General features: G+C 47.0%; 1 protein-coding gene across 1 annotated transcript; it reads left to right on the plus strand.

Annotated features, from left to right (window-relative positions):
* Positions 1–5,127: 5,127 nt before the first annotated feature.
* LOC138662803 (zinc finger protein 84-like) lies at positions 5,128–84,318 on the plus strand. Its single transcript, XM_069748758.1, has 13 exons — positions 5,128–5,313; positions 10,529–10,660; positions 10,990–11,139; positions 11,269–11,448; positions 18,947–19,070; positions 19,150–19,247; positions 21,460–21,609; positions 21,739–21,918; positions 22,001–22,124; positions 22,208–22,305; positions 22,504–22,594; positions 65,735–65,803; positions 81,398–84,318. The coding sequence occupies exons 3-13, from the start codon at positions 11,062–11,064 to the stop codon at positions 83,260–83,262; spliced, it is 3,057 nt and encodes a 1,018-aa protein (XP_069604859.1). The 5' UTR covers positions 5,128–5,313; positions 10,529–10,660; positions 10,990–11,061; the 3' UTR covers positions 83,263–84,318.
* Positions 84,319–144,179: the final 59,861 nt, after the last annotated feature.

Raw genomic sequence — 144,179 nt, forward strand, 5'->3', positions numbered from 1 at the left:
GCAGCCCCATGCAACATCACCCCTTTCTCCCCAGGCAGACCCCCCTCCAGCATGCACATGCAGCCCCATGCAACATCACCCCTTTCTCCCCAGGCAGACCCCCCTCCAGCATGCACATGCAGCCCCATGCAACATCACCGCTTTCTCCCCAGGCAGACCCCCCTCCAGCATGCACACGCAGCCCCAAGCAACATCACCCCCTTCTCTCCAGGCAGACCCCCCCCTCCAGCATGCACACGCAGCCCCATGCAAGCATCACCCCCTTCTCTCCAGGCAGACCCCCCTCCAGCATGCACACGCAGCCCCATGCAAGCATCACCCCCTTCTCTCCAGGCAGACCCCGTCCAGCATGCACACGCAGCCCCATGCAAGCATCACCCCCTTCTCTCCAGGCAGACCCCCCCTCCAGCATGCACACGCAGCCCCATGCAAGCATCACCCCCTTCTCTCCAGGCAGACCCCCCTCCAGCATGCACACGCAGCCCCATGCAAGCATCACCCCCCTCTCTCCAGGCAGTCCCCCGTCCAGCATGCACACGCAGCCCCATGCAACATCAGCCCTTTCTCCCCAGGCAGACCCCCCCTCCAGCATGCACATGCAGCCCCATGCAAGCATCACCCCTTCTCTCCAGGCAGACCCCCCCTTCCAGCATGCACATGCAGCCCCATGCAAGCATCACCCCCTTCTCTCCAGGCAGACCCCCCCTTCCAGCATGCACATGCAGCCCCATGCAAGCATCACCCCCTTCTCTCCAGGCAGACCCCCCTTCCAGCATGCACATGCAGCCCCATGCAAGCATCACCCCCTTCTCTCCAGGCAGACCCCCCTTCCAGCATGCACATGCAGCCCCATGCAAGCATCACCCCCTTCTCTCCAGGCAGACCCCCGTCCAGCATGCACATGCAACACCATGCAAGCATCACCCCCTTCTCTCCACGCAGACCCCCGTCCAGCATGCACATGCAGCCCCATGCAAGCATCACCCCCTTCTCTCCAGGCAGACTCCCCCTTCCAGCATGCACATGCAGCCCCATGCAAGCATCACCCCCTTCTCTCCAGGCAGACCCCCGTCCAGCATGCACATGCAGCCCCATGCAAGCATCACCCCCTTCTCTCCAGGCAGACCCCCGTCCAGCATGCACATGCAGCCCCATGCAACATCACCCCTTTCTCCCCATGCAGACCCCCGTCCAGCATCCACATGCAGCCCCATGCAAGCATCTCCCCCTTCTCTCCAGGCAGACCCCCGTCCAGCATCCACATGCAGTCCCATGCAAGCATCTCCCCCTTCTCTCCAGGCAGACCCCCGTCCAGCATGCACATGCAGCCCCATGCAAGCATCACCCCCTTCTCTCCAGGCAGACCCCCGTCCAGCATCCACATGCAGCCCCATGCAAGCATCACTCCCTTCTCTCCAGGCAGACCCCCGTCCAGCATGCACGTGCAGCCCCATGCAAGCATCACCCCCTTCTCTCCAAGCAGACCCCCGTCCAGCATGCACGTGCAGCCCCATGCAACATCAGCCCTTTCTCCCCAGGCAGACCCCCATCCAGCATGCACATGCAGCCCCATGCAACATCACCCCTTTCTCCCCATGCAGACCCCCGTCCAGCATCCACATGCAGCCCCATGCAAGCATCACTCCCTTCTCTCCAGGCAGACCCCCCCTTCCAGCATGCACATGCAGCCCCATGCAACATTATTATTATTATTTATTATTATTTATTTATATAGCACCATTGATTCCATGGTGCTGTACATGAGAAGGGGTTACATACAAGTTACAAATATCACATACAGTAAACAAACTAACAATGACGGACTGATACAGAGGGGCGAGGACCCTGCCCTTGCGGGCTTACATTCTACAGGATTATGGGGAAGGAGACAGTAGGTTGAGGGTTGCAGGAGCGGTGTTGGTGAGGCGGTAGCCCCGGTGTTGGTGAGGCGGTAGCCCCGGTGTTGGTGAGGCGGTAGCCCCGGTGTTGGTGAGGCGGTAGCCCCGGTGTTGGTGAGGCGGTAGCCCCGGTGTTGGTGAGGCGGTAGCCCCGGTGTTGGTGAGGCGGTAGCCCCGGTGTTGGTGAGGCGGTAGCCCCGGTGTTGGTGAGGCGGTAGCCCCGGTGTTGGTGAGGCGGTAGCCCCGGTGTTGGTGAGGCGGTAGCCCCGGTGTTGGTGAGGCGGTAGCCCCGGTGTTGGTGAGGCGGTAGCCCCGGTGTTGGTGAGGCGGTAGCCCCGGTGTTGGTGAGGCGGTAGCCCCGGTGTTGGTGAGGCGGTAGCCCCGGTGTTGGTGAGGCGGTAGCCCCGGTGTTGGTGAGGCGGTAGCCCCGGTGTTGGTGAGGCGGTAGCCCCGGTGTTGGTGAGGCGGTAGCCCCGGTGTTGGTGAGGCGGTAGCCCCGGTGTTGGTGAGGCGGTAGCCCCGGTGTTGGTGAGGCGGTAGCCCCGGTGTTGGTGAGGCGGTAGCCCCGGTGTTGGTGAGGCGGTAGCCCCGGTGTTGGTGAGGCGGTAGCCCCGGTGTTGGTGAGGCGGTAGCCCCGGTGTTGGTGAGGCGGTAGCCCCGGTGTTGGTGAGGCGGTAGCCCCGGTGTTGGTGAGGCGGTAGCCCCGGTGTTGGTGAGGCGGTAGCCCCGGTGTTGGTGAGGCGGTAGCCCCGGTGTTGGTGAGGCGGTAGCCCCGGTGTTGGTGAGGCGGTAGCCCCGGTGTTGGTGAGGCGGTAGCCCCGGTGTTGGTGAGGCGGTAGCCCCGGTGTTGGTGAGGCGGTAGCCCCGGTGTTGGTGAGGCGGTAGCCCCGGTGTTGGTGAGGCGGTAGCCCCGGTGTTGGTGAGGCGGTAGCCCCGGTGTTGGTGAGGCGGTAGCCCCGGTGTTGGTGAGGCGGTAGCCCCGGTGTTGGTGAGGCGGTAGCCCCGGTGTTGGTGAGGCGGTAGCCCCGGTGTTGGTGAGGCGGTAGCCCCGGTGTTGGTGAGGCGGTAGCCCCGGTGTTGGTGAGGCGGTAGCCCCGGTGTTGGTGAGGCGGTAGCCCCGGTGTTGGTGAGGCGGTAGCCCCGGTGTTGGTGAGGCGGTAGCCCCGGTGTTGGTGAGGCGGTAGCCCCGGTGTTGGTGAGGCGGTAGCCCCGGTGTTGGTGAGGCGGTAGCCCCGGTGTTGGTGAGGCGGTAGCCCCGGTGTTGGTGAGGCGGTAGCCCCGGTGTTGGTGAGGCGGTAGCTCCGGTGTTGGTGAGGCGGTAGCTCCGGTGTTGGTGAGGCGGTAGCTCCGGTGTTGGTGAGGCGGCAGCGGTGTCAGTGCAGGCTGTAGGCTTTCCTGAAGAGATGAGTTTTCAAGTTCCGTCTGAAGGATCCGACTGTGGTTGATAGTCGGACGTGTTGGGGCAGAGAGTTCCAGAGGATGGGGGATATTCGGGAGAAGTCTTGGAGGCGATTGGATGAGGAGCGAATAAGTGTGGAGGAGAGAAGGAGGTCTTGGGAGGACCGGAGATCACGTGAGGGAAGATATCGAGAGATTAGTTCAGAGATATATGGAGGAGACAGGTTATGGATGGCTTTGTAGGTCAGTATTAGCAATTTGAACTGGATACGCTGAGGGAATGGGAGCCAGTGAAGAGATTTGCAGAGGGGGGAAGCGGAGGAGTAGCGAGGAGAGAGATGGATTAGTCGGGCAGCAGAGTTAAGGATGGACTGGAGAGGTGCAAGGGTGTTAGCAGGGATGCCACAGAAAAGGATGTTGCAGTAGTCAAGGCGGGAAATGATGAGGGCGTGCACAAGCATAATATCACCCCCTTCTCTCCAGGCAGACCCCCCTCCAGCATGCACATGCAGCCCCATGCAAGCATCACCCCCTTCTCTCCAGGCAGACCCCCGTCCAGCATGCACATGCAGCCCCATGCAAGCATCACCCCCTTCTCTCCAGGCAGACCCCCCTCCAGCATGCACATGCAGCCCCATGCAAGCATCACCCCCTTCTCTCCAGGCAGACTCCCGTCCAGCATGCACATGCAGCCCCATGCAAGCATCACCCCCTTCTCTCCAGGCAGACCCCCGTCCAGCATCCACATGCAGCCCCATGCAAGCATCACCCCCTTCTCTCCAGGCAGACCCCCCCTTCCAGCATGCACATGCAGCCCCATGCAAGCATCACCCCCTTCTCTCCAGGCAGACCCCCCCTTCCAGCATGCACATGCAGCCCCATGCAAGCATCACCCCCTTCTTTCCAGGCAGACCCCCGTCCAGCATGCACATGCAGCCCCATGCAAGCATCACCCCTTCTCTCCAGGCAGACCCCCCTTTCCAGCATGCACATGCAGCCCCATGCAAGCATCACCCCCTTCTCTCCAGGCAGACCCCCCTTCCAGCATGCACATGCAGCCCCATGCAAGCATCACCCCCTTCTCTCCAGGCAGACCCCCGTCCAGCATGCACATGCAGCCCCATGCAAGCATCACCCCCTTCTCTCCAGGCAGACCCCCCTTCCAGCATGCACATGCAGCCCCATGCAAGCATCACCCCCTTCTCTCCAGGCAGACCCCCATCCAGCATGCACATGCAGCCCCATGCAAGCATCACCCCCTTCTCTCCAGGCAGACCCCCCTTCCAGCATGCACATGCAGCCCCATGCAAGCATCACCCCCTTCTCTCCAGGCAGACCCCCGTCCAGCATCCACATGCAGCCCCATGCAAGCATCACCCCCTTCTCTCCACGCAGACCCCCGTCCAGCATGCACATGCAGCCCCATGCAAGCATCACCCCCTTCTCTCCAGGCAGACCCCCCCTTCCAGCATGCACATGCAGCCCCATGCAAGCATCACCCTCTTCTCTCCAGGCAGACCCCCGTCCAGCATGCACATGCAGCCCCATGCAAGCATCACCCCTTTCTCCCCAGACTCCCACTTACCTGATCTGTGACTATGGAGATCGACCCCAAAACACTCCAAATCCTGCACAAAATCCTCGAAATCCGCCCTGACATCCACAGCTTCCTCCTGTCGGCTCTGCTCTATGGAGGATGAAGCGCCGCCCCTTTCGGTCACATGGGCGTGACGTCACCAGAGGTCCTTTAGCCGACTTGGATTTAGCCTCTACCCTGTCTGCACTAAGTCAGGGCACGCCCCGGAAATGACGTCACACCTGGGAGGAGCCGCACAGTCTAGTGCTTAGAGGCTCTTTTCTCCCCGTGGCTTATTTCCGGTGTGCGGCCCTGCAGGTGGAGTCTGCGCAGTCCTCGTCTTCCTCCTTGTGGGGGATTCCTCCTCCTATATCGCCTCCATACTCCGCACCCTCACTATAGCGCTTATTCACACCTGAGAGTCCTGGCTGTGTCTGTGCAGTGAGTGCATTTTCCTCTTTGTTTCCACACAGTAATGTCCTCCCCTGTGTACCGGCAGCTGTAAGGCCATGTGCACACGTTGAGGAATTTTCCGCAGCGGATTTAATTAAATCCTCAGTGTAAAAAGTACTGCGGATTTATCGCGATGTTTTTGTGCGGTTTCCACTGCGGTTTTAGACACCTGCGGATTTTTAATATGGAGCAGGTGCCAAACCGCTGCGTATTCCGCACAAAGAATTGACATGCTGCAGAGAATAAACCGCAGCGTTTCCGCGCGTTTTCTTCCGCAGCATGTGCACTGCGGTTTTTGTTTTCCATAGGTTTACATGGTACTGTACACGCATGGGAAACTGCTGCGGATCCGCAGCAAAAACCGCAATGTGTGCACATAGCCTAAAAATCCTCCCTTATTCGCCCACATGGTAATATTCATCTACAGGGGCCATTAGTCCTTCTATGTGGCCCTAACTAGTATTAGTGGCCCCTGTGTGTCCCCATATATTACTACTGGCCCCCGTGTGCCCCCATATATCACTACTGGCCCCTGTGTGTCCCCATATATTACTACTGGCCCCCGTGTGCCCCCATATATTACTACTGGTCCCTGTGTGTCCACATATATTACTACTGGCCCTTGTGTGCCCCCATATATTACTACTGGTCCCTGTGTGCCCCCACATATTACTACTGGCCCTTGTGTGCCCCCATATATTACTACTGGCCCCCATATATTACTACTGGCCCCCGTGTGCCCCCATATATTACTACTGGTCCCTGTGTGCCCCCACATATTACTACTGGCCCTTGTGTGCCCCCATATATTACTACTGGCCCCCATTTATTACTACTAGCCACCATGTGCCCCCATATATTACTACTGGCCCCCATATATTACTACTGGCCCCTGTGTGCCCCCATATATTACTACTGGCCCCCATATATTACTACTGGGCCCCGTGTGCCCCCATATATTACTACTGGCCCCTGTGTGCCCCCATATATTACTACTGGCCCCTGTGTGCCCCCGAATATTACTACTGGCCCCTGTGTGCCCCCATATATTAGTACTGACCCCTGTGTGCCCCCATATATTACTACTGGCCCCCATATATTACTACTGGCCCCTGTGTGCCCAATATATCACTACTGGCCCCCATATATTACTACTGGCCCCTGTGTGCCCCCATATATCACTACTGGCCCCCATGTGCCCCCATATATTACTACTGGCCCCTGTGTGCCCCCATATATAACTACTGGCCCCCGTGTGCCCCTGTATATTACTACTGGCCCCTGTATGCCCAATATATCACTACTGACCCCCGTGTGCCCCCATATATTACTACTGGCCCCCTTGTGCCCCCATATATTACTACTGGCCCCTGTGTGCCCCCATATATTACTACTGGCCCCTGTGTGCCCCCATATATCACTACTGGCCCCTGTATGCCCAATATATCACTACTGACCCCTGTATGCCCCCATATATTACTACTGGCCTCCATATATCATATTAAATAGGAGGACCAGAGTTTTTTGTATTAAAAAAATATTTACAAAAATACAGAAAAACACAAAAAAATAGATATATCATATATAGTATACAAGCATGGAAATATGATAGATAGTGTGATCCCTATAGTGCAAAAAACGCCAAGGGGTCGTAATCCTGGATTGCGAAAAGTAGCAGTGCACGATGTAAAAATGCAGTAACTGACATGAATGCCAAAGAGTATAAATCTCTATGCTGATAGGTAAGACAAAGTGTCCCTCCTAATACTCTATTAAATGGTACCAGCCGTGTACCGATACTTTTACATCTACTAGGGCACGTATTGCCCACAACAGAACATTTGCATAATAAAAGGTTAATTACCCATAGTCTGTTTAGATGCCGTCCAGGACACGACCACACTCCCCGACGCGCGTTTCGCGAGAGTAAATCTCGCTTCCTCAAGGGGGGCGTGGCCTCCATATATTACTACTGGCCCCCGTGTGCCCCCGTATATTACTACTGGCCCCTGTATGCCCAATATATCACTACTGACCCCTGTGTGCCCCCATATATTACTACTGGCCCCCATATATTACTACTGGCCCCTGTGTGCCCCCATATATTACTACTGGCCCCTGTGTGCCCCCATATATTACTACTGGCCCCCATATATTACTACTGGCCCCCGTGTGCCCCCATATATTACTACTGGCCCCTGTGTGCCCCCATATATTAGTACTGACCCCTGTGTGCCCCCATATATTACTACTGGCCCCCGTGTGCCCCCATATATTACTACTGGCCCATGTGTGCCCAATATATCACTACTGGCCCCCATATATTAGTACTGGCCCCCGTATGCCCACATATATTAGTACTGTCCCCCATGTGCCCCCATATATTACTACTGGCCCCCGTGTGCCCCCATATATTACTACTGGCCCCCGTGTGCCCCAATATATTACTACTGGCCCCCGTGTGCCCCCATATACTACTACTGGCCCCCGTGTGCCCCCATATATTAGTACTGTCCCCCGTGTGCCCCCATATATTAGTACTGTCCCCCATGTGCCCCAATATATTACTACTGGCCCCCGTGTGCCCCCATATATTACTACTGGCCCCTGTGTGCCCCCATATATTACTACTGGCCCCTGTGTGCCCCCATATATTACTACTGGCCCCCATATATTACTACTGGCCCCTGTGTGTCCCCGTATATTACTACTGGCCCCTGTGTGCCCCCATATATTAGTACTGTCCCCCGTGTGCCCACATATATTAGTACTGTCCCCCATTTGCCCCCATACATTACTACTGGCCCCTGTGTGTCCCCGTATATTACTACTGGCCCCTGTGTGCCCCCATATATTACTACTGGCCCCTGTGTGCCCCCATATATTACTACTGGCCCCCGTGTGCCCCCATATATTACTACTGGCCCCTGGGTGCCCAATATATCACTACTGGCCCCCATATATTACTACTGGCCCCTGTGTGCCCCCATATATCACTACTGGCCCCCATGTGCCCCCATATATTACTACTGGCCCCTGTATGCCCAATATATCACTACTGACCCCTGTGTGCCCCCATATATTACTACTGGCCCCGTGTGCCCCCATATATTACTACTGTCCCCCGTGTGCCCCCATATATTACTACTGGCCCCAGTGTGCCCCAATATATTACTACTGGCCCCCGTGTGCCCCCATATATTACTACTGGCCCCCGTGTGCCCCCATATATTACTACTGGCCCCCGTGTGCCCCAATATATTACTACTGGCCCCCGTGTGCCCCCATATATTACTACTGGCCCCCGTGTGCCCTCATATATTACTACTGGCCCCTGTGTGCCCCCATATATTACTACTGGCCCATGTGTGCCCCCATATATTACTACTGGCCCCTGTGTGCCCCCATATATTACTATTGGCCCCTGTGTTCCCCCATATATTACTACTGGCCCCCGTGTGCCCCCATATATTAGTACTGTCCCCCGTATGCCCCCATATATTAGTACTGTCCCCCATGTGCCCCCATATATTACTACTGGCCCCCGTGTGCCCCCATATATTACTACTGGCCCCCGTGTGCCCCCATATATTACTACTGGCCCCCGTGTGCCCCCATATATTACTACTGGCCCCCGTGTGCCCTCATATATTAGTACTGTCCCCCGTGTGCCCCCATATATTAGTACTGTCCCCCGTGTGCCCCCATATATTACTACTGGCCCCTGTGTGCCCCCATATATTACTACTGGCCCCTGTGTGCCCCCATATATTACTACTGGCCCCTGTGTGCCCCCATATATTAGTACTGGCCCCTGTGTGCCCCCATATATTAGTACTGGCCCATGGGTGCCCCCATATATAACTACTGGCCCCTGTGTGCCCCCGTATATTACTACTGGCCCCTGTGTGCCCCCGTATATTACTACTGGCCCCTGTGTGCACCCTCTCTACCAGCCAATACACTCTGCTCAACCGATGTGCCTTGGTCCGAATACATGCCGAAATTGGCATGTATTAAAGAACGATAGGGATTTGGCCCCTACAGTAATATCTCATCCTATCTTTGCATATAAACGTACTAAAAATTTAGGAGACCTCCTTGTTAAAAATCGTCTTCTTGTCACGAATAACAGTAACTGGCTAAGTAAATCGCAAGCGAGTGGAAATTACAAGTGCGGTAATTGCAAATTCTGCCACCTGAGACTGCTAGATTAATTGATCCATGTAGGTCCCATCTACCACACAGTCAAACAATTGATTACATGCAAATCTCAGTATGTTGTCTATATAATCACCTGCCCTTGCCAGTTCTTTTAGGCTATGTGCACACGTTCCGGATTATTTGCAGATTTTAAGCGTTTTTGCGCTATAAAAACGCTATAAATCCGCAAATAATCCGCATACTTTAAGCATCCAATCATTTAACATGAATTCCGCAATTTTAATGCACATGCAGCGTTATTTTCCGCGAAAAAAAACGCTTTGCGGAAAAATAATGAGCATGTCCATTAATTTTGCGGAATTTGCGCGGATTTCCCACTGGCTAAGCAGTGAGAAATTTTTGGGAAAATCCGCGCAAATTCCGCGGCAAATCCGCGGTAATTCCGCGGTAAAACCGCGGTAATTCTGCATGCAGATTTGTAGCGGAATTCTGGCAGAAATGTCCGGATTTTCTCCGGAAATTTCTGCTAGAATTCCTGAACGTGTGCACATAGCCTTATATCGGCAAAACCATACGTCCTATGTTCCACCGATTCAGGGAACATTATAACTCTATAACTTCGGGCAAAGGTTGCCCTCGTTTCATTCAACATATAAAAGACATGTATAATGCCAATCCTAATGTGCTGCGCTTTGCAGGACTAGAAATAGTCAGCAATCCATCTAACGGAGGCGATCGCAATAAGCTGTTATTGCAGCGCGAAGCCAGATGGATTATCAAAACCAACGCGCAGGGGCCATTAGGATTAAATGATAAACTAGATATCACCATCTTTTTATGAAACTTTACTTTAGAATGTTATAAGTCTTAAGTCTGAAAAGAAATGTCTAAGTGAATAATGTCTTTTTCATCCTATGTGCTTATTAACGCTTGTTAGTAGGGATATCTTAATTGTTTTTAACATGCACCTGTCCACATTTAGTCACTAAGCCCTTTATAAAGGATATGACGTTTTTGATTCCCTCACCTGGACCCGTAGAAGCGCGCAGCGCGAAACGGCCGTCGTCCTTCACCTCCCTCCCGCACCCTAACTGCTACCAGCCGCTGCTCCGTCTTATGTATGTCCATCTGTTCTTCTGAATAAAGGACAACTCTATTCAGCAATACCTGGGTGAGTGCCACTTTCATTTGTTCTTCTATGAATCCCCATATATTAGTACTGGCCCCTGTGTGCCCCCATATATTACTACTGGCCCCTGTGTGCCGCCATATATTAGTACTGGCCCCTATGTGGCCCCATATATTAGTACTGGCCCATGTGTGCCCCCATATATAACTACTGGCCCCTGTGTACCCCCGTATATTACTACTGACCCCTGTGTGACCCCATATATTACTACTGACCCCTGTGTGCCCCCATATATTAGTACTGACCCCTGTGTGCCCCCATATATTACACAGGATTCTTATGATGTTACATCGGCTCATCTTCTCATTCAGGTCTCTACAATATCGGATCCTCTCAGTGAAGATCTTCTACAAAAGAGAATTTTCCTGATTTACCCATCAAAGATGGATATGGACAGAGACAAGATGGCGGAGAGGATATTACGCCTCACCCTAGAGATCCTCTTCCGGCTTACTGGAGAGGTGAGAGATTCTGATGACGTCACTTTACATCATTCTTATCTATGGGAATAACAGATGGACAGAACTGGAGAGGTGAGGACTCTGGAGATGTCTGTAGTGAGATTTATTAATGTGTCTCTCCATTACCAGGATTACACAGTGGTGAAGAAGACCTCTAGTGATCGCTGTCAGGACCCTGTGTCTGAGGGATGGGGAAGACCCCTGAGCCCAATCACGGGGCCTCCACCTCACCCCCTGATCTATGAGGACATCAATGACCAGAAGATCCTAGAACTCACCTACAAGATGATTGAGCTGCTGACTGGAGAGGTGACACTGCTGGGAATGCTGGGACATTATACAGTAACTAGATGGCGGCCCGATTCTAACATATCGAATATTCTAGAATATGCATGTCCACGTAGTATATTGCCCAGCGACGTAGTATATTGCCCAGCCACGTAGTATATTGCCCAGTCACGTAGTATATTGCCCAGCCACGTAGTATATTGCCCAGCCACGTAGTATATTGCCCAGCCACGTAGTATAGTGCCCAGCCACGTAGTATAGTGCCCAGTCACGTAGTATAGTGCCCAGTCACGTAGTATATTGCCCAGCCACGTAGTATATTGCCCAGTCACGTAGTATATTGCCCAGTCACGTAGTATATTGCTCAGCCACGTAGTATATTGCCCAGCCACGTGGTATATTGCCCAGCCACGTGGTATATTGCCCAGCCACGTGGTATATTGCCCATCCACGTGGTATATTACCCATCCACGTGGTATATTGCCCAGCCACGTGGTATATTGCCCATCCACGTGGTATATTGCCCAGCGACGTAGTATATTGCCCAGCGACGTAGTATATTGCCCAGCCACGTAGTATATTGCCCAGCCACGTAGTATAGTGCCCAGCCACGTAGTATATTGCCCAGCCACGTAGTATATTGCCCAGTCACGTAGTATATTGCCCAGCCACGTAGTATATTGCCCAGCCACGTAGTATATTGCCCAGCCACGTAGTATATTGCCCAGCCACGTAGTATATTGCCCAGCCACGTAGTAGATTGCCCAGCCACGTAGTAGATTGCCCAGCCACGTAGTAGATTGCCCAGCCACGTAGTATAGTGCCCAGCCACGTAGTATATTGCCCAGCCACGTAGTATATTGCCCAGTGACGTAGTATACAGCACAGAGCCACGTATATTGCCCAGCTACGTAGTATATTGCCCAGCCACGTAGTATATTGCCCAGCCCAGGTAATTTATTGCCCAGTCACTTAGTATATTGCCCAGTGACATAGTATATTGCCTGTTATGACCTGGTGGTCAGGACAATAATGGACCTGGTGGTTAAGAGCACACAGAATGACCTGGTAGTTACTGATAATAAAGGACGAGCTCTGGGACGTGGGAACTCTGCTGACCGCAATCCCTAATCCTATCACACACACTAGAAATAGCCGTTGATTGCTCCTAACGCTCCCTATGCAACTCGGCACAGCCTAAGAAACTAGCTAGCCCTGAAGATAGAAAAATAAAGCCTACCTTGCCTCAGAGAAATTCCCCAAAGGAAAAGGCAGCCCCCCACATATAATGACTGTGAGCAAAGATGAAAATACAAACACAGAGATGAAATAGAATTAGCAAAGTGAGGCCCGACTTACTGAACAGACCGAGGATAGGAAAGGTAGCTTTGCGGTCAGCACAAAAACCTACAAAAAGACCACGCAGAGGGCGCAAAAAGACCCTCCGCACCGACTCACGGTGCGGAGGCGCTCCCTCTGCGTCCCAGAGCTTCCAGCAAGCAAGACAACAACAAAATAGCAAGCTGGACAGAAAAATAGCAAACCAGAGAAAAACAGGCAGGCACTTAGCTTCTACTGGGAAGACAGGTCACAAGAACGATCCAGGAGTGAACAAGACCAATACTGGAACATTGACAGGTGGCATGGAGCAAAGATCTAAGTGGAGTTAAATAGAGCAGCCAGCTAACGAATTAACCTCGTCACCTGTGGAAGGAAACTCAGAAACACCCACAGCCACCAGAGGAATTCCATGGATAGAACCAGCCGAAGTACCATTCATGACCACAGGAGGGAGCCCGACAACAGAATTCACAACAATTGCCCAGTGACGTAGTATATTGCCCAGTGACGTAGTATATTGCTCAGTGACGTAGTATATTGCCCAGTGACGTAGTATATTGCCCAGTGACGTAGTATATTGCCCAGTGACGTAGTATATTGCCCAGCGACGTAGTATATTGCCCAGCGACGTAGTATATTGCCCAGCCACGTAGTATATTGCCCAGTGACGTAGTATATTGCCCAGCTACGTAGTATATTGCCCAGCCACGTAGTATATTGCCCAGTGACGTAGTATATTGCCCAGTGATGTAGTATATTGCCCAGTGACGTAGTATATTGCCCAGTGACGTAGTATATTGCCCAGTGACGTAGTATATTGCCCAGTGACGTAGTATATTGCCCAGTGACGTAGTATATTGCCCAGTAATGTAGTATATTGCCCAGTCATGTAGTATATTGCCCAGCCACGTAGTATATTGCCCAGTGACATTGTACATTTCCCAGCCACGTAGTATATTGTCCAGCCACGTAGTATATTGCCCAGTGATGTAGTATACAGCACAGAGCCATGTAGTATATTGACCAGCGACGTAGTATATTGCCCAGCCACGTAGTATATTGCCCAGTCATGTAGTATATTGCCCAGCCACGTAGTATATTGCCCAGTGACATAGTACATTTCCCAGCCACGCAGTATATTGTCCAGCCACGTAGTATATTGCCCAGTGATGTAGTATACAGCACAGAGCCATGTAGTATATTGCCCAGCCACGTAGTATATTGACCAGTGACGTAGTATATTGCCCAGTCACGTAGTATCTTGCCCAGCCACGTAGTATATTGCCCAGTGACGTAGTATATTTCCCAGTGACGTAGTATATTGCCCAGCCACATAGTATATTGCCCAGCCACGTAGTATATTGCCCTTCTACGTAGTATATTTCCCAGTCACTTAGTATATTGCCCAGCCACGTAGTATATTGCCCAGTCACGTAGTATATTGCCCAGTCACGTAGTATATTTCCCAGTCACGTAGTATATTGCCCAGTCACGTAGTATATTGCCCAGTCACGTAGTATATTGCCCAGTGACATAGTATATTGCCCAGTGACATAGTATATTGCCCAGTGACGAAGTATATTGCCCAGTAATGTAGTATATTGCCCAGTCATGTAGTATATTGCCCAGCCACGTAGTATATTGCCCAGTGACATAGTACATTTCCCAGCCACGTAGTATATTGTCCAGCCACGTAGTATATTGCCCAGTGATGTAGTATACAGCACAGAGCCATGTAGTATATTGCCCAGCCACGTAGTATATTGCCCAGTGACGTAGTATATTGCCCAGTCACGTAGTATATTGCCCAGTCACGTAGTATATTGCCCAGTGACGTAGTATATTGCCGAGTTACGTAGTATATTGCCCAGTGACGTAGTATATTGCCCAGTGACGTAGTATATTGCCCAGTAATGTAGTATATTGCCCAGTCATGTAGTATATTGCCCAGCCACGTAGTATATTGCCCAGTGACATAGTACATTTCCCAGCCAGGTAGTATATTGTCCAGCCACGTAGTATATTGCCCAGTGATGTAGTATACAGCACAGAGCCATGTAGTATATTGCCCAGCCACGTAGTATATTGCCCAGTGACGTAGTATATTGCCTAGTCACGTAGTATATTGCCCAGTGACGTAGTATATTGCCCAGTGACGTAGTATATTGCCCAGTGACGTAGTATATTGCCCAGTGACGTAGTATATTGCCCAGCGACGTAGTATATTGCCCAGCCACGTAGTATATTGCCCAGCTACGTAGTATATTGCCCAGTCACGTAGTATATTGCCCAGCTACGTAGTATATTGCCCAGTCACGTAGTATATTGCCCAGCCACGTAGTATATTGCCCAGCCACGTAGTATATTGCCCCGCCACGTAGTATATTGCACAGCCACGAAGTATGTTGCCCAGCCACGAAATATATTGCCAAGTCACGTAGTATATTGCCCAGTGACGTAATATATTGCCCAGTCACGTAGTATATTGCCCAGCCACGAAGTATATTGCCCAGCCACGTAGTATATTGCCGAGCCACGTAGTATATTGCCCAGCCACCTAGTATATTGCCCAGCCAAGTAGTATATTGCCCAGTCACGTAGTATATTGCCCCGCCACGTAGTATATTGCCCAGCCATGAAGTATATTGCCCAGCCACATAGTATATTGCCCAGCCACGTAGTATATTGCCCAGCCACGTAGTATATTGCCCAGCCACGTAGTATATTGCCCAGCCACGTAGTATATTGCCCAGCCACATAGTATATTGCCCAGCTATGTAGTATATTGCCCAGCTATGTAGTATATTGCCCAGCTATGTAGTATATTGCCCAGCTACGTAGTATATTGCCCAGTGACGTAGTATATTGCCCAGTCACGTAGTATATTGCCCAGCCACGTAGTATATTGCCCAGTGATGTAGTATACAGCACAGAGCCATGTAGTATATTGCCCAGCCACGTAGTATATTGCCCAGCCACGTAGTATATTGCCCAGCCACGTAGTATATTGCCCAGCCACGTAGTATATTGCCCAGCCACGTAGTATATTGCCCAGCCACATAGTATATTGCCCAGCTATGTAGTATATTGCCCAGCTATGTAGTATATTGCCCAGCTATGTAGTATATTGCCCAGCTACGTAGTATATTGCCCAGTGACGTAGTATATTGCCCAGTCACGTAGTATATTGCCCAGCCACGTAGTATATTGCCCAGTGATGTAGTATACAGCACAGAGCCATGTAGTATATTGCCCAGCCACGTAGTATATTGCCCAGCCACGTAGTATATTGCCCAGCCACGTAGTATATTGCCCAGCCACGTAGTATATTGCCCAGCCACGTAGTATATTGCCCAGCCACATAGTATATTGCCCAGCCACATAGTATATTGCCCAGCCATGTAGTATATTGCCCAGCCATGTAGTATATTGCCCAGTCACGTAGTATATTGCCCAGCCACGTAGTATATTGCCCAGTGATGTAGTATACAGCACAGAGCCATGTAGTATATTGCCCAGCCACGTAGTATATTGCCCAGTGATGTAGTATACAGCACAGAGCCATGTAGTATATTGCCCAGTCATGTAGTATATTGTCCAGCCACGTAGTATATTGCCCAGTGATGTAGTATATTGCCCAGTCACGTAGTATATTGTCTAGCCACGTAGTATATTGCCCAGTGACGTAGTATATTGCCCAGCCACGTAGTATATTGCCCAGCCACGTAGTATATTGCCCAGCTACGTAGTATATTGCCCAGTCACGTAGTATATTGCCCAGCCACGTAGTATATTGCCCCGCCACGTAGTATATTGCCCCGCCACGTAGTATAATGCCCAGCCACGAAGTATATTGCCCAGCCACAAAATATATTGCCCAGTCACGTAGTATATTGCCCAGTGACGTAATATATTGCCCAGTCACGTAGTATATTGCCCAGCCACGTAGTATATTGCCCAGCCACGTAGTATATTGCCCAGCCACGTAGTATATTGCCCAGCCACGTAGAATATTGCCCAGCCACGTAGTATATTGCCCAGTCACGTAGTACATTGCCCAGCCACGTAGTATATTGCCCCGCCACGTAGTATATTGCCCAGCCAGGAAGTATATTGCCCAGCCACGTAGTATATTTCCCAGTCACGTAGTATATTGCCCAGCCACGTAGTATATTGCCCAGTCACGTAGTATATTGCCCAGTCACGTAGTATATTGCCCAGTCACGTAGTATATTGCCCAGTCACGTAGTATATTGCCCAGTCACGTAGTATATTGCCCAGTCACGTAGTATATTGCCCACCCACGTAGTATATTGCCCACCCACGTAGTATATTGCCCACCCACGTAGTATATTGCCCAGCCACATAGTATATTGCCCAGCCACGTAGTATATTGCCCAGCCATGTAGTATATTGCCCAGTCACGTAGTATATTGCCCAGCCACGTAGTATATTGCCCAGTGATGTAGTATACAGCACAGAGCCATGTAGTATATTGCCCAGCCACGTAGTATATTGCCCAGTGATGTAGTATACAGCACAGAGCCATGTAGTATATTGCCCAGTCATGTAGTATATTGCCCAGCCACGTAGTATATTGCCCAGTGATATAGTACATTTCCCAGCCACGTAGTATATTGTCCAGCCACGTAGTATATTGCCCAGTGATGTAGTATATTGCCCAGTCACGTAGTATATTGCCTAGCCACGTAGTATATTGCCCAGTGACGTAGTATATTGCCCAGCCACGTAGTATATTGCCCAGCCACGTAGTATATTGCCCAGCTACGTAGTATATTGCCCAGTCACGTAGTATATTGCCCAGCCACGTAGTATATTGCCCCGCCACGTAGTATAATGCCCCGCCACGTAGTATATTGCCCCGCCACGTAGTATAATGCCCAGCCACGAAGTATATTGCCCAGCCACAAAATATATTGCCCAGTCACGTAGTATATTGCCCAGTGACGTAATATATTGCCCAGTCACGTAGTATATTGCCCAGCCACGTAGTATATTGCCCAACCACGTAGTATATTGCCCAGCCACGTAGTATATTGCCCAGCCACGTAGAATATTGCCCAGCCACGTAGTATATTGCCCAGTCACGTAGTACATTGCCCAGCCACGTAGTATATTGCCCCGCCACGTAGTATATTGCCCAGCCAGGAAGTATATTGCCCAGCCACGTAGTATATTTCCCAGTCACGTAGTATATTGCCCAGCCACGTAGTATATTGCCCAGTCACGTAGTATATTGCCCAGTCACGTAGTATATTGCCCAGTCACGTAGTATATTTCCCAGTCACGTAGTATATTGCCCAGTCACGTAGTATATTGCCCAGTCACGTAGTATATTGCCCACCCACGTAGTATATTGCCCACCCACGTAGTATATTGCCCACCCACGTAGTATATTGCCCAGCCACGTAGTATATTGCCCAGCCACGTAGTATATTGCCCAGCCATGTAGTATATTGCCCAGCCACGTAGTATATTGCCCAGCTACGTAGTATATTGCCCAGCCAGGTTTGTCACAGGTGAAAAAATAAGCATATACTCACCTTTCTGAAGGCCCTTTGTAATCCACGGCAGCTTCCGGTCCCAGTGTTGGTATGAGCGCAGGACCTGTGATGACGTCGCGGTCACACGACCGTGACGTCATGGCAGGTCCTTCTGCCATACCATCTTTGCCACCGGAAACTGCAGCGGAAGATGGCGGCCGGCGGGAGCGGCTCAGTGGACTACAGAGGGTGAGTATAGCAGGTTTATTTTTTTAAATGATTTTTAACATTACATTTTTTACTATTGATGCCGCATACGCAGCGTCAATAGTAAAAAGTTGATACACAGGGTTAATAGCGGTGGTAACGGAGTGCGTTACCCGCGGCATAACGCGGTCTGTTACCACCGGCATTAACCCTGTGTTAGTGGTGACCGGAGGGGAGTATGTGGGCGACAGGCACTGACTGCGGGGAGTAGGGGGCGGCCATTTTTTTCCGGACTGTGCCCGTCGCTGATTGGTCGCGGCAGCCATGACAGGCAGCTGGCGAGACCAATCGGCGAATGAATAACCGTGACAGAAGGACAGACAGACAGACGGAAGTGACCCTTAGACAAATATATAGTAGACACTATGAAGGGATCGGGGGGATGACGGTATCATTGTATGTGTCAGGTTCCTATAAGGTGTCAGGATGTCGCTGTCTATTTCTCCATGGAGGAGTGGGAGTATTTAGAAGGACACAGAGATCTGTACAAGAACGTCATAATGGAGGTTCCCCAGCCCCTCACATCTCCAGGTAATAGGACTAAATACACACGGCCTATAATTATCTGTATGTAAAGAATGAATTCACTCCCTGTATGTGTTTCCTCCAGATCTATCCAGTAAGAGGACAACACCAGAGAGATGTCCCCGTCCTCTTCATCCACAGGACTGTAACCAAGAAGATCCCAATGCTCCTCAGGATCATCAGGTAGATGGAGAGAAGGTGTCAGGAGAAGTCCCTTGTGTGCCCCCATGTATTAGTAATGTCCCCTGTGTGTCCCTATATATTACCACTGGCCCCTGTGTGTCCCCGTATATTACTACTGGCCCCTGTGTGCCCCCATATATTACTACTGGCCCCTGTGTGACCCCATATATTAGTACTGGCCCCCGTGTGCTCCCATATATTAATTCTGGCCCCTGTGTGCCCACATATATTACTACTGGCCCCTGTGTGCCCCCTGTATATTACTACTGGCCCCTGTGTGACCCCATATATTACTTCTGGCCCCTGTGTGCCCACATATATTACTACTATGTTACTATCAATTAGGTTCTGTAGAAGGACGTAGATCTGGGGATTTATTATGATGGAATATAGGCTGAACTGGATGGACAAATGTCTTTTTTCGGCCTTACTAACTATGTTACTATGTTACTATGTTACTACTGGCCCCTGTGTGCCCACATATATTACTACTGGCCCCTGTGTGACCCCATATATTAGTACTGGCCCCTGTGTGCCCCCATATATTACTACTGGCCCGTGTGTCCCCGTATATTACTACTGGCCCCTGTGTGACCCCATATATTACTACTGGCCCCTGTGTGCCCCCATATATTACTACTGGCTCCTGTGTGCCCCCATATATTAGTACTGGCTCCTGTGTGCCCCCGTGTATTACTACTGGCCCCTGTGTGCCCCTGTGTATTACTACTGGCCCCTGTGTGCCCCCATATATTACTACTGGCCCCTGTGTGCCCCCTGTATATTACTACTGGCCCCTGTGTGACCCCATCTATTACTACTGGCCATTGTGTGCCCCCATATATTACTACTGGCCCCCGTGTGCCCCCATATATTAGTACTGGCTCCTGTGTGCCCCCATATATTACTACTGGCTCCTGTGTGCCCCCATATATTAGTACTGGCTCCTGTGTGCCCCCGTGTATTACTACTGGCCCCTGTGTGCCCCCGTGTATTACTACTGGCCCCCGTGTGCCCCCATATATTACTACTGGCCCTGTGTGCCCCCTGTATATTACTACTGGCCCCTGTGTGACCCCATATATTACTACTGGCCCCTGTGTGACCCCATATATTACTACTGGCTCCTGTGTGACCCCATATATTACTACTGGCCCCTGTGTGCCCCCATATATTACTACTGGCCCCTGTGTGACCCCATATATTACTACTGGCCCCTGTGTGCCCCCATATATTACTACTGGCCCCCGTGTGCCCCCATATATTAGTACTGGCTCCTGTGTGCCCCCATATATTACTACTGGATCCTGTGTGCCCCCGTATATTAGAACTGGCTCCTGTGTGCCCCCATATATTACTACTGGCCTCTGTGTGCCCCCTGTATTTTACTACTGGCCCCTGTGTGACCCCATATATTACTACTGGCCCCTGTGTGACCCCATATATTACTACTGGCCCCTGTGTGCCCCCATATATTACTACTGGCCCCTGTGTGACCCCATATATTACTACTGGCCCCTGTGTGACCCCATATATTACTACTGGCCCCTGTGTGCCCCCATATATTACTACTGGCCCCCGTGTGCCCCCATATATTAGTACTGGCTCCTGTGTGCCCCCATATATTACTACTGGCTCCTGTGTGCCCCCATATATTAGTACTGGCTCCTGTGTGCCCCCGTGTATTACTACTGGCCCCTGTGTGCCCCCGTGTATTACTACTGGCCCCCGTGTGCCCCCATATATTACTACTGGCCCCTGTGTGCCCCCTGTATATTACTACTGGCCCCTGTGTGACCCCATATATTACTACTGGCTCCTGTGTGCCCCCATATATTAGTACTGGCTCCTGTGTGCCCCCGTGTATTACTACTGGCCCCTGTGTGCTCCCGTGTATTACTACTGGCCCCCGTGTGCCCCCGTGTATTACTACTGGCCCCTGTGTGCCCCCATATATTGCTACTGACCGCTGTGTGCCCCATATATTACTACTGGCTCCTGTGTGCCCCCATATATTACTACTGGCTCCTGTGTGCCCCCATATATTACTACTGGCTCCTGTGTGCCCCCATATATTAGTACTGGCCCATGTGTGCCCCCATATATTAGTACTGGCTCCTGTGTGCCCCCATATATTAGTACTGACCCCTGTGTGCCCCCATATATTACACAGGATTCTTATGATGTTCCATCGGCTCATCTTCTCATTCAGGTCTCTACAATATCGGATCCTCTCAGTGAAGATCTTCTACAAAAGAAAATTCTCCTGATTTACCCATCAAAGATGGATATGGACAGAGACAAGATGGCAAAGAGGATATTACACCTCACCCTAGAGATCCTCTTCCGGCTTACTGGAGAGGTGAGAGATTCTGAGGACGTCACATTACATCATTCTTATCTATGGGAATAACAGATGGACAGAACTGGAGAGGTGAGGACTCTGGAAATGTCTGTAGTGAGATTTATTAATGTGTCTCTCCATTACCAGGATTACACAGTGGTGAAGAAGACCTCTAGTGATCGCTGTCAGGACCCTGTGTCTGAGGGATGGGGAAGACCCCTGAGCCCAATCACAGGGCCTCCACCTCACCACCTGATCCATGAGGACATTAATGACCAGAAGATCCTAGAACTCCTCTACAAGATGATTGAGCTGCTGACTGGAGAGGTGACACTGCTGGGAATGCTGGAACATTATACAGTAACACTATGAAGGGATCGGGGGATGACGGTATCATTGTATGTGTCAGGTTCCTATAAGGTGTCAGGATGTTGCTTTCTATTTCTCCATGGAGGAGTGGGAGTATTTAGAAGAACACAGAGATCTGTACAAGAACGTCATAATGGAGGTTCCCCAGCCCCTCACATCTCCAGGTAATAGACAGGACTAAATACACACGGCCTATAATTATCTGTATGTAAATAATGAATTCACTCCCTGTATGTGTTTCCTCCAGATCTATCCAGTAAGAGGACAACACCAGAGAGATGTCTCCGTCCTCTTCTTCCACAGGACTGTAACCAAGAAGATCCCAATGCTCCTCAGGATCATCAGGTAGATGGAGAGAAGGTGTCAGGAGATCTCCCCTATGATGTGTAGACGCCGATGAAGGTCTTGTGCTCAGTCTTGTTTTATCCACCAGTATTATATGTTTTATACTTGTGTAATGAGAACGGTGGAGATGGGAGGATTAGAGCTGATCATAGATGGGACTTCTCCATCTGTCGGTGACTTTTATAATATTTGTTTCAGGGTGAAGATCTGACCTATATTAATACTACAGAGACATATGTGAGGGGGGATGAGTGGTGTAAAGAGGAGATTCCCACATATGGCTACCCAGGTGAGTAGTAACCACTAAATGCAGAGAAGTCACAGATTCTTCTCAGTCACCGGCTGTGGCTGCTTTATCGGTGGTGGAGTCCGGCCGTATTACCATGATCACCATTTTACCTCTAGACCACAACACTCTCCTCCACCCAAAACTGTTCTAATAACTTTGGTCATTGAAAGCCCTTTTCTATAGAACTTACAACCTGCTAGATCCACCTCCCCCCTGGGTTTAGGAGACGCTGTTACCTGCCCAGATCTGTGAACTATAAAGCCAAATGACAGCGTACGTAGAATGTGCTGACAAGATAGAAAATCACTAGAAGAAAAATATTCTGATGGTCCTGTAAGAGAAAGCGAAGGGTGATGATGCTGTTGGCTTCCTAGAACCCTGAGATCTTATCGGATGAATCTCCCTTCTCTCCCTTCTGTGCTGCTGAATGTGATCATATGGTCCCTACAAGACCAGGTCCAGTCTTTCTGGCCAAACTTCACTTTTATGATCGACAACATTAACCCCTTACTGACAGCCAATTTTTTCAATTCTGACCACTGTCCCTTTATGAGGTTATAACTCTTGAACACTTTACCGGATCCCGCTGATTCTGAGAATGGTTTTTCGTAGCATACGCTGCGTCATGAAAGTCGGTGCCATTCCGACCCATGACGCAGCATATGCGTCATGGAAAGATCGCGTCCCTGCAGGCCGGGTGAAAGGGTTAACTCCCATTTCACCCAATCTGCAGGGACGGGGGAGTGGTAGTTTAGCCCAGGGGGGGTGGCTTCACCCCCTCGTGGCTACGATCGCTCTGATTGGCTGTTGAAAGTGAAACTGCCAATCAGAGCGATTTGTAATATTTCACCTAAAAAACTGGTGAAATATTACAATCCAGCCATGGCCGATGCTGCAATATCATCGGCCATGGCTGGAAACACTTATGTGCACCCACCCCACCCCTCCGATCGCCCCCCGATCTGTGGTCCGCTCCCCTCCGTCCTGTGCTCCGCTCCCCCGTCCTCCTGTCCGCTTCCCCCGTGCACCAATCACACCCCCCGCGCTCCAATCAAACCCCCCCGCACTCCGATCACCCCCCCGCACACAGCGACCCCCCCCCCGTGCTCCGATCCACCCCCCCGCACACAGCGACCCCCCCCCCGTGCTCCGATCCACCCCCCCGCACAGCAATCCCTCACCCCGTGCTCCAATCCTCCCCCGTGCTCCAATCCTCCCTCCCGTGTTCCGATCCACCCCCCCCCATGCTCCGATCCACCCCCCCGTGCTCCGACGCCCCCCCCCGTGCCCTGATCTCCCCCCCCTTATACTTACCTAGCCGCCCGAGGTCCGTCCGTCTTCTTTCCTGGGCGCCGCCATCTTCCAAAATGGCGGGCGCATGTGCAGTGCGCCCGCCGAATCTGCCGGCCGGCAGATTCGTTCCAGAGTGAATTTTGATCACTGAGATAGGTTATATCTCAGTGATCAAAATAAAAAAAATAGTAAATGACCCCACCCTTTGTCACCCCCATAGATAGGGACAATAAAAAAAATAAAGAATTTTTTTTTTTTTCACTAAGGTTGGGGTAAGGGTTAGGGGTAGGGTTAGGGGTAGGGTTAGGGGTAGGGTCAGGGGTAGGGTTAGGGGTAGGAATGTGCACACATATTCTGGTCCTATGCGGATTTTTCCGCAGCGGATTTGAAAAATCCACAGTGCTAAACCGCTGCCGATTTATCGTGGATTTACCGCGGTTTTTCTGCGCATTTCACTGCGGTTTTACAACTGCGATTTTCTATTGGAGCAGTTGTAAAACCGCTGCGGAATCCGCAGAAAGAAGTGACATGCTGCGGAATGTAAACCGCTGCGTTTCCGTGCAGTTTTTCCGCAGCATGTGTACAGCGATTTTTGGTTCCCATAGGTTCACATTGAACTGTAAACTCATGGGAAACTGCTGCGGATCCGCAGCATTTTCTGCAGCGTGTGCACATACCTTTAGAATTAGGCTATGTGCACACGGTGCGGATTTGGCTGAGGATCCGCAGCAGTGTTCCATCAGGTTTACAGTACCATGTAAACATATGGAAAACCAAATCCGCTGTGCCCATGGTGCGGAAAATACCGCGCGGGAATGCTGCGTTGTATTTTCCGCAGCATGCCAATTCTTTGTGCGGATTCCGCAGCGTTTTACACCTGTTCCTCAATAGGAATCCACAGGTGAAATCCTCACAAAAAAACACTGGAAATCCACGGTAAATCCACAGGTAAAACGCAGTGCCTTTTGCCCGCGGATTTTTCAAAAATGGTGCTGAAAAATCTCATACGAATCCGCAACGTTGGCACATAGCCTTAGGGTTGGGTTGGAATTAGGGTTGTGGTTAGGGTTAGGGGTGTGTTGGGGTTAGGGTTGTGGTTAGGGGTGTGTTGGGGTTAGGGTTGTGATTAGGGTTACGGCTACAGTTGGGATAAGGGTTAGGGGTGTGTTGGAGGTAGAATTGAGGGGTTTCCACTGTTTAGGCACTTCAGGGGGTCTCCAAACGCAACATGGCGCCACCATTGATTCCAGCCAATCTTGTATTCAAAAATTCAAATGGTGCTCCCTCACTTCCGAGCCCCGACGTGTGCCCAAACAGTGGTTTACCCCCACATATGGGGTACCAGCATACTCAGGACAAACTGCGCAACAATTACTGGGGTCCAATTTCTCCTGTTACCCTTGAGAAAATAAAAAATTGCTTGCTAAAACATCATTTTTGAGGAAAGAAAAATGATTTTTTATTTTCACGGCTCTGCGTTGTAAACGTCTGTGAAGCACTTGGGGGTTCAAAGTGCTCACCACATATCTAGATAAGTTCCTTGGGGGGTCTAGTTTCCAAAATGGGGTCACTTGTGGGGGGTTTCTACTGTTTAGGCACACCAGGGGCTCTGCAAACGCAACGTGACGCCCGCAGACCATTCCATCAAAGTCTGCATTTCAAAAGTCACTACTTCCCTTCTGAGCCCCCACGTGTGCCCAAACAGTGGTTTACCCCCACACATGGGGCATCAGCGTACTCAGGAGCAACTGGACAACAACTTTTGTGGTCCAATTTCTCCTGTAACCCTTGGGAAAATAAAAAATTCTGGGCTAAAAAATTATTTTTGAGGAAAGAAAACGTATTTATTATTTTTACTGCTCTGTGTTATGAACTTCTGTGAAGCACTTGGGGGTTCAAAGTGCTCACCTCACATCTAGATAAGTTCCTTTCGGGGTCTAGTTTCCAAAATGGGGACACTTGTGGAGGGTTTCTACTGTTTAGCCACATCAGGGGCTCTGCAAACGCAACGTGACGCCCACAGAGCATTCCATCAAAGTCTGCATTTCAAAACGTCACTACTTCACTTCCGAGCCCCAGCATGTGCCTAAACAGTGAGAAACTGGACAACAACTTTTGGGGTCAAATTTCTCCTGTTACCCTTGGGAAAATAAAAAATTGCGGGCTAAAATTCATTTTTGAGAAAATATTTTTTTTTTTTTATTTTCATGGCTCTGCGTTATAAACTTCTGTGAAGCACTTGAGGGTTCAAAGTGCTCACTACACATCTAGATTAGTTCCTTTGGGGGTCTAGTTTCCAAAATGGGGTAATTTGTGGGGGATCTCCAATGTTTAGGCACACAGGGGCTCTCCAAACGCGACATGGTGTCCGCTAATGATTGGAGATAATTTTCCATTTAAAAAGCCAAATGGCGTGCCTTCCCTTCTGAGCCCTGCCGTGCGCCCAAACAGTGGTTTACCCCCACATATGGGGTATCTGCATACTCAGGACAAACTGGACAACAACATTTGTGGTCCAATTTCTCCTATTACCATTGGCAAAATAGGAAATTCCAGGCTAAAAAATCATTTTTGAGAAAAGAAAAATTATTTTTTATTTTCATGGCTCTGCATTATAAACTTCTGTGAAGCACCTGGGGGTTTAAAGTGCTCAGTATGCATCTAGATAAGTTCCTTGGGGGGTCTAGTTTCCAAAATGGGGTCACTTGTGGGGGAGCTCCATTGCATAGGCACACAGGGGCTCTCCAAATGCGACATGGTGTCCGCTAACAAATGGAGCTAATTTTCCATTCAAAAAGTTAAAAGGCGCGCCTTCACTTCCGAGCCCTGCCGTGTGCCCAAACAGTGGTTTACCCCCACATATGAGGTATCGGCGTACTCGGGAGAAATTGCTCAACAAATTTTAGGATCCATTTTATCCTATTGCCCATGTGAAAATGAAAAAATTGAGGCGAAAATAAATTTTTTGTGAAAAAAAAGTACTTTTTCATTTTTACGGATCAATTTGTGAAGCACCTGAGGGTTTAAAGTGCTCACTAGGCATCTAGATAAGTTCCTTGGGGGGTCCAGTTTCCAAAATGGGGTCACTTGTGGGGGGGCTCCAATGTTTAAGCACACAGGGTCTCTCCAAACGCGACATGGTGTCCGCTAACGATGGAGATAATTTTTCATTCAAAAAGTCAAATGGCGCTCCTTCCCTTCCGAGCCTTACCATGTGCCCAAACAGTGGTTTACCCCCACATGTGAAGTATCGGTGTACTCAGGAGAAATTGCCAAACAAATTTTAGGATCCATTTTATCCTGTTGTCCATGTGAAAATGAAAAAATTGAGGCTAAAAGAATTTTTTTGTGAAAAAAAAGTACTTTTTCATTTTTACGGATCAATTTGTGAAGCACCTGGGGGTTTAAAGGGCTCACTATGCATCTAGATAAGTTCCTTGGGGCGTCTAGTTTCCAAAATGGGGTCACTTGTGGGGGAGCTCCAATTTTTAGGCACACGGGGGCTCTCCAAATGTGACATGGTGTCCGCTAAAGAGTGCAGCCAATTTTTCATTCAAAAAGTCAAATGGCGCTCCTTCCCTTCCAAGCCCTGCCGTGCGTCCAAACAGTGGTTTACCCCCACATATGAGGTATCAGCGTACTCAGGACAAATTGGACAACGACTTTCGTGGTTCAGTTTCTCCTTTTACCATTGGGAAAATAAAAAAATTGTTGCTGAAAAATCATTTTTGTGACTAAAAAGTTAAATGTTCATTTTTTCCTTCCATGTTGCTTCTGCTGCTGTGAAGCACCTGAAGGGTTAATAAACTTCTTGAATGTGGTTTTGTGCACCTTGAGGGGTGCAGTTTTTAGAATGGTGTCACTTTTGGGTATTTTCAGCCATATAGACCCCTCAAACTGACTTCAAATGTGAGGTGGTCCCTAAAAAAAATGGTTATGTAAATTTCGTTGTAAAAATGAGAAATCGCTGGTCAAATTTTAACCCTTATAACTTCCTAGCAAAAAAAAATGTTGTTTCCAAAATTGTGCTGATGTAAAGTATACATGTGGGAAATGTTATTTATTAACTATTTTGTGTCACATAACTCTCTGGTTTAACAGAATAAAAATTCAAAATGTGAAAATTGCGAAATTTTCAAAATTTTCGCCAAATTTCCGTTTTTATCACAAATAAACACAGAATTTATTGACCTAAATTTACCACTAACATGAAGCCCAATATGTCACGAAAAAACAATCTCAGAACCGCTAGGATCCATTGAAGCGTTCCTGAGTTATTACCTCATGAAGGGACACTGGTCAGAATTGCAAAAAACGGCAAGGTCTTTAAGGTCAAAATAGGCTGGGTCATGAAGGGGTTAATTGTTATGCCCTTAAATCAGAGATATATCACACAAAATACTTAATAAGTAACATTTCCCACATGTCTACTTCACATCAGCACAATTTTGGAATCAATTTTATTTTTTGTTAGGAAGTTGTAAGGGTTAAAAGTTGACCAGCGATTTCTCATTTTTACAACACCACTTTTTTAGGGACCACATCACATTTAAAGTCACTTTCAGGGGTCTACATGACAGAAAATACCCAAACTTGACACCATTCTAAAAACTGCACCCCTCAAGGTGCTCAAAACCACATTTAAGAAGTTTATTAACCCTTAACTTGCTTCACAGGAACTGAAACAATGGAAGGAAAAAATGAACATTTAACTTTTTTTTTTACAAACATTTTACTTCAGAACCAATTTTTTTTATTTTCACAAGTGTAAAAAGAGAAAATGAACCACAAAATGTGTTGTGCAATTTGTCCTGAGTACGCTGATACCCAGGGCCGCATTTAGAGTTTCTGCTGCCCTAGGCACTTTTAGTGCTGCCTCCCCCATTGGTGAGTATGACACTATCCGCAGTGACTTTGGCAAGAATCGCTGTTGTGAAAGTCGCCTTTTGCAGCAGATCGGGCAGTTTTTCTGCATCTGCCGCGTAACGGATCACTTACGGCAACACTGTGTTTGGTTTCATTCATTCCCTATGGGATTTGCGGTACTTGCTGTGATCTGGGAAATGCGGTACCATACCTCCCAACTTTTGAAGAAGGGAAAAAGGTGCAAAGGTTGCGGCGCACTACGTGGTGCGCCACGGCAAATTTTGGGCCACGCCTCTGACCACACCCATTTCACAACTAATCACACCCATATCCAAGTCCCAACCACACCCATTCAGCACTGCTGATCACACTGTTTCATATACAATAATTAAAACCAAAAAAAATATGGCCACGCAGTGCTCCATACTGTATAGTGGCTACGCAGTGCTCCACATACTGTATAATGGCCCTACATGATGCTCCATACTGTATAATGGCCACACATGATGCTCCATACTGTATAATGGCCCCACATGATGCTCCATACTGTATAATGGTCACACATGATGCTCCATACTGTATAATGACCTCACATGATGCTCAATACTGTATAATGACCACACATGATGCTCAATACTGTATAAATGGACATACATGATGCTCCATACTTTATAATTGCCCCACATGATGCTCCATACTGTATAATGACCGCACATGATGCTCCATACTGTATAATGGCCCCACAATGCTCCATACTGTATAATGACCGCACATGATGCTCCATACTGTATAATGACCGCACATGATGCTCCATACTGTATAATGGCCCCACATGATGCTCCATATTGTATAATGGCCATGGCTCATATCCCCCTCCTCTCCTCCTGTATGCATGGCTCATAATTCCCCCCCCCCTGTATGCATGGCTGATGGCTCATAATTCCCCCCCCCCCCCTCCCTATGCATGGCTGATGGCGCTCATAAAATGCATGGCTGATGGCTCATGGCTCACAATTCCCCCCCCCCCATGCATGGCTGATGGCGCTCATAATTCCCCCCCCCCTCCCTATGCATGGCTGATGGCTCACAATTCCCCCCCCTCCCTCCCTATGCATGGCTGATGGCTCACAATTCCCCCCCCCCCTCCCTATGCATGGCTGATGGCGCTCATAATTTCCCCCCCCCCCCCCCCCCATGCATGGCTGATGGCTCATAATTCCCCCCCCCCCTCCCTCCCTATGCATGGCTGATGGCGCTCATAATTCCCCCCCCCCCCTCCCTATGCATGGCTGATGGCGCTCATAATTCCCCCCCCCCTCCCTATGCATGGCTGATGGCTCATAATTCCCCCTCCCTCCCTCCCTATGCATGGCTGATGGCGCTCATAATTCCCCCCTCCCTATGCATGGCTGATGGCTCATAATTCCCCCCCCTCCCTTTCTATGCATGGCTGATGGCGCTCATAATTCCCCTCCCCCCTATGCATGGCTGATGGCTCATAATTCCCCCCCCCTCCCTATGCATGGCTGATGGCTCATAATTCCCCCCCTCCCTCCCTATGCATGGCTGATGGCTCAGAATTCCCCCCCTCCCTCCCTATGCATGGCTGATGGCTGATGGCTCATAATTCCCCCCCTCTCCCTCCCTATGCATGGCTGATGGCTCATAATTCCTCCCCCTCCCTCCCTCCCTATGCATGGCTGATGGCGCTCATAATTCCCCCCTCCCTCCCTATGCATGGCTGATGGCTCATAATTCCCCCCCCCTCCCTCCCTATGCATGGCTGATGGCGCTCATAATTCCCCCCCCCTCCCTATGCATGGCTGATGGCGCTCATAATTCCCCCCCTCCCTATGCATGGCTCATCTCTCCACCCCCTCCCCCGCTCCTTCTCCCGGGCCATCTTGCATGGCGCGGGTGGCTTACCATCCTCCCCCCGTCCCTCGTCCCTCATCCCTCATACTCACCTGTCAGCTGCCTGTCCCACACGCCGCGCCGACATCCCTCCGGCTCTGTCCCGCCACAGCACCTTCTTCCTGAGTGAGCGGTCATGTGGTACCGCTAATTAAGGTCATGAATATGCGCATATTCATGATGTTAATTAGCGGTACCACATGACCGCTCACTCAGGACGCGCTACAGACGCTGAGACCAGGCATCGCTGGAGCAGGTGAGTATCGTCTTCAAGGAGGGTGGGTGGGACTCGGAGGCGGGGGGACTCGGAGACTTAGAGGTGGGGGGACTCGGAGGCGGGGGGGGGGGGGCCGTCGGTCACGTTTTTGACCCGGGCCGTGACTTATAAAAAAACAACAACAAAAAAAAAAAAAACACACCTTGCTCAGGTGCCGCCCCCCGCAATGTCGCCGCCCTAGGCACGTGCCCTCGCGTGCCTAGTGGCAAATACGGCCCTGCTGATACCCCATATGTTGGGGGAAACCACTGTTTGGGCGCATGGCAGAGCTCGGAAGAGAAGGAGTGCCGTTTGACTTTTTCAATGCAGAATTGGCTTGGATTGAGATCGGACACCATGTCGCGTTTGGAGAGCCCCTGATGTGCCTAAACAGTGGAAACCCCCCACAAGTGACACCATTTTGGAAACTAGACTCTTCAAAACCTTGTCCTTTTTCATTTTTGCGTTTGTTTTTTGCTCCCCACTTTCCCAGAGCCATAACCTTTTTTATTTTTTCGTCAATACGGTCATGTGAGGGCTTATTTTTTTGCAGGACGAGTTGCACTTTTGAACGACATCATTGGTTTTACCATGTCTTGTACTAGAAACCGGGAAAAAAATTCAAAGTGTGGTGAAATTACAAAAAAAGTGCAATCCCACACTTGTTTTTTGTTTGGCTTTTTTGCTAGCTTTACTAAATACTAAAACTGACCTGACATTATGATTCTCCAGGACATTACGAGTTCATAGATGCCAAACATCTAGGTTATTTTTTATCTAAGTGGTGAAAAAAAATTGCGTCATTTTCCTATACCCGTAGCGTCTCCACGTTTCGTGATCTGGGGTCGGGTGAGGGCTTATTTTTTTCTCCTTCGCCTCATTGGGGGACACAGGACTGTGGGTGTATGCTTCTGCCGCCAGGAGGCTGACACTAAGTAGACATAAAAAAAGTTAGCTCCTCCTCCGTCGTATGCACCCTGACACTGGCTACCAGAGAATCCAGTTCTTGCTTATTGTCTGAAGGAGGCACACCTCTGGGTCACGGATCCTCGGACCCTTATTTCTTTCAACTTCATATGGATTGAGAGGGGAGACGGATCCTTTTGAGGGTCCGATCTCCCCAAACCAGCAACGTGCAAGCACGTGCGAGTATCTCCACGTATCCTTTCCCGCGACGTGGGATTGCATTCCGGACTTGGCCCTGACCACCCTAAGGTATTTAAGACCATAGGCTGTACAGGTGCCCTCTGATGTCCGTGTGATCCCCCTGATTTCTACACCTAGGTTCTGCTGTGGTGTTAGAGGGGTGGTGGACGGTCCCTCTCCTTTTCCCAAAGGTGGAAAATGGAGCTAGGGTTAACACACAGTCATATTCTCTGCCCTCCCCCGCTAGCCCTCTTTTCTCAGAGGATTCAGCTTGCAAAAATAGGGGACGGATAGGAAAGGGGCTCCTGATGCAAGCGCTTTTTACCTCCTAGGCAGCTCCGGGCGTCCCTGCGCCGATCGGCGCCAGGTAATGAGCGGCTCCGCAGTCTCCCTTCAGCGCTGCGGCTCGTCCGGCGCTAGTCGGCGCCGCAGCGGTACAGTGCGGCCGGCGCCGCGGCCTTTCAGGGGCTCCAGGCTCCGGCCTGGCGTCCCGGGTGCTCTTCCGGGTCATTCTGGCCCGGCTTCCACCCAGAACAGACCGTGCTGTGAGGCTCCGGCGCGTTTACTTCCGGTCCGCCCTCTCCTCTCCATGCTGGAGAAAATCGAGGTCCCGGCTTCGGCTTACTACAGGCCGCTCCAACGCTGCAATCATGGCGTTTCCGCCCCCTGAAGACAGCTGGGGATAAAGGCGGCACATTTTGTGTTCGTTTCCACACTGCAACACAGGACTGGGGTAAGTGCTTCCACCTCCAGCCTGACAGCAGAAGCACTGTTGTTTTCCCAGTCTAAAGCCCTGGGTATAGCTTTTACAGAATCACTATGTCTAGATAGGTCAAGTCTCACACGGTCCTATATTCCGTTTGTGTAGCTTGCCGTGCTGCCCTCCCGTATGCCCAGAGCAATCGTCTCTGTGAGGTCTGCGACTCTGAACGCGCTCAGGAGCCCCCCCAACCCTCCCCCCCCCCCCCCGCGAGTTCCCCAGCAATCTCTCCAGCTCCTGCCCGTCATGCAAAGGCTGGGGCAGTTCCACCGGGATGGGTCACGTCCTTTTCGCCCTAACTGAAGCAATCAAGTCCGTTCAGACCTCGGCGGTCAGTGCCTGCAGCCCATCTGTCTCAGAGAAGGCCTCAGGGTCTCAAAAGCCTTCGGCCGGCAAGGCCGCGCTCAAACTAGACAGATGCGTGGAAAGCGAGTTCGCACAGCGTCGCTCGGGCCGTCTGGGGCTTCGGTATCCTGGAGGTCCATATCTCGCTCGCCTTCCTCAGTAGAGGCGGAGAAGTTGAGACAGACCATGAGTCAGAAGTTTCCCTTAACTTTGAGGCTCCTGGGTTTCAGGAGTCTGTCGATAGCCTGATTGAGACTGTCAATCCAGGCCCTGGGGTTAGAAGACGAACTCGCCTTACCCTCTGATCACAAGGTCTCATTTAAGCGGACCAAACGGTCCCATAGGGTTTTTTTTTTTTTCCTCTCTCCCCGAGTTTGAGGACCTGATTCGGAATCGGGAGCTCCCGGACAAGCTTTTTTTCGGAGCAAAAAAAAAAAAAAACCTTGAAGGCTAGGTATCTCTTTGCTACTGAGTTATGTAGTAAATGGGCAGAAAATCCCTCAGTAGATCCCCCGGTGTCTCGTTTAGCCTCTAGCACTTTGCTATCTCTCCCTAATGGCTCGTCCATTAAGGATCCTACGGATCGTCTTATAGAGAGCTTAACTAGTTCCATTTTTTTGAGGCTTCAAGTTCAGCATTTTTTCCCTCTTTTACAGCAACTTGGGTTACTAAGGCTATATTGTCTTGGTCAGAGTCTTTAACAAAGGCTCTTCAAGAACTAATGCAATTGCCATTAGAAGGGCGCTCTGGTTAAGTACATGGGCCGATTCTACTTCTAAAAAGTCTCTTTCAACCCTACCCTACCAGGGGGGTGGCTTATTCGGAAAAAAAAAAAAAAAAAAAGCTGGATCAGCTTATCTCCAACTCCACAGGAGGGAAGAGCTAGCTTTCTCCTCAGCAGAGGATTAGACAGCCTTTTCGTCGCCAATTCCAGGCCCGCTTCAGATCCTTTCGTAATACTAGATGGGCTCCATCATCGGGCTCTGCGGAGCAGGGTCGACCCAATCAGGATTGAGACAATCGAGTCTCCTATACGGCCCATCAGGGGGGAAAGATGCTTTCCCAGTCAACTATATCCAGAGGATCTAGGACTCAAAAGTGACTGGAGACCTCCTCGGAGTGCCTCCAACAGAGTAGGCGGACGTCTACTTTTGTTTCACCAGGTCTGGCTTTAAGTTATCCACGACCAGTGGGTGGGAGAGCTCGTATCTTCAGGTTACAAGATAGAGCTAGTCTGTCAGCCTTCTCCCCGGTTCTTCCCAGGTCCGGGTCCCACTGACAAGACCAGTACAATTCCATAGGGTCCCTTCGTCTCTGCGGGGTTATTTCTCCTGTTCCAAGAGAAGAAAGGTTTCAAGGATTTTATTCCAATCTTTTCGTAGTACCCAAAAAGGACGGAATAGTAAGACCCATTCTGGATCTGAAACGCTTAAACAGGTTTGTCCGCGTTCGTCACTTTCGGATGAAATCTCTCTGATCAGTTATTGCCTCAATGGAAAAGGGAGAGTTCTTGGCCTCAATAGACATTCAGGATGTCTGCCTACATATTCCCATTTTTTTCTTCTCATCAAAGATTTCTCCGGTTCGCCCTAAACAACCTACACTTCTAGTTCACGGCTTTACCCTTCGGGCTGGCCTCCGCTCCCAGGGTGTTCACGAAGGTCATGTTAACTGTGGTGTCCATTCTGCACTCTCGAGGGATAGTAGTCTTGCCTTATCTAGATGATCCTCTGATTAAAGGACCGTCCTTTCAGGCTTGCAAGTAAAAGGCCAGCTTGTTCTAGACTCCCTTTCTCGTCTGGGTTGGCTCGTAAATTTAAGGAAGTCATCCCTAGATCCATCTTGGAGGATTTCATTTCTAGGCATGATTTTCGACTCCTCTCAAGTCCTGTCGATCCTTTCCCAGGACAAGGTCCTAGCCCTTCAGCGGGAGGTGAGGAATCTCCAGCAACCGTACCCTCATACGATCCGATCCTGTATGAGGGTGTTAGGAAGGATGGTTGCAGCTATAGAAGCAGTACCATTTGCACAGCTTCACCTTCGACCTCTCCAGCATGCAATCTTAGCAGTATGGAACAAGAATCAACTCTCTCTCAACCGCAGTTTTCTGTTGTCTCCCCAGGTTAGGCAGTCTCTTTCATGGTGATTAAACAGCTCGTCCCTACTGGGGGGGGAAGCTCTTTCCCCCCAACCTATTGGCTGGTAAGTCACAACTGACGCCAGTCTCCTCCGTTTGGGGAGCAGTGTTTTTTTTTCACCACACAGCTCAGGGGTGTTGGTCTCCTCAGGAATCAGATCTCCCCATCTATCTCTTAGAGATTCGGGCGGTTCGACTAGCTTTGCATTATTTTTGCTATCTTTTGGCGGGTCGCCCGGTCCGAATTCAATCGGACTATGCCACAGCCGTGGCCTACATAAATCTTCAGGGGGGCACCCGCAGCAAGGCAGCCATGCAGGGGGTAAAGAAATTCTGTTCTGGGCTGAGAGGAATCACTCGGTGATTCCCGCAGTCCACATCCCGGGCGAAGAGAACTGGGCGGCAGATTTCCTCAGCCGTCCGGGCTGGCGTCAGGGGAATGGTCTCTCCATCCCGAAGTATTTCAGCAAATATGCCATCTATGGGGGACTCTGGATGTGGATCTAATTCTAATGGCGTCCAAGTGGAATGCCAAGGTACCCAGACTTGTCTCCCGGTACCGAGATCCACAGGCGATCGCCGTGGATGCGCCAGTACTGACTTGGAACGAGTTTCATCTCTCTTATCTGTCCCTCCTCTGGTGCTGCTCCCGAGGGTAATCAAGAAGATCAAGTCAGAAGGAGCGCCGGCTATTCTGATCACTCCAGGTTGGCCATGGCGAACCTGGTATGCGGACCTAGTACAGCTTTTCGCCGGAGTTCCGTGGCGGCTCTCCAATTGTCCAGATCTTCTATCTCAAGGGCCGTTTTTACCACCAGAACTCAGGGGTCCTACGTTTGACGGCCTGGCCGTTGAATCTTGGGTTTTTAACTCAGGCAGGGTTCTCCCAAGAGGTATCAGATACCATGATTAATGCATGTAAAACCGTTTCGGCTAGAATTTCTTTACACTTGGAAAGTCTTTCTTTCTTGGTGTAGAGGGTGCGGGCTGCCTCCTGTGCATTTTTCCGTCCCTAATATTCTAGCCTTTCTCCAAGCAGGACTGGATTCAGGGCTTGCTCCAAGTACTCTTAAAAGGCAAATTTCAGCCTTATCGGTCTTTTTTTTTTGTTTCTCTTCTTTTTTTTAGCGTAGGATTGCTACTACCTGTCAGGTCAGGACCTTTTTTTCAGGGAGTCGTTCATAAGGTCCCTACTTATAAGACTCCTTTGGAAGCTTGGGACCTTAATTTAGTCTTAAGGGCCTTGCAGGAGGCTCCCTTAGAGCCTCTTGAGGATATTTCCTTGACTTTCCTTTCTTGGAAAGTCGTATTTTTAGTGGCCTTAACTTCCATAAGGCGGGTATCAGAACTGTCAGCCCTGTCCTGTCGTACTCCCTTTCTACGTTTTCTTCAGGACAAGGTAGTACTCGGACCAGTACCTTCCTTTTTGCCGAAGGTTGTTTCCTCGTTCCATTTTAATGAGGATATAGTTCTTCCTTCTTTTTGCCTGGCGCCTACGCACCGTGTAAAAAAAAAAAAAAAAAAAAAGCTCTCCATACGTTGGACCTGGTGAGAGCGCTGAGGAGATACATTTCCCGTACGGCTCCTTTCCGTCAGACGGATGCTCTGTTTGTCCTCCCAGAGGGTCACAGAAAGGGATGCGCGGCCTCAAAATCTACCCTGGCCAGGTGGATACGTGCGGCCATTCTGGAGGCCTGTCGCACCAAGGGCATGATGGTTCCAGCTGGAATCAAAGCTCACTCCACTAGAGCAGTGGGGGCTTCCTGGGCGATTCGGCACCAGGCCTCAGCAGTACAGGTTTGCAAAGCTGCAACCTGGTCTAGTTTGCATACCTTTGTCAAACATTATAACGTCCTCTCCCAGATCTCTGCAGATGCAAGTCTGAGTAGAAGGATTCTTCAAGCGGCGGTAACGCTCTTATAGACAACAGTGGTCTGGATAATTATTATTGGTGAGTTAATTTCCCACCCAGGGACTGCTTTAGGACATCCCACAGTCCTGTGTCCCCCAATGAGGCGAAGGAGAAATAGGGATTTTTGTGTTACTCACCGTAAAATCCTTTTCTCCGAGACGCTCATTGGGGGACACAGCTCCCTCCCTGGTGGCTACTGTCTTTTTGTATCTGATATTATCAGAGTGAGGTTTTTTCTAGACTTAAGTTTTCTGTATTTATGCTGATAATATTATTTTTACTTCTCCTACTGCTTTTGCACCAAACTGGATTCTCTGGTAGCCAGTGTCAGGGTGTATACGACGGAGGAGGAGCTAACTTTTTTTATGTCTACTTAGTGTCAGCCTCCTGGCGACAGAAGCATACACCCACAGTCCTGTGTCCCCCAATGAGCGTCTCGGAGAAAAGAATTTTACGGTGAGTAACACAAAAATCCCTATTTCGTGCCGAGCTGACGTTTTTAATGATACCACTTTTGTACAGATACGTTCTTTTGATTGTCCGTTATTGCATTTTAATTCAATGTTGCGGCAACCAAAAAATGTAATTCTGGCGTTTTTTGTTGTTTTTTTCTCGCTACGCCATTTAGCGATCAGGTTAATCCTTTTTTTAATTGATCGGGCAATTCTGAACGCAGGGATACCAAATATGTGTAGGTTTGATTTTATTTTATTTTTTTATTGTTTTATTTTGAATGGGGGGGTGATTTAAACTTTTATATTTTTTTAATATTTTTTTAAAACACTTTTTTAAAACTTTTTTCATGGTTCAATAGCCTCCATGGGAGGCTAGAAGCTGGCGCAACTCGATCGCCTCAGCTACATAGGAGCGATCATCAGATCATGCTGAACACGGCGGAAGATATTTTTTACTTACCCACTATTCGTCCTGGCATGGAAGAACAGGCAGTGCCTGTGCGTCGGTTCTCGGGTACTGGAAGCGCCGTCCACGGGTCCTCCGGGGCTTAGCGTCCGAGCGGGCGTTGGTGCAGCACAGTCGTATGTCGGGGCTCTTTCTGTGGCTGCCGCGCCACCCTCCCCTCTCTGCCGTCACCCAGGTGCGGCGGCCGCTTCCGGGTCGCCCGTCTGACGTCACGCGCAAGGCACGCTGAGAATGGGCGTGGCGTTGGGGGAGGGGGGGAGAGCGCCGGATCCAAAATGGCGGCGCTCATGAAGAGAACGCCGGCCGGTGGGAAAAAAACTCCGGTGGCGCGGCAGAGGAGGGGAGGGACCACCATTGGGCACCGGAGGAGGCGGGGAGTGCAGTGGATCCCCCATAGCAGGGGGATGACCACACAAGACGCACTCATGCCCAAAGCTTCATCATGGAAGTGTGGCAACAGGAGCAGCAGCAGCTGCCGTCACAGCAGCAGCATCATCATCAGAAGCTCTTGCCAGATGCCTTGCCGAGCCACCAGCATACCAGGAGCAGCCACTCTAGTAGGAGCAGCAGTCGTTCTGTCTGGCAAGACTCTCCGGCGTCCAGAAGGAACGCTGCACGTGCATCTGTCCAGCCTCCGAAACCGGTAACCTTGTCTATCAGCAGGTGGTGAGTGATCTACTTGAGGATATCCTTTTGAGGATAAAGACTCCGAATCTTGGGAAATATACCTAAAATTGACTGTGCGGTGGCCAAATCTTTAAAAAAAATCATCCCTTCCATTGGACGATTCGGGCTTTCTATAAGACCCGCTTGATAAAAAAGCAGATAGTTTTCATAGTCAATACATCAGCCTGCAATGACCCAAGAAAAGCAATGTCCCTACTAGGCTCACTAACGTCATGCATTCCGGCGGTAGGATGGGCACAATTCCAGCTGAGACAGCTACAGTGGGAAGTTCTGTTGGCTCAGAAACTGTTAAGAGAGCATTTAGAAGGAAATCTATATCTTTCTCTGGGCATAATAGCTTCCCTAATTTGGTGGACTGTAAAGGAACATCTGACAATGGAGGTCCAGTGGCAGAAACTGGTCGAAGACATCATCACGACAGACGCAAGCGGTATACGTTGGGGTGCTCACCTGAGGTCTCACTCAGTACAAGGAACCTGGTCCTTGCTAGAAAGGAATCATGGTTCAAACGAAAAACAACTATGGGCAGTGGAAAAGGCTTTGAAACAAAAAACAAACCGATAGATGCCGCGCTAGCAAATGTGGAAAACAATATCACTTATGGGTTATAGCACACGATAACCGACTAAAAGCAATAAACAAAGACAGAAAGCAAACAGACAAAACTCCCCGTGGATTCACGTCAGTGGAACCCCCTGACCCAGAAACAGATACTCCCCCCACCACTATAGTACCGCACCAGCAGCACAGTCTATCCTGCAATGAGTTAAGTGCCAATATCTCTAACTTACCAATGGTATGACTGACACAGCTTCTGTAGATGGACGTCCACATACCTAGACAGATTTGCTGTCAGGCTATTAATGCCAGAAATAATGGGCCTTCCAGGTGGGCACTTTTTTTTATCCCTAGGAGCCAATTCACACGGATCAGGCGCAATTGCACTAAGGAGGAGGATTACCATGCGGAGGCAGAATTTTTGTCACAACAGTTTCTGGATAAAGGCTACCCGAAACATTTAGTGGATCAAGCAAGACGTGATATGGAGCATATATCAAGAGATGAGCTAGTACATCCCGGAAGAATAATTAACACTCATGAAAACAACATTAGAGAACAAATTAATAAACTTCCACTCATATCTCAATTCCATACAGGCCACAAACAGTTTAGGAGAATAATAGCCAAACATTGGGCAGTATTACAAGGGGATAAAATAGTGGGAGAATATTTGCCCAGTGCCCCAAGATTCATCTATAAAAAAGCCCAATCTTTAGGCCATATCATAGCTCCAACTACTAAACTAGCAATCACTGATGGGAACAAGAAATCCAAGACCTCTGTACCACCGAATGCGGGTTTTGCACCTTGTGGAAGCTGTTTTAGTTGTATTAACACTAATTTCAAGAAAGTATTGCAGACTTCATTTAAAGATGCCACTGGAAAAAAGGAATTTATGATTAAGGATAGGATTTCTTGTTTCTCTAAAGGGGTCATTTATGTGATCCGATGCCCGTGTGATAAATTGTATGTAGGGCGTACCAAAAGGAGCCTCATGACCCGACTGAAAGAGCACATGAAGAATATTCAGAAAGGTCACGTTGGACATCCCCTATCCCGGCATTTTTTAATTAAACATAATAAATCCACTAAGGGAATATCCTTTGCTGGCATTCAACGTGTCCATCAGAATCCTAGGGGTGGTGACTACATTAGGAGCATGTCCAGGGTGGAAACACAATGGATATTCATGTTGGACAGCCTGGCCCCGAAGGGTTTGAATCATGAGGTGGAAATATTTGCCTTTTAGTGGACTGTTAACCAGATGGAATACTGGAAAATAGGGTATCGGGGTGACGCCAGTAGATATTACTGGTAGCCTCACACAATGGCTAATAACATAGACTCTAAGAGAAGGTTCCTCCTTAGATGGGATTTTTTATATATATTGTGGGACATTTTAATATATGGTATTTTTAATGTAGTGTATTTATTGTAGTATATTTATTACTCAGGTACCACTGAGAGTTTTTTAATTGGTTTTATGTATGTTAGTGTCACTGCAATAATTTTAAATACGCTTTAATGTGGTTTTTTAGATATTTTGTGTTTATTAATAAAGTTATATAAAAAAAAAAAAGGTAATCTGGTTTTTTTGGTCATGCAGCATATAGGGGTAGTCATTCGTAGCCCATATTAATACAGGCAAGGGGGTTCAAATGTACTGTGCCATATGCTGTGGGTATAACATTGGTGTGGCTGTTTCTATGAAAGCCGGTAAACCTGGGGTTAAGAAGGGGGCGGTGCGCAGTAATGGCCAGACAATATATAAGATGGGGTGAGCTGGGGGAGCGGTAACCCTGAGGAAGAAGAGCGCTGCTCTTTGAAACGTGTTGGTTTAAACCCTCTCTCCTCCCTTTTTTGAGCGATCCAGCGCTCCTTACTGCAGGTGACGTCACTAGGTAGGAGGAGCCTATCGGCCATTGTTGTTTTTGTGTGCGGTATTCGGGGAATGCTACCGGCCGGGGCATCCCTGAGGTACGCTGCATAGCGTCATCTGACGCGCACCACGCCGGAACCCTTGGCGGTTTACATTGGACAGAGGCACATCTACCCTCACGCAACGCGGACCCGCACTTAGCTGTGTCAGTCATACCATTGGTAAGTTAGAGATATTGGCACTTAACTCATTGCAGGATAGACTGTGCTGCTGGTGCGGTACTATAGTGGTGGGGGGAGTATCTGTTTCTGGGTCAGGGGGTTCCACTGACGTGAATCCACGGGGAGTTTTGTCTGTTTGCTTTCTGTCTTTGTTTATTGCTTTTAGTCGGTTATCGTGTGCTATAACCCATAAGTGATATTGTTTTCCACATTTGCTAGCGCGGCATCTATCTGTTTGTTTTTTGGTTTATATTGTTACACAGGGGGGCACTACCCTGACTGATGCCAGCAGCTGCAATATCACTAGGCAGTTTCTCTGGGTGAGCGCCAGTGTTTATAATATAGGCTTTGAAACATTTTCTCCCCTTGCTCTGGGGCCGCCATACTCTGATTATGATGGACAATCGAGCAGTGGTGGCTTATATAAATCACCAAGGGGGAATGAGGTCCCGGGCCTCATGGAGGTGTCAGATCTACTTTTTCAGTTGGCAGAATAACACCTCTCATCCCTGATGGCACTACACATAAGGGGCATTGAAAGCACACATGCAGACATCCTGAGTCGCAGAGGCTTGAGACAGAGGGAATGGTTCGTAAACCCCCAGGTGTTCCAACAAATAGTACAAGCCTGGGGCACACCAGAAATAGACTTGTTTGCCACCTCACACAACAAAAAAGTCAAGAAGTTCTGCTCCCTAAATCCAAGAGAACATCCTTTTGCAGTAGATGCCCTACTAATACCCTGGAGGTTCTCTCTGGCCTACGCATTCCCCCCGATAGTGATGATTCCAACAGTAGTCAGGAAGATCAGAGAGGATCGAGCGAAAACAATCTTCATAGTTCCATTTTGGCCAAGGAGGCCATAGTTTTCCCTTTTAAGGCAGATGTCAATAACAGACCCATGGATTCTGCCAGAAGTTCCAGGCCTGCTAACCCAGGGACCAGTGACCCACTCTCAGGTGAAGGGCTTCCCTCTGGGAGCCTGGAATTTGAGAGGGCGTTACTGAGTCGCCATGGATTCTCACCAGGGTTAGTCTCCACCCTATTGAAAAGCAAAAAACCTATAACATCTAGGATCTATGGTAGGACATGGAAAAAGTTTCTTAACTTCCTGGGTGAACCATTGGGGGAGGTAGCTCCAGTGGGAACTATCCTAGAATTTCTGCAAGCAGGATTACAACTTGGGTTAGCGACTAGCGCCCTTAAAGTTCAGGTCTCAGCCTTGGGGGCCCTATACAACCTTGCATCAAATAGGTGGGATTCACGATTCATAAAATCCTGTAGTAGGTCTCAACGGGTCATTATCCCAAAAATTCCTCCCAGCCTTGGGGGCCCTATACAACCTTGCATCAAATAGGTGGGATTCACGATTCATAAAATCCTGTAGTAGGTCTCAACGGGTCATTATCCCAAAAATTCCTCCCTGGGATCTAAATTTAGTCTTAGAAGCCTTAACCAAAGACCCTTTTGAGCCCTTGCAGGAGTTATCACCTAAGTTACTCACCCTTAAGGCAGTACTACTGGTAGCCTTAACATCGGCCCGTAGGGTAGGTGATTTACAGGCCCTGTTGATATGCCCTCCTTATACTCAGGTTTTTGATGACAGGATAATTCTAAGACCAGACCCGGCGTATCTCCCCAAGGTGGTTCTAAAATTCCATAGGAGTCAGGAGATTACTTTACCATCATTTTGTAATAATCCTAGAAATCCTGGGGAGCAAAAGTTCCATATGTTAGATGTAAGAAGATCAATGTTACAATATATGTCCATGACTAGTCAGTGGAGGAAAGACCAAACCTTATTTATAGCCTATCAGGGTAGCAGAAGAGGGTGCGGGGTAGCTAAAAGTACCATTGCTAGATGGATCAGGGAGGCCATTAGTCTATCCTACTCTGCGAGTGGCACTCCGGTTCTGGAAGGCATCAAGGCTCACTCCACCAGAGCCGTGGCTACCTTCTGGGCAGAAAAGGCTGAGGTATCGATTGATCAAATTTGCAAGGCCGCTACCTGGTCCTCACCCTCAACTTTTTTCAATCACTGTGCACAGTACTGTGCACAGTATATACCGTATGGGAATAAACATACTAGAAATAGGAGGAAACCAATATGGCTAAATAGAGCTGTAAGGGGCGCAATAAGTGACAAAAAGAAAGCATTTAGAGAATTAAAGGAAGTAGGTAGTGAGGAGGCATTAAATAAATACAGAAAATTAAATAAATTCTGTAAAAAGCAAATCAAGGCAGCAAAGATTGAGACAGAGAGACTCATTGCCAGAGAGAGTAAAAATAATCCTAAAATATTCTTTAACTACATAAATAGTAAGAAACTAAAAAATGATAGTGTTGGCCCCCTTAAAAATAGTCTGGGTGAGATGGTGGATGAGGATGAGGAAAAAGCCAATGTGCTAAATGACTTTTTTTCATCAGTATTTACACAAGAAAATTCCATGGCAGACAAAATGTCTAGTGATAAAAATTCCCAATTAAATGTCACCTGCTTAACCCAGCAGGAAGTGCGGCGGCGTCTAAAAATCACTAAAATTGACAAATCTCCGGGCCCGGATGGGATACACCCTCGAGTACTGCAGGAATTAAGTACAGTCATTGATAGACCATTATTTTTAATCTTTAAAGACTCCATAATAACAGGGTCTGTGCCACAGGACTGGCGTATAGCAAATGTGGTGCCAATATTCAAAAAGGGGACAAAAACTGAACTCGGAAATTATAGGCCAGTAAGCTTAACCTCTACTGTGGGTAAAATACTGGAGGGCATTCTAAGGGACGCTATACTGGAGTATCTGAAGAGGAATAACCTCATGACCCAGTATCAGCACGGGTTTACTAGGGACCGTTCATGTCAGACTAATTTGATCAGTTTCTATGAAGAGGTAAGTTCCAGATTGGACCAAGGGAACCCAGTGGATGTAGTGTATATGGACTTTTCAAAAGCTTTTGATACGGTGCCACACAAAAGGTTGATACATAAAATGAGAATAATGGGGATAGGGGAAAATATGTGCAAGTGGGTTGAGAGCTGGCTCAGGGATAGGAAACAAAGGGTGGTTATTAATGGAGCACACTCGGACTGGGTAGCGGTTAGCAGTGGGGTACCACAGGGGTCAGTATTGGGCCCTCTTCTTTTTAACATATTAATGACCTTGTAGGGGGCATTCAGAGTAGAATTTCAATATTTGCAGATGACACTAAACTCTGCAGGGTAATCAATACAGAGGAGGACAATTTTATATTACAGGATGATTTATGTAAACTAGAAGCTTGGGCTGATAAATGGCAAATGAGCTTTAATGGGGATAAATGTAAGGTCATGCACTTGGGTAGAAGTAATAAGATGTATAATTATGTGCTTAATTCTAAAACTCTGGGCAAAACCGTCAATGAAAAAGACCTGGGTGTATGGGTGGATGACAAACTTAAATTCAGTGGCCAGTGTCAGGCAGCTGCTACAAAGGCAAATAAAATAATGGGATGCATTAAAAGAAGCATAGATGCTCATGAGGAGAACATAATTTTACCTCTATACAAGTCACTAGTTCGACCACACTTAGAATACTGTGCACAGTTCTGGTCTCCGGTGTTTAAGAAAGACATAGCTGAACTGGAGCGGGTGCAGAGAAGAGCGACCAAGGTTATTAGAGGACTGGGGGGTCTGCAATACCAAGATAGGTTATTACACTTGGGGCTATTTAGTTTGGAAAAACGAAGACTAAGGGGTGATCTTATTTTAATGTATAAATATATGAGGGGACAGTACAAAGACCTTTCTGATGATCTTTTTAATCATAGACCTGAAACAGGGACAAGGGGGCATCCTCTGCGGTTGGAGGAAAAAAGGTTTAAGCATAATAACAGACGCGGATTCTTTACTGTAAGAGCAGTGAGACTATGGAACTCTCTGCCGTATGATGTTGTAATGAGTGATTCATTACTTAAATTTAAGAGGGGACTGGATACCTTTCTGGAAAAGTATAATGTTACAGGGTATATACACTAGATTCCTTGATAGGGCGTTGATCCAGGGAACTAGTCTGATTGCCGTATGTGGAGTCGGGAAGGAATTTTTTTCCCCAATGTGGAGCTTACTCTTTGCACATGGGTTTTTTTTGCCTTCCTCTGGATCAACATGTTAGGTTAGGCTATGGGTTGAACTAGATGGACATATAGTCTTCCTTCAACCTTAATAACTATGTAACTATGTAACTATCGGCTAGATCTTTCTTCCACTGTTGACCTAACCTTTGGTAGAAGGGTACTGCAAGCGGTGGTCCCTCCCTAAGATTTCATTCTACAAAAGTCTCTTAGGTGTGCCATCATGGGGGAAGGGAAAACACCAAGGTTACTTACCGTTGCTGTTTTTTACGGAACCCATGTCGGCACTTGTATATTCCCCCCCTTTATCACCCCTTCGGTGTGCACTATAGTTTTCGGTGTTTTTAGTTCATAAGATGTGATGGATTTGCCATGTGTACTAACCAGGGGGGCCTCTCATGCTCTGAAAACCAACTGAAGCGACGGAGAGGTACCTGTGACAGGGTGTGCGGCAGAGCAAGTAGGGACGGCAGACTGATGAATAATCCAAGAGACCTGTATTGCAACTGAGAGAATATTCCGGCAAACAGTGATCAGGTTCTTCAACTTACAATAAGGCCGCAACAAAATAACAAATCCAGGGCGACACCCGATAATCCGACTCCAGGGAAAACAAAACACTAGTTTATAGACAGGCACCAGGATCTGGCCGCAGCAGCAGATCCTAGCTCCTCACACCACACAGGTCCCAGAAGAATGATAGTATATCCATGAGCTTATAGTTCCACCCTCTAGGGATCAGCCCCTTGGATGGGTGGAGGGGCTCACACCCACCCTCAAACATTTGTTACCTGGAGATGAAAGTACAAAAGAGGCTCCAGATGTCCAGTCCCAGACAGTCTGAGAAGCCCCCTGCAGAGAGCAACAAAGGAACACAATGCCCCCCACCAGAAGCAGGGTAGGAAATTTTAATGAAGTATGGTCTATGAAATCAGGGCGGGGGTGGTACTCCGTTACAGTACTGCCCTTTTATTCTCAGTATGGTTTCCTGTCCTGACTGGGCGGATCCCCTCTGTCAGGTGTACCGTCATGGGTTCCGGAAAAAACGGCTACCGGTAAGTAACCTTGGTGTTTTTCCATAAAAATGAACTTTTCACCCCCAAATTTTTACTTTCACAAGGGTAACAGGAGAAATTGGCCCCCAAAATGTATTGGGCAATTTATCCTGAGTACGCTGATACCCATATGTGGGGGAAACCACTGTTTGGGCGCATGGCAGAGCTCGGAAGGGAAAGAGCGCCGTTTTGGAATGCAAACATTGATAGAATGGTCTGCGGGCATTATGTTGCGTTTGCAGTGCCCCTGATGTACCTAAACAGTAAAAAAAAAACACAAGTGACCCCATTTTGGAAACTAGACCCCCCCCAAGGAACTTATCTAGATGTGTGGTGAGCACTTTGAACGCCCAAGTGCTTCACAGAAGTTTATAATGCATAGTCGTGAAAATAAAAAATATATTTTTTCCACAAAAATAATTTTTTTAGCCCCCAATTTTTTATTTTCCCAAGGATAACAGGAGAAATTGGACCCCAAAAGTTGTAGTCCAATTTGTCCTGAGTACACTGATACCCCATGTGTGGGGGTAAACCACTGTTTGGGTGCACAACAGGGCTCGGAAGGGAAGTAGTGACGTTTTAAAATGCAGACTTTGATGGAATGGTCTGCGGGCGTCATGTTGCATTTGCAGAGCCCCTAATGTACCTAAACAGTAGAAACCCCCCACAAGTGACCCCATTTTGGAAACTAGACCCCCCAAGGAACTTATCTAGATTTGTGGTTTCTGGTGAGCATTTTAAATGCAAAAGTGCTTCACAGACGTTTGACGCAGAGCCGTCAAAATAAAAAAATCATTTTTTTTCCACAAAAATGATTTTTTAGCCCCCAATTTTTTTATTTTCGCAAGGGTAACATGACAAACTGGACCCCAAAAGTTGTTGTCCAACTAGTGCTTAGTACGCTAATGCCCCATATATGGACGTAAACCACTGTTTGGGTGCACGGCAGAGCTCAGAAGGGAGGGAGGACCATTTGACTTTTTGAGTGCAAAATTGGCTGTCACGTTTTGGAGACCCCTGATGTGCCTAAACAGTGGAAACCCCTCAATTCTAACTCCAACCCTAACCCCAACACACCCCTAATCACAACCAAATCCATAATCCTAATCACAACCCTAATGATAATCACAACCCTAACCCCAAAACAACCCTAATCTTAACCCTAATCCCAACCCTAATCAAAACCCTAAACCCAACACACCCCTAATCCTAATCTCAACCCTAACCTCAAACCTAACCCTAATCCCAAACATAACTCTAATACCAACCCTAATCCAAACCCTAAACCCAAACCTAACCCTAATCCCAACTCTAACCCTAACTTTAGCCCCAACCCTAGCCCTAACCCTAACTTTAACCCCAACCCTAGCCCTAACCCTAACTTTAGCCCCAACCCTAATCCTAACTTTAGCCCCAACCCCAGCACTAACCCTAGCCCTAACCCTAATTGGAAAATAGAAATACATACTTTTTCTCCAGTCACCTTCCACGACAGCAGTATCGGAGGTTGCCTCCCCGCCCTAATAGGGGACAGGAAACAGAAAGAGGTTAAATACCCCTCCCCTTCCTGCAACCACCAGTGTTTTTCCTGTCCCCTATGGGGCATGAAGAGGTTCGTCGATAGTGCTGCCGTGGCCGGCGAACGGGAGTACGGTCGGGAGCTCTTCCTCTCCTCCTTCTCCAGACTGCTCCCATCTCCACGCTTGTCGCGTGACTTTGGACCTTCGCCCGCTCTTCCTGCGCCACTTTCGGGTGGCAATGCAGAGCGGTGTAGTGCCCGGGGTCCTCCTGCAGCTCCCCGGCTTCCTCTCTCCTCCACGCTGTTGCTGGGGTCAACGCGCGCGCACCGGAAGTGACGCTCTCCCGAACTTCTGGTTTTTCGGGCTGGAGCTCCAGCGTGCGCCGGCCGGCGTCCTGACTCAGGATTAACAGCGGCGGCTATGGCGGGAGTCTCCGGACCCCCCCAGGGACACTTTCGAGGGGGAGGAGCACCAAACTCGCTGGAGCCTCGATAGGTACTTATTCCTGGCTGGGGAAGCCTCCAGGTAAGACGTCTGTCTCTGACCCTCTCTGGACCACTGACGTTATGGACGGCGACAAAACCTTACACTCTGCCTCTGCAGAGCCCAGCGCTCACCCCCCTACTGTAAGTAGTGGGCTGATGTCCCTTGCTGTCCATTTTTATTTAACTAGCTTCTTAGTCCACCTTCCTCTCTCGTTTCAGGGAGACAAGGTTTCTGACCCTAAGAAAGTCAAGCCCAACCGCAAGTGTGCTGCTTGTGCGTCCAAGCTTCCCTCGACCTATAAAAAGAAGCTCTGCCAACCATGCACAGACGAAGTGCTGCATAGCGAACAGCCTTCACTAATGGACAGCATTAGAACCCTCATAAGACAGGAGGTTCAATCCTCTATGGCGGCCTTCTCTCAGGCCCCGACTCCACAACCTCCCCCTCCTAAAAAAAAGGAAGATGGGTCCGGTTGTCTCAGACTCTGACTCAGGCGACATACATATCTCTGGTTCAGAGTATAGCTGGGAAAACAAGGGTTCTACTTCTATTTCTGTTCCCAAATCTGACAGTAAAAAATACCTCTTCTCCTCTGAGGATTTAGAGGAATTAATTTCCATGGTGAGAGGTACCATGGGGGTAGAAGAGGAGGCAGAGGGCCATTCCGTACAGGATGATATGTTCGGGGGTCTGAAACCCAAATCTATAAAGGGTTTTCCTATACATGAAAACATTGAAAACCTTATCCTCCAAGAGTGGGGCCTGCCGGAAAAGGGGTTAAACGTCCCATCTGAGTTTAAAAATCGTTTCCCCCTGGAGGGAGACTGTTCTTTATTTGAAATGCCCAAAGTGGATGTGCAGGTATCAAGGGTAACCAAGAAAACGGCTCTGCCCTTTGAAGATTCTTCTCAGCTGAAAGATCCTATGGATCGTAAAACTGAGAGTTTGAGGAAATCCTGGGAGACCTCAACTAACCTATTGAGATCTAATGTTGCCTCAACATGTGTCGCCAGATCATTGTTTCTCTGGCTTCGTACCTTGGGAAATCACCTCGTACAGGGTACTTCCAGGGAGGACATCCTTAATTCTCTCCCGCTGCTTCAAAAAGCAACTGGATTCCTCGCAGACGCTTCCGCGGAATCAGTTTGGGTAGCAGCTAGATCCGCTGTTCTCACAAATTCAGCCAGGAGGGCCTTGTGGCTTAAGTCCTGGGGAGGAGATATTACCTCAAAGTCCAAACTTTGTGGTATTCCTTTCCAGGGTCATCACGTTTTTGGGCCAGCCTTGGATGACATCCTAGACAAGGCTTCGGACAAAAAGAAAGTTCTTCCGGAACAAAGGAACCCTAGGAAGCGTTTTTTTCGTTCCCCCCGTGACAAACCACCCCAACAGAATTTTAGGGGTAAGGGCAAATCGGGACGATGGAGCTACCCCAAAGGTGGGAAAGCCAGAAATATTCTGTTCCCCCAGCCCCAGCAGTTCTCCGAGAAGCAATGACTGCTCCCCGGTCGGGGGTCGACTCTCGGATTTTTTCTCCCGGTGGCAAGAGATCACCAGGGATCAATGGGTCCTGCGTACCATACGGGATGGTCTAAGGCTGGAATTCGAGAGTCCTCCCCCTCACCGGCTAACGATCACTTCTCCTCAATCTCCAAAACTTCAGGAGATCCCGAGGTCGGATATTCTAAGCCTGCTTCAAGCAAAGGTAATTTTCCATGTTCCACGTCAGGAAAGAGGAGAAGGTCATTACTCCCATCTCTTTCTGGTGAGGAAACCCTCCGGGAAACACCGTATCATAATAAATCTGAAACCTCTGAATCAGGTGATAAAATATCGGAGATTCAAGATGGAATCTATCAGATCAGCAATCCCGCTGATTGGGCAGAACTGGGTAATGGTCACGTTGGACCTGAGGGACGCATACTACCATGTGCCAATACATCCGGATCACAGGAAGTTCCTCAGGTTCGCTATCTCCCACAACAAACGGTTCAGCCACTACCAGTTCAATGCCCTTCCTTTCGGAGTATCATCGGCTCCACGTGTCTTCACCAAGATTATGACGGAAGTGATAATCTTTATCCGACAACAGGGGATCTGTCATTCCATACTTGGACGACTTTCTCCTCATTGCCCCATCAGCTTTACGCCTCAGGATGTGACGAAGGTTCTCAATGTTTTAACGTCTCTTGGGTGGATTCCGAATCTGGCAAAATCAGATCTCCGGCCATCTCCACAGAAGAAATTCCTAGGAGTTCTTCTGTACTCAGAGAAGAGAATGTCCTTCCTACCCAAGGAAAGCTGGGGCTTTCACCGAGTACCCTAAAGGTTCAGGTGTCAGCTCTGGGGTCTTTCTTCGACCAAGATCTGGCAAATCACCGATGGATCAAACGGTTCATAACATCGGCAACTAGAATCCGTCCGAGACGTCTTATCCACACTCCTCCGTGGGATTTGAATCTTGTTCTAAAGAGTATGACCGGTGTCCCATTTGAACCCCTCTCAGGCTCCAACCTAAAAATCTTGACCCTTAAAACCGTCTTCCTGGTGGCTATTACTACTGCCAGGCGTATAGGGGAGATACAGGCTTTATCAATCCAGGAGCCATTCCTGACTGTAACTATGGACAGCATAATCCTCAAATTAGATCCTTCCTTTATGCCTAAAGTAGTCTCGGAATTCCATAGGAATCAGGAGATCATCTTGCCCTCATTCTGTCCGAATACGTCTAATCCAAAAGAGGAGGTTTTCCATACCCTGGACGTCCGTAGAGTGGTCCTGTTCTATCTTCAGCAGACAGAGAGTTGGAGAGTGGATCAGAATCTGTTCATCCACTGGACAGGACGAAATAAAGGCAAGAAGGCAGCCAAAAGCACAATAGCAAATTGGATTAAACAGGCCATTAACCTTGCATACTCATCCCAGAATCTGACTCCTCCAGCTTCTCTAAAAGCTCACTCCACCCGTTCAGTCTCAACTTCCTGGGCAGAAAGGGGTAACGCTTCATCGGAGCAGATATGCAGAGCCGCCACCTGGTCGTCAGTCCATACATTCACCAGACATTACAGGCTCAACTTCAATAGGGACCTATCGTTTGGCAGACGAGTTCTCCAAGCTGTTGTCCCTCCCTAAAGAAATTAGCGGTTGGTATCACTCCGATACTGCTGTCGTGGAAGGTGACTGGAGAAAATAGAATTAGAACTTACCGGTAATTCTCTTTCTAGGAACCTTCCACGACAGCACTAATTTCCCTCCCTATCTGATTTATGTATTAGATGTTTCCTACACTTAAGTGGTAACTATACATGCTACTGTGTCCAGAAAAAACACTGGTGGTTGCAGGAAGGGGAGGAGTATTTAACCTCTTTCTGTTTCCTGTCCCCTATTAGGGCGGGGAGGCAACCTCCGATACTGCTGTTGTGGAAGGTTCCTAGAAAGAGAATTACCGGTAAGTTCTAATTCTATTTTTTTATTTTATTATTTTTTTTCTAACTAAGGGGGCGATAAAGGAGGGGGGGGGGATTATTTATTATTTTTTTTATTTTGATCACTGTGATAGGATCTCACAGTGACCAAAATGAAATAAGAGGAAGAATCTTCCTCTGCCGGCCGGCAGATCACGGCGGGCGCACTGCGCATGCGCCTGCCATTTTCTTACAACCAAGCAAGAAGCCAGCGGCCAGGAGAGGAAGTAGGAGGACCCAGGGACACCGGTAAGTATAACAGGGTCCCCGATCCACCTATTTCTCTGTCCTCTGATGTGCTATCACATCAGAGGACAGAGAATGACACGACGCATTTTATTTTTTTTTGCGGTTGCCCGTAAATGGTTACCGGCGATCACAAAACAGGTCGGTAAAAAGAGACCTGATCATTTTCTTTTGTGTCTCGGCTACCCCCGGCAGCCGAGACCCCAAAGATCCATCGGGTTCCGGCCTTTGGGCGCAGTGCGCATGCGCGCCATTTTTTGCCGGAAGAAGATGGCGGCGCCCATGGGAAACCATGAGGAGCACCGGGGGAGACGGGTTAGTATTGGGGGGGAGAATTCGGGGACCCCATTTCTCTGTCCTCTGATGTGCGATCACATCGGAGGGGAGAGAAATGAAATGGCAAATCGCTTTTTTTTTTTTTTTTTTTTGAGACCGTGGGTAAACGGTTAATTACCGACGATTGCAACTCGGGGTCGGTAAAAACCGACCCAAATCATGTTCTCTGGGGTCTCTGCTAACTCCGGCAACCGAAGCACCAGAGAAAATCCGACTCCAGGGGGCGCTATACACTTAAATGAACGGCGCTGTGGTTTACATACCCTTAACTGCCACCGATAAAAGGCGTATCTGCGGTCGTTAAGGGGTTAAATGTGCAGTGAGGCCAAGTGTGAATTTCTGGACAATAACAGAGTTTCCCTTTATCCGGACTTTTCAATTTGTATTAAAACCGACTAACTTCCAGGAGGATTGTGATAATCTCCATAAACCCATCACACCGGTGCCATGATATATCTCTGAGCTGTGTGTGGCTGATGGCTGGCATATATACATTTATTCCCGCCTGCAGGAGATGTGTTGGCTCCAGCCCTGGTTTCATGGATTCACTCCACCTCATAAATTACATTGTTTTTATCCTAAGAAATTCAGATTACTGCACAATCTCTCCTGAAATGGGGAGCGATATTATTTCCTCTAATCTTCTGGTCAGGATTCATAGTAGCTCCAATGGTCCACCATAAATGAATGTAACTCTGGTTTACTGTTGTGTAATCTGTATTTGTAGTTTTCAGTTAATGAGATTCTTGTGCTCTGGGGTGGGGCTTTATGTGGTGCTCTTGGGCGGGGCTTTATATGGTGTTCTGGGGCGGGGCTTTGTGTGGTGCTCTGGGGCGAGGCTGTGGGTGGGGCTTTGTGTGGTGCTCTGGGGTGGGTCTGTGGGCGGGGCTTTATGTGATGCTCGTGGGCGGGGCTTTGTGCAGTGCTCTGATTACATATTCATATGTATTGGCTTATGACTGGTCGCTGATCCCACACTGACCTGCCCCCATTTTTACATAATGCATATAATGGTGTTGATATTATTGTTGATAATGCCTATAATATTGTGGCTATTGGGAGGCTTGGAAAAAAAAATTACATCCAGCAAAATGACACCAGCGGTGCCTGTCCAGTAGCATCTGTCTCTTACATCGCCTGTGACATTTTGCTGGATGTGATTTTTTTTTTTTTTCTAAGCACGAGAATCCTGGACGTGGCCGCAGGAGGAAAATTGATGACAAATCAGAGACTTATAATACGAATGGTAACAAAAGAACCCAGAAAAACTTCTACACAGATTAAAGGTGAACTTCAAGCTCAAGGAACATCAATGTCAGATCGCACCATCCGTCGTTGTATGAGCCAAAGTGGACTTCATGGGAGACGACCATGGCGGACACCATTGTTGGAAAACAAAATCATAAAAAAGCCAGACTGGAATTTGCCAAACTACATGTTGACAAACCACAAAGCTTCTGGGAGAATGTCCTATGGACAGATGAGACAATAATGAACTTTCTCCTTCGCCTCATTGGGGGACACAGACCGTGAGTGTTATGCTGCTGCCACTAGGAGGCTGACACTAAGTGATACAAAGAAAGTTAGCTCCTCCTCTGCAGTATACACCCTCCTGCTGGCTCTCTGCTCCTCCCGTGCAGTATACACCCTCCTGCTGGCTCTCGGCTCCTCCCCTGCAGTATACACCCTCCTGCTGGCACTCGGCTCCTCCCCTGCAGTATACACCCTCCTGCTGGCACTCGGCTCCTCCCCTGCAGTATACACCCTCCTGCCGGCTCTCGGCTCCTCCCCTGCAGTATACACCCTCCTGCTGGCTCTCGGCTCCTCCCCTGCAGTATACACCCTCCTGCTGGCTCTCGGCTCCTCCCCTGCAGTATACACCCTCCTGCCGGCTCTCGGCTCTTCCCCTGCAGTATACACCCTCCTGCCTGCTCTCGGCTCCTCCCCTGCAGTATACACCCTCCTGCCGGCTCTCGGCTCTTCCCCTGCAGTATACACCCTCCTGCCGGCTCTCGGCTCCTCCCCTGCAGTATACACCCTCCTGCCGGCTCTCGGCTCCTCCGCTGCAGTATACACCCTCCTGCCGGCTCTCGGCTCCTCCCCTGCAGTATACACCCTCCTGCCGCCTCTCGGCTCCTCCCCTGCAGTATACACCCTCCTGCCGGCTCTCGGCTCCTCCACTGCAGTATACACCCTCCTGCAGGCTCTCGGCCCCTCCCCTGCAGTATACACCCTCCTGCCGGCTCTCGGCTCCTCCCCTGCAGTATACACCCTCCTGCCGCCTCTCGGCTCCTCCCTTGCAGTATACACCCTCCTGCCGGCTCTCGGCTCCTCCCCTGCAGTATACACCCTCCTACCGGCTCTCGGCTCCTCCCCTGCAGTATACACCCTCCTGCCGGCTCTCGGCTCCTCCCCTGCAGTATACACCCTCCTGCCGGCTCTCGGCTCCTCCCCTGCAGTATACACCCTCCTGCCGGCTCTCGGCTCCTCCCCTGCAGTATACACCCTGCTGCCGGCTCTCGGCTCCTCTCCTGCAGTATACACCCTCCTGCCGGCTCTCGGCTCCTCCCCTGCAGTATACACCCTGCTGGCGGCTCTCGGCTCCTCCCCTGCAGTATACACCCTCCTGCCGGCTCTCGGCTCCTCCCCTGCAGTATACACCCTCCTGCCGGCTCTCGGCTCCTCCCCTGCAGTATACACCCTCCTGCCGGCTCTCGGCTCCTCCCCTGCAGTATACACCCTCCTGCCGGCTCTCGGCTCCTCCCCTGCAGTATACACCCTCCTGCCGGCTCTCGGCTCCTCCCCTGCAGTATACACCCTCCTGCCGGCTCTCGGCTCCTCCCCTGCAGTATACACCCTCCTGCCGGCTCTCGGCTCCTCCCTTGCAGTATACACCCTCCTGCCGGCTCTCGGCTCCTCCCCTGCAGTATACACCCTCCTGCCGGCTTTCGGCTCCTCCGCTGCAGTATACACCCTCTTGCCGGCTCTCTGCTCCTCCCCTGCAGTATACACCCTCCTGCCGGCTCTCGGCTCCTCCCCTGCAGTATACACCCTCCTGCCGGCTCTCGGCTCCTCCCCTGCAGTATACACCCTCCTGCTGGCTCTCAGCTAACCAGTTCTTGCTTAGTGTCCGTAGGAGGCACACGGATGGGTCTGCTATTCAGACCCAAAACTCTTTATTATTTTATTTTTACATTTTTGATTTTACCTTTTTACAACAAAGGGGCCATCAACAGGCGAGCACGGAAAGTGTTGCCTCTCCGTATCCTCTCCTGCGACGTGGGATGCCACGCCTGAGCTGATTCTTAGGGGCGACGGGTCCCTTCAAGGGCACCGATCTCCCCACAACCTGTACAAACGAGCACATGGAGTGTCGCCTCCAGGTACCCTCTTCCCCAGCCAGGCCTATTGCTGGACATTAAGCCCTGTCCCATCCTAGGTGATTACCCTTTGGATGTACAGAGGCCTACCTCATCGCGTCCTAGCAGCCCCCACTGCACCACCACTATTGAAAGCGGATGGTACAAGGAGGCGGACGGTTCCTCTCCACCTCCCTGCTAAAGGGACAATGGATTGAGGGCTTTTCTTTATCCCTGCACCGTCCAAACAGCAGCAACAGCAGAGGATCTCTTCTACTTTTCTGACCTGCTGAACAAAGCTGCATATTCTGCCTTCGGCAGCCTCCTTGGTAAGTGCCTGGACTAGAGCGGCTGGAGGGCTCTGCGCAACCGGCATTTTTTCCCCTTATTTTGCAGCGGCGGGTTGTTTTTCCCTTTTTCCCGTTCGGCAGCGGCTGACTCCAAAAATTTAGCCCCCGGCTTTGGGCTTGTGTAGGCCGCAACCCGGAACCTCCGCCCATGCTAGGCCGCGCTTCATGGTTCCTCCCTCCTATTCAGGCGCTTCTCATTCAGGACGAGAACTCTCGCAGCATATTTTCGGCGGCCATCTTCATCCTGCCGTTTCCGGACACTAGCTGTAAACATCCAGAAGCGGCTGCTGCATCGCACAGGCGGTATTCAGCGCTGAAGACAGCGATATTCCAACGCTGACGGGGGACTCGGGATCCATCCCTCCCCCCGCACTCCTCCCCCGCACGCACCCCAGCACCATAAAGGCTATGACCAGTATTCCCTGGTCTTTAAAGGCACACGACCAGCGTTCCTTGTCTTTAAGACATACGACCAGCAATCTCTGGTCTTAAAGGCACATGACCTGCAATCTCTGGTCTTAAAGGCACCTGACTAGCAATCCCTGGTCTAAAAGGCACATGTCCAGCATTCCCTGGTCTTAAAGGCACATGTCCAGTAGTCACTGGATTTAAACATACATACCCAGCATTCCCTGGTTTTTAAAGGGAACTTGTCACCCCCAAAATCGATGGCGAGGTAAGCTCACCGTCATCAGGGGCTTATCTACAGCATTCTGTAGTGCTGTAGATAAGCCGCTGATGTTACCTGAAAGAGGAGAAAAAGAGGTTAGATTATACTCCCATCTTCATTCCATGACGTCCTCTTCTGGTCTTCACGCCGCGGCTCCGGCGCAGACATACTTTGTCTGCCCTGTTGAGGACAGAGCAAAGTACTGCAGTGCGCAGGCACCGGAAAGGTCAGAGAGGCCCGACGCACTGCAGTACTTTGCTCTGCCCTCAACAGGGCAAACAAAGTACGCCTGCGCCGGAGCCACGGCGTGAAGACCAGAAGAGGACATCATAGAATGAAGATAGGAGGCGCCGGAGCAGACCTGAGACACCCATTTGAGCGGACCGCAGCGGGACTGCCCCTGGGTGAGTATAATCTAACCTCTTTTTCTCCTCTTTCAGGTTACATCGGGGGCTTATCTACAGCATTACAGAATGCATTACAGAATGCTGTAGATAAGCCCTTGATGACGGTGAGCTTACCTCACCATCGATTTTGGGGGAGACAGGTTCCCTTTAAAGACACATGACCAGCATTCCCTAGTTTAAAAGGGCACATGACCAGCATTCACTGGTCTTAAAGGCATGACCAGCCTGAAGCCGGTCACCTTTCCCAGAGTACCTACTGTAGTTCGAATCAGCTCAGGAGCCCTCCGTCGCCGATCCCAGCTTTTCCCAGAGTACCTAGTTCCCCTCAAGGGGCTTCGTCACTGCCGCAATCCATGAGATTGAACCCTCTGTGGTTTGAAGTGCTCGCAAAACCAATATACATGGATCCTCCCTTACATGGGGAGCCTTAGGCCAGGAGGGGCCACATGTATTCTAGAAACGGAACAAGACTCCGCATATGAATCAGACGTTGCCTTGGATCTGGACTCGCCAGAGCCTCAGAACAAGATGGATTCGCCTGTTTAGGCCATCAACCAATCTCTGTAGATGGATAAGGACTACGGTTCTGCTCTAGATCAGAGGGTCCCTCAAAACGGAAGCTAAACCCTTAGTAGTGCATTTGCCATTTTCCTGGACAGCGAGCGTCCGGAAAAGCGATTCACTGGCGAGCACCTTGGCAGCACAGTGGAAAACGCTGGTGTTTTTTTTGCAGCATGGAAGTTCATGGTTCCAGTCCCACCATGAGTATTTGCGAATGGGCTTGCTCTAGAAGCAGAACCCTCTTCAGGCGCGGTATCAGCAATATGCAAACACTGCGACATGAGATGTCTTTTCTGATCTGATTTTTTTTAAAGGCGACTGGGTCCTTCAAAGGACACCGATCTCCTCACACCATCATCATACGAGCACATGGAGTGTCGCCTCCATGTATACTCTTCTACTGCCGGGCCTAATGCCAACCCGTTCCACCCGGGGACTTGACCTCCGTGGATGTACAGATGCCCTCCTTTTTGACGTCCGAGCAGTCCCCCTCTGCATCCCTACTATTTAGCGGACGATGCAAGGAGGCGGACGATCCCTCTCCACTTCCCTGTTAAGAGGATTGTTGATCGAGGGTTCATCCTTTTATCTCTGCACCGTTCAAGGACGGCAGCGACTCGAGATGATTTTTTCCTCACCAGCTGGTTGCAGCCTTGCACTAAGCCACCTGATGTCACGGGGCTACTGCGACAGAGAGGTTCCAGAGAAACGCAGCGCTCTGAGCCTTGTTCACACACAGTGAACAGAAGCTCTTCTCCTGTATTCTGACCTGGCTACTTTGTGTCAGCAGTGCAGGAGTTAACCTTGTTCCTGAGTTGCTGAGAGCTGGGTCTCTCCGCTGAAGTAGATTTTGTAATCTCATCCTCTATATAGACTCAGCCTTGACTACAGCTATTGTCAGTGATCAGTTCTGCTGCCTGGCTTGGAGTGTGAAGGAACGTGGTATTGGGAGCTTGGAGGTTTATTTACAGAGATTGGTGTCTGCTGTTTTGGTTGCATGTTAAACCTGTTTTCCTTCCTAGTTTTTTCCTTCTCTTCCCTTCTCTGTGTTTCCTCTGTGGTTGTGTGAGCATTTGGTGAGTTTGAGACTTTGTTACCTTGTCTGTATACCCTGTTAATTGCTGTATTTATAAACTGGTGCAGTCCACCTCCCTTGGGGGAAGAGGGGCCACTGATAGGGCTTGCACAGGAGACAGGGATACGCTGGCGGCTCAGGCCTTCTAATCATCATAGGTACCCCTGAGATAAGGGAAAGCCAGGGCCCCATTATAGTGGCAGGGACAGGTGCGGGTCCCAGTACGCCGTCCTGCCCCTTTACCGCCGTTAACGTCGTGACACCTGACAGCTTAACTCCTGTGGTATACCTGCCAGTATCCCTGCCCGATGGATCACCTTTTTAAAAAAAATACCACAGACTGTCTGACAATCTGACTTGTTACGTCTTGCAGCCTCAATTTCAGCGCTCTACCTTTCCTTAGCTGCCGCATGGGTTTCCAGCGCAATGTTCTCCTGGCCGGAGACCCTAGCTTCTTTTGATTCAGAACAATAACAGAAAAAATGGAGTAGTGTCCGCAACACATAGGTGTCTCCTATGTAAATGTGCTATAGACCTCACCACAAGGTGTTTGGTCTATGTAGCGTTTGTTACAGATGGATGTTTACAGTGTTGGTTTATATGTTTTTTTTTTTTAAACCAGTTGTTTTTTATTAAACGTCACCATATACAATATGTAAAGAGAACAAACGAATTAACCATAAGGATTGGGGAAGGGGAGATAGGGGAAGATATGCCGATTTACCAGTATGTCACATATACGATACATAATGTGCTAATATAGGCATCAACGACAAAATATAGAATTTACAGTCGGTCAAAACACAATGAGCATCAGAGCGGCACATCAACTGTGTTATAAATTGAGGAAATCCAAGGGTCCCACCAGTTCATAGTCTTTGTTTTCTGGTTCAGGTCATGTGCTAACATAATCTCATATGCGCAGTGAACGTTTAAACGTGATATAGTCTCTAGTAGAGTTGGTAGAACCGGAGTCCTCCAATGAGCTGCTATAGATTGACGGGCCGCTACGAGGGTATTTGTTATAATAGGTCTTAAACTAAGGGGGAAGGACTCCAAATCTAAACCTAGTAAGGCCAGAGAAGGCGTTAAGATCATAGGAAGTCCTGTTAGAGAAGAAAGGAGGGAGCCTACTTCAGTCCAGAACTGGTTTATTCCTGGGCAGGACCGGTTTATATGTTTTTGACTCAGAACAGTAACCTTTTTTCCGGAGACAGTAAAGCTAGCCAACTAAATTTCTGGGGCGGGAAAGTTTGCGGTTCGCCTCTCTAAATGCGGCTAGTTACGTGGCGCTGTCTGAAGCGAATGCCATTTTATTCAGAAGCACTTCATGGCTCAGAGAATGGAAGCATACTCTGCGTTAAAAAAAAAATCTGACATTACTCCCTTAGAGTGGTCGCTTATTCCATGAGAAGCTGGGGGCATTCCCCAAGCCGGAACAAAGGATCACAGGTATCCTATAGACCCAACCATCAGTGGAAGGTTTGTCAAGTACAGTCTAGATTTGGAGGATCTTGGTCCCAAAATAGGGGGACCGAAAAGTAAGACCTATCCTGGACCTGAAACTTCTAACAAGCTTCACAAGGTCCTCCTTCTTCAGATGGAGTTCCTCCACTTGGCCATCACTTCAATGGGAAAAGGGTGGAGTTTTCTGGCATCCATTGACATTCGGGATGCTCACCTTCACATTACTAATTTCCTCTTTCCAAAAATTCCTTTGCTTTTCCATTCGCAAACAGCATTTTCAAGTTACGACCTTGCCCTTCGGCCTTGCATCCACTCCCAGAGTGTTCGCCATTATCATGGTGGCTGTCATGTCTCTCTTGCACTCTGGGTGCATGGCTGTCCTGCCCTACCTGGTTGACTTTCCAACCGTTCTTCCAGGACTGCGCTGAGTTCATCTATATATACCTTGCGATACCTTTCCTCACCTGGGCTGGTGGATAGACTTAGATAGTTCTTCCTCATTTCCAGCCCAGCAGATATCCTTTTTAAGGATGATCCTGGACACCTGCAGAGGGTTGCTATCCCTCCCTTGAAACAAGGCCGTGGCCCTTCAACAGGGAGCCCCCTCACTCCCGACAAGACTGGCCATTTGGAAACTCTGGCAAAGGCCAGAAGGACGTTTCTGGTCATGGGCTGCCTTGTCTGCTACGTCATTAAAAGAATTGGGTTCTCAAGACAGGGCTGAATTTTAGCCCCAGTCCGTACCTGCCCTCATTCCATCCGATTTGCTACGAGGGTCCTAGAAAAAAAAAAGAAAATGGTGGCAACGGAGGCAGTTCCCTTCGCTCTGATTGTTTTCTGCAGGTCAAACAGGTCCCCAGAGAGTAGTCTCTGAGCATCTTTCTCGTCCGGGAGAGATCCTTTCTCCTGGTTTAATGGTTGCTAGTGACTACGGAGCGTTACCACACTGCTCAAGGCCTCTGGTTATCTCGGGAATCCAGTCTCCCAATCAGTTTTTTCTGGGGATCCCAACAGTACCACTGCTCCTACAGCAGGTCCAATGCCTTCTGGCAGGTGGTCTCCCCAACCGTATTCAATCGGATTTTGTCACGGCTGTGCCATACGTTTATCATCTAACAGGTACCCGCAGTCAGGCACCTTGACCTACATGCCTCGCACTCTCTGATGGACCGAGATCTACCATTCGGTGATCTCTGTAGCACTCATCCCAGAGATAGACCTCTGGGCGGCAGTTTTTTCCTCAGCTGCCAGGGTCTCGCCTCAAGTGAGTGAGAACTTCATCCGGAAGTCTTCCATCAGATCTGCCTTCACTGGAGCACTCCAGATGTAGATCGGATGTTGTCCAGAGTGAACGCCAATGTACTCCAGTTCATGGTTCGGCCTCGAGATTCAAAAGCCATTGTAGGGCATGCTCTGGTTCTTCCGTCATACCAGCTCTATCACGCCTCTTCCACTAATTCTGAGAGTCTTTAGGAAGGAGGAAGGCTCCAGTGATCCTGGGAGATCCACACTGACCAAGTCAGGTGTTAGGTTTTTTTGTTTGCGGAACTAGTATTTTTCCATCTTATTGCAACAAAACTGCAAGTAGGAACTTTCTCGCAGAGAGTTTTTCACATGTGGTTCCTCTCTATCGCTTATCGTTACACTTTTGGCCTTTAATAGTCCGGGGGGCCTTACAGTACACTCCTTGTGATCTGGATAGACTTTACTATCCTGCAAGGTCCCTCCTCTTTTCTCTGCGATCTCACCATCCAGAAGAGTCTTCGGAGCTGGCCGCTCTGTTCCTTCAGACTTTTTTCCTTATTACCATCAAGGCAAGGTTGTCCTCATGCTGTCCCCCATCCCTTGTTTCCAAGACGGTATCGTACGGTTACGAGGGCATCGTTCTTCCCTCATCTCGTCGGCACCAGTCCACAAAACGAAAGGGGTTCCCCATACCCTGGACAATGTGAGTGCCCCGAGTAGGTACGTGTCGAGGACGGTGCCCTTCCGGAGAAGGGACACTCCATTTGGGCTTCCTGACGGTTGCAAGGAAGGGCTTAGCCGTTTCTCCAGCCATGTTCGCCTGGTGGATTCTTTACACCATCCAGAAGTCCTTCCGTGTTAGACGTCAGTCTATGTTCACTCCACTCTTTCGATCGAGGTTTTCTTGGGTTCCAGACACCAGGCATCAACAAAGCACGTCTGTCAACTTTGCGGGTTTGTCCAGTCTGCATGCACCCTTGAAGCACTATATTTCCCAGTCTTCCGCTGACATGAGTCTGGGCAGGCGAACTCTGCAGACCGCGGTGGCGCACTTATAAGTAGCGTTACACAGGGCCTGACTTGATGTTGTTCCCACCCAGGGACTGCTTTGGGACCTCCCACGGTCTGTGTCCCCCAATGAGGAGAATGAGAAATAGGGATTTTTGTGAACTCACCGTAAAATCCTTATCTGCGAGCCATTCATTGGGGGACACAGCTCCCACCCAGTTATTAGCTTGTGCTTGTTTTTATAATTTGACATGCTATACTGTTATATATAATTAGACATGCTATACTTTCATATGCGGTTATTGATCTCCTACTGCTTTTGCACCGAACTGGTTAGCTGAGAGCCAGCAGGAGGGTGTATACTGCAGGGGAGGAGTTAACTTTCTTTGTATCACTTAGTGTCAGCCTCCTAGTGACAGCAGTATACACCCACGGTCTGTGTCCCCCAATGAATGGCTCAGAGAAAAGGATTTTACGGTGAGTTCACAAAAATCCCTATTTTTGACAAGGCACATCAGCTCTATGTTCATAAACGGAAAAGTGAAGCATATCAAGAAAAGAACACTGTCCCTACTGTGAATCATGGAGGAGGCTCTGTTATGTTTTGGGGCTGCTTTGCTGCATCTGGCACAGGGTGTCAAGAATCTGTGCAGGGTACAATGAAATCTCAAGGCTATCAAGGGATTCTAGAAATAAATGTGCTGCCCAGTGTCAGGAAGCTTGGTCTCAGTCACAGGTCATGGGTCTTGCAACAGGATACTGACCCAAAGCACACAGCTAAAAGCACCCAAGAATGGCTAAGAGGAAAACATTGGACTATTCTGAAGTGGCCTTTTATGAGCCCTTACCTAAATCCTATTGAGCATCTTTGGAAAGAGCTGAAACATGCTGTCTGGAAAAGGCAACCTTCAAACACGAGACAACTGGAGCAGTTTGCTCTTGAGGAGTGGGCCAAAATACCTGTCGAGAGGTGCAGAAGTCTCATTGACAGTTACAGAAATCGTTTGATTGCAGTGATTGCCTCAAAAGGTTGTGCAGCAAAATGGTAAGTTAAGGATTCCATCATTTCTGTCCAGGCCTATTTCATGAGTTTTAGTTTTTAACCCCTTAATCCCATATGACGTACTATCCCGTCGAGGTGGGGTGGGCCTTAATTCCCACCGATGGGATAGTACGTCATAGCGATCGGCCGCGCTCACGGGGGGAGCGCGGCCGATCGCGGCCGGGTGTCAGCTGACTATCGCAGCTGACATCCGGCACTATGTGCCAGGAGCGGTCACGAACCGCTCCCGGCACATTAACCCCCGGCACACCGCGATCAAACATGATCGCGGTGTGCCGGCGGTACAGGGAAGCATCGCGCAGGGAGGGGGGCTCCCTGCGTGCTTCCCTGAGACGATCGGTACAAGGTGATGTGCTCACCTTGTACCGAGCGTCTTCTCCCTGCAGGCCTGGATCCAAAATGGCCGCGGGGCTGCATCCGGGTCCTGCAGGGAGTACTTCCGGGTCAGGAGCAGGCTGCAGCTGCAGCTCTGTAAGCCTACATCCAAAGGAAAAGGGAGTATCAACCGAATAAAATATAAATATTTTATTGATAACAATTAAAATGAGATAATACAAAACATATATATAAAAGAGTAGGAACAAGGCAGAGTAGCCCTCAAGCAATCCCAGTATATGTTAAATAACCAGGTATATACATATCAAGTACATCATGTCCAGTGAATAATAGTATACACATCAACAGGTACAAATTTCCATAGTAATTAATGCAATATTGCAAATAGGGTCCATATACCTATGTGTATGCGTGAATATAGCTCAAAGAAATATATATGTCGGTAGTTCCATAGATAATGAGAAGTCTAAAGAGTAAATGGAGTATGCTGAATACGGTACTACAAGAAAGGGAACTACAAGAAGTGTCAGTGCACTATGGGTTAAAGTAGTAATATCAAAAGGATCAGGATAAATGTAAAGTGCCGATGTATATAGGAATACGAGGCTTGTGCAGCAAGCTGAAGGCAGCACTACAAGAAGGGAGACTGCAAAAGTGTCAGTGCACTATAGACTAAAGTGGCAGTATGCATGTGCAAATATGAAGCTAGTGCAACAAGACATATGGCAGAGGAACGAGCTATAGGTATAATAAGACACTAGGTGTGGATACCTGTGGATGAAGGGATCGCTGGAGAGAGGAAAACCCCGACGCGCGTTTCGCACAGTAGCTTCTTCCTGGGGGTTGCGGTAATGTAGGGGACACAGTGCGGACCTTATATATGCGGCGGTTGTCTAGGTGCTGGCGTCCATAGAGCACGAACCAGGAAGCGGCAGATCCGGCGTCCCACGTCACCGAGTCCCACCCACCTCCGACGCGTCAGAGAGGAGGGGAACAGGGCGACGCTGCGGGACACGTTACTACGGCAACCCGATGCGGCCGACGGGCGCAAGCGCACTGCGCTGCAAATAGGGAGCACCGATGGACGGTTGCAAGGAGGCGTGGGAAAGAACAATAGTACAAATGCGCTGCGTATGTAAGTGGTGACGTGTTGCTGGGAAGTGTGGGAGTGGTGCTGGGAGGGAAAGAGTGTTGTGGAAAGGTGGTGTGAATAAATGAAGGGGATGACTGAAAGGGAGATAAGTGTCTAGCCAATGCTAGACAAAAGCAGATGGTGCACACCTATAATAATATATAAAGGTACAGGGGAAAACCAAGCAAGTGTAAGAATAAGGGTAATATATGGACAATATGTATACTCAAGATGGGGTGAGATGCCAGAGGGAGAGAAACAAAAAAATTATAAATATGAAAATAACACAATATAACAACATGGTGTACTGTAAATAAACAGGATTATTAAAATATATTTAAATATTTTGTAGGTGACGAAATTCTTCTCCCGTGCATGACGAAGGCCTGGACGGATGACACCACACGAATAGGGGAAGAAGGTAAGTAGCAACAACTGGTCACATCACATTCGCATGAATAGGATAAAACATACTAAAAAAGAAGAACAACACACAATATTAGTAACACATATATAAAATAAACATACAAAAATTAGTTAAAAAGAACATATAACATAAACGTCTGTATAAGAATCACACAAACGTCTATGTGTATGGGATAAAATAGGTATAAAATTAAAATAGCACTATGAAGTTAATCATTTAAAGAAAAGGAGCAAAGCTTATGACTTCATTAAGGCCTCTAGGTTGAAGTGAGCCTATCCTCGAGATCCATTTGGTCTCGAGCTGAGCCAGTCTGGTTTTAAAATTTCCACCTCTAGAGTCCTTCAGTATCCTGTCGATGCCTATTACCCTCAATGCACTAGGGTCGCAATTGTGAGCTGATCGGAAATGTTGTGGTATTGGTTTCAGAAGTGTTAGGTCAGTCACCTCACGAGCATTGGTTATATCCCGGACATGTTCTCGAGTCCGTACTCTTAATTGTCTGGAGGTCATTCCAATATATATGAGATGGCACGGGCAAGTGGCATAGTATATCACACAGTCCGTGCCACATGTGATGTTGTGTGTGATATGGAAAGTCCTACCTTGAGTATCTTTAAATTCATGAGCTCGATCCATGTTTCTGCAAGCCAAACATTTTTTACAGGGAAAGAAGCCCCAACTTGGTCCTCTGGATTTGAAGGCATTACGAGTGGTAGTCCCCTTGTATTGGCTGTGAACCAGCATATCCTTGAGATTCTGTGATCTCCTGTATGTGATCATTGGTACATCAGGGACACTTTTTGCCAGTACTGGGTCACTCATAATAATGGGCCAAAATTTAGAGAGGGCTTGCCTCATAGGTTTCCATTTTTCATTGTAATTTGAGATAAATCTCACGAAAGTTTGGTGTATTTAAAGACTCTCTTGGTTTCTGTTTTAACAAATCACTTCTTGTCTTATTACTGGCTTTAGACCAACCCCGATGGATTGTCCGATTTGAGTATCCCCTTTGTAAGAATCGCTGTGCCAATTCGGAGGACTGAGTTTGAAATGAGGATTCCGTAGAACAGATTCTCCTAGTCCTTAAAAACTGCCCATACGGTATGCTGTCCTTGAGAGGTCTGGGGTGTGATGAGGTGGCGTGTAACACTGAGTTGACAGAGGTCTCCTTTCTGAATACTTCAGTGTGTAAGAACCCATCCTCTCCTTTGAAGATCTTGGTATCCAAAAAGTCAATATGTGATTGACTATATTTGCAGGTCAGCTTGATGTTTAGTGTGTTGTTGTTCAGGAGCTGAATGAAGGAAATTAGGTCCTCCTCAGAACCCTGCCAGATGACAAAAATGTCATCTATAAAGCGTACCCAGGTGCATACCTTCTCAATCAGAGGGATGACATCAGTCAGGAAGATTGTACGTTCCCAAGACCCCATGAATAGGTTTGCGTAAGAGGGCGCAAATGCAGCCCCCATAGCAGTCCCCTGCAATTGGAGGTAGAGGACTTCCTTAAACATAAAAAAATTATGACTAAGGGCATACTCCAGTAAAGTGAGAAGAAATTCGATCAGATCGTTGTCATTGCTTGACATGTGGAGAAAGCTTCTCACAGCCTCAATCCCGTCATCATGGCGAATGGAAGTATACAGTGACTCTACGTCGAAGGTTACCAACCACATATCATCCTCCAGTGGAATATCCATCAGCTTGCGAAGTACATCACCTGTGTCCTGAATGTATGACGGGAGATTTTCCACCATAGGTTTTAAATGAAAGTCGAGGAATTTATTGACCTGTTCACAGAGTCCTCCCCCCCCTGAGACAATGGGACGTCCCGGGGGGTTAGTGGTGGATTTGTGCACTTTGGGGAGTAAATATAAACAGGGTGTACGTGGTGTCTCCGGGACCAACCCATCCATGATTTCTTTAGATATGGTGCCATTATAGAATGCTTGTTCCACCAGATCCCTTAGCTGATTTTGATAAACAGTGGTGGGATTGAAAGTCAGGCGTTTGTAGCAATTTGGATCATTCAACTGTCTAAATGCTTCCTTCTCATACAGTAGGGAGGGCCACAGTACAATATTTCCCCCTTTATCAGAGGGCTTAATAACAACATTGTCAAGTGATTTCAACTCTTTAAGGGCCTTCCTCTGTTGTCTCGTTAGATTATCATGTTTTATCCCAGTAGGGATATGGCGGAATTCCTCAGAGACCAGACGTACAAATAAATCGATGTCAGGGTAGAGGCTCAAGGGTGGAAACTTTTTAGATTTTAAAGCCGGGAATTTACTCACGGTAGAGGATGTTGGTGTTTCATCACTCAACTCTTCAAGTATGGCGATGGTTTCTTGTTCCTGGGAGGACCACTCACTCACGGTCGATGGCTTATCATGTAGTTTTTTAAGGACCAGCTTTCTAGCGAATAAGTGTAGGTCCTTTACGGCTGTGAAGTAATCAAAAGACACCACAGGAGAGAATGTTAAACCCATACTGAGAACATCTATTTGATCCGTGGATAACTCAATACCAGAGAGGTTTATTACCTGGAGTTTAGATGGTTTATTGGAAGATCTCAAATTCCTGTGTTGGTAGGGGCTGAATCTATGGCCACCTCCACGCCTGCTCTTATTACCAGAGCCTCCTTTGAAGGAATGAGATCCGGATGCACTCTCGACAGAAGACAGTGATGAGCTGGATGGAGCCCTCTGAAGTGAGCGTGGTTGCTGCCACCTGTACACGTTATTACTCTGAAAGTCATTGAGGTCACGCTGGAACTTCTTTGTTTTCATATCCTGAATTTCTTTAACCCAAGTCGTCAGAAGTTTGTCAATCTCACTTTTGAATAACTCCATCTCAGTGGCAGGTAAAGTATTGGTTAATTTCACTTGGAGGGCCTCAATCTCCCCTTCCAAGGTTTCTAGAGTTTTCTTGTTCATGCCAATGAGAATCTCCATAAGCGATCTAGAGCACATAGTACATGCCTCTTCCCACCTATTACGAAAAAATGCATCTTCTACGGGGAATGAGGGTAAAATCCTAACTCTCAGACCCCGGGGTGTCAGACTTTTAATTAAATAGTTCTCGAGCGAGGCCTTATTCCACCAGACTCGGGCTCTTTTCTTGATAAGAAATTTAAATGAATTTTTTAATTCAACAATGCTCCCATTTTCATTACCCATACTCTGCACATGTTCACCCTTGAAAATTGTATCAATGTTGGAGAGCCATAACTGATCTCTAGCTTTAATGTCCATGGTCAAGCGGCTGTGAAGACACAGAAAATCAATCAATTTACCCAAAATTAGACCAATAAATACACACGGTGTACCACCAAAAAATCGCATATATCCAAAGGAAAAGGGAGTATCAACCGAATAAAATATAAATATTTTATTGATAACAATTAAAATGAGATAATACAAAACATATATATAAAAGAGTAGGAACAAGGCAGAGTAGCCCTCAAGCAATCCCAGTATATGTTAAATAACCAGGTATATACATATCAAGTACATCATGTCCAGTGAATAATAGTATACACATCAACAGGTACAAATTTCCATAGTAATTAATGCAATATTGCAAATAGGGTCCATATACCTATGTGTATGCGTGAATATAGCTCAAAGAAATATATATGTCGGTAGTTCCATAGATAATGAGAAGTCTAAAGAGTAAATGGAGTATGCTGAATACGGTACTACAAGAAAGGGAACTACAAGAAGTGTCAGTGCACTATGGGTTAAAGTAGTAATATCAAAAGGATCAGGATAAATGTAAAGTGCCGATGTATATAGGAATACGAGGCTTGTGCAGCAAGCTGAAGGCAGCACTACAAGAAGGTCTTTAAATACACCAAACTTGGTGAGATTTATCTCAAATTACAATGAAAAATGGAAACCTATGAGGCAAGCCCTCTCTAAATTTTGGCCCATTATTATGAGTGACCCAGTACTTAGCGAAAAGTGTCCCTGATGTACCAATGATCACATACAGGAGATCACAGAATCTCAAGGATATGCTGGTTCACAGCCAATACAAGGGGACTACCACTCGTAATGCCTTCAAATCCAGAGGACCAAGTTGGGGCTTCTTTCCCTGTAAAAAATGTTTGGCTTGCAGAAACATGGATCGAGCCCATGAATTTAAAGATACTCAAGGTAGGACTTTCCATATCACACACAACATCACATGTGGCACGGACTGTGTGATATACTATGCCACTTGCCCGTGCCATCTCATATATATTGGAATGACCTCCAGACAATTAAGAGTACGGACTCGAGAACATGTCCGGGATATAACCAATGCTCGTGAGGTGACTGACCTAACACTTCTGAAACCAATACCACGACATTTCCGATCAGCTCACAATTGCGACCCTAGTGCATTGAGGGTAATAGGCATCGACAGGATACTGAAGGACTCTAGAGGTGGAAATTTTAAAACCAGACTGGCTCAGCTCGAGACCAAATGGATCTCGAGGATAGGCTCACTTCAACCTAGAGGCCTTAATGAAGTCATAAGCTTTGCTCCTTTTCTTTAAATGATTAACTTCATAGTGCTATTTTAATTTTATACATATTGTCCATATATTACCCTTATTCTTACACTTGCTTGGTTTTCCCCTGTGCCTTTATATATTATTATAGGTGTGCACCATCTGCTTTTGTCTAGCATTGGCTAGACACTTATCTCCCTTTCAGTCATCCCCTTCATTTATTCACACCACCTTTCCACAACACTCTTTCCCTCCCAGCACCACTCCCACACTTCCCAGCAACACGTCACCACTTACATACGCAGCGCATTTGTACTATTGTTCTTTCCCACGCCTCCTTGCAACCGTCCATCGGTGCTCCCTATTTGCAGCGCAGTGCGCTTGCGCCCGTCGGCCGCATCGGGTTGCCGTAGTAACGTGTCCCGCAGCGTCGCCCTGTTCCCCTCCTCTCTGACGCGTCGGAGGTGGGCGGGACTCGGTGACGTGGGACGCCGGATCTGCCGCTTCCTGGTTCGTGCTCTATGGACGCCAGCACCTAGACAACCGCCGCATATATAAGGTCCGCACTGTGTCCCCTACATTACCGCAACCCCCAGGAAGAAGCTACTGTGCGAAACGCGCGTCGGGGTTTTCCTCTCTCCAGCGATCCCTTCATCCACAGGTATCCACACCTAGTGTCTTATTATACCTGTAGCTCGTTCCTCTGCCATATGTCTTGTTGCACCAGCTTCATATTTGCACATGCATACTGCCACTTTAGTCTATAGTGCACTGACACTTTTGCAGTCTCCCTTCTTGTAGTGCTGCCTTCAGCTTGCTGCACAAGCCTCGTATTCCTATATATATCGGCACTTTACATTTATCCTGATCCTTTTGATATTACTACTTTAACCCATAGTGCACTGACACTTCTTGTAGTTCCCTTTCTTGTAGTACCGTATTCAGCATACTCCATTTACTCTTTAGACTTCTCATTATCTATGGAACTACCGACATATATATTTCTTTGAGCTATATTCACGCATACACATAGGTATATGGACCCTATTTGCAATATTGCATTAATTACTATGGAAATTTGTACCTGTTGATGTGTATACTATTATTCACTGGACATGATGTACTTGATATGTATATACCTGGTTATTTAACATATACTGGGATTGCTTGAGGGCTACTCTGCCTTGTTCCTACTCTTTTATATATATATGTTTTGTATTATCTCATTTTAATTGTTATCAATAAAATAATTTCCACATGTGTAAAAAAATAAAAAAATAAATAATAATAAAAAAATATTATTCCCATAAATACATTTCTTTATCTAAAAAAAACAATAAAAGTACACATATCTAGTATCGCCGCGTCCGTATCGACCCAACCTATAAAACTGTCCCACTAGTTAACCCCTTCAGTGAACACCGTAAGAAAAAAAAAAAAAAAAACGAGCCAAAAAACAACGCTTTATTATCATACCGCCGAACAAAAAGTGGAATAACGATCAAAAAGACGGATGTAAATAACCATGGTACCGCTGAAAGCGTCATCTTGTCCCTCAAAAAACGAGCCGCCATACAGCATGATCAGCAAAAAAATAAAAAAGTTATAGTCCTGAGAATAAAGCGATGCCAAAATAATTATTTTTTCTATAAAATAGCTTTTATCGTATAAAAGCGCCAAAACATAAAAAAAGATATAAATGAGATATCGCTGTAATCGTACTGACCCGACGAATAAAACTGCTTTATCAATTTTACCAAACGCGGAACGGTATAAACGCCTCCCCAAAAAGAAATTCATGAATAGCTGGTTTTTGGTCATTCTGCCTCACAAAAATCGGAATAAAAAGTGATCAAAAACTGACACGTGTCCAAAAATGTTACCAATAAAAACGTCAACTCGTCCCACAAAAAACAAGACCTCAGATGACTCTGTCAACCAATATATGGAAAAATTATAGGTCTCAAAATGTGGAGACGCAAAAACTTTTTTGCTATAAAAAAAAGCGTCTTTTAGTGTGTGACAGCTGCCAATCATAAAAATCCGATATAAAAAAACGCTATAAAAGTAAATCAAACCCACCTTCATCACCCCCTTAGTTAGGGAAAAAATAATAAAATTAAAAAAATGTATTTATTTCCATTTTCCCATCAGGGTTAGGGCTAGGGTTGGGGCTAGGGATGGGGCTGGGGTTAGGTCTAGGGTTAGGGTTGGGGCTAGGCTTAGGGCTAGGGTAAGGGTTGGGGCTAGGGTTAAGGCTAGGGTTAGGGTTAGGGTTGGGGCTAAAGTTAGGGTTAGGGTTGGGGCTAAAGTTAGGGTTAGGGTTTGGCTTATATTTACGGTTGGGATTAGGGTTGGGATTAGAATGAAATGAACACGCAGTGGATGTTGGAGAATGAAAATTACACATTTGCCATTTTATTACCCAGCACATAGTGCCAAGATTGTGCTCCAGGAGACACACACCGCAAATTAAGTGGATTCTTCTCACTATAATATTGCTAAATATAAATGTTGTTTGAGCACACTGCAAGACTCAGAACTGAGAGCAGATTTTGCTGGATTGGTTTATAGAAATGCTGTTGCTTTTCAACAGCCTTTCAGCCACTAATAGTGTGGGAACCTCTGTTTTTCCATTGACAGATGATGGACCTGAGTGGGGACTTGTATTTGTGAGATAAGAATTGGTATTATTTTCACCTACATAACATTGATTGTTTTCTTTTTTACATTTGGGAGGCAGAATGAACAAACAGTTGAACACCACACACTAATGTCTCATCCAACAAGGTTTTCTATTTGACTGTGAACAGACATGGTCTTGGTAAATAACACCATGGAGCACAATCTTTGTTCCTGGCTTCCAAGTGTAATATTTCAACTGCTTATGTTTAAAGACTATGGAAAAACGACTATATTCAGCACAAACATTGATTTTTTGACAAAAAAAGGAAATTATTTTTTTGTTCATGCCGTCTCATATAAAACAACACTTGCATGGTAAATAGACAAAGACAGTCAAAAATCTCTCAGAAAGGTTCAGAAATCAGTAGGTGTTCTAGATTTGCGAGTGTACTGCAAATCTTTCTCGATGAAGCCCCCAAATGTAGTCCCCCATCATATTTTTGTTATACTGTCCTTGGTAACGACGTTCAAAGTCCAATATATCTAGATGAAAGCACTCGCCTTGCTCCTCTGAGTTTTCTTGTTCTCCTTGAACTTGTCAAGATGAGCGTCAAGGATATGGACTTTGAGAGACATTCTGCATCCCATTATGGTTTAATTCTTTGAGAGTCTGAACCAACTGCACATAGTTTTCAGCCTTGTGATTACCCAGGAGCCATGAACCACTGCAACAAAACTGTTCCAAGCTGTTTTCTGCTTGCTGTTCAGCAGCTTGGTGAACTCGTCACATTCTATGATCTTCTTGATTTGCGGCCCGACAAAGATACCAGCTTTGACCTTTGCCTCAGACAGCTTTAGAAAGAGACCTTGGAGGTACTTGAAAGCTGCTGACTCCTTGTCAAGTGCCTTGACAAATTGCTTGATGAGGCCTAACTTCATGTGCAGTGGTGGCATCAGCATCTTCAGAGGTTCTATCAGCGGCTCCCACTTAACGTTGCTCTTCCCCACTGAGAACTCAGTTCGCTGTGGCCAGTCCTTTCTGTTATAAGTGCGCCTTAGTGTCACGGCTGTCCCAGAGGCAAAGGAAATTTTGTGAAACCGCCTTGAAGGCCCATCAAAAATTACACCATTTTGAAGTCTCCGATGACCTCCCATCCATAGTCGTGATACTTCAAGGCACTCAGCAACATCTTGACACTGGTGTAGTCCTCTTTGATATACACAGTAAGCCATAGGGAGAGTTGGGTAGTTGTTTCCGATGTGAAGCAACACGGCTTTGAGGCTCCGGGATGAACTGTCTATGAAAAGGTGCCATTTACTCAGGTTACAGGTGATACCTATAGCCTCAAAAAGACCAGCCACGTTGTTGCAAAAGCACAACCCATCTTATCAACAGAAGAAGTTGGAAAATGTTTGGTGACGCTTTCTCTGATCTGTGGCTTGGAAGACAAAGGTCTCTGTTTAATTCATTGACTTCTTTCTGGTTAGGAAAGTATGGCCTTCTCTCCTCAACCGCATCTGTGAAAACGTAATCTTGATCTGCAATATCTTCCTCTGTCCGACTTGCTGCTTTTTCTTGAAGATGGTTGATCCCTCTTCAGGGTAGTTGGAACAGGCATCTCGGGGCAGTGTGGTACTGGGGCAATGGAAGAAGGAATGTCTGGATAAACTATTTGAGGCGCATTCTTGCCTGTGCGACGTTTGGCCGGTTGGCCGGATCCACCATGGATAAGTAGCTTGAGTGGTCGGTCAGTTGCCGCCAAATTCATGGGATAGCAAACTTCATGGCTCTCTTTTCTCCCTTGTGCCAACCTGTAACATAGCAGATATAATTATATAAATTTGAAAACATGAAATTTTACACATTACTTAACCCCTTAACGACCGCCGATACGCCTTTTAACGGCGGCAGTTAAGGGTACTTAAACCACAGGCGGCGCTGTGGAAAAAGTGAATAGCTCCCCCCAGAGTCGGATTTTCTCTGGGGTCTTGGTTGCCAGGGGTAGCCAAGACCCCAGAGAACATGATTCGGGGTTTTTTTACCAACTCCCGTGTTGCGATCGCCAGTAATTTTACAGTTTACCGGCGGTCGCCAAAAAAACCCAAAAAGCGCAGTTTCCCATTTAATTTCTCTGTCCTCTGATGTGATCGCACATCAGAGGACAGAGAAATGGGGTCCCCGATAGCCCCCCCCGATACTCACCTGTCTCCCCTCGTGGCTCCCGATGGCGCCGCCATCTTTTTCCGGCAAAAAAATGGCGGGCGCAGTGCGCCCTCCGGCCGACACCCAGAAGATCTTTGGGGTCTCGGCTGTCTGGGGTAGCAGAGACCCCAAAGAGCATGATCGCACATCAGAGGACAGAGAAATAGGGGGATTCGGGGACCCTGTTATACTTACCGGTGTCCCTGGATCCTCCTGCGTCCCCTCCTGCCCGCCGGCTTATTCATTTGGTAAGAAAATTGCGGGTGCAGAGCGCCCACCATGATCTGCCGGCCGGCAGCTAGAGGAGTTGGGGATAAAATTAGGGTTAGGGTTGGGGCTAAATTTAGAGCCAGGGTTAGGCTTCTTTAACACTTGCGTCGGAACGGAGCCGTCGCAATGCATCGGCCCGACGTACCGATGCACGTTGTAAAAATTGTGCACAACGTGGGCAGCGGATGCAGTTTTTCAACGCATCTGCTGCCCAGTCTATGTCCTGGGGAGGAGGTGGCAGAGTTACGGCTGTGCATGCGCGGTCGGAAATGGCGGACGCGACGTACAAAAAAAAGGTTACATTGAACTTTTGTGACGACGGTCCGCCAAAACACAACGGATCCAGTGCACGACGGACGTGACTTGTGGCCATCCGTCGGCAATACAAATCTATGGGAAAAAAAGGCATCCTGCGGGCACATTTGCAGGATCCGTTTTTTTGTCCAAAATGACGGATTGCGACGGATGCCACACAACGCAAGTGTGAAAGTAGCCTTAGGGTTTGGGCTAAATTTAGGGTTAGGGTTGGAGCTAAATTTAGGGTTAGGGCTAAAGTTAGGGTTAGGGCTAGGGTTGGGGCTAAAGTTAGGGTTGGGGCTAAAGTTAGGGTTGGGGCTAAAGTTAGGGCTAGGGTTGGAGCTAAAGTTAGGGCTAGGGTTGCGGATAAAGTTAGGGTTAGAGTTGGGATTAGGGTTATGGTTTGGATTAGGGTTGGTATTAGGGTTAGGGTTGGCATTAGGGTTACGTTTGGGATTAGGGTTAGGTTTGGGATTAGGGTTGAAGTTAGGGTTGGGATTATGGTTAGGGGTGTATTGGGATTAGGGTTAGGGTTGAGATTAGGATTAGGGGTGTGTTGGATTTAAGGTTTTGATTAGGGTTATGGTTAGGGGTGTATTGGGACTAGGGTTAGGTTTGAGGTTAGGGTTGAGATTAGGATTAGGGGTCTGTTGGATTTAGGGTTTTGAATAGGGTTATGGGTTGAGATTAGGGTTGTTTTGGGGTTAGGGTTGTGATTATCGTTAGGGTTGTGATTAGGATTATGGATCGGGTTGGGATTAGGGTTAGGAGTGTGTTGGGGTTAGGGTTGGAGTTAGAATTGGGGGGTTTCCACTGTTAGGTACATCAGGGGGTCTCCAAACACGACAGCCAATTTTGCGCTCAAAAAGTCAAATAGTGCTCCCTCCCTTCTGAGCTCTGCCATGCGTCCAAACAGTGGTTTACCCCCACATATTGGGTACCAGCATACTCAGGACAATTTGGACAACAACTTTTGGGGTCCAATTTCTCTTGTTACCCTTGTGAAAATAAAAACTTGGGGGCTAAAAAAATCTTTTGTGGACAAAAAAATATTTTATATTTTCACGACTCTGCATTATAAACTTCTGTGAAGCACTTGGGCATTCAAAGTTCTCACCACATCTAGATAAGTTACTTGAGGGGGTCCAGTTTCCAAAATGGTGTCTCTTGTTGGGGGTTTCCACTGTTTATGCACATCAGGGGCTCTCCAAACGCAACATGGCGTCCGATCTCAATTCCAGCCAATTCTACATTGAAAAGTAAAACGGCGCTCCTTCTCCAAGCTCTGCGGTGCGCCCAACCAGTGGTTTACCCCCACATATGGGGTATCAACGTACTCAGGAGAAATTGCACAACAACTTTTGTGGTCTAATTTCTCCTGTTACCCTTGTGAAAATAAAAATTTGGGGGCAAAAAGATCATTTTTGTAGAAAAAATGCGATTTTTTATTTTCACGGCTTTACGTTATAAACTTCTGTGAAGCACTTGGGGGTTCAAAGTGCTCACCACACATCTAGATAAGTTCCTTAAGGAGTCTAGTTTCCAAAATGGTGTCACTTGTGGGGGGTTTCCACTGTTTAGGCACATCAGGGGCTCTCTAAACGTGACACGGCATCCGAATAAATGGCGCTATAACAATAATTAATAATAATAATCTCAATTCCAGCCAATTCTGCATTGAAAAAGTCAAACGGTGCTCCTTCACTTCCAAGCTCTGCGGTGCGCCCAAACAGTGGTTTACCCCCACATATGGGGCATCGGCGTATTCAGGAGAAATTGCACAAATTTATGGTTAAATTTCTGTTTTTACACTTGTGAAAATAAAAAAAAATGGTTCTGAAGTAAAATGTTTGCAAAAAAAAGTTAAATGTTCATTTTTTCCTTCCATTGTTTCAGTTCCTGTGATACACCTGAAGGGTTAATAAACTTCTTGAATGTGGTTTTGAGCACCTTGAGGGGTGTAGTTTTTAGAATGGTGTCACACTTGGGTATTTTCTATCATATAGACCCCTCAAAATGACTTCAAATGAGATGTGGTCCCTAAAAAAAAAATGGTGTTGTAAAAACGAGAAATTGCTGGTCAACTTTTAACCCTTATAACTCCCAAATAAAAAAAAATTTTGTTTCCAAAATTGTGCTGATGTGAAGTAGAAATGTGGGAAATTTTACTTATTAAGTATTTTGTGTGACTTGTCTCTCTGATTTAAGGGCATAAAAATACAAAGTTTGAAAATTGCAAAATTTAAAAAATTTTCACCGTATTTCTGTTTTTTTCATAAATAATCGCAAGTAATATAGAAGAAATGTTACCACTAACATGAAGTACAATATGTCACGAAAAAACAATCTCAGAATCAGCTGGATCCGTTGACGCGTTCCAGAGTTATAACCTCATAAAGTGACAGTGGTCAGAATTGTAAAAATTGGCTCTATCACTAAGGGTTAATACATATTTTACTATATATGTATTATATATATATATAGTGGGCTCCCTGCGGGCTTCCCTGAGACCCCCGATGTGATCGCGTTGCTGCAAGGGTCTCTTACCTTCCTCCCTGCAGCAAGGCCCAGATCCAATATGACCGCGGCATCCGGGAGGGAGGTGGCTTACCAAGTGCCTGCTCAGTGCAGGCGCTTGGTAAGCCTGCAGCGCTCGAAGTCAGATCGCTGATCTGACAGACTGCTGTGCAAACTGTCAGATCAGCGATCTGTGATGTCCCCCCCTGGGACAAAGTAAAAAAGTTAAAAAAAAATTTCCACATGTGTAAAAAAAAAAAAAAAATCCTAAATAAAAAAAAAAAATGATTCCCATAAATACATTTCTTTAAATAAAAAAACAAACAATAAAAGTACACATATTTAGTATCGCCGCGTCCGTAACGACCCAACCTATAAAACTGTCCCACTAGTTAACCCCTTCAGTAAACACCGTAAGAAAAAAAAAAAAGAGGCAAAAAACAACGCTTTATTATCATACCCCCGAACAAAAAGTGGAATAACACGCGATCAAAAAGACAGATATAAATAACCATGGTACCGCTGAAAACGTCATCTTGTCCCGCAAAAAACGAGCCACCATACAGAATCATCAGCAAAAAAATAAAATCGTTATAGTCCTCAGAATAAAGCGATGCAAAAATAATTATTTTTTCTATAAAATAGTTTTTATCGTATAAAAGCGCCAAAACATAAAAAAATGATATAAATGAGGTGTCGCTGTAATCGTACTGACCCGAAGAATAAAACTGCTTTATCAATTTTACCAAACGCGGAACGGTATAAACGCCTCCCCCAAAAAGAAATTCATGAATAGCTGGTTTTTGGTCATTCTGCCTCACAAAAATCGGAATAAAAAGCGATCAAAAAATGTCACGTGCCCGAAAATGTTTTCAATAAAAACGTCAACTCGTCCCGCAAAAAACAAGACCTCACATGACTCTGTGGACCAAAATATGGAAAAATTATAGCTCTCAAAACGTGGTAACGCAAAAAATATTTTTTGCAATAAAAAGCGTCTTTCAGTGTGTGACGGCTGCCAATCATAAAAATCCGCTAAAAAACTCGCTATAAAAGTAAATCAAACCACCCTTCATCACCCCCTTAGTTAGGGAAAAATTAAAAAATTTAAAAAATGTATTTATTTCCATTTTCCAATTAGGGCTAGGGTTGGGGCTACAGTTAGGGTTGGGGCTAAAGTTAGGGTTGGGGCTAAAGTTAGGGTTAGGATTACATTTACGGTTGGGAATAGGGTTGGGGTTGGGATTAAGGTTAGGGGTGTGTCAGGGTTAGAGGTGTGGTTAGGGTTACCGTTGGGATTAGGGTTAGGGGTGTGTTTGGATTAGGGTTTCAGTTATAATTGGGGGGTTTCCACTGTTTAGGCACATCAGGGGCTCTCCAAACGCAACATGGCGTCCGATCTCAATTCCAGCCAATTCTGCGTTGAAAAAGTAAAACAGTGCTCCTTCCCTTCCGAGCTCTCCCGTGCGCCCAAACAGGGGTTTACCCCAACATATGGGGTATCAGCGTACTCAGGACAAATTGGACAACAACTTTTGGGGTCCAATTTCTCCTGTTACCCTTGGGAAAATACAAAACTGGGGGCTAAAAAATAATTTTTGTGGGAAAAAAAGATTTTTTATTTTCACGGCTCTGCGTTATAAACTGTACTGAAACACTTGGGGGCTCAAAGTTCTCACAACACATCTAGATAAGTTCCTTGGGGGGTCTAGTTTCCAATATGGGGTCACTTGGGGGTTTCTACTGTTTAGGTACATTAGGGGCTCTGCAAACGCAATGTGACACCTGCAGACCATTCCATCTAAGTCTGCATTCCAAACGGTGCTCCTTCCCTTCCGAGCCCTCCCATGCGCCCAAAAGGTGGTTTCCCCCCACATATGGGGTATCAGCGTACTCAGGACAAATTGGACAACAACTTTTGGGGTCCAATTTCTCCTGTTACCCATGGGAAAATACAAAACTGCGGGCTAAAAAATAATTTTTGTGGGAAAAAATGTTTGTTTTATTTTTACGGCCCTGCATTATAAACTTCTATCACTAACCACTTCCCTAGGCCTCTCACAGCTCTCAACCTCTGAAACACACAAAGACGGTAACACCCTGGACTTGGTCTTTGCCCGGCTCTGTTCAATCTCTTACCTAGATAACTCACCACTTCCCCTCTCTGACCACAACATTCTCTCCTTCACACTCACAACTCCTCGCCCACCCCAGCACCCTCCTACCTACCACACATTCAGAGATCTATATGCCATTAACCCTCATACACTTTCAGACTCCATGTCCTGATCTGGCTGTACATCACTACAATGACACTCTTAGAAGGTCTTCCCCCACCCTGCTGCAGACGCCACACAGCCGTCATTCAAGTCTTCTCGGTGCCGGGCACCGCCTCAGCGCTGTTTTGAAATCATCCGGCGCCTGTGCTCTTTTGTCATGCCTGGGGCAGGCGCAGTGAGCGCTGCCCGTCTGACCTCATATGTAGTGACGGCTGTGTGGCGTGTGCAGCAGGGGGGGAAAGACCTGCCTCCAGGACTGAAGACAGGTATTTTGGACAAATTACAAAACGCATTATTTCTGCATTTACAGCACCAATAACTAAAAGAGCCACCTTGTCAGAATGCAGCATTACTGCTGCACAAGGTGGCTCTTTTAGTTTCAAACGCCTGGGGGGGTGACAGGTTCCCTTTAACTACGGTTCGTTATTCTCTTACTCAGCAATAACATAAACCGAAATGTTGGTTCGAGTCACCTGTGCTTTTATACTTGCATGACTACTATTAAACAGTCCTAGAATGTTCTTGAAAGTTCTAAAAGTTTCTAGATAATTCTGGAAAATTGTAGAAACCTCTGCACAATTCTAGCAGTTCAAGAATATTCTAGAAGACTACTCAGTATTGAATAAGAATCGAGATTTTTACCGAAAACAGAAAAATTTCAAAATGTCATTGTCTTGATCACAGAAGCAAAGTTTTTGTGGAACAACAACTATTTTCTATTTGTTTTAGGGTTAGGAAAACACACTGTCTACCCAGGAAAACAAATAATTGTTACATAGTGTAATTAAAGTGTTTTTTTTACATAGCTTGCCATTTTTATGGACAGTTTAAGTAGAAATGTTCAAAAATATGAAACTCAAGGATGTTTTAATAAAAAATAATTGTTTTTTATCTTAGCAGATGACTGTACCAGGAGATCAGAGGGACAGCTGACATCCTCAGTTTTTAAATCTGATGATTTTGAGATCGTACAAGATACAGCTGAAGTGAATGCCATTACTCCAGATATATCATCATCCATTCACAGCAAAGATCTGTCATCTGATCCTATGAAACAGGTCCCATCTTCTGATTCATTACTGACTACTAAGGAAAATCAAAGTCACAAAAGAGGCATTAAAAAACAAACTGCTCCTAAAGCAAATAAGTCATTTTCCTGTTCAAAATGTGGGAAATGTTTTAAATGGAAATCAGATATGGTTTGTCACCATAGAACTCACAAAGGGGAGAAGCCTTTTTCCTGTTCAGAATGTGGAAAATATTTTATCCAGAAATCTGATTTGGTTAATCACCATAGAACTCACACGGGGGAGAAGCCTTTTTCCTGTTCAGAATGCGGTAAATGTTTTAAGTGGAAATCAGATTTGGTTAATCACCAAAGCACTCACACGGGGGAGAAGCCTTTTTCCTGTTCAGAATGTGGGAAATGTTTTAAACGGAAAGTGCTTCTTGTTAGCCATCAGAGAACGCACACAGAGGAGAAGCCTTTTTCATGTTCAGAATGTGGGAAATATTTTAAATGGAAAACAAATCTTAATCAACATCAGAGAACCCACACAGGGGAGAAGCCTTTTTCCTGTTCAGAATGTGGGAAATGTTTTGCACATAAATTACTGCTTGTTAAACACCATAGAACTCACACAGGGGTGAAGCCTTTTTCATGTTCAGAATGTGGAAAATGTTTTCGCCAGAAATCAGAATTGGCTACTCACGAGAGAACTCACACAGGGGAGAAGCCTTTTTCCTGTTCAGAATGTGGGAAATGTTTTAACAAGAAATTTGATTTGGTTAATCACCATAGAACCCACACAGGAGAGAAGCCTTTTTCCTGTTCAGAATGTGGGAAATGTTTTACCCTCAAAGGGGCTCTTGTTAGACACCAAAGAACCCACACAGGGGAGAAGCTTTTTTCCTGTTCAGAATGTGGAAAATGTTTTAACAAGAAATTTGATTTGGTTAATCACCATAGAACCCACACAGGAGAGAAGCCTTTTTCCTGTTCAGAATGTGGGAAATGTTTTACCCTCAAAGAGCATCTTGTTAGACACCAAAGAACCCACACAGGGAAGAAGCCTTTTTCCTGTTCAGAATGTGGAAAATGTTTTAACCAGGAAAGGCAAATTGTTCAGCACCAGAGAATTCACACAGGGGAGAAGCCTTTTTCCTGTTCAGAATGTGGGAAATGTTTTCACCAGAAATGGCAAATTGTTCAGCACCAGAGAACTCACACGGGGGAGAAGCCTTTTTCCTGTTCAGAATGTGGGAAATGTTTTATCCAGAAATCATATTTGGTTAGTCACCAGAGAACTCACACAGGGGAGAAGCCTTTTTCCTGTTCAGAATGTGGGAAATGTTTTAAACAGAAAGTGCTTCTTGTTAGCCATCAGAGCAGTCACACAGAGGAGAAGCATTTTTCATGTTCAGAATGTGGGAAATATTTTAAATGGAAAACAAATCTTAATCAACATCAGAAAACCCACACAGAGGAGAAGCCTTTTTCCTGTTCAGAATGTGGGAAATGTTTTATCCAGAAATCATATTTGCTAAGTCACCTGAGAACTCACACAGGGGAGAAGCCTTTTTCCTGTTCAGAATGTGGGAAACGTTTTAACCGGAAAGCGCATCTTGTTAGTCACCAGAAAACTCACACAGGGGAGAAGCCTTTTTCCTGTCCAGAATGTGGGAAATGTTTTAAATCGAAAGCGCTTCTTGTTAGACATCAGTGCAGTCACACAGAGGAGAAGCCTTTTACATTTTCTTAATGTGGGAAATATTTTACTTGGAAATCAACTGTTAATAAACATCAGAGGCGTATCATGGGGGAAGTGTGTTTTATGTTCGTAATGTTGGAATAGTTTTAACCACAATTGAATCTTCTGAAATGGGTTGTCTCTTGTCATTCCTCATGTTTGCCGACAAAAGGATAAAACTAAACTTTATTAATTCCAAATGTAAAACTATTTCCCATAATTCACCCCCTGAAGGTTAGTCAGTAGGTAACTAATAGAAAAAGCATTTACACCAGAGTGCAGTATATAGTGTAAGGCTGTGGCCTCTGTTACAGCTAGGGGGCGCTGTTTGTTCTCCCCAGGTTGTGCATGCAGACGGATTAAGTCCATAGGTGTGCATGAGAGTCACGGATTTCCGGTCCAGTTTTTCCATGCGGCTGAAGGCCACAGGTTTGTGTGTGTTTAAAAGCCCTGCAGTAAGAGGTATGAGAGTGCGAGATGCACGTCAGTGTCAGTCTGGTGTGTGCAGACAGAGACCTGCAGAGTGCTGGCTGAGTGCATGGAGGCGCAGGTCAGTGGAGCCAGCACCCAGGGCAGCTGAATAGCCTGGCACCTGTAGTGTATACAGTGATGCAAGTCGTCCATGGTGACTGGTCTCGGATGTGGACAGTCTTGTGCCCTGAGGTAGATGTCCTGTGCCCGAAAGAGGACTAGCATGTGTAACGATTGCAAACAAGTGGATATGGTGCCCGGCTGCTATCCGGAGGATATCCTGGACTGTGTACGACTGTGTGAGTAAAGAGACTGTGATACATTGATGCAGGACACCCACGGGAACTAGTCAGAGGGGGCTGGCGTGTGTAGTGTCTGCAACATATGAGGCTGTGTGTATGGAGACTAATATGGCGTGCGGTCGCCCAGGGAAATTGGACAAGTGAAGTCTGGCCTGTTTAGGGACCGCAATCTAAAGCCATATGATATGTATTGCTATAAACTGAATACTGATAATATACACTGAAGTTATATGCATTTATGTGAATTGGACTTTAGTACTATGAGTAAACACATTAAAAGAGACTTTTGTGTTTGAACTTTGTGGGTCACTGCCTCTTCACTGCGTATAATGCTACTACAATCTTACAATAGGGTGATGTGACACATACACACTCGCTAAGCCTCTCATTTCTACGAGTTTCATAGTCCTCAACAAAGGCGACACATCAGGAGACTATTTAATATTGAACTATATTCAAGCGAGACTAGACAAAAAAAAAACTAAAATTATGTATCATGTTATCTCAAACAGTCAGAAAACCAGCCACATATTGGCAGATCCCAGACCTCAAACTATATACTTCGTAAGTTTATAAGCCACTCCGGTGTCAGGAATAGATAGTATGTGAAAATACAGTATAATTCTTGTGTTTTTCTCCTATAGGGACAGCCCTAGTTTGGTATTGTAACAGCTGTTAATTAGTAGTGCAGACAAATTGTCCTAGACTAAACTCCGTTTTCAGACGGCCCAATATGTACCACTCAGGGAAAACTTACCTGCTCCAAAGATCAATAGCAGCTTCTAACTAATGGCCATGCTGCGGTCTGTCCAGGAATGAGTGCAATATCGTTATAAAGACTGGGGATGTGAGCAATCATAATGTCTGGAAGATCGGTGCCATTATTTAGTGTGAATATGGAGATTATCTCTGAAAGTTAAGTGGTCCCTGAGTGGTATATACTGTACAGTGGCGTAGGAAGGGGCGTGCGGGGGGGGGGGGCGGTCCGCCCCGGGCGGCAAAATGCGGGGGGCGGCCGGCGCTGCAGGAGGAGAAAGAGGAAGAAAAAAAAAAAAAAGACGCCCCTTTAAATCTTCGGGCGGCGCCGTCCGCCGCCACGACCAGGCTCCCCCCACCCCCGGGCCCCCGCTCTAATACTCACCTCTCCTGGTTCCTGCGGCAGCTACAGCGTCCTCTGACTCTGCGACATCTCAGAGCAGAGGGCGCGATAACGTCACTACTGTGCGCGCCGCTCAGCCTCTCTGTCCTGAGCGTCGCAGAGCCGGAGAGACGCTGACTGCACCGGACCTGCGCTAGGAACGGGAGAGGTGAGGATTTTACTTCTTTTTTTTTTTCTTTATGTCTGACTCTGGGGGCAATGCTGGACACACTGGGGCAATACTGGAGACCATGGGGCAGATTGCTGGACACACCGGGGCAATACTGGAGACCATGGGGCAGATTGCTGGACACACCGGGGCAATACTGGAGACCATGGGGCAGATTGCTGGACACGCCGGGGCAATACTGGAGACCATGGGGCAGATTGCTGGACACGCCGGGGCAATACTGGAGACCATGGGGCAGAATGCTGGACACACTGGGGCAATACTGGAGACCATGGGGCAGATTGCTGGACACACTGGGGCAATACTGGAGACCATGGGGCAGAATGCTGGACACACTGGGGCAATACTGGAGACCATGGGGCAGAATGCTGGACACACTGGGGCAATACAGGAGACCATGGGGCAGATTGCTGGACACACTGGGGCAATACTGGAGACCATGGGGCAGAATGCTGGACACACCGGGGCAATACTGGAGACCATGGGGCAGAATGCTGGACACACTGGGGCAATACAGGAGACCATGGGGCAGATTGCTGGACACACTGGGGCAATACTGGAGACCCTGGGGCAGATTTCTGGACACATTGAGGCAATGCTGGAGACCCTGGGGCAGACTTCTGGACACACTGGGGCAGATTTCTGGACATACTGGGGCAATGCTGGAGACCCTGGGGCAGATTTCTGGACACACTGGGGCAATGCTGGACACTGGGGTAATATGCTGGACACACTGGGGGTAATATGCTGGACACACTGGGGGTAATATGCTGGACACACTGGGGCAGATTGCTGGACAACATGGGGGTAATATGCTGGACACACTGGGGCAGATTGCTGGACACACTGGCGGCAGGACTTGAGGCATGGGCAGAATGTAGATACGGGGCATGATTGGAGACACGGGGCAGGATTGGATCATGGGGCTGGACGGATACGATGGAGGCTGGTGGGGCAGGATGGGGAGATCATATGGGGTAGAATGGATACTCATAAGGGCAGGATGTGAGAACATATGGCTGGAGCCAGGAATGAGATAAACGGGGCCAGGGTGGGGAATAGTGTTATTAAGGGATATTATTACTGCAGTGATGTATTTATTTTATTTTTTGAGTATACTGTTTTAAATGGGGAGGCGGTCCTGTTACTGTGCAGAGTGACACTGTCGCCTTTTTTTCTTCATGTGATGTAATGTAGAAGTTGTGAAAAATTAAGTAATGTGTTCTGCAAGCGGAGCTCGAGATAACTGTGTTATTTCCTGCAGAAACGAGTCCTGGCTGGAAGGAATGATGGCGGTCTGTGCTGGATGAAAGATGAAGGACTTCACCTAGAGACGTCACTGGTGAGTCAGTGTTACCTATACACTGACACTATACACTGTATACTATATACAGCGGTCCTGTGTACAATGTCACCAGTGATCACTGTATTATCTATACATTATATACAGAGTTCCTGTGTATAATACCACCAGTGATCTCTGTATTACCTCTACACAGACACTGCATACTAAGTACAGATCTCCTGTGAATACTGGCACTTATGGTGATAGTATTGTGGTTTTTTTTTTTTATTACTGATCAGTATTGTAGTATTCAGTCACTATGTGGTGGTAATATGTGGTCTGGAAATGGTGTTGTGGTATTTGTCCCTTGTATGTAGTATTATTCGGTCACTATGTGGTCTGGTCATGGTGTGGTGGTATTAAGTCACAGGTTTGGCATGTGGGGGTGACACCATTAGGCCCAGTTTAAGTTCTACAAAACAGGAAAACCATTTTTGGTAACCTTTGTGTGTATTGAGCCGGGGGGCGGGGGCGCCAAACTCGGGAACAGCCCCGGGCGGCAAAAGCTCTAGCTACGCCTCTGATACTGTATTTTCACATACTATCTATTCCTGACACTGGAGTGGTGTATAAACTTACGAAGTATATAGTTTGAGGTCTGGGATCTGCCAATATGTGGCTGGTTTTCTGACTGTTTCTGATAACATGATACATGATTTTAGTTTTTTTTGTTTGGTCTCGCTTGAATAGAGTTCAATATTAAATAGTCTCCTGATGAGTCGCCTTTGGTGAGGACGATGAAACCCGTAGAAATGAGAGGCTTGGAGAGTGAGTGTGTATACGTCACCTCACCCTATATTCTGAACTGTAGGTACAATTTTTTTTTATTAGTCACCTACTGACTAAACCTCAGGGAGTGAATTGTGGGTATAGTTGTAAATTTGGAATTAATAAAGTTTTATCCTTTCTAATCCATGGATCATTTCATATATAATTATATCTTATTGGAATTTTTTATCTCAGTGAACTCATTCCTCATGTTTGACCTCACTAAAATATAAACACTCATACTCCGCTGGCGGCCGGCTCCACTTCAGCGGGGTCGAGACTCACTGTCCCGGGGCTTATGTGAGGTTGTTACATCACACAAGCCCTGCACCCGATCAGCGGCAGCTTCACTGCTCCTTCCTTCGGACGTATTAAACATGAACAGGAAGCCAGGGCCGCGGCTGCTCTCTGCCTCATGATGGTTGATTTGTCCGAAGGTGGGGACAGTGACGTCAGCGCTGATTGGGCACAGGGATCACATGACGTAAAACCTCAGAAGAGCCCCAAGAACACAAGCGCCAACACCAGTGAAACGGCGCCACCATGGAGGATTTTATGAGGATTTATATTTTAATAGGACCAAACATGAGGAATGAGAAGGGCTTGTCCAACTAGTTGTCAACCTTTATAAACATCAAAAATCCTACCCAGGGAAAAGTACCGTAATTATACCTAGAGTGTGAGAAATGAATTACAGGAAAATCGTATTTTGTTAACCTTCAAAAATAACTCAGACGGGGAGAACCTATATATATTATTGACGAATTGTACAAAACATGATGCGCGCGGCGTTCAAGATGAGAATATTATATGGGAGTTTTATAGGATAAACCAAATACCAACAGAAAATAAATGATCCAAAACAAACATCAGTAAAAATAACTCTTCTTTATTAGGTAAAGTATAAAAGAATTGCGCCATTTTCCAATACCCGTCGCATTTCCATTAAAGGTGCTTGACATTAGACTGTCGTTGATACGATTTTTCAGGGTTGTCCCTATAGAACATCCAGCAGTAATCTGCTATCATTGAGTCATTCCAAAAACCCTCGCAGCGGTGTTTCATTACTTTAATGTCCTGGTGAAACAGTTTGCCTTGTTCATCGCTTACATCCTCAAGATTTTGGGGGCAGAAATCTAAATGTGAATGCAAAAAGTGCATTTTCAGAGACCTGCGACATCCAAGACACTGGTATGCATTTAGCAGTTCCTCAACACCTCCAACGTATTCTGGAGAATTTTTTTTTCTATGAAGTTTTCACAGATCCACTTGAAGCTTTTCCAAGATCTCAGTTCCTTATCATTTAGAGTTCCTTCAAACACATCATCTCTCTGATCTGAGGACCAACAGATGCCCCTTCCTTCAGTTTTGCTGGTGAAATGCTGGAGAATTTCTGTGAAATGTACTGGAACCCTTGTGATTTTGTCTTTGCCGTGGCTTTCACAAAGTTTTTAATCAATCGCAACTTTATATGTAGTGAAGGAAGAAAGATTTTTGTTGGATCAACCAAAGGATTATTCTGAACATCGTCTCTACCTGGATCATAGATGTTTCTCTGTCCCCAATCACGATGAACATAATGCTCTACTGTATTTCTACTGTCCTATAAATCTTCTTACATATTCACCCTTGTGTATATATTAATTTCTAACAGCTTACCAAAAAATAAACCCCTAATAAAATATAACCTTTAATATTGAATCTTTAACATACATAGGCAAAAAATCCCAAAAATTAGTCCCCCTCGCTGAAAGTGCCTCAATAAACCGGGCTGAGAGATAATAGAGAGAAAAAAAATGATAAATCTACTATACTCTCTAGCTAGTAAATAATGATATTAAGATACTAGAAAACGACCTCCACCAGTAATATCTATAATATAACGCTGGGAGCGTCACTCTGTCCGAAGCCTTTATAGACTGCGCAAGCGCCGGCGCAGTCTTGTCCCCACAGAGTTACCCTCCCAGGAGATCGCGGTATGCGTAAACACTGAACGCACACCGCGATCTCCAACAGAGAAGCAGGGACGCGCCAGGAGGGTAAGTGTTATGGACCTGGTGGTTAGGAGCACCCGGAACGACCTGATGGTTAAACTCACACAGGACAAGCTCTGGGAAGTGGGAGCTCTGCTGACTGCAACCCCTAATCCTATCACACAACTAGAAATAGCCGTGGAGCGTACCTAACACTGCCTAGACGCCTCTTCACAGCCTAAGAGCTAACTAGCCCTAGAGATAGAAAATAAAGCCTACCTTGCCTCAGAGAAATTCCCCAAAGGAAAAGGCAACCCCCCACATATATTGACTGTGAGTTAAGATGAAAGTCACAAACACAGAAATGAAACAGGTTTCAGCAAAGGGAGGCCAGACTTACTAAACAGACTGAGGATAGGAAAGGTATCTTTGCGGTCAGCACAAACAACTACAAAAAGACCACGCAGAGTGTGCAAAAAGACCTCCGCACCGACTTACGGTGCGGAGGTGCCACTCTGCATTCCAGAGCTTCCAGCTAGCAAGGCAAAATCATGATAGCAAGCTGGACAAGGAAACAAAGAACAAATAATTAACTAGCAGGGACTTAGCTTCTGCTGGAGTAGACAGGTCACCAGAAAGATCCAAGAGCGAACTGAACCAGTACAAGAACATTGACAGCTGGCATGGAGTAACGATCTGAGTGGAGTTAAATAGAGCAGCCAGCCAAATAATAAACTACGTCACCTGTGGAAGGAACCTCAGAAGCAGCAGCTCCACTCACAGCCACCAGAGGGAGTCCATGGACAGAACTCGCCAAAGTACCATTCATGACCACAGGAGGGAGTTCGATAACAGAATTCACAACAGTACCCCCCCCCCCCCTTGAGGAGGGGTCACCGAACCCTCACCAGAGCCCCCAGGCCGATCAGGACGAGCCAAATGAAAGGCACGAACTAGATCGGCAGCATGAACATCAGAGGCAAAAACCCAGGAACTATCCTCCTGACCATAACCCTTCCACTTGACCAGGTACTGGAGTTTCCGTCTCGAAATACGAGAATCCAAAATCTTCTCCACCACATACTCCAACTCCCCCTCGACCAACACCGGGGCAGGAGAATCAACGGAGGGAACCATAGGCGCCACGTATCTCCGCAATAACGACCTATGGAACACATTATGGATGGCAAAATAAGCTGGAAGGGCCAAACGAAAAGACACAGGATTGAGAACTTCAGAAATCTTATACGGACCAATGAAACGAGGCTTAAACTTAGGAGAGGAAACCTTCATAGGAACATAACGAGACGACAACCAAACCAAATCCCCAACACAAAGTCGGGGACCAACACAGCGCCGGCGGTTAGCGAAACGTTGAGCCTTCTCCTGGGACAATGTCAAATTGTCCACCACATGAGTCCAAATCTGCTGCAACCTGTCCACCACAGTATCCACACCAGGACAGTCCAAAGGCTCAACCTGCCCTGAAGAGAAACGAGGATGGAAACCAGAATTACAGAAAAAAGGCGAAACCAAAGTAGCCGAGCTTGCCCGATTATTAAGGGCGAACTCAGCCAAAGGCAAGAAGGACACCCAATCATCCTGATCAGCAGAAACAAAGCATCTCAGATATGTTTCCAAAGTCTGATTAGTTCGTTCGGTTTGGCCATTTGTCTGAGGATGGAAAGCCGAAGAAAAAGACAAATCAATGCCCATCTTAGCACAAAAGGCCGCCAAAACCTCGAAACAAACTGGGAACCTTTGTCCGAGACGATGTTCTCCGAAATGCCATGCAAACGAACCACATGCTGGAAAAACAATGGCACCAAATCAGAGGAGGAAGGCAATTTAGACAAGGGTACCAAATGGACCATCTTAGAGAAGCGATCACAAACCACCCAAATGACCGACATCCTTTGAGAGACAGGGAGATCTGAAATAAAATCCATGGAAATATGCGTCCAGGGCCTCTTCGGCACCGGCAAGGGCAAAAGCAACCCACTGGCACGAGAACAGCAGGGCTTAGCCCGAGCACAAGTCCCACAGGACTGCACAAAAGAACGCACATCCCGTGACAACGAAGGCCACCAAAAGGATCTAGCCACCAAATCTCTGGTACCAAAGATTCCAGGATGACCAGCCAACACCGAACAATGAACCTCAGAGATAACTCTACTAGTCCATCTATCAGGGACAAACAGTTTCTCCGCTGGACAACGGTCAGGTCTAATAGCCTGAAACTTCTGCAGCACCCGCCGCAAATCAGGGGAGATGGCAGACAAAATTACCCCCTCTTTGAGAATACCCGCCGGCTCAGGAACCCCCGTAGAGTCAGGCACAAAACTCCCTGACAGGGCATCAGCCTTCACATTCTTAGAGCCCGGAAGGTACGAAACCACAAAATCAAAATGGGAGAAAAACAGCGACCATCGAGCCTGTCTAGGATTCAACCGTTTGGCAGACTCGAGATAAGTCAAATTCTTGTGATCCGCCAAGACCACCACGCGATGCTTGGCTCCTTCAAGCCAATGTCGCCACTCCTCGAATGCCCACTTCATGGCCAACAACTCTCGATTGCCAACATCATAATTGCGCTCAGCAGGCGAGAATTTTCTAGAAAAGAAGGCACATGGTTTCATCACCGAGCCATCAGAACTTCTTTGCGACAAAACAGCCCCTGCGCCAATCTCAAAAGCATCAACCTCGACCTGAAACAGGAGCAAAACATCTGGCTGGCACAACACAGGGGCAGAAGAAAAACGACGCGTCAACTCCTGAAAAGCCTCTACAGCCGCAGAGGACCAATTGACCACATCAGCACCTTTCTTGGTCAAATCAGTCAACGGTTTAGCAACACTAGAAAAATTAGCGATGAAGCGATGGTAAAAATTAGCAAAGCCCAGGAACTTCTGCAGGCTCTTCACAGATGTCGGCTGAGTCCAATCATAAATGGCCTGAACTTTAACAGGGTCCATCTCGATAGTAGAAAGGGAAAAAAATGAAACCCAAAAATGAAACCTTCTGAACTCCAAAGAGACACTTTGACCCCTTCACAAACAAGGAATTCACACAAAGGACCTGAAACACCATTCTGACCTGCTTCACATGAGACTCCCAATCATCCGAAAAGACCAAAATATCATCCAAATATACAATCATGAATCTATCCAGGTACTTTCGGAAGATGTCATGCATAAAGGACTGAAACACAGATGGAGCATTAGAAAGCCCGAATGGCATAACCAGGTACTCAAAATGGCCCTCGGGTGTATTAAATGCTGTTTTCCATTCATCGCCCTGTTTAATTCGCACAAGATTATACGCCCCTCGAAGATCTATCTTGGTGAACCAACTAGCCCCCTTAATCCGAGCAAACAAATCAGACAGCAGCGGCAAAGGGTACTGAAATTTGACTGTGATCTTATTAAGAAGGCGGTAATCAATACAAGGTCTCAAAGAACCATCCTTCTTGGCCACAAAAAAGAACCCTGCTCCCAACGGTGATGACGACGGGCGAATATGACCGTTCTCCAAGGATTCCTTTATATAACTCCGCATAGCGGCGTGCTCTGGCACAGATAAATTAAACAGTCGGCCCTTAGGAAACTTACTACCAGGAATCAAATCAATAGCACAATCGCAATCCCTATGAGGAGGTAGGGCACCGGATTTGGGCTCATCAAATACATCCCGGTAATCTGACAAAAACTCAGGGACTTCAGAAGAAGTGGAAGGCGAAATTGACAACAATGGAACATCACCATGTACCCCCTGACAACTCCAGCCGGACACAGACATAGATTTCCAATCCAATACTGGATTATGGACCTGTAGCCATGGCAACCCCAAAACGACCACATCATGCAAGATTATGCAACACCAAAAAGCGAATATCCTCCTGATGTGCAGGAGCCATGCACATGGTCAATTGAGTCCAGTACTGAGGCTTATTCTTGGCCAAAGGCGTAGCATCAATTCCTCTCAATGGAATAGGATACTGCAAGGGCTCCAAGAAAAAACCACAGCGCCTGGCAAACTCCAAGTCCATCAAATTCAGGGCAGCGCCTGAATCCACAAATGCCATAACAGAATAGGACGACAAAGAGCAAATCAGAGTAACGGACAAAAGAAATTTAGACTGTACCATACCAATGGTGGCAGACCTAGCGAACCGCTTAGTGCGCTTAGGACAATCGGAGATAGCATGAGTGGAATCACCACAGTAAAAACACAGCCCATTCCGACGTCTGTGTTCTTGCCGTTCAGCTCTGGTCAAAGTCCTATCACATTGCATAGGCTCGGGCCTATGCTCAGAGAATACCGCCAAATGGTGCACAGCTTTGCGCTCACGCAAGCGCCGATCGATCTGAATGGCCAAGGACATAGACTCATTCAGACCAGCAGGCGTGGGAAATCCCACCATGACATCCTTAAGGGCTTCAGAAAGACCCTTTCTGAAAATTGCCGCCAGGGCACTCTCATTCCACTGAGTAAGCACAGACCACTTTCTAAACTTCTGACAATACACCTCCGCTTCATCCTGACCCTGACACAAAGCCAGCAAGATTTTCTCTGCCTGATCCACTGAATTTGGTTCATCATAAAGCAATCTAAGCGCCAGAAAAAACGCATCTACATCACGCAATGCAGGATCTCCAGGCGCAAGGGAAAATGCCCAGTCTTGAGGGTCACCACGCAACAAAGAAATAATGATTTTTACTTGTTGAACGGGGTCACCAGAGGAGCGGGGTTTCAAAGCTAGAAACAGTTTACAATTATTTTTGAAATTCAGGAACTTAGATCTATCCCGAGAAAACAAATCAGGAATTGGAATTCTAGGCTCTAACATCGGATTCTGAACCACAAAATCATGAATGTTTTGTACCCTTGCAGTGAGATGATCCACACAAGAGGACAGACCTTGAATGTCCATATCTACACCTGTGTCCTGAACCACCCAGAGGTTAAGGGGAAAAGAAAGACAAAACACACTGCAGAGAAAAAAAATGGTCTCAGAACTTCTCTTATCCCTCTATTGAGATGCATTAATAATACGGGCCAAATGTACTGTTATGGACCTGGTGGTTAGGAGCACCCGGAATGACCTGATGGTTAAACTCACACAGGACAAGCTCTGGGAAGTGGGAGCTCTGCTGACCGCAACCCCTAATCCTATCACACAACTAGAAATAGCCGTGGAGCGTACCTAACACTGCCTAGACGCCTCTTCACAGCCTAAGAGCTAACTAGCCCTAGAGATAGAAAATAAAGCCTACCTTGCCTCAGAGAAATTCCCCAAAGGAAAAAGCAGCCCCCCACATATATTGACTGTGAGTTAAGATGAAAGTCACAAACACAGAAATGAAACAGGTTTCAGCAAAGGGAGGCCAGACTTACTAAACAGACCGAGGATAGGAAAGGTATCTTTGCGGTCAGCACAAACAACTACAAAAAGACCACGCAGAGTGTGCAAAAAGACCTCCGCACCGACTCACGGTGCGGAGGTGCCACTCTACATCCCAGAGCTTCCAGCTAGCAAGGCAAAATCATGATAGCAAGCTGGACAAGGAAACAAAGAACAAATAATTAACTAGCAGGGACTTAGCTTCTGCTGGAGTAGACAGATCACCAGAAAGATCCAAGAGCGAACTGAACCAGTACAAGAACATTGACAGCTGGCATGGAGTAACGATCTGAGTGGAGTTAAATAGAGCAGCCAGCCAAAGAATAAACTACGTCACCTGTGGAAGGAACCTCAGAAGCAGCAGCTCCACTCACAGCCACCAGAGGGAGTCCATGGACAGAACTCGCCGAACTACCATTCATGACCACAGGAGGGAGTTCGATAACAGAATTCACAACAGGTAAGTATCGGCTATATTCACCTGTCCCTGTTCCAGCACTGCGTGCGGCTCCGTCTCCGTGTCCCGGTCTTCGGCCTCTGACGTTCAGTTCAGAGAGCGCGATGATGCGCTTAATGCGCGCCTGCGCCGCCCTCTGACTGACCAGTCTCAGCCAGAGGACCCGGAAGATGGCGGCGCTCAGCGGTGGAACGGGGCCAGGTGAATATAGCAAGTGCTGGGGGGCCTGAACTAGCGACGACTCCGGCACCTGACCCCCACAGCGCACCGGTGTCCCCGCCTGCTCAGGCCCCCCAGCACTCGGCACCCAGCGACGATAGGTGAGTATGGTATTTTTTTTTTATTTATATATTGCAGCAGCATACGGGGGCATATATTATGGAGCATCTTATGGGGCCATAAACCATAATGGAGTAGTGTACGGGGACATATATTATGGAGCATCTTATGGGGCCATAAACCATAATGGAGCAGTGTACGGGGGCATACACTATGGAGCATTTTATGGGGCCATAAACCATAATGGAGCAGTGTACGGGGGCATATACCATGGAGCATCTTATGGGGCCCATAAACCTTTATGGAGCAGTGTATGGGGGCATATACCATGGAGCATCTTATGGGGCCCATAAACCTTTATGGAGCAGTGTACGGGGGCATATACCATGGAGCATCTTATGGGGGCCATCAACCTTTATGGAGCAGTGTACGGGGGCATATACTATGGAGCATCTTATGGGGGCCATAAACCATTATGGAGCAGCGTATGGGGCATATACTATGGAGCATCTTATAGGGCCATCAACCATAATGGAGCAGCATACGGGGCATATACTATGGAGCATCTTATGGGGGCCATCAACCTTTATGGAGCAGTGTATGGGGAATATGGATGGGAGCAGCACATGTCAGAATGGGGGTGCAGGATGGGAGCAGCACATGACAGGATGGGGGTGCAGGATGGAGCAGCACATGACAGGATGGAGACCATATACCAATATAAATGCTCGCCACCCGGGCGTAAAACGGGTTCAATAGCTAGTATATATATATACACAGAGGTATGCCCAGTGTTATACCTCATTAAACAAGACTAACAGCACCAAAATTGTTAATGACTAAATAGTGGTGATATAAAAGTGCTACTATGTCACAACAGCCTCACTCAGCCGATGAGTAGAAATGAGCGACCTAGCCCTAGATACCCACTCTATCGGAGCGCCTACCTGGGTGCGGAGGTTGGCACCCTAAGGAATACGAGATTGGTGCCTCCGCTCGTGCGATGGCTGTCCCTTACCTCCTATTTAACCCTATAAGACTGAAAACAGAGGGCCAGATGGCCTGTATTACCTGTATAATATACTGCTGAGATGATACAAGTATACAATATGTATATTAGAACTAACGAGAGGTAAGATACATGTATGTAAGCAAAAGAGACAGTCCACTCAACCTTAGCCACTCAGAACGGATACAGGGTTTATCTAGGTACCATGGCAGCACTTAACTTTACACTAGTAGTCCCCACCTACTATACTGACCAAGGATTAAATAGGTGCTGCTGCACAATGACTCTCCTAGATATTCCAGCAGATATATAATAACAAACTGATAAATAACTGTTACCACACATGTGATTGCCACCACAGTACTGCAAAGTGTTAGATAATACACTAGGGGCACAGAAGGAATAAGCCCCCAAAATAAGCTGTACTTATCTGCTACAATGTGGCACGGCATGCAGGCGGCTGGAATTCATGATAATATACAGTAACTCCTTAGATGAAGGCAGCCTCACTTTTATCATGACTCCTTACTGCCAAGACATCATAAATCTCTCCTGATGAACCCGGTTGGGGGAAACGCATCGAGAGTTTGCTTCCTTCAACTAAGGAGTTACAGTATAATATCATGAATTCCAGCCACCTGCATTTAGTGCCACTGTCACAAAAAGACTGACCCGGTATGAATCGACCCAACTTAGGTCTGTCATAAACAGCACAACAAACAAGGGAACATGGGGACACAATTACAACGGTGGGCCCTGTCGGTAGGGACTGGACATACCCATCCATCCAGCCCCCACTCCCCCGCTTCCCCTACCTGGAGCACTATGGAACGCACGCTCCATCTGCAACAAACTGCCATTTATCCATGACCTCTTCATCTCCAATAAACTCTTTCCTCGGCATCACTGAAACCTGGCTCACCCCCTCTGACTCAGCCTCTCTAGCTGCACTTTCCTATGGCGGATTCCATCTCTCTCACACCCGTCGCCCCAGCAATAAACGTGGTGGAGGGGTTGGCTTGCTCCTGTCCGACACCTGCTTTACTCCAATCCCGCTACTGCCCTCCGCTACTCTTCCCTTGTTTGAGGTGCACTCCATCCGCATTTATTCCCCCTCCAACCTCCAGCTTGCTGTCATCTACCGCCCCCCAGAACTAGCCATCTCCACCTTTCTCGACCACTTCACCACCTGGCTACTTCACTTCCTCTCTGCTGACATTACCACTATCATCATGGGTGACTTCAATATCCCCATTGACACTTTCACCTCTGCTTCCTCTAAACTTTTATCACTGATTGCCTCCTTTGGCCTCACTCAATGGTCCTCTGAGGCCACTCACAAAGACGGCGACACGCTGGACCTCATCTTCACCCGCCTCTGCTCCCTTACTAATCTCAAACTCACCCCTCTCCTTGTCTGACAACCTACTGACATTCTCTTCCCTCTCTTCTCCTAGTGTGCAACCTCCACTCCACAAACTCACCCTCACAGAAATCTCAAACATCTCAACTTGCAATCACTCTCTAAATCCCTTCTCCCTCTTACAGACATAGCTTCCTTCCATGACACAGTGCTGCTGCCACTTTTTATAACACCACAATAACGGCAACACTCGATTCGGCCGTGCTGCTCATGCATAGCAAAACTCGTACACTCAACAGACAGCCCTGGCTGACCAGCCTCACCAAAGAACTGAGACGGGCTTCCAGGATCGCTGAGCGGAGATGGAAGAGATCCCACTCTGCCGAGCACTTCACTGCATACAAGCAGTCCCTCGCCAGCTTCAAGTCTATGCTCACTGCCGCAAAACATACTTACTTGTCATCTCTCATATCCTCCCTGTCTCACAACCGTAAACAGCTTTTCAACACTTTCAATTCTCTACTCCGTCCCCCAGCACCTCCTCCCTCCCCTCTCATTCCTGCTGAAGACTTTGCCTCTTTCTTTAAACAGAAGATCGATACGATCAGAGAAAGCTTTGACCCACAGCGCCCACTGCCCCTCTTAGCTGCTCAACCCTGCTCCTCCAAAACCAGCTTCTCCACCATGTCAGAAGATCAGCTCTCCACCCTCCTGTCAAGATCATACCTCACCACCTGCACGCTCGACCCACTCCCGTCTCACCTCATCCCTAACCTTGCCACGGTCTTCATCCCAACCCTAACACACCTCTTCAACCTCTCACTCACAACAGGTGTCTTCCCCTCACCCTTCAAGCATGCCAAGATCACACCCATCCTCAAAAAGTCCTCCCTCGACCCATCCTCTGTGTCTAGCTATCGCCTGATATCTCTTCTCCCTTACGCCTCCAAATTACTGGAACAAAACGTCCATCTTGAACTGTCCTCCCACCTCTCCTCCTGCTCCCTCTTTGACCAGTTATAATCTGGCTTCCGACCCCATCACTCAACTGAAACTGCCCTAACTAAAGTCACCAATGACCTATTAACTGCCAGGAGCAAGCGACACTACACTGTCCTCCTTCTCCTTGACCTGTCTTCTGCCTTTGACACTGTGGACTACTCCCTTCTGCTTCAGATCCTCTCATCTCTTGGCATCACAGACTTGGCCCTATCCTGGATCTCGTCATATCTGACAGACCGAACATTCAGTGTCTCCCTTCCCCACGCCACCTCCTCACTTCGCCCATTGTCTGTCGGTGTTCCTCAAGGCTCTGTTCTAGGACCCCTACTCTTCTCCATCTACACCTTCAGCCTGGGACAGCTCATAGAATCCCACGGTATGCAGTACCATCTCTGTTGTGAATTCTGTGGCTGAATTCACTCCTGTGGTCACAAGTGGTATTGCAGCCTCTGGGCTTCCTCCCTCAGGTGTTTTGGTGAGCTCGTTGGCTGCCTTGCTATTTAACTCCACCTGAGTCTGTCTTCCTTGCTCCTTGTCAATGTTCCAGTGTTGGATCTGAGCTACTGCATCTTTCCTGTGGCCTGCTGCTCTGCTAGATAAGTGTTACTTTGTTTTTGTTTCCGTTTTTTCTGTCCAGCTGTGCTATTCTCTTTTGCTGGAAGCTCTGAGACGCAAAGGGTGCACCGCCGTGCCGTTAGTTCGGCACGGTGGGTCTTTTTGCCCCCCTTTGCGTGGTTCTGCTTTAGGGTTTTTTGTAGACTGCATAGTTCTCTTTGCTATCCTCGCTCTGTCTAGAATATCGGGCCTCACTTTGCTGAATCTATTTCATTCCTACGTTTTGTCTTTTCATCTTGCTAACAGTCATTATATGTGGGGGGCTGCCTATTCCTTTGGGGTATTTCTCTGAGGCAAGTCAGGCTTGTATTTCTATCTTCAGGCTAGTCAGCTCCTCAGGCAGTGCCGAGTTGCATAGGTAGTGTTAGGCGCAATCCACTGCTGCTTTTAGTTGTGTGAGGATAGGTTCAGGTATTGCAGTCTGCAGAGATTCCACGTCTCAGAGCTTGTTCTATTGTTTTTGGGTTATTGCCATATCACTGTATGTGCGCTGATTACTGCACACTGTGTTGCCTGATAGCACAGCATAACACATCTCTACGCCGGTGACACGCAGGTCTACCTATCCAGACCTGACTCACCTCCTTACTTATCAAAAGCCTGCACTGTCTGACTGCTATTTCAGCCTTCTTCTCTGCTCGCTTTCTAAAACTGAACATGGACAAAACAGAATTCATCATCTTTCCCCAATCTCACTGTACCCCTCCACCAGACCTATCCATCAATGTCAATGGCTGCGCACTTTCCCCAGTCCCACACGCTCGATGCCTCGGGGTGATCCTAGACTCTGCCCTCTCTTTCAAGCCACATATCCAAACCCTTGCCTCCTCCTGCCATCTCAAACTCAAAAATATTTCCCAGATCCGCGCATTCCTTGACTGCGACAAGACAAAAACACTAAAGCATGCCCTTATCATCTCCCGCCTCGACTACTGTAACCTCTCTGGCCTCCCCTCTAGCACTCTGGTACCACTCCAATCCATCCTACACTCTGCTGCCCAACTATTCTACCTGTCTCCCCACTACTCCCTAGCCTCTTCCCTATGCCAAGACCTTCACTGACTTCCTATTGCCCAGAGACTCCAGTTCAAAACCCTCACAATGACATACAAAGCCACCCACAACCTATCTCCTCCATACATCTGTGACATGGTCTCCCGATACCTACCTTTACGCAACCTCCAATCCTCTCAAGATCTCCTTCTCTACTCCCCTCTCATCTCTTCTTCCCACAACCGCATCCAAGACTTCTCCCGTGCTTCCCCCATACTCTGGAACGCTGTACCCAAACACATCAGACTCTCGCCAACCATAGAAACCTTCAAAATGAACCTGAAGACTCACCTCTTCCGACAAGCCTACAACCTGCAGTGATCCTCAACCTACTGAACTGCCGCACAACCTGCCCTACCCTCTCCTAGTGTATCCTCACCCATCCCCTGCAGACTGTGAGCCCTTGCGGGCAGTGTCCTCCCTCCTTATGTACCTGTGTGTTGTTTTTTTGCTTATGTTTAATGTATTTTGTCTATATTTGCCCCCTATTCATATGTAAAGCGCCATGGAATAAATGGCGCTATATAAATGTTTAATAATAATGGGCACCACCTGCACTGGCCTGCAGATGTGCCCTGATCTTGCTACCATCCGTATACGGGTTCTTTCACTCCATCGCTGGCCAGGATACCTAGTTCCTCACTTGCCCTGCACCTATCCCTGCGTAGGGAACTGGCAGGTGAGAGCACTGGTCCCACCGCTGCACCAATACAACAAAGGGTAAGGAAAGACAGACAAGGTATAGGAAAACAACACTTAGCTTATTGCTGCAAGGCACAGCGGGAAGAAACACCAGATTCACCAGACTCAGCAGAAGAACAACTGTTCCCAGCTAGCTCCTCCCAGCTTAGTCGCTGCAGAATGAACTAACACCGACAGTCAGCTGATGCATCAGGTGACCTTCTAAAGGATGGTGGGAATGGTCACCACCAACATCAGCTAACCCAGCAGCAATGCAATGCAGTAACAACAGCGGCCACAGGGGGGAGGGGGGAAGGGAAACTGCATTAACCCCTGATGACTAGAAAGGAAAAAAAGGTCTTAAACTGAGGGAAACCATATCTGCCACAAATCCAAAAATGGATCGTGACAGTACCCCTCTTTCAATGAGGGGCCTCTGGACCCTCAACAATTGACCTCACCAGTAAACAACCTTACAGTGAGGATGTCTCGATTCACCAGAGTTCACCTCGGCAGTCACCTGATCCTCAGATTTACGATGAACACAGCACGATGGAGATGACAACGTAGGCGGCACAAATCTCCAGAGCGCCAACCTGTGGAATAAGTTATGCATGGGCTTTACTGAGGGTAACTCCAGCTGGTAAGTCCCAGGGCTGACAATGGCTGACACCCGATATGGCCTGATTACCCCCAAACTCCAGATTCCAGTACCACACTTCCACCTGATATTTTTGGTGGACACCCATATGTATTCACTCACACACAGGTCCGGACCTGAACGTTTATTTTCACACATGCTTCTGCCACGAGATGGTGAACTCTTTACAGAACTGACAACAGAGGCATCCCCCTGTGTCACCAAACTCACACCCTCACTATGCACCAAGGGAACCACCACCATCCTCTGACCCCTCCTAAGAGGTCTCTGACATACCGGGTTAGGTTGTAGTGAGGGTAGAGTCTTGCCCAGTGGTCCCCAACTCCAGGCCTCGAGGGCCGCCAACAGTGCAGGTTTTCAGGATTTCCTTAGTATTGCACAGGGGTTGGAATCATCACCTGTGCAGATGATCACTTTACCACCAATGCAATACTAAAGAAATCCTGAAAACCTGCACTGTTGGCGGCCCTCGAGGCCTGGAGTTGGGGACCCCTGGTCTTGCCTCTACTCCCTGGCAACACCTCTACTGCCTCCACTGGAGAAGAAGGGGTAGGTTGTAGAAGGACGGCAGAGATCGTAGCTCCCGGGCAGCAGTCCTCACACGACTGACCCCAGCTGACTACTTCCCTGGACCGCCAGTCTATGACCGGGTTGTTTTTTTCAACCAAGGGAGTCCTAAGACCATGGGAGTTGGTATGCCCTCCAAGACGTAGCATGACAGGGACTCTTCATGACAAGCCCCTATACACAGATGTATATTGTCTACGACTTGGGTAATGCTCCCCTGGCTGAGCGGGGCAGAGTCAATGGCCTGGACGCTGAGGGGTTTCGCTAGCATCCTACTCATCAGGCCATGGGTCTGGACAAAATGAGCATCCACCAAATTGACTCCTGCTCCACTGTCCACAAGCATCGGAATATTCTCAGTTACCCCACCCACAACCACCTCAGCAGGTAAGGTACACTGAGACGAGAAAATGGAGGAAACACTCCCTGGTCACTTCCCTCCACATGACTAGAGGGACGCGGCTATTTAGGTGGAACAGGTATTTTGGCGCAAGCTAGGCAGACATTGATAAAATGACCAGTTTGCCCACAGTAAAAACATGCCGCCACACCACGGCGAACCACAGACAACCCCGTTTGGGAACCAACTCCTCCCACCTGCATGGGTTCGTTTGCCTGGACAGGTATGTCCTCCATAGCAAGGACTACAGGGACACATTTGATGTATGCCTCTCCTTCAAGTGTCTATCCACCCAGATGGCAAGGGACATGGTGGCCTCCAATGACCTGGGGGTGGCGTACTGCACCAGCGTATCTTGCAACCTTGGGGACAGACCCTGCAGAAAATGGCTCCTAAGGGCAAGGTCATTCCACTGTGTGTCAGTGGCCCACCTCCTGAACTCTGAACAGTACTCCTCAGCCAGCTGGCCCCCCTGCTTGATCTTACGGAGTCGGGATTCTGCCAGGGAGACGCCATCAGGATCACCATACAAAAGCGCCACAAAAACCTCATCCACCGACCATAAAAATGGAGAACCGGTCGGCAGGGAGAAGGCCCAGGATTGGGGATCACTCTTAAGAAGGGAAACGATGGTTCCCACCCATTGTTCCTCACTCCCTGATGAACGAGGGCGGAGCCTGAAGTATAACTTTCAGGCCTTCTTAAAAACCAAAAATGTATCTCTCCCTCCAGAGAACCTGTCAGGGAGAGATATCTTGGGTTCTGGTTGAGCCTGTACCTGGGCCGAGGCCCAGAACCCCAACAACTGCTGCAGATGCTGCACCACCTCACCACGCAGATCGTTAAGCTCAGTGATGATTGTATGGAGCAGTTGGGCAAAGGCCTGCATTTGAGTCATGGCTCACCAGATAAAATGTGACGGTCGGTGTTAATGTCACGAAGTGACTGACCCGGTATGAACCAACCCAAGGTGTGTCACAAACAGCACAACAAACAAGGGAACACCGGGGACACAATTACAACGGTGGGCCCTGTTGGTAGGGACTGGGGGTATGGGCACCTCCTGCACTGGCCTGCAAATGTGCCCTGATCTTGCTACTGTCCCTACACGGGTTCTTTCACCCCGTCGCCGGACGACAGAATACCTAATCCCTCACTTGCCCTGCAGCTATCCCTTCGTAGTGAACTGGCAGGTGAGAGCACTGGTCCCACCGCTGCACTAATACAACAAGGGGTAAAGAAAGACAGACAAGGTATAAGAAAACAATACTTAGCTTATTGCTGCACAGCACAGCGGGAAAAAACACCAGATTCACCGGACTCAGCAGAAGAACAACTGTTCCCAGCAAGCTCCTTCTCCCAGCTTGGTCGCTGCAGAATGAACTAACACCGACAGTCAGCTGATGCATCAGGTGACCTCTTAAAGGATGGTGGGAATGAGGGAAACCAGATCTGCCACAAATCCAAAAATGAATTGTGACACCCACAATGTAGCAGATAAGTACAGCTTATTTTGGGGGGCTTATTCCTTCTGTGCCCCTAGAGTATTATCTAACACTTTGCAGTACTTTGGTGGCAATCACATGTGTGGTAACAGTTATTTATCAGTGTCATGCAGTTTGTTATATATATCTGCTGGAATATCTAGGAGAGTCATTGTGCGTCAGCACCTATTTAATCCTTGGTCAGTATAGTAGGTTTGGACTACTAGTGTAAAGTTAAGCGCTGCCATGGTACCTAGATAAACCCTGTATCCGTTCTGGGTGGCTAAGGTTGAGTGGACTGTCTCTTTGGCTTACATACATGCTTACCTCTCGCTAGTTCTAATATACATATTGTATACTTGTATCATCTCAGCAGTATATTATACAGGGAATACAGGCCATCTGGCCCTCTGTTTTCAGTCTTATAGGGTTAAATAGGAGGTAAGGGACAGCCATCGCACGAGCGGGGGCGCCAATCTCGTATTCCTTAGGGTGCCAACCTCCGCACGCAGGTAGGCGCTCCGATAGAGTGGGTATCTAGGGCTAGGTTGCTCATTTCTACACATCGGCTGAGTGAGGTTGTTGTGACATAGTAGCACTTTTATATCACCACTATTTAGTCATTAACAATTTTGGTGCTGTTAGTTTTGTTTAATGAGGTATAACACTGGGCATACCTCTGTGTATATATTACTGATGGAGGTAATTTTCTAGTATATTAATATTTACTAGCTAAGTAGAATGTATAGTAGATTTATCGTTTTTTTCTCTATTATCTCTCAGCCCGTTTTATTGAGGCATTTTCAGCGAGGGGGACTAATTTTGGGGATTTTTTGCTTATGTATATTAAAGATTCAATATTAAAGGTTATATTTTATTAGGGGTTTATTTTTTGGTAAGCTACTGTCCCATAAACCCAAGAAGCAACACTATTTTGTGAACCCTCCTTGCATTCCCATTAGCAGACCAATCACTTTCAAATCTCCACAGATATTCCATTGATGATGCTTATATTGTACAGCATCCAAAACAACTTTCAGATTTTCATAACTTTCCTTTAGATGACATGAGTGAGAAATAGGGATTGATGGTTTCATATTTCCATTGTGAAGCAACACTGCTTTCAAACTTTTCTGGGATGAGTCAATAAACAATCACCAATCTGCAACAAAATACTCGTGATTCAGTTTTTTAAAGAGGCCATTCACATTGTTACAGTACACCATTGGTCCATCAACTGTGAAAAATTGTGTTACTTCTGTTTCCGTAATAACACACTTTGACATCATCATGAAGAAGATTCTTCTGTTTCAACCTAGATGCAAGAAGTTCAGCTTTATCTTTTGACAATGAATGGTCTCTGATGAGTTGATTTAATTCATGTTGAGTAAAGCGTTCTGGCTGCTCCATCATTTACATACTCATCTTGACTTGAGGTCTCCATATCTTCACCAGTAGTTTCAGCTCCATAGTCTTCATATTCTACTTCATTTTCATCCAAACCAGACAACGGTGGTACAGGAACTGGCAAGGTACCGTCATGTGGAACTGGCCTAATTCAAGTTCAGGGTCATTAATCTTATGTTTGTTCTTTGTAGAAAAGCCCTTCAGTTTGACAAAACAAAATTAGCAGTCATCACTATGATTTTTGGGGTCTCTTCAAATCATGGGAACAGCAAATGGCATGGCCACTTTCCTCATATTCAGCCAGTCACGAAGACCATTTGAACACCTTGAGCATATCACATGAGGGGCCCAGCTTTTGTCTTAATCACCAAGTGGCACTTAAAGTACATCTGATCTTTGGAGGGTGTTGGAACGCTTTGGTTTTGGGACGACCTTTATTTCATGGATACGGTTGCTATATACTTCCCCAACCGCTAGGGTCAGAGTTAACGGGCATATGTCTGGCAGTCTTGCACTTCATAGGGGGACTAGGCAGGGGTGTCCACTGTCCCCTCTGCTTTTTGCTTTGGCAGTGGAGCCTTTGGCACAGACAATTAGGAGGACGGCTTTGGTTAAAAGGTTCAGGTATGGCGTGGTAGAAGAAAAAATATCCCTGTATGCAGATGATGTGTTGCTTTTTTTGGAGGATTCCGGAGAGTCGTTATTGAGAGCAATGGATATTATGAAAATATTTGGGTCTATATCGGGATTAAAAATTAACTGGGAAAAATCCACTGTCATGGAAGTAGATGATTGTGTTGTTGATTTGCCAGTATCGGGGAAGGGTAGTAGGTTGGCAGTGGTGCGACAGGTTAAATACCTGGGCATTCAGGTGTCACTCCTGATTTCGATGCTGATTTGAATCTGATTCCACTGCTGAGTAAGTTTAGGAGTAAAGTAGGGGCATGGTGTAAACTGTATCTTTCAGTAGTGGGAAGAATTAATTTGATTATGATGATTTTGATGCCCCAACTGCTGTATGTCTTGCACAATGCCCCTATCTGGTTCCCTGGGCGGTGGTTTTGTACTATTGACTCTATATTTAGGGATCTTGTGTGGGGAAAACAGCAGCCGAGGATCAGACTTGAGATATTGCAGAGGCCCAAGGATGGAGGGGGACTGGCGCTTCTGAACCCTTGGATTTATTACTTAGCCAGTAGATGAGGGGGTGGAGGGAAGTGTCTGGGGCAGGTTCAATACGAAAGGTCTTGGTCCAGGTGATGGGGAGGGATCCCTTGGTTCAGGCCTTGGAGGCAGGAAGTTTTAGGAAGATGGGTGTGATGTATCCTACTTTAGCGCTGATACATAAAGTCTGGGAGGCAATTAAAAAGATTAGGGGTTTGGAGCACTTGACACATTTTTCCCCGATATGGCAAAACGAGACTCTACCGGAATTTGTTAAAATGGGAGAATTTTTAAAATTGGATGAGACTGGGAATACAGTACATGGTTCAGGTGCAGGACGCGCAGGGGCTGGTGCCCTGTGGAAAGTTGCAGGAGGATTATGGACTACCTGAGGTCTGCAGATTTCAATACGGGCAGTTTAGGCATGCGTATGTTACGCAGAGCAAGACTATGAGATTCACAAGGATACATTGATTGATTATATCTGTGCAGAGGGGAGAACAAAAGGGGTAGTGTTGGGCATTTATAAGGATCTAATGCACACTTTTATAAATAATTATCCTATTAGAGCACAGGGGAAATGGGAGGAGTTGGGGAGGATAGAGGAAGATAAATGGGAAGTGATTATGGAATACTGTATATACCCCAATTATCGCTGAGTGAGCCGGGCAGACTCTCGCAGATATATGTGCTCCATAGAGTACATAGGACTGCTGAATGGCTGTATAGAGCGGCTCTGAGAGAGACTTCTGAGTGTCCTCGGTGTCGAATGGAGGGGGCTGGAATTCTCCATATGTTATGGCAGTGTCCGAGTCTGAACTCATATTGGACAGTGGTGCTTAATGCCATAGGAGGAGCGTATGGCTATAGGATTGAGAGGGATTCTGTGGTGTGTATACTGCGATATTTGGAGGAGGTTCAGGTACATAATAAATATAAGGTGGCAATAGCTAGATTATTATATATTGCTTGGAAACTAATCGCCAGATACGGGATAAATGAAGATCCGCTGACGTTGAGGGAGTTTCTCGGACAGTCTGACTATTGTGAATATGGAAAAAAACATTTATGTTAAGAGAAAAGGGATAAGAACATTCGAGACACTGTGGACACCTTGGGTGGAGAGAAGATGACCCTTAACTTAGGTTATACCATGCATTATTCCCTGCTCTTGTATGTAATGGGGGGAGGGAATTTCTGAAACTAATGACCATTGTTAACCCCTTTCTGACATTAAACGTACTATCCCGTCGAGGTGGGGTGGGCCCCTATGACCACCGATGGGATAGTATGTCATACGCGATCAGCCGCGCTCACGGGGGGAGCGCGGCCGATCGCGGCCAGGTGTCAGCTGCCTATCGCAGCTGACATCCGGCACTATGTGCCAGGAGCGGTCACGGACCGCTCCCGACACATCAACCCCCGGCACACCGCGATCAAACATGATCGCGATGTGCCGGCGGTACAGGGAATCATCGCGCAGGGAGGGGGCTCCCTGCGGGCTTCCCTGAGCCCCCCGCAGCAACCCGATGTGATCGCATTGCTGCGAGGGTCTCCTACCTCCCTCCCTGCTCCAGACCCGGATCCAAGATGGCCGCGGCATCCGGGTCCTGCAGGGAGGGAGGTGGCTTCACAGAGCCTGCTCAGAGTAGGCACTGTGAAGCCTGCACTTCTCAAAGTCAGATCGGTGATCTGACAGAGTGCTGTGCAAACTGTAAGATCACCGATCTGTGATGTCTTCCCCTGGGACAAAGTAAAAAAGTTAAAAAAAAAATTTCCAAATGTGTAAAAAAAAATAAAAAAAAATATTCCTAAATAATGAAAAAATATATATATATTATTCCCATAAATACATTTCTTTATCTAAATAAAAAAAACAAAACAATAAAAGTACACATATTTAGTATCGCCGCATCCGTAACGGCCCGACCTATAAAACTGGCCCACTAGTTAACCCCTTCAGTAAACACCGTAAAAAAAAAAAACGAGGCAAAAAAACAACGCTTTATTATCATACCGCCAAACAAAAAGTGGAATAACACGCGATCAAAAAGACAGATATAAATAACCATGGTACCGCTGATAGCATCATCTTGTCCCGCAAAAAACGAGCTGCCATACAACATCATCAGCAAAAAAATAAAAAAGTTATAGTCCTGAGAATAAAGCGATGCAAAAATAATTATTTTTTCTATAAAATAGTTTTTATCGTATAAAAGCGCCAAAACATAAAAAAATGATATAAATGAGGTGTCGCTGTAATCGTACTGACCCAAAGAATAAAACTGCTTTATCCATTTTACCAAACGCGGAACGATATAAACGCCTCCCCCAAAAGAAATTCATGAATAGCTGGTTTTTGGTCATTCTGCCTCACAAAAATCGGAATAAAAAGCGATCAAAAAATGTCACATGCCCGAAAATGTTACCAATAAAAACGACAACTTGTCCCGCAAAAAACAGGACCTCAAATGACTCTGTGGACCAAAATATGGAAAAGTTATAGCTCTCAAAATGTGGTAACGCAAAAAATATTTTTTGCAATAAAAAGCATCTTTCAGTGTGTGACGGCTGCCAATCATAAATATCCGCTAAAAAACCCGCTGTAAAAGTAAATCAAACCCCCCTTCATCACCCCCTTAGTTAGGGAAAAATTAAGAAAATGTATTTATTTCCATTTTCCCATTAGGGCTAGGGTTAGGGCTAGGGTTAGGGCTAGGGTTAGGGCTAGGGTTAGGGCTAGGGTTAGGGTTAGGGCTACATTTAGGGTTGGGGCTAAAGTTAGGGTTAGGGTTGGGGCTAAAGTTACGGTTAGGGTTTAGATTACATTTACAGTTGGAAATAGGGTTGGGATTAGGGTTAGGGGATGTGTCAGAGTTAGAGGTGTGGTTAGGGTTACTGTTGGGATTAGGGTTAGGGGTGTGTTTGGATTAGGGTTTCAGTTATAATTGGGGGTTTCCACTGCTTAGGCACATCAGGGGCTCTCCAAACGCAACATGGCGTCCGATCTCAATTCCAGCCAATTCTGCGTTGAAAAAGTAAAACAGTGCTCCTTCCCTTCCGAGCCCTCCCATGCGCCCAAACAAGGGTTTACCCCAACATATGCAGTATCAGCGTACTCAGGACAAATAGGACAACAACTTTTGCGGTCCAATTTCTCCTGTTACCCTTGGGAAAATACAAAACTGGGGGCTAAAAAATAATTTTTGTGGGAAAAAAAAAGATTTTTTATTTTCACGGCTCTGCATTATAAACTGTAGTGAAACACTTTGGGGAAAAAATTTTTGTTTTATTTTTACGGCTCTGCATTATAAACTTCTGTGAAGCCCTTGGTGGGTCAAAGCGCTCAAAACACATCTAGATAAGTTCCTTAGGGGGTCTACTTTCCAAAATGGTGTCACTTGTGGGGGGTTTCAATGTTTAGGCACATCAGTGGCTCTCCAAACGCAACATGGCGTCCCATCTCAATTCCTGTCAATTTTGCATTGAAAAGTCAAACGGCGCTCCTTCCCTTCCGAGCTCTCCCATGCGCCCAAACAGTGGTTGACCCCCACATATGGGGTATCAGCGTACTCAGGACAAATTGTACAACAACTTTTGGGGTCCAATTTCTTCTCTTACCCTTGGGAAAATAAAAAATTGGGGACAAAAAATAATTTTTGTGAAAAAATATGATTTTTTAATTTTTACGGTTCTGCATTATAAACTTCTGTGAAGCACTTGGTGGGTCAAAGTGCTCACCACACCTCTAGATAAGTTCCTTAGGGGGTCTACTTTCCAAAATGGTGTCACTTGTGGGGGGTTTCAATGTTTAGGCATATCAGTGGCTCTCCAAACGCAACATGGCGTCCCATCTCAATTCCTGTCAATTTTGCATTGAAAAGTCAAATGGCGCTCCTTCACTTCCGAGCTCTGTCATGTGCCCAAACAGTAGTTTACCCCCACATATGGGGTATCAGTGTACTCAGGACAAATTGTACAACAACTTTTGGGGTCCATTTTCTCCCGTTACCCTTGGTAAAATAAAACAAATTGGAGCTGAAGTAAATTTTTTGTGAAAAAAAGTTAAATGTTCATTTTTATTTAAACGTTCCAAAAATTCCTGTGAAGCACCAGAAGGGTTAATAACCTTCTTGAATGTGGTTTTGAGCACCTTGAGGGGTGCAGTTTTTAGAATGGTGTCACACTTGGTTATTTTCTATCATATAGACCCCTCAAAATGACTTCAAATGAGATGTGGTCCCTAAAAAAAATGGTGTTGTAAAAACGAGAAATTGCTGGTCAACTTTTAACCCTTATAACTCCCCAACAAAAAAAATTTTGGTTCCAAAATTGTGCTGATGTAAAGTAGACATGTGGGAAATGTTACTTATTAAGTATTTTGCGTGACATATCTCTGTGATTTAATTGCATAAAAATTCAAAGTTGGAAAATTGCAAAATTTTCATAATTTTTGCCAAATTTCCATTTTTTTCAGAAATAAATGCAGGTACTATCACAGAATTTTTACCACTATCATGAAGTACAATATGTCACGAGAAAACTATGTCAGAATCAGCAGGATCCGTTGAAGCGTTCCAGAGTTATAACCTCATAAAGGGACAGTGGTCAGAATTGTAAAAATTGGCCCGGTCCATAACGTGCAAACCACCCTTGGGGGTAAAGGGGTTAATGCTGTTCTCATTGCGATTTTTTTTGTTTTATTGTTTGTACCTTGAATTTGGTTAAATAAAAATGTATGTGATTTAAAAAAGTACATCTGGTAGGGAAGAAAATCTCCTTCAATCAATCAGAGGAATAAATTAGTGAATGATATAATTCCATATGAGAACATACTGTATAGGAACAGAGGTCGTCCCCAGAACTTTCATAGAATTTGGGAAAAGTGGTGTGACTCACCCTTGACACACCCGGCCCCTGGTGCTGTGATTTGCTCAACCGCGAGATCTAATCCCTGAGGTTTATCTTCTTCAGTGCATGAACGTGATGCTCTATGTGGACTATTTGCTACTATAATCTGAATTGATACATGTTCAGAACCTTAATACAGAACTTCTTGGTTGATGGTGCAATGCTGCTGAGAATACATTGTGTTTATTGTTCTATTTTACTTATTTTATGTTTTGTCAATGAAAGAATGATTTTATCATCGATATTGTGGATGATGATTTGATGGATTACTCTGTTTTGTTTTGTTTTAATCAATAAATCTTTATTGAAATTTGCAAATATGGTACAGAGGAAAAAAAACTGTGGTATATTTACATATTACAGTATACGACAAAGAAAAAGGGAATATACCGAGTTAACATATTAACAAGTAAACAAAGAGACAGTGGGGGAGGGGAGGAGGAAAGACCCGAGAAAAAATTGTATTACGTCCATACCCAGATGGCTAGTTTTTTTACATTGCAATGTCACATGCCCGTTACATTATTTTGTGGAATCTTTCAATAAAAAGAGTTTAAAACAAAGTACATCTGGTACATCTTTTTAATATCATGAGTGATTGGCTTTCAGTACCATCTTTATGCTGATGACACACAACTATACACGTCATCCCCTGACCTTACCCCCGCTGTACTACAGAACGCCACTGACTGTCTGTCCGCAGTCTCCAACATCATGTCTGCTCTCTATCTGAAACTCAACCTCTCCAAAACTGAACTTCTTCTGCTCCCACCATCTACTAACCTCCCTAAATCTGACATTTCCATCTCAGTGGGTGGCACCATAATAACACCCCGGCAGCAGGCTCGCTGTCTGGGTGTGTGTGTGACTCCGATCTCTTCTTCACCTCCCATATACAATTTCTTGCCCGCTCGTCCCGCTTACACCTAAAGAACATCTCTAGAATCCGCCCTTTTCTCACCATGGAGACAACAAAAACCCTCAATGTCGCCCTGATCCAGTCCCACCTGGACTACTGCAACACTCTATTAATTGGCCTCCCCCTCACTCGACTTTCCCCTCTCCAGTCCATCCTTAATGCAGCAGCCAGGGTCGTCCATCTGGCTAATCATTACTCGGACGTGTCCACTCTTCGCCAGTCATTACACTGGCTGCCCATTCATTACAGGATACAATTCACAGTACTTGTTCTCCCCCACAAAGCACTCCACAGTGCGGCAGCCCCTTACATCTCCCTCATTTCTGTCTATCGGCCTAACCGACCGCTGCACTCTGCAAATGACTTTCGACTAACCTCTGCACTAATCCGTACCTCCCACTCCCAACTTCAAGACTTCTCCCGTGCTGCACCAATCCTCTGGAATGCTCTACCCCAAGATATTAGGACCATCCACAACTTGCATAGTTTTAGGCGCTCCCTCAAAACACATTTGTTCAGAGCGGCCTATCACGTTAACTAATAAAAGTCATTTTATGTTTGTGTGTGTGAAGCCCATTCACTATCTCCATCTACCCCCCACCCCCTGAAGATGGCTGGACCCTCATTGTAAATACATCATTGTAAATACACACCTGTACTTTGTATCTCCCCACCTCATTGTAGATTGTAAGCTCTCACGAGCAGGGGCGGCTTATTGTGCTTTAATTATTGTATTGTTAACGTTGTTACTTATGACTGTTGTGTTTGAAACTGTTAAACTGTAAAGCGCTGCGGAATATGTTGGCGCTATATAAATAAAGATTATTATTATTATTATTATTATTATGGCCTTTTGGTGTACATCAACCACACACATAGCAGAATCTATTCGGATGACTGATGCATTTTTCTCCTTTAAATCAGATCAAATAGTAGAGTAAGTTCAGATCAATGGTGGTGACAAACAAAAAACAATGCGATGAGCCGACCGACTATGTGTAGATATTTCCCCAGAGATGACGGAGGCAGCTTGTATTTAGAACAGATTTTACTGGAGGTAATCTGGTAGATAACTATATACAGTTGTGAGGTAAACGGGTCAGCCTATTCCAAAGGCCAGGTTCACATTGTGTTAATGCAGCCCATTCAACACATGCTTTAATCTGGCTGCGTTAACACAAGTGCCGAAATTCGATTGCGCTAGCGCACATAGAGCTAGCAGATGCTCTATCTGCGCTAGCAGTGACGGACCCAGAAATGCTGCAGCCCACGTCCCAGGGTCAGTCACTTAATGACGACACATCGCTAGCCTGCGCCCGAAATAGAGTTTAATGGCAGCGCTAGCGGACTGCCTGGACGTAATGTGAACCCAGCCTTACCGATGAACATTTGCAGACAGTTTCTCAGTGTGATATTGGCGGCTTTCAGGTTCTCTCTCTGTGGAGACCCTCACTCAATTACACCTCAGTGGCTGAGCTGTTTTCTTCCCTCTGGGGTGACTTGCCCTTCCAGAAACGCAGTGGAAATCCTCTCACAATGGCGGCTGTCCGCTGCCTTCCCTTCTCTCTCCCTGTGGCAGGGTCAGATCCCTGTAGAGCCGGTCTCCTGTCAGAGTCTCACAATGGCGGTTGTCCGCTGCCTTCCCTTCTATCTCCCTGTGGCAGGGCTCAAATCCCTGTGGCCTGTCTCCTGTCAGAGTCTCACAATGGCGGCTGTCCGCTGCCTTCCCTTCTATCTCCCTGTGGCAGGGTCAGATCCCTGTAGAGGCCTGTCTCCTGTCAGAGTCTCACAATGGCGGCTGTCCGCTGCCTTCCCTTCTATCTCCCTGTGGCAGGGCTCAGATCCCTGTAGAGCCTGTCTCCTGTCAGAGTCTCACAATGGCGGCTGTCCGCTACCTTCCCTTCTATCTCCCTGTGGCAAGGCTCAGATCCCTGTAGAGCCGGTCTCCTGTCAGAGTCTCACAATGGCGGCTGTCCGCTGCCTTCCCTTCTATCTCCCTGTAGCAGGGCTCAGATCCCTGTAGAGCTGGTCTCCTGTGAGAGTCTCAGAATGGCGGCTGTCCGCTGCCTTCCCTTCTATCTCCCTGTGGCAGGGCTCAGATCCCTGTAGAGCCGGTCTCCTGTCAGAGTCTCACATACCAGTCCTTGCTGCCATCACCATCCTTTCCTGATTGACTCACTAATCTTACCGCCTCGTAACAGTTAGCTCCCCCCGTAACATGTGACTTTCCGAGAAGCAGTCATTGGTTGACTGCACTGTCAATACGCCTTCCCATAAAACTCACTAAACCTTTACTGATGTTATCACTGTAAGAAAATTCACAATTAAGACAAGCAAAGAAATGGGAATAACATAGGAAAAACCACATACATTTAACCCCTTTACCCCCAAGGGTGGTTTGCACGTTAATGACCGGGCCAATTTTTACAATTCTGACCACTGTCCCTTTATGAGGTTATAACTCTGGAACGCTTCAACGGATCCCGGTGATTCTGACATTGGTTTCTCGTGACATATTGAACTTCACGATAGTGGTATCATTTCTTTGATATTACTTGTGTTTATTTGTGATAAAAACGGAAATTTGGTGAATATTTCGCAATTTTCAAACTTTGAATTTTTATGCCCTTAAATCACAGAGATACAGTAAAGACTAGGGTTGAGCGAAACGGGTCGGTCATTTTCATAAGTCGACGACTTTTGGCAAAGTCGGGTTTCATGAAACCCGACCTGATCCCTGTGTGGGGTCGGCCATGCGGTATGCGACTTTCGCGAAAATGTCGCGTTTCAATGACGCGAAAAGCACCATTTCTCAGCCAATGAAGGTGGACGCAGAGTGTGGGCAGCATGATGACATAGGTCTCAGTCCCCACCATCTTAGAGAAGGGCATTGCAGTGATTGGCTTGCTTTCCGCGGCTTCACAGGGGCTATAAAGGGGCGTTCCCGCCGACCGCCATCTTACTGCTGCTGATCTGAGCATAGTGAGAGGTTGCTGCCACTTCGTCAGAAGCAGGGATAGCGTTAGGCAGGGTACATTAACCCCCAAACCGCTTGTGCTGTAGCGATTTCCACTGTCCAACACCTCCTTTTGTTTGCAGGGACAGTGGAGGCTACATTTTTTTTCCTCAGCGCTGTAGCTCATTGGGCTGCCCTAGAAGGCTCCCTGATAGCTGCATTGCTGTGTGTACGCCGCTGTGCAAACCAACTGCTTTTTTCAAAGCACAAGTCCTGTTGTTCCTTCCTTTCTGCACAGCTTTCTTGTTTGTTTGTCCACACTGTTGACTTTTTTTGTGCAGCAGTCCACTCCTTTTTATTGCTGGCTGCCATACATTGCTGAGATTACTGCAGGGAGATAGTAATTGTAGTACAGTCCCTTTTTTTTCTTTTGTTTCATTATATCTCTTCAAGCCACTTTCTGCCACAGAAAATATACTCTAATACAGTGGCCCAAATTGTGGGAGATTAAGATTGGCATTTCCGCTTCAGTGCCACTCCTGTGTGTGCCACCTGTCTCAAATTATGTGCCACATTCAACCCAGTGTGTAATACTGGGTCAGATTTCTTTTAAATTCTCCCTTAAAAATAAAATTGTGGGAGATTAAGATTGGCATTTCCGCTTCAGTGCCACTCCAGTGTGTTCCACCTGTCTCAAATTGTGTGCCACATTAAACCCAGTGTGTGATACTGGGTCAGATTTCTTTTAAATTCTCCCTGAAAAAAAAAATAGTGGGAGATTAAGATTGGCATTTCCGCTTCAGTGCCACTCCTGTGTGTGCCACCTGGCTCAAATTGTGTGCCACATTAAACCTAGTGCGTAATACTGGGCCAGATTTCTTTTACATTCTCCCTGAAAAAAAATAATGGGAGATTAAGATTGGCATTTCAGCTTCAGTGCCACTCCAGTGTGTGCCACCTGTCTCAAATTGTGTGCCACATTAAACCTAGTGTGTAATACTGGGTCAGATTTCTTTTAAATTCTCCCTGAAAAAAAATAGTGGGAGATTAAGATTGGCATTTCTGCTTCAGTGCCACTCCAGTGTGTGCCACCTGTCTCAAATTGTGTGCCACATTAAACCCAGTGTGTAATACTGGGTCAGATTTCTTTTAAATTCTCCCTTAAAAAAAAAAATTGTGGGAGATTAAGATTGGCATTTCCGCTTCAGTGCCACTCCAGTGTGTGCCACCTGTCTCAAATTATGTGCCACATTAAACCTAGTGTGTAATACTGGGTCAGATTTCTTTTAAATTCTCCCTGAAAAAAAAAAAATTGTGGGAGATTAAGATTGGCATTTCCGCTTCAGTGCCACTCCTGTGTGTGACACCTGGCTCAAATTGTGTGCCACATTAATCCTAGTGTGTAATACTGGGCCAGATTTCTTTTAAATTCTCCCTGAAAAAAAATAGTGGGAGATTAAGATTGGCATTTCCGCTTCAGTGCCACTCCTGTGTGTGCGCCACCTGTCTCAAATTATGTGCCACAGAACATATACTGTATGAGAGTGGGCCACATTTCTTCAATATTCTCCCAGAAAAAAATAAAAAGGGGGAGATTTGAATTGTTAGTGTCTGCATCTGCGTCAGTCCTGTTAGTGGCATATCTGTCTGCCACTGAAGCTGTGTACTGTTATACATTGGGCCTGATTTTCCCTGCAGTCTGACCCACCTGTAAAGGGATATATAAATCCAACAGAAGTTTGAGTTCACCTTGTAACTGGTTTTACAGTAGCAAATACAGTTAGTTTGCTCACGTTTTTCAAACAATGAGGAAGTCTGGTGGAAGAGGTCGTGGCCGTGGGCGGTCATTGCCAGCTGGTAATGATGGTAGTGGTGGGGGAGCATCAGGTGGTCGTGGGAAAAGCAATATAGCACCTAAGTCTCGAGTTGTTGAGCCAGGTTCGTCGTCTGGCTACACAAGGCCTCGAACGCTCCCTTTTCTGGGAGTAGGAAAACCGTTTTTAAAGCCGGAACAGCAAGAACAAGTTTTGGCTTTCCTTGCTGACTCAGCCTCTAGCTCTTTCGCCTCCTCTTCTGAAACTGCTAAATGTAAAAGCAGCACGTCGGTAGTGGATGTTCACGGTCAGGGACAAGTCGCTTCCTTGAGAACTACAGAGAAGGATGCGTCAGGCGACACAACGGGTTACTCCATGGAGCTCTTTACACATACCGTTCCTGGGTTAGAAAGTGAAACAGTTAACAGGCCATGCCCATTACAAGTTGAATTGGACATGGAGTGCACAGATGCACAGCCACAGCCAGATTACTATGCTGTTCCTTTGACTCAGACCACAACATTGCCCTCGCGGTGTACTGATCCAGAAGCAGACCCTGATGAGACTATGGTGCCCCGTCACGAACGCTATACCACCGGCTTACACAGTGACACAGACGAAGTTGCACACGAGATAGAAGAGGAGGTCATAGATGACCCAGTTGTTGACCCCGATTGGCAGCCATTGGGGGAACAGGGTGCAGGTGGCAGTAGCTCTGAAGCGGAGGAGGAGGAGCCGCAGAAGGCATCAACATCGCAACAGGTTCCATCTGCCAGGCCCGTATCTGGCCAAAAACACGTGGCAATACCAAAACCAGTTGTAGGACAGCGTGGACATCCGGTTAAAGAAGCTCAGTCTGCAATGCCTGAAAAGGTATCCGATAGTAGAAAGAGTGCAGTCTGGCATTTTTTTAAACAACATCCAAATGATCAGCGCAAAGTAATCTGTCAAAAATGTTCAACTACCTTAAGCAGAGGTCAGAATCTTAAAAGTCTAAATACAGTTAGGGCCAGAAATATTTGGACAGTGACACAAGTTTTGTTATTTTAGCTGTTTACAAAAACATGTTCAGAAATACAATTATATATATAATATGGGCTGAAAGTGCACACTCCCAGCTGCAATATGATAGTTTCCACATCCAAATCGGAGAAAGGGTTTAGGAATCATAGCTCTGTAATGCATAGCGTCCTCTTTTTCAAGGGACCAAAAGTAATTGGACAATGGACTCTAAGGGCTGCAATTAACTCTGAAGGCGTCTCCCTCGTTAACCTGTAATCAATGAAGTAGTTAAAAGGTCAGGGGTGGATTCCAGGTGTGTGGTTTTGCATTTGGAAGCTGTTGCTGTGAGCAGACAACATGCGGTCAAAGGAACTCTCAATTGAGGTGAAGCAGAACATCCTGAGGCTGAAAAAAAAGAAAAAATCCATCAGAGAGATAGCAGACATGCTTGGAGTAGCAAAATCAACAGTTGGGTACATTCTGAGAAAAAAGGAATTGACTGGTGAGCTTGGGAACTCAAAAAGGCCTGGGCGTCCACGGATGACAACAGTGGTGGATGATCGCCGCATACTTAATTTGGTGAAGAAGAACCCGTTCACAACATCAACTGAAGTCCAGAACACTCTCAGTGAAGTAGGTGTATCTGTCTCTAAGTCAACAGTAAAGAGAAGACTCCATGACAGTAAATACAAAGGGTTCACATCTAGATGCAAACCATTCATCAATACCAAAAATAGACAGGCCAGAGTTAAATTTGCAGAAAAACACCTCAAGAAGCCAGCTCAGTTCTGGAAAAGTATTCTATGGACAGATGAGACAAAGATCAACCTGTACCAGAATGATGGGAAGAAAAAAGTTTGGAGAAGAAAGGGAACGGCACATGATCCAAGGCACACCACATCCTCTGTAAAACATGGTGGAGGCAACGTGATGGCATGGGCATGCATGGCTTTCAATGGCACTGGGTCACTTGTGTTTATTGATGACATAAGAGCAGACAAGAGTAGCCGGATGAATTCTGAAGTGTACCGGGATATACTTTCAGCCCAGATTCAGCCAAATGCTGCAAAGTTGATTGGACGGCGCTTCATAGTACAGATGGACAATGACCCTAAGCATACAGCCAAAGCTACCCAGGAGTTCATGAGTGCCAAAAAGTGGAACATTCTGCAATGGCCAAGTCAATCTCCAGATCTAAACCCAATTGAGCATGCATTTCACTTGCTCAAATCCAGACTTAAGACAGAAAGACCCACAAACAAGCAAGACCTGAAGGCTGCGGCTGTAAAGGCCTGGCAAAGCATTAAGAAGGAGGAAACCCAGCGTTTGGTGATGTCCATGGGTTCCAGACTTAAGGCAGTGATTGCCTCCAAAGGATTTGCAACAAAATATTGAAAATAAAAATATTTTGTTTGGGTTATGTTTATTTGTCCAATTACTTTTGACCTCCTAAAATGTGGAGTGTTTGTAAAGAAATGTGTACAATTCCTACATTTTCTATCAGATATTTTTGTTCAACCCTTCAAATTAAACGTTACAATCTGCACTTGAATTCTGTTGTAGAGGTTTCATTTCAAATCCAATGTGGTGGCATGCAGAGCCCAACTCGCGAAAATTGTGTCACTGTCCAAATATTTCTGGCCCTAACTGTACAAGTTGCATGCGTAGACATTTAACCACCATGCATTTGCAAGTCTGGACTAACCACCAAACGTCCCTTAAGGTTGTAGCACCCTTGGCCAATGAAGCTAGTCAGCAACGCTACATCCCTTCCCTCACTGTAAGCCCACCATTTCCTGCACCACCTGCAGTAAATGTGCAGATTTCGTCGCCAGGCCAAAGCAGTCAGGGAATCACCAGTTTCGTAGTAGGAAACACTGCATGTAGGGCACCAGCAAGAATACCATCTCCAACCCTCTCTCAGTCTGCCATGTCCACCGGCACCCCCGCTAGTTCCACGATCTGCAACTCTCCAGTCCAGCTCATCCTACATGAGACTCTCGTTAGGAAAAGGAAGTCCTCAACCTCGCATCCGTGTACACAGGGTTTCAACGCCCATATTGCTAGACTAATCTCATTAGAGATGATGCCCTACCGGTTAGTTGAAAGCGAAGCTTTCAAAGCCCTGATGGACTACGCTGAACCACGCTACGAGCTACCCAGTCGACACATCTTTTCGAGAAAAGCCATCCCAGCCCTCCACCAGCATGTAAAAGACCGCATCGTCCATGCACTCAGGCAATCTGTGAGTACAAAGGTGCACCTGACAACAGATGCATGGACCAGTAGGCATGGCCAGGGACGTTACGTGTCCATCACGGCTCATTGGGTTAATGTGGTGGATGCAGGGTCCACAGGGGACAGCAATATTGGGACAGTTCTGCCTAGCCCATGGTCTAGGAAACAGTTGGCTGTAGGCGTTTGCCCCCAGGCCGCAGTCGCACGAGCACTCCATCCGCAGCTGCCACTGTTGCACATGAGGTGTGCCATTATGGGACATCTAGTGGCAAGCATCAGCAGGCTGTATTGGCAATGAAGTGTTTGGGCGACAACAGACACACCGCAGAAGTTCTGTCCGAGTTCTTGCAGAAAGAAACTCAGTCATGGCTGGGCACTGTACATCTTGAGGCAGGCAAGGTAGTGAGTGATAACGGAAGGAATTTTATGGCTGCCATAGCCCTTTCACAACTGAAACACATTCCTTGCCTGGCTCACACCTTAAACCTGGTGGTGCAGTGCTTCCTGAAAAGTTATCCGGGGTTACCCGACCTGCTCCTCCAAGTGCGCAGACTTTGCTCGCATATCCGCCGTTCGCCCGTGCACTCCAGCCATATGCAGAACCATCAGCGGTCTTTGAACCTTCCCCAGCATCGCCTAATCATCGACGTTACAACAAGGTGGAACTCCACACTGCACATGCTTCAGAGACTGCGAACAGAGGCGTGCTGTTAAGTATTTGTGGGAGGATACACATACACGGGCAGGCAGTTGGATGGCAGACATGGAGTTGTCAGGTGTGCAGTGGTCGAAGCTACAAGACCTGTGTCAAGTCCTTCAGTGTTTTGAGGAATGCACATGGCTGGTTAGTGCAGACAACGCCATAATAAGCATGAGCATCCCCCTAATGCGTCTGCTGATGCAAAGTTTGACGCACATAAAGGAGCAGGCGTCTGCAGCCGAGGAAGAGGGAAGCCTTGATGACAGTCAGCCATTGTCTGGTCAGGGCAGTCTACAGGACGAGTAAGCGGGCGAAGAGGAGGAGGACGAGGGGGATGATGGGGATGAGTATTTTTTGAATGAGGAAGCTTCTCCGGGGCCAATAGCAACTGGTGGCGTTGCAAGGCCGGGTTCTGTTTTTTTAGGGAGACAAGTGACGTAGATTTGCCTGTAACTGCCCCTCAACCCAGCACAACCGCAGATTTGACAACTGGAACTTTGGCTCACATAGCGGATTATGCCTTACATATCCTCAAAAGGGACCCACGCATTATTAAAATGATGAACGATGACGATTACAGGTTGGCCTGCCTCCTTGATCCTCGCTATAAAGGCAAATTGCAAAATATCATGCCACATGAGAACCTCGAACAAATATTAGCAACCAAACAAGCAACTCTTGTAGACTGTTTGATTCAGGCATTCCCAGCACACAGCGCCGGTGATGGTTCTCACACGAGCTGCAGGGGGCAACAGGGCAGAGGTGTTAGAGTTGCACAAATCAGAAGTGGCATTGGACAGAGGGGGTTTTCTGACCAGGTTGTGGAGTGATTTTGCAATGACCGCAGACAGGACAGGTACTGCAGCATCAATTCAGAGTGACAGGAGACAACATTTGTCCAGCATGGTTACTAACTATTTTTCATCCCTTATCGATGTTCTCCCTCAAAATAGACACCTAGCCTGAATTGGCAGAATATGCATTGCAGGAGCTTGCTTGCCCAGCAGCTAGTGTGCTATCAGAAAGAGTATTCAGTGCTGCTGGTTCAATATTGACCGAAAAAAGGACTCGTCTGGCTACCCAAAATGTTGATGATCTAACCTTCATTAAAATGAACCACAACTGGATTTCAAATTATTTTGCCCCACCTTTCCCGGCTGACACCTAGCTTTCCTATAAAAAGGTCTTGCTTGTGGACTCGTCTTACTGACTGTTCCTATCTCTTAATTAGCAGCAGCTGTTTGTCCAGCATACAACATGTTGACACCTCCCTAAATGGGCTAACTCCCACCACGGGGCCGTGGTTGCGCCACTTGGCGCAAGCACCCGTGAGAGTGCCATTTGTCTGAAGAGGTGGGTGTGCCCGCTTTTGGTCGACGGCACTGCAACTGGGTCCCTCATAGTACAATAAAGTGTCTCTGGCGGTGGTGGTGCGCACCCAACGTCAGACACACCGCTGTAACATGAGGGGCCCTGGGCCTGTACCGCCGGCCACAAGAGAGTTCCCCCCCCCCAGCTCAAACAGTGCTCTACCACTTGCAAAATTATCTCTCACAGCTCCACCAATGTTTATTCTATGCGCTGACATCCTTCAATGCCTGGCACTGACAATACCAATTTGTTAACATGTATGATGCTACTTAATATAGTCAGGGGCAGTGTCCTATATTGACACCAGTAAATACTTAGCGCCAAATTACTATGTTTGAAACTCAGCAGAGGAGCCCACCCCTGTACCTAAGTATGCCACCCTTTTGTTTTTTGGTTTTGTTGTTTTGCGAGACATTAACATCTATTTATTTTTGGGGAGTACTAACTGTGTCAGACACTCCTTCCAATCGTCCTCCGCTGACCACACCAATGCTGCCTGTGAACCTCTGCAAGATAATTCAAACAGCTTTGAGCCTAATTTTTTTTATTTTAGGCCTACTAAGTCTGTCTGCGGTTCCTCCTTCCAATTGTCCTCCGCTGACCACACCAATGCTGCCTGTGTACCTCTGCAAGATAATTCAAACTGCTTTGAGCCTATTTTTTTTATTTTAGGCCTACTAAGTCTTTCTGCGGTTCCTCCTTCCAATTGCCCTCCGCTGAACACACCAATGCTGCCTGTGTACCTCTGCAAGATAATTCAAACTGCTTTGAGCCTAAGTTTTTTATTTTAGGCCTACTAAGTCTGTCTGCGGTCCCTCCTTCCATTTGTCCTCCACTAAGCACACCAATGCCGACCGTGTACCCATATAACTTTTTGTCATCCTGCAGTGAGCCAACTTTGTGGTGTAAGGCCTACTAGCTGTGTCTGTCTGCGACACTTAATACAGCTATCCTCCTCTAAAAAAAAAAAAAAAAAATGCGGATTTTCAGCTTGTCAGAATTATAAACCTGCATTGGGGCCACAAGTTTCGTCGTGGTCTACAAACTGAGTCTTCCGCTCCAAGGTGTTCTCTCTGTTGCCTCTCCCTCGCTTCTAGCTTGAAACTCTTGTTAAGTAGTTGTTGAAACAACACTGCATTAGGCCTACAAGTTTGGTCTGGGTTGTAGAGACGGTGTCTGACGCTCCAAGGTGTTCTCCTGGTTGCCTTTCCTGAGCTTCAATCTTCAGGCTCGTCTTAAATAGTTTTGTAATCGAACAACTGCAGTGGGGCTACTAGTTTGGTTGGGGCCTACTAAGATTGTCTGTCGCTCCAAGGTGTTCTCCTGGTTTACTTTCTTGAGCTTCAATCTTCAGGCTCGTCTTAATTAGTTTTTTAATCGAACAACTGCAGTGGGGCTAATAATTTGGTTGAGGCCTACTAACAGTTTCTGTCGCTCCAAGGTGTTCTCCTGGTTTACTTTCCTGAGCTTCAATCTTCAGGCTCGTCTTAAATATTTTTTTAATCGAACAACTGCAGTGGGGCTACTAGTTTGGTTGGGGCCTTCTAAGATTGTCTGTAGCTCCAAGGTGTTCTCCTGGTTTACTTTCCTGAGCTTCAATCTTCAGGCTCGTCTTAAATAGTTTTTTAATTGAACAACTGCAGTGGGGCTACTAGTTTGGTTGGGGCCTAATAAGATTGTCTGTCGCTCCAAGGTGTTCTCCTGGTTTACTTTCCCGAGCTTCAATCTTCAGGCTCGTCTTAAATAGTTTTTTAATCGAACAACTGCAGTGGGGCTACTAGTTTGGTTGGGGCCTACTAAGATTGTCTGCCGCTCCAAGGTGTTCTCCAGGTTGCCTCTCCATAGCTTCTATCTTCTAGCTCTCGTTAAGTAGTTGTTGAAACAACACTGCATTAGGCCTACAAGTTGGGTCTGGGTCGTAGAGACGGTGTCTGCCACTCCAAGGTGTTCTCCAGGTTGCCTCTCCATAGCTTCTGTCTTCTAGCTCTCGTTAAGTAGTTGTTTAAAAAAAACAATGCATTAGGCCTAAAAGTTGGGTCTGGGTCGTAGAGACGGTGTCTGCCGCTCCAAGGTGTTCTCCAGGTTGCCTCTCCATAGCTTCTATCTTCTAGCTCTCGTTAAGTAGTTGTTGAAACAACACTGCATTAGGCCTACAAGTTGGGTCTGGGTCGTAGAGACGGTGTCTGCCGCTCCAAGGTGTTCTCCAGCTTGCCACATAATCGAAGCTGCATAGAGCCTATTTTGTTATTTTAGGCCTACTAAGACTTTCTGCGGTCCCTCCTTCCAATTGTCCTCCACTGAGCACACCAATTCAGACCGTGTACCCATGTAACCTTTTTTAAACCTGCGTCGAGCCAACTTTGTGGTGTAAGGCCTACTTGTAGTGTCTGGCTGCGCCACTAAATACAGCTGTCCTCTTTAAAAAAAAGACCTGCAATTATCAGGTTTTCAGCCTATCGGAATTTTAAAACTGCTACTAGTTTGGTTGGGGCCTACTAACAGTGTCTGCCGCTCCAAGGTGTTCTCCTGGTTGCATTTCCTGAGCTTCTATCTTCAGGCTCTTGTTAAATAGTTGTTAAATGGAACAACTGCATTTGGCCTACTAGTTGGGTTGGGGCCTACTAACTGTGTCTGCCGCTCCTTGCTGTTCTCCTGGTTTCCTGTCCTGAACTTCCATTTTCAGGCTCTCGTTAAGTTGTTGTTAATGTTAGACTGCATTTGGCCTACTAGTTGGGTTGGGGCCTACTATCGGTGTCTTCCGCTCCTTGCTGTTCTCCTCCACTGAACAAAGCTGTGCCGCCTGTTTACTACTGTTGCCAATATTGAACTGCATTTAGACTACTTACTGATTTGGGCCTACTCTCTGTGTCAGCCTCTCATTACAGTTGTACTCCACTGAACAAAGCAATGCCCCCTGGTTAGTCCTGTTACCAATTTTGAACTGCATTTAGCCCACTTTATTCTTTGGGCCTATATCTGTGTTTCCTCCTCATCCTGCCCATTGCCCAGCCAGTGATAGATGAGTCTGCTGGTACATTGACCCATAACGCAACATTCCCCATGCACGCTACACAGCAAGATTGTGACCCTGCTGAAAGTCAGGTTCCCCTTCCCGCATACCATACCACCTTACACGGGGACAAAGAGGAAGGTGCAGATGAAAGTGCAGGTTCCTTCATCAGGTGGGGGGAGGAATACTCATTGGCGATGTCACTGGCACAGGGCCCCTCATAGTACACAAAAGTGTCGCTGCCGGTGGGAAGCGCCCCCGCCGTGCAAACACACCGTCGTACTTTCAGGAGCCCTGTGCCAGTGCCAATGCGAATGAGTGGGTCCCCCCTGCTTGCTCAGGATCACTGCACTTGCAAAGTTGAAATACTTACCTCTCCCTGCTCCACTGCCGTGACGTGGTCCAGTTTTCCTGGGCCCACTAAATACTTGAACCAGCCCTACCCCCCACAACTTTAGCCAAATGACCCCCAATTTCCAATGCCTTACTATTATTATAAGGTAAATTTAGATTGACAAGCTTCAGGAACAAGAATGTATGTTTTTTGCCATTAAAATGGGCACTGTACATGTTTTCCTGGCCTCTACTCACTGCCGACTATGCTCCCCCATTGACTTGCATTGGGTTTCGTGTTTCGGTCGATCCCCGACTTTTCGCCATAATCGGCCGATTCCACTCGACTCGACTTTTGAGATAGTCGGGTTTCGCGAAACCCGACTCGACCCTAAAAAACTAAAAGTCGCTCAACCCTAGTAAAAAACAAAAGTTTGGTGTGAAGGTGTGTACCTTCTCATTTAAAGGTTTTTCTGTATTTTCATGACTATGACAATTGTACATTCACACTGAAGGCATCAAAACTATGAATTAACACATGTGGAATTATATACTTAACAAAAAAGTGTGAAACAACTGAAATCATGTCTTATATTCTAGGATCTTCAAAGTAGCTACCTTTTGCTTTGATGACTGCTTTGCACACTCTTGGCATTCTCTTGATGAGCTTCAAGAGGTAGTCACCGGGAATGGTCTTCCAGCAATCTTGAAGGAGTTCCCAGAGATGCTTAGCACTTGTTGGCCCTTTTGCCTTCACTCTGCGGTCCAGCTCACCCCAAACCATCTCGATTGGGTTCAGGTCTGGGGACTGTGGAGGCCAGGTTATCTGGCGTAGCACCCTATCACTCTCCTTCTTGGTCAAATAGCCCTTATACAGCCTGGAGGTGTGTTTGGGGTCATTGTCCTGTTGAAAAATAAATGATGGACCAACTAAACGCAAACTAGATGGAATAGCATGCCGCTGCAAGATGCTGTGGTAGCCATGCTGGTTCAGTATGCCTTCAATTTTGAATAAATCCCCAACAGTGTCACCAGCAAAGCACCCCCACACCATCACACCTCCTCCTCCATGCTTAACGGTGGGAACCAGGCATGTAGAGTCCATCCGTTCACCTTTTCTGCATCGCACAAAGATATGGGATTTGGAACCAAAGATCTCAAATTTGGACTCATCAGACCAAAGCACAGATTTCCACTGGTCTAATGTCCATTCCTTGTGTTCTTTAGCCCAAACAAGTCTCCTCTGCTTGTTGCCTGTCCTTAGCAGTGGTTTCCTAGCAGCTATTTTATCATGAAGGTCTGCTGCACAAAGTCTCCTCTTAACAGTTGTTGTAGAGATGTGTCTGCTGCTAAAACTCTGTGTGGCATTGACCTGTTCTCTAAACTGAGCTGCTGTTAACCTGCGATTTCTGAGGCTGGTGACTCAGATAAACTTATCCTCAGAAGCAGAGGTGACTCTTGGTCATCCTTTCCTGGGGCGGTCCTCATGTGAGCAAGTTTCTTTGTAAGCGCTTGATGGTTTTTGCAACTGCAGTTGGGACACTTTCAAAGGACTGACTGACCTTCATTTCTTAAAGTAATAATGGCCACTCATTTTTCTTTACTTAGCTGCTTTTTTCTTGCCATAATACAAATTCTAACAGTCTATTCAGTAGGACTATCAGCTGTGTTTCCACCAGACTTCTGCACAACACAACTGATGGTCCCAACCCCATTTATAAGGCAAGAAATCCCACTTGTTAAGCCTGACAGGGCGCACCTGTGAAGTGAAAACCATTCCCGGTGACTACCTCTTGAAGCTCATCAAGAGAATGCCAAGAGTGTACAAAGCGGTCATCAAAGCAAAAGGTGGCTACCTTGAAGAACCTAGAATATAAGACATATTTTCAGTGGTTTCACACTTTTTTGTTAAGTATATAATTCCACAAGTATTAATTCATAGTTTTGATGCCTTCAGTGTGAATGTACAATTTTCATAGTCATGAAAATACAGAAAAAATGTTAAATGAGAAGGTGTGTCCAAACTTTTGGTCTGTACTGTATGTCACACAAAATACTTAATAAGTAACATTTCCCACATGTCTACTTTACATCAGCACAATTTTGGAACCCAAATTTTTTTTGTTAGGGAGTTATAAGGGTTAAAAGTTGACCAGCAATTTCTCATTTTTACAACACCATTTTTTTTAGGGACCACATCACATTTCAAGTCATTTTGAGGGGTCTATATGATAGAAAATACAAAGTGTGACACCATTCTAAAAACTGCACCCCTCAAGGTGCTCAAAACCATATTCAAGAAGTTTATTAACTCTTCAGGTGCTTCACAGGAATTTTTGGAATGTTTAAAAAAAATGAACATTTAACTTTTTTTTCACAAAAAAATTAATTCAGCTCCAATTTGTTTTATTTTACCAAGGGTAACAGGAGAAAATGGACTCTAAAAGTTGTTGTACAATTTGTCTTGAGTACGCCGATACCCCATATGTGGGGGTAAACTACTGTTTGGGCACATGGGAGAGCTCGGAAGGGAAGGAGCGCCGTTTGACTTTTCAGTGCAAAATTGACAGGAATTGAGATGGGACGCCATGTTACGCTTGGAGAGCCACTGATGTGCCTAAACATTGAAACCCCCCACAAGTGACACCATTTTGGAAAGTAGACCCCCTAAGGAACTTATCTAGATGTGTGGTGAACACTTTGACCCACCAAGTGCTTCACAGAAGTTTATAATGCAGAGCCGTAAAAATAAAAAATCATATTTTTTCCCAAAAATTATATTTTCACCCCAAAATTTTTATTTTCCCAAGGGTAAGAGAAGAAATTGGACCCGAAAAGTTGCTGTGCAATTTGTCCTGAGTTCGCTGATACCCCATATGTGGGGGTGAACCACTGTTTGGGCGCGTGGCAGAGCTCAAAAGGGAAGGAGCGCCGTTTGACTTTTCAGTGCAAAATTGACTGAAATTGAGATTGGATGCCATGTCGCGTTTGGAGAGCCTTTGAAGTGCCTAAACAGTGGAAACCCCCAATTCTAACTGAAACCCTAATCCAAACACACCCCTAACCCAAACACACCCCTAACCCTAATCCCAACTCTAACCATAACCCTAACCACACCCCTAATCTGAACATGCCAACCACACCCCTAACCCCAACCTCATCCCTAACTCCAACACACCCCAAACCCTAATCCCAACCCTAACCACACCCCTAAATCCAACACATCCCTAACACTAATCCCAACCATAACCCTATCCACACCATTATCCCTGACACACCCCTAACCCTAATTCCAACTGTAAATGTAATCCAAACCTTAACTTTAGCCCCAACCTTATCTTTAGCCCCAACCCTAACTTTAGCCCCAACCCCAACCCTAACCCTAGCCCCAACCCTAAAGGTACCTTCACACTGAGCAACTTTACAACGAGAACGACAACGATCCGTGACGTTGCAGCGTCCTGGATAGTGATCTCATTGTGTTTGACACGCAGCAGCGATCAGGATCCTGCTGTGACATTGCTGGTCGTAGCTGAAAGTCCAGAACTTTATTTGGTCGTCAGGTTGGCGTGATTCGTCATGTTTGACAGCAAAAGCAACGATGCCTGCAATGTTTTTTCACAGAGCTAACAACCAGCGAGAACGATAAGTACGTCACTGGATCGCTCCTGCATCGTTCTGGAGTTGCTGTGTTTGACATCTCTACACCGACCTAACAGCGACGCTCCAGCGATCTAGTTTAGGTCGGATCGTTGTCTATATCGCTAGAGCGTCGCTAAATGTGACGGTACCTTAACTTTAACCCTAGCCCAACCCTAGCCCCAACCCTAACCTGTTGTGAATTCTGCTCTTGGGCTCCCTCCGGTGGTTATGAGTGGTAGTTCTGCTGTCTTTGGATCGCAGCATTTATCAGGTGTGTCCACTTATTGCAATTTGGACTGGGCTATTTAGTCTTGCTTGATCCTTTAGTCAATGCCAGTTGTCCATTGTTTTTGGAGGATTCACATCCCTGCCTGGTCTCTCCTGTTTTGCTGTTCATTTCAACAAAGATAAGTTCTGGCTTTGTTTTTGCTGTCCACATGCAGTGGGCCTTATAGTTCAGTGCATTTTCATGTTGGGTCTTGTCCAGCTTGGTCTGTGTAAGGATTTTTTACAGCCAAGCTGTATCTCTGGAGATGCAGATATACCATCCATGTCTTTAGTCAGATGTGGAGATTTGTATTTTCTGTGGTGGATATTTTCTAGTGTTTTAATACTGACCGCATAGTACTCTGTCCCATTCTTTCTTTTTAGCTAGAATGGCCTCCTTTGCTAAATCCTGATTTCAGTCTGCGTATGTCCTTTTCCTCTCCTCTCACAGTCAATATTTGTGGGGGGCTGTCTATCCTTTGGGGATTTTCTCTGAGGCAAGATAGTTTTCCCGTTTCTATCTTTAGGGGAAGTTAGTCCTTAGGCTGTGTCGAGGTGTCTAGTGAGTGTTAGGTACATCCCACGGCTACTTCTAGTTGCGGTGCTAAGTTCAGGGTCTGCGGTCAGTACAGGTACCACCTTCTCCAGAGTACGTCTCCTGCTGCTCCTAGGCCACCAGATCATAACAGTACAACTGGCCAACAATGAGTTAAACGCATCTCAGAACAAGGGAAGAAAAGTGCTGAGCCATTTTTTTTTCTGTAGTCTGTTTTGTCTTTCCTTCCCTCTTTTCCTCTGGGTGGCTCAGGAGTCTGGCGCTGGCATGGAAGTTCAGGGATTGGTTTCTCGTGTGGACCAACTTGCTGCTAGAGTACAGGGTATTTCCGATTATATCGTTCAGACTCCTGTTTTAGAGCCTAGAATTCCAACTCCTGATTTGTTTTTTGGGGACAGGTCCAAATTTTTGAGCTTTAAATATAACTGTAAACTGTTTTTTGCTCTTAAACCCTGTTCTTCTGGTGATCCCATTCAGCAGGTTAAAATTGTTATTTCCCTTCTGCATGGTGATCCTCAGGATTGGGCATTTTCCCTGGAATCTGGGAATCCTGCTTTGCTTAATGTAGACACCTTTTTTCAGGTGCTAGGGTTATTGTATGATGAACCTAATTCAGTGGATCATGCAGAGAAGACCTTGTTGGCCCTGTGTCAGGGTCAAGAAGCGGCAGAATCATATTGCCAGAAATTTAGAAAATGATCTGTGTTGACTAAATGGAATGAGGATGCCTTGGCGGCAATTTTCTGAAAGGGTCTTTCTGAATCCATTAGAGATGTTATGGTGGGGTTCCCCACGCCTGCAGGTCTGAGTGATTCTATGTCTCTGGCCATTCAGATTGATTGGCGCTTGCGCGAGCACAGAGTTGTGCACACTGTGGCGTTGTCCTCCGAGCGGAGACCTGAGCCTATGCAGTGTGATAGGATTTTGTATAGAGCTGAACGACAAAGATTCAGACGTCAGAAGAGGTTGTGTTTTTACTGCAGCGATTCTGCTCATTCTGTTATTTCTGATTGCCCTAAGCGTACAAAGAGAATCGCTAGTTCTGTTACCCTCAGTACTGTACAACCTAAATTTCTGTTATCTGTGACCTTGATCTGCTCATTATCGTCAATTTCTGACATGGCATTTGTGGATTCAGGTGCCGCTCTGAACTTAATGGACTTAGAATTTGCCAGACGTTGTGGTTCCCCTTGCAGCTTTTGCAGAACCCTTTTCCTTTAAGGGGCATTGATGCTACACCGTTGGCTGTAAATAAACCTCAGTTTTGGACACAGCTGACCATGTGCATGGCGCCAGCCCATCAGGAAGATTGTCGTTTTCTGGTGCTGCATAATTTGCATGATGATATTGTGCTGGGTTTTCCATGGTTACAGGTACATAATCCGGTGTTAGATTGGAAATCTATGTCTGTGACTAGTTGGGGTTGTCAGGGGGACTAGTTGGGTGTTATGATACGGTGGTTTAGGAGCAACATGGAGCGAGCTCTGAAGGAAGTGGTAACTGTACTGACCGCAGTCCCTAAGCTCAACACAACACTAGAAGTAGCCGTGGGATGCTCCTAACTCTCCCTAGGCACCTCGTCACCACCTAAGAGCTAACTACCCCTAAAGATAGAAGCAGGAAAACTATCTTGCCTCAGAGAAAATCCCCAAAGGATAGATTAGCCCCCCACAAATAATGACTGTGAGTGGAGAGGGAAAAGACATACACAGAATGAAACCAGGATGAGCACAGGAGGCCAGTCTAGCTTGATAGATAGGACAGGATGGAATACTGTGCGGTCAGTATAAAACACTACAAAAATCCACGCAGAGTTTACTAAAAATCTCCACACCTGACTAAAGGTGTGGAGGGTAAATCTTCTTCCCAGAGCTTCCAGCAAGACAGAATTAATTCATACTGATAACGCTGGACAAACATAGAAAGCACAGAACGGATAAGTCCACAATCAGTGAACAGAAAAAAGCAAGCAAGACTTAGCTTTGCTGAACTGGTCAGGATAACAGGGAAATCCAAAGAGATGTGAATCCAACCAGGAACCATTTACAAGTGGCACTGGCTGAAGAAAGAGCCAGGCATAAATAGCCGAGCAGAAAAGACGATCAGTGAAAGCAGCTGCAGACAGCTAACTCCAAGGAGCAGCCATACCACTTGAAACCACAGGAGGGAGCCCAAGAGCAGAACTCACAAAAGTGCCACTTACAACCACCGGAGGGAGCCCAAGAATGGAATTCACAACAGTACCCCCCCTTGAGGAGGGGTCACCGAACCCTCACCAGAGCCCCCAGGACGATCAGGACGAGCCAAGTGAAAAGCACGAACCAAATCGGTGGCAAGGACATCGGAGGCAACAACCCAAGAATTATCCTCCTGGCCATAACCCTTCCACTTGACAAGATACTGAAGCCTCCGCCTCGAAAAACGAGAATCCAAAATCTTCTCAACCTCATATTCCAACTCTCCCTCAACCAACACCGGGGCAGGAGGGTCAACCGATGGAACAACGGGCACCACATATCTCCGCAACAAAGATCTATGGAAAACATTATGAATGGCAAAAGAGGCTGGAAGAGCCAAACGAAAAGACACCGGATTAATAATTTCAGAAATTTTATAAGGACCAATAAACCGAGGCTTAAACTTAGGGGAAGAAACCTTCATAGGAACATGACGAGAAGACAACCAAACCAAATCCCCCACACGAAGCCGGGGACCAACACACCGACGGCGGTTAGCAAAACGTTGAGCCCTTTCCTGAGACAACGTCAAATTGTCCACCACATGAGTCCAAATCTGCTGCAGCCTGTCCACCACAGATTCAACACCAGGACAATCAGAAGGCTCAACCTGCCCAGAATAAAAACGAGGATGAAAACCAAAATTACAAAAGAAAGGTGAAACCAAAGTAGCCGGACTAGCCCGATTATTAAGGGCAAACTCGGCCAACGGCAAGAAAGACACCCAATCATCCTGATCACAGACACAAAGCATCTCAAATAGGTCTCCAAGGTCTGATTAGTTCGCTCAGTTTGGCCATTAGTCTGAGGATAAAACGCCGAAGAAAAAGACAAATCAATGCCCATCCTAGCACAAAAGGACCGCCAAAACCTAGAGACAAACTGAGAACCTCTGTCAGACACAATATTCTCCGGAATGCCATGCAAACGAACCACATGCTGAAAAAACAATGGAACCAAATCTGAGGAGGAAGGCAACTTAGGCAAAGGTACCAGATGGACCATTTTAGAGAACCGGTCACAAACAACCCAGATAACAGACATCTTCTGGGAGACAGGAAGATCCGAAATAAAATCCATGGAAATATGCGTCCAGGGCCTCTCAGGGACCGGCAAAGGCAAAAGCAACTCACTAGCGCGGGAACAGCAAGGCTTGGCCCGGGCGCAAGTCCCACAGGACTGCACAAAAGCACGCACATCGCGCGACAAGGAAGGCCACCAAAAGGACCTAGCAACCAAATCTCTGGTACCAAAAATCCCAGGATGACCAGCCAACACTGAACAATGAACCTCAGAAATTACCTTACTTGTCCATCTATCAGTAACAAACAGCTTCCCCACTGGACAGCGGTCAGGCCTATCAGCCTGAAATTCCTGAAGCACCCGCCGCAAATCAGGGGAGATAGGAGAAAGAATCACCCCCTCCTTAAGAATGCCAACCGGCTCAAGAACTCCAGGAGAATCATGCGAAAAACTCCTAGAGAGGGCATCAGCCTTAACATTCTTAGATCCCGGAAGATACGAGACCACAAAATCAAAACGGGAGAAAAACAGGGACCATTGAGCCTGTCTAGGATTCAGCCGCTTGGCCGACTCGAGGTAAATCAGATTCTTATGATCGGTCAGGACCACAACGCGGTGCTTAGCTCCCTCAAGCCAATGTCGCCACTCCTCAAACGCCCACTTCATAGCCAACAACTCCCGATTGCCGACATCATAATTGCGTTCTGCAGGCGAAAACTTTCTGGAAAAAAAAGCACACGGTTTCATCAAAGAACCATCAGACTCCGTCTGAGACAAAACGGCCCCTGCCCCAATCTCAGAAGCGTCGACCTCAACCTGAAAAGGAAGAGAAACATCCGGCTGACGCAACACAGGGGCAGAAGTAAATCGGCGTTTAAGCTCCTGGAAGGCCTCAACAGCCTCAGAGGACCAATTCGTCACATCAGCGCCTTTCTTCGTCAAATCAGTAAGGGGCTTAACCACACTGGAAAAGTTGGCAATGAAACGGCGATAGAAATTAGCAAAGCCCAAATATTTTTGAAGGCCCTTCACAGATGTGGGTTGGATCCAGTCATGAATAGCTTGGACCTTAACAGGATCCATTTCTATAGACGAGGGAGAAAAAATAAAACCCAAAAAAAGAGACCTTCTGAACTCCGAATAGACACTTAGACCCCTTCACAAACAAAGCATTATCACGAAGGATCTGGAATACCATCCTGACCTGCTTCACATGAGACTCCCAATCATCGGAAAAAATCAAAATATCATCCAAATATACGACCATGAATTTATCACGATAATTGCGGAAAATATCATGCATGAAAGACTGGAACACAGATGGAGCATTAGAGAGCCCAAATGGCATCACAAGGTATACAAAATGGCCTTCGGGCGTATTAAATGCAGTTTTCCATTCGTCACCCTGTTTAATACGAACAAGATTATAAGCCCCTCGGAAGTCAATCTTAGTAAACCAACTAGCCCCCTTAATCTGAGCAAACAAATCAGTAAGCAAAGGCAAGGGGTATTGGAATTTGACCGTGATCTTATTAAGAAGACGATAATCAATACAGGGTCTCAAGGAGCCATCCTTCTTAGCAACAAAAAAGAAACCTGCTCCCAATGGTGACGAAGAGGGCTGAATATGCCCCTTCTCCAAAGACTCCTTAACATAACTCCGCATGGCGGCATGCTCTGGCACAGACAGATTGAAAAGTCGGCCCTTAGGGAACTTGCAACCAGGAATCAAGTTAATAGCACAATCACAGTCCCTGTGCGGTGGAAGGGAACTGGACTTGGACTCATCAAATACATCCTGGAAATCCGACAAAAACTCAGGGACCTCAGAAGAGGGGGAAGAGGAAATTGTCATCAAAGGAACGTCACTATGTACCCCTTGACAACCCCAACTAGTCACCGACATAGTTTTCCAATCCAGCACCGGATTATGTTCCTGTAACCATGGAAAACCCAGTACAACAACATCATGCAGGTTATGCAACACCAGAAAACGGCAATCTTCCTGATGTGCTGGAGCCATGTACATAATCATCTGTGTCCAGTACTGAGGTTTATCCTTGGCCAAGGCTGTAGCATCAATACCCCTCAAAGGAATAGGGCTCTGCAAAGGCTGCAAGGAAAAACCACAGCGCCTGGCGAATTCTAAGTCCATTAAGTTCAGGGCAGCGCCTGAATCCACAAATGCCATGACAGAAAAGGACGACAATGAGCAAATCAGGGTCACAGATAAGAGAAATTTAGGCTGCATAGTACTAATGGTAACAGACCTAGCGACTCTCTTAGTACGCTTAGGGCAATCAGAGATAACATGAGCAGAATCACCACAGTAAAAACACAGCCTATTCTGACATCTGAATTCCTGCCGTTGTGTTCTAGTCAAAATTCGATCACATTGCATAGGTTCAGGACTCAGCTCAGAGGACACTGCCATATGGTGCACAGCTTTGCGCGCGCGCAGACGCCGATCAATCTGAATGGCTAGAGACATAGATTCGCTCAAACCGGCAGGCGTAGGAAAGCCCACCATAACATCTTTAAGGGCTTCAGAAAGACCTTTTCTGAAGATAGCAGCCAGAGCCTCCTCATTCCATTTAGTGAGCACAGACCATTTTCTAAATTTCTGGCAGTATAACTGCCGCTTCTTGACCTTGACACAAGGCCAACAGGGTTTTTTCTGCATGATCCACAGAATTAGGTTCGTCATACAATAATCCGAGCGCTTGAAAAAATGCATCTACATTCAATAATGCCGGATCCTCTGTTTCAAGAGAAAAAGCCCAGTCTTGAGGGTCACCACGCAGCAAGGATATGATGATTTTTACTTGCTGAATGGGATCACCAGAAGAACGGGGTTTCAAAGCAAAAAACAATTTGCAGTTATATTTAAAGTTCAAAAACTTGGATCTGTCCCCAAAAAACAAATCAGGAGTAGGAATTCTAGGCTCTAAAGCCAGAGTCTGGACAACATAGTCCTGGATACTCTGTACTCTTGCAGCAAGCTGATCCACACGAGAAAACAGACCCTGAACATCCATGCCAAAGCATATATTCTGAACCACCCAGATATCAAGAGGAAAAAAAAGACAAACCAGAGCACAGAAAAAAAATGGTTCAGAACTTTCTTTTCCTTCTTTTGAGATGCATTTAATTCATTTTTGGCCACTTGTACTGTTATGATACGGTGGTTTAGGAGCAACATGGAGCGAGCTCTGAAGGAAGTGGTAACTGTACTGACCGCAGTCCCTAAGCTCAACACAACACTAGAAGTAGCCGTGGGATGCTCCTAACTCTCCCTAGGCACCTCGTCACCGCCTAAGAGCTAACTACCCCTAAAGATAGAAGCAGGAAAACTATCTTTACTATATTTACTTCTGCCCCTGTGTTGCGTCAGCCGGATGTTTCTCTTCCATTTCAGGTTGAGGTTGACGCGTCTGAGATTGGGGCAGGGGCTGTTTTGTCTCAGAGGAATTCTGATAGTTCCTTGATGAAACCGTGTGCCTTCTTTTCTCGGAAGTTTTCGCCTGCGGAACGCAATTATAATGTCGGCAATCGGGAGTTGTTGGCTATGAAGTGGGCATTTGAGGAGTGGCGACATTGGCTTGAGGGAGCTAAGCACCGTATTGTGGTCCTGACCGATCATAAGAATCTGATTTACCTCGAGTCTGCCAAACGGCTGAATCCTAGACAGGCTCGATGGTTCCTGTTTTTCTCCCGTTTTGATTTTGTGGTCTCGTATCTTCTGGGTTCTAAGAATGTTAAGGCTGATGCCCTCTCTAGGAGTTTTTTGCCTGATTCTCCTGGGGTCCTTGAGCCGGTCGGCATTCTGAAGGAAGGGGTGATTCTTTCTGCCATCTCCCCTGATTTACGACGGGTTCTTCAGGAATTTCAGGCTAATAAACCTGACCACTGTCCAGTGGGGAAACTGTTTGTTCCTGATAGATGGACTAGTAAAGTGATTTCTGAGGTTCATTGTTCTGTGTTGGCTGGCCATCCTGGGATTTTTGGTACCAGAGATTTGGTTGGTAGGTCCTTTTGGTGGCCTTCTTTTTCGCGTGATGTGCGTTCTTTTGTGCAGTCCTGTGGGACTTGTGCGCGGGCCAAGCCTTGCTGTTCCCGCGCTATTGGGTTGCTTCTGCCTTTGCCGGTCCCTGAGAGACCGTGGACGCATATTTCTATGGATTTTATTTCAGATCTTCCGGTTTTCCAGAGGATGTCGGTTATCTGGGTGGTTTGTGACTGGTTTTCTAAGATGGTTCATTTGGTACCTTTGCCTAAATTGCCTTCCTCTTCTGATTTGGTTCCGTTGTTTTTTCAGCATGTGGTTCGTTTGCATGGCATTCCAGAGAATATTGTGTCGAATAGAGGTTCCCAGTTTGTTTCTAGGTTTTAGCGGGCCTTTTGTGCTAGGCTGGGCATTGATTTGTCTTTTTCTTCCGCATTTCATCCTCTATACAGTATTATGGCCACAACATACTCCTCCATACATTATTATGTGAAACAGCATAGTAATCTATACAGTATTATGGATAACCACATATTCCTCTATACAGTATTATGGGCAACGATATAGTCCTCTATACAGTATTATGAGCACCACATAGTCCTCTATACAGTATTATGGGCACCACATAGTCCTCTATACAGTATTATGGCCACCACATAGTCCTCTATACAGTATTATGGGCAACCACATCGTCCTCCATACAGTATTATGGGCAACCACATAGTCCTCTATACAGTATTATGGTCACCACACAGTCCTCCATACAGTATTATGGTCACCACATAGTGCTTCATACAGTATTATGGGCAACCACATAGTAATCTATACAGTATTATGGATAACCACATAGTCCTCTATACAGTATTATGGGCAACCACATAGTCCTCTATACAGTATTATGGGCACCACATAGTCCTCCATACAGTATTATGTTTTATGATACGGTGGTCTAGGAGCAACATGGAACGAGCTCTGAAGGAAGTGGTAACTGTACTGACCGCAGTCCCTAAGCTCAACACAACACTAGAAGTAGCCGTGGGACGCTCATAACTCTCCCTAGGCACCTCGTCACCGCCTAAGAGCTAACTACCCCTAAAGATAGAAGCAGGAAAGCTATCTTGCCTCAGAGAAAATCCCCAAAGGATAGATTAGCCCCCCACAAATAATGACTGTGAGTGGAGAGGGAAAAGACATACACAGAATGAAACCAGGATGAGCACAGGAGGCCAGTCTAGCTAAATAGATAGGATAGGATGGAATACTGTGCGGTCAGTATAAAACACTACAAAAAAATCCACGCAGAGTTTACAAAAAATCTCCACACCTGACTAAAGGTGTGGAGGGTAAATCTGCTTCCCAGAGCTTCCAGCAAGACAGAATTAATTCATACTGATAAGCTGGACAAACATAGAAAGCACAGAACGGATAAGTCCACAATCTATGGACAGAAAAGAGCAAGCAAAACTTAGCTTTGCTGAACTGGTCAGGATAACAGGGAAATCCAAAGAGATGTGAATCCAACCAGGAACCATTTACAAGTGGCACTGGCTGAAGGAAAGAGTCAGGCAGAAATAGCCGAGCAGAAAAGACGATCAGTGGAAGCAGCTGAAGACAGCTAAATCCAAGGAGCAGCCATACCACTAGAAACCACAAGAGGGAGCCCAAGAGCAGAACTCACAAAAGTGCCACTTACAACCACCGGAGGGAGCCCCAGAGCGGAATTCACAACAGTACCCCCCCTTGAGGAGGGGTCACCGAACCCTCACCAGAGCCCCCAGGCCGATCAGGACGAGCCAAGTGAAAAGCACGAACCAAATCAGTGGCATGGACATCGGAGGCAACAACCCAAGAATTATCCTCCTGGCCATAACCCTTGCACTTGACAAGATACTGAAGCCTCCGCCTCGAAAAACGAGAATCCAAAATCTTCTCAACCTCATATTCCAACTCTCCCTCAACCAACACCGGGGCAGGAGGGTCAACCGAGGGAACAACGGGCACCACATATCTCCGCAACAAAGATCTATGGAAAACATTATGAATGGCAAAAGAGGCTGGAAGAGCCAAACGAAAAGACACCAGATTAATAATTTCAGAAATTTTATAAGGACCAATAAACCAAGGCTTAAACTTAGGGGAAGAAACCTTCATAGGAACATGACGAGAAGACAACCAAACCAAATCCCCCACACGAAGCCGGGGACCAACACACCGACGGCGGTTAGCAAAACGTTGAGCCCTTTTCTGAGACAACTGTTGTGAATTCTGTTGTCGAGCTCCCTCCTGTGGTCATGAATGGTACTTCAGTGAGTTCGGTCCGTGGGCTCCCTCTGGTGGCTGTGAGTGGAGCTGCTGCTTCTGAGGTTCCTTACACAGGTGACGTGGTTTATCCTTTGGTTGGCTTCTCTATTTAACTCCACTCAGATCGTTACTCCATGCCAGCTGTCAATGTTTTGGCATTGGTTCAGTTCGCTCCTAGATCTGTCTGGTGTCCTGTCTTCTCCTGCAGAAGCTAAGTTCCTGATTGTTATTATTGTTCTTGTTTCTTTGTCCAGCTGGTTATTTTGATTTTGTCTTGCTAGCTGGAAGCTCTGGGATGCAGGGTTGCACCCCTGCACCGTGAGTCGGTGCGGAGGACCCTTTTGCACACTCTGTGTGGTCTTTTGTAGGTTTTTGTGCTGACCGCAAAGATTCATTTCCTATCCTCTGTCTATTTAGTAAGTCGTGCCTCCCTTTGCTGAAACCTATTTCATTTCTGCGTTTGTGACTTTCATCTTTACTCACAGTCATTACATGTGGGGGGCTGCCTATTCCTTTGGGGAATTTCTCTGAGGCAAGGTAGGCTTTATTTTCTTCTCTAGGGCTAGCTAGCTCTTAGGCTGTGACGAGGCGCCAAGGGAGCGTCAGGAGCGCTCCACGGCTATTTCTAGTGTGTGCGATAGGATTAGGGCTTGCGGTCAGCAGAGCTCCCACATCCAGAGCTCGTCCTGTATGAGTTTAACTATCAGGTCGGGTGCTCCTAACCACCAGGTCATAACAGTACAGCTGGCCCAAAGTATTAATGCATCTCAATAGAGGGATAAGAGAAGTTCTGAGACCATTTTTTTTTCTTTGCACTGTGTTTTGTCTTTCTTTTCCCCTAGACCTTTGGGTGGTTCAGGACACAGGTGTAGACATGGACATTCAAGGTCTGTCCTCTTGTGTGGATCATCTCACTGCAAGGGTACAAAACATTCAAGATTTTGTGGTTCAGAATCCAATGTTAGAGCCTAGAATTCCTACTCCTGATTTATTTTCTGGAAATAGATCTAAGTTTCTGAATTTCAAAAATAATTGTAAACTGTTTCTAGCTTTGAAACCACGCTCCTCTGGTGACCTCGCTCAACAAGTAAAAATCATTATTTCTTTATTACGTGGTGACCCTCAAGACTGGGCATTTTCCCTTGCACCAGGAGATCCTGCATTGCGTGATGTTGATGCGTTTTTTCTGGCGCTAGGATTGCTTTATGATGAACCAAATTCCGTGGATCAGGCAGAGAAAATCTTGCTGGCTTTGTGTTAGGGTCAGGATGAGGCGGAGGTGTACTCTCAGAAGTTTAGAAAGTGGTCTGTGCTTACTCAGTGGAATGAATGTGCCCTGGCGGCAATTTTCAGAAAGGGTCTTTCTGAAGCCCTTAAGGATGTCATGGTGGGATTTCCCACGCCTGCTGGTCTGAATGAGTCTATGTCTTTGGCCATTCAGATCGATCGGCGCTTGCGTGAGCGCAAAGCTGTGCACCATCTGGCGGTATTCTCTGAGAATAGGCCTGAGCCTATGCAGTGTGATAGAACTTTGACCAGAGCTGAACGGCAAGAACACAGACGTCGGAATGGACTGTGTTTTTACTGTGGTGACTCCACTCATGCTATCTCCGATTGTCCTAAGCGCACTAAGCGGTTCGCTAGGTCTGCCACCATTGGTACGGTACAGTCAAAATTTCTTTTGCCCGTTACTCTGATTTGCTCTCTGTCGTCATATTCTGTTATGGCATTTGTGGATTCAGGCGCTGCCCTGAATTTGATGGACTTGGAGTTTGCCAGGCGCTGTGGTTTTTCCTTGGAGCCCTTGCAGCATCCTATTCCATTGAGAGGAATTGATGCTACGCCTTTGGCCAAGAATAAACCTCAATACTGGACGCAATTGACCATGTGCATGGCTCCTGCACATCAGGAGGATATTCGCTTTTTGGTGTTGCATAATCTGCATGATGTGGTCGTTTTGGGGTTGCCATGGCTACAGGTCCATAATCCAGTGTTGGATTGGAAATCTATGTCTGTGTCCAGCTGGGGTTGTCAAGGGGTACATGGTGATGTTCCATTGTTGTCAATTTCGCCTTCCACTCCTTCTGAAGTCCCTGAGTTTTTATCAGATTACCGGGATGTATTTGAGGAGCCCAAATCCGGTGCCCTACCTCCTCATAGGGACTGCAATTGTGCTATTAATTTGATTCCCGGTAGTAAGTTTCCTAAGGGCCGACTGTTTAATCTATCTGTGCCAGAGCACGCTGCTATGCGGAGTTATATAAAGGAATCCTTGGAGAAGGGTCATATTCGCCCGTCGTGGTCACCATTGGGAGCAGGGTTCTTTTTTGTGGCCAAGAAGGATGGCTCTTTAAGACCTTGTATTGATTACCGCCTTCTTAATTAGATCACAGTCAAATTTCAGCATCCTTTGCCGCTGATGTCTGATCTGTTTGCTCGGATTAAGGGGGCTAGTTGGTTCACCAAGATAGATCTTCGAGGGGCGTATAATCTGGTGCGAATTAAACAGGGCGATGAATGGAAAACAGCATTTAATACGCCCGAGGGCCATTTTGAGTACCTGGTTATGCCATTCGGGCTTTCTAATGCTCCATCTGTGTTTCAGTTCTTTATGCATGACATCTTCCTAGAGTACCTGGATAGATTCATGATTGTATATTTGGATGACATTTTGGTCTTTTCAGATGATTGGGAGTCTCATGTGAAGCAGGTCAGAATGGTGTTCCAGGTTCTTCGTGCTAATTCCTTGTTTGTGAAGGGGTCTAAGTGTCTCTTTGGAGTTCAGAAGGTTTCATTTTTGGGTTTCATTTTTTCCCCTTCTACTATCGAGATGGACCCTGTTAAGGTCCAGGCCATTTATGATTGGACTCAGCCGACATCTGTGAAGAGCCTACAGAAGTTCCTGGGCTTTGCTAATTTTTACCGTCGCTTCATCGCTAATTTTTCTAGTGTTGCTAAACCGTTGACTGATTTGACCAAGAAAGGTGCTGATGTGGTCAATTGGTCCTCTTCAGCTGTAGAGGCTTTTCAGGAGTTGAAGCGTCGTTTTTCTTCTGTCCCTGTGCTGTGCCAGCCAGATGTTTCGCTTCCGTTTCAGGTCGAGGTTGATGCTTCTGAGAATGGAGCAGGGGCTGTTTTGTCGCAAAGAAGTTCTGATGGCTCAGTGATGAAACCATGTGCCTTCTTTTCTAGAAAATTCTCGCCTGCTGAGCGCAATTATGATGTTGGCAATCGAGAGTTGTTGGCCATGAAATGGGCATTCGAGGAGTGGCAACATTGGCTTGAAGGAGCTAAACATCGCGTGGTGGTCTTGACGGATCACAAGAATTTGACTTATCTCGAGTCTGCCAAACGGTTGAATCCTAGACAGGCTCGATGGTCACTCTTTTTCTCCCGTTTTGATTTTGTGGTTTCATACCTTCCGGGATCTAAGAATGTGAAGGCTGATGCCCTGTCAAGGAGTTTTGTGCCTGACTCTCCGGGTGTTCCGGAGCCGGCGGGTATTCTTAAAGAGGGGGTAATTTTGTCTGCCATCTCCCCTGATTTGCGGCGCGTGCTGCAGAAGTTTCAGGCTGATAGACCTGACCGTTGTCCTACTGAGAAACTGATTGTCCCTGATAGATGGACTAGTAGAGTTATCTCTGAGGTTCATTGTTCGGTGTTGGCTGGTCATCTTGGAATCTTTGGTACCAGAGATTTGGTGGCTAGATCCTTTTGGTGGCCTTCTTTGTCACGGGATGTGCGTTCTTTTGTGCAGTCCTGTGGGACTTGTGCTCCGGCTAAGCCCTGCTGTTCTCGTGCCAGTGGGTTGCTTTTGCCCTTGCCGGTCCCGAAGAGGCCCTGGATGCATATTTCCATGGATTTTATTTCTGATCTCCCTGTTTCTCAAAGGATGTCGGTCATTTGGGTG

The sequence above is a fragment of the Ranitomeya imitator genome, chromosome 2 (assembly GCF_032444005.1).
Source record: "Ranitomeya imitator isolate aRanImi1 chromosome 2, aRanImi1.pri, whole genome shotgun sequence".
Lineage (NCBI taxonomy): Eukaryota > Metazoa > Chordata > Amphibia > Anura > Dendrobatidae > Ranitomeya > Ranitomeya imitator.

Coding starts and splice junctions, on each gene's coding strand:
- LOC138662803 (XM_069748758.1), top strand. CDS start 11,062: ATGGATATGGACAGAGACAAGATGGCGGAGAGGATATTACGCCTCACC. Junction 11,140..11,268: donor TCTTCCGGCTTACTGGAGAG/GTGAGAGATTCT, acceptor CTCCATTACCAG/GATTACACAGTGGTGAAGAA. Junction 11,449..18,946: donor TTGAGCTGCTGACTGGAGAG/GTGACACTGCTG, acceptor TGTATGTGTCAG/GTTCCTATAAGGTGTCAGGA.